Source organism: Rosa rugosa, chromosome 5, assembly GCF_958449725.1.
Source record: "Rosa rugosa chromosome 5, drRosRugo1.1, whole genome shotgun sequence".
NCBI lineage: Eukaryota > Viridiplantae > Streptophyta > Magnoliopsida > Rosales > Rosaceae > Rosa > Rosa rugosa.
Window position 1 is genome coordinate 4,407,813 of NC_084824.1, and position 137,062 is coordinate 4,544,874.

The 137,062-nt window shown below is 38.6% G+C and overlaps 20 protein-coding genes and 2 long non-coding RNA genes across 26 annotated transcripts in view; 15 read left to right on the forward strand and 7 right to left on the reverse strand.

Moving 5' to 3' along the window:
* Positions 1–381: 381 nt before the first annotated feature.
* LOC133709209 (uncharacterized) lies at positions 382–5,892 on the forward strand. Of its 2 annotated transcripts, XM_062134871.1 has the most exons (11): positions 382–585; positions 1,061–1,381; positions 1,562–1,639; positions 1,759–2,324; positions 2,553–3,167; positions 3,396–3,550; positions 4,314–4,525; positions 4,610–4,743; positions 4,852–5,183; positions 5,268–5,371; positions 5,525–5,892. In XM_062134871.1, exons 2-11 carry the CDS (start codon positions 1,084–1,086, stop codon positions 5,593–5,595), a joined length of 2,565 nt encoding a protein of 854 aa, XP_061990855.1. In that variant the 5' UTR covers positions 382–585; positions 1,061–1,083; the 3' UTR covers positions 5,596–5,892. The 2 variants fall into 2 exon arrangements, with proteins under 2 accessions (XP_061990855.1, XP_061990856.1); XM_062134872.1 differs by lacking the exons at positions 5,268–5,371; positions 5,525–5,892 and having other exon boundaries at positions 4,610–4,774; positions 4,852–5,020.
* Positions 5,893–8,709: 2,817 nt separating this feature from the next.
* Positions 8,710–9,238, forward strand: LOC133711081 (receptor-like protein 46). The gene is made up of 2 exons (XM_062137252.1): positions 8,710–8,920; positions 9,054–9,238. Exons 1-2 carry the CDS (start codon positions 8,710–8,712, stop codon positions 9,236–9,238), a joined length of 396 nt encoding a protein of 131 aa, XP_061993236.1.
* Positions 9,239–11,027: 1,789 nt separating this feature from the next.
* On the forward strand, positions 11,028–15,148 carry LOC133709210 (serine/threonine-protein kinase PBL34-like). Its single transcript, XM_062134873.1, has 6 exons — positions 11,028–11,816; positions 13,005–13,339; positions 13,448–13,583; positions 13,679–13,815; positions 13,892–14,015; positions 14,307–15,148. The coding sequence occupies exons 1-6, from the start codon at positions 11,600–11,602 to the stop codon at positions 14,819–14,821; spliced, it is 1,464 nt and encodes a 487-aa protein (XP_061990857.1). The 5' UTR covers positions 11,028–11,599; the 3' UTR covers positions 14,822–15,148.
* A 452-nt stretch (positions 15,149–15,600) lies between these two features.
* LOC133709211 (2-oxoadipate dioxygenase/decarboxylase, chloroplastic-like) lies at positions 15,601–18,223 on the reverse strand. The gene is made up of 7 exons (XM_062134874.1): positions 17,869–18,223; positions 17,628–17,771; positions 17,307–17,522; positions 16,921–17,042; positions 16,577–16,740; positions 16,023–16,177; positions 15,601–15,929 (listed from the first exon to the last, which is right to left on the reverse strand). Exons 1-7 carry the CDS (start codon positions 18,109–18,111, stop codon positions 15,831–15,833), a joined length of 1,143 nt encoding a protein of 380 aa, XP_061990858.1. The 5' UTR covers positions 18,112–18,223; the 3' UTR covers positions 15,601–15,830.
* A 2,083-nt stretch (positions 18,224–20,306) lies between these two features.
* LOC133713200 (hypersensitive-induced response protein 2) lies at positions 20,307–24,853 on the forward strand. Of its 3 annotated transcripts, none has more exons than XM_062139320.1 (6): positions 20,307–20,457; positions 22,486–22,683; positions 22,855–22,975; positions 23,421–23,512; positions 23,601–23,697; positions 24,084–24,853. In XM_062139320.1, exons 2-6 carry the CDS (start codon positions 22,495–22,497, stop codon positions 24,443–24,445), a joined length of 861 nt encoding a protein of 286 aa, XP_061995304.1. In that variant the 5' UTR covers positions 20,307–20,457; positions 22,486–22,494; the 3' UTR covers positions 24,446–24,853. The 3 variants fall into 3 exon arrangements, with proteins under 3 accessions (XP_061995304.1, XP_061995305.1, XP_061995303.1); XM_062139321.1 differs by having other exon boundaries at positions 20,424–20,555; XM_062139319.1 differs by lacking the exon at positions 20,307–20,457 and adding an exon at positions 21,896–22,026.
* A 750-nt stretch (positions 24,854–25,603) lies between these two features.
* LOC133713202 (mitochondrial outer membrane protein porin of 36 kDa) lies at positions 25,604–28,323 on the forward strand. The gene is made up of 6 exons (XM_062139322.1): positions 25,604–25,765; positions 25,874–25,941; positions 26,527–26,637; positions 27,124–27,210; positions 27,363–27,571; positions 27,748–28,323. The coding sequence occupies exons 1-6, from the start codon at positions 25,717–25,719 to the stop codon at positions 28,052–28,054; spliced, it is 831 nt and encodes a 276-aa protein (XP_061995306.1). The 5' UTR covers positions 25,604–25,716; the 3' UTR covers positions 28,055–28,323.
* A 2,338-nt stretch (positions 28,324–30,661) lies between these two features.
* Positions 30,662–38,738, forward strand: LOC133708354 (alpha-amylase 3, chloroplastic). Its single transcript, XM_062133811.1, has 13 exons — positions 30,662–31,024; positions 31,128–31,258; positions 31,614–31,668; positions 31,753–31,875; positions 31,993–32,113; positions 32,403–32,758; positions 33,433–34,091; positions 34,561–34,750; positions 35,762–35,868; positions 36,456–36,705; positions 37,379–37,501; positions 38,009–38,176; positions 38,277–38,738. The coding sequence occupies exons 1-13, from the start codon at positions 30,764–30,766 to the stop codon at positions 38,433–38,435; spliced, it is 2,703 nt and encodes a 900-aa protein (XP_061989795.1). The 5' UTR covers positions 30,662–30,763; the 3' UTR covers positions 38,436–38,738.
* Positions 38,739–40,279: 1,541 nt separating this feature from the next.
* Positions 40,280–42,631, forward strand: LOC133708988 (pectate lyase-like). The gene is made up of 4 exons (XM_062134584.1): positions 40,280–40,779; positions 40,908–41,568; positions 41,655–41,897; positions 42,139–42,631. Exons 1-4 carry the CDS (start codon positions 40,568–40,570, stop codon positions 42,358–42,360), a joined length of 1,338 nt encoding a protein of 445 aa, XP_061990568.1. The 5' UTR covers positions 40,280–40,567; the 3' UTR covers positions 42,361–42,631.
* Positions 42,632–43,900: 1,269 nt separating this feature from the next.
* On the forward strand, positions 43,901–46,082 carry LOC133712451 (AP2-like ethylene-responsive transcription factor At1g16060). The gene is made up of 6 exons (XM_062138559.1): positions 43,901–44,210; positions 44,299–44,390; positions 44,482–44,644; positions 44,747–44,797; positions 44,886–44,962; positions 45,038–46,082. Exons 1-6 carry the CDS (start codon positions 43,951–43,953, stop codon positions 45,694–45,696), a joined length of 1,302 nt encoding a protein of 433 aa, XP_061994543.1. The 5' UTR covers positions 43,901–43,950; the 3' UTR covers positions 45,697–46,082.
* Positions 46,083–46,872: 790 nt separating this feature from the next.
* On the reverse strand, positions 46,873–50,548 carry LOC133708990 (uncharacterized). The gene is made up of 13 exons (XM_062134586.1): positions 50,360–50,548; positions 50,209–50,270; positions 49,951–50,010; positions 49,779–49,854; positions 49,556–49,626; positions 49,328–49,429; positions 49,100–49,189; positions 48,627–48,701; positions 48,407–48,439; positions 48,087–48,164; positions 47,622–47,690; positions 47,332–47,435; positions 46,873–47,173 (listed from the first exon to the last, which is right to left on the reverse strand). Exons 1-13 carry the CDS (start codon positions 50,406–50,408, stop codon positions 47,152–47,154), a joined length of 891 nt encoding a protein of 296 aa, XP_061990570.1. The 5' UTR covers positions 50,409–50,548; the 3' UTR covers positions 46,873–47,151.
* A 424-nt stretch (positions 50,549–50,972) lies between these two features.
* LOC133708989 (uncharacterized) lies at positions 50,973–54,086 on the reverse strand. Its single transcript, XM_062134585.1, has 8 exons — positions 53,797–54,086; positions 53,655–53,710; positions 53,205–53,367; positions 52,892–52,980; positions 52,616–52,748; positions 52,201–52,293; positions 51,647–51,749; positions 50,973–51,406 (listed from the first exon to the last, which is right to left on the reverse strand). Exons 1-8 carry the CDS (start codon positions 53,971–53,973, stop codon positions 51,000–51,002), a joined length of 1,221 nt encoding a protein of 406 aa, XP_061990569.1. The 5' UTR covers positions 53,974–54,086; the 3' UTR covers positions 50,973–50,999.
* Positions 54,087–56,753: 2,667 nt separating this feature from the next.
* On the forward strand, positions 56,754–59,205 carry LOC133709840 (single-stranded DNA-binding protein WHY1, chloroplastic-like). Its single transcript, XM_062135756.1, has 7 exons — positions 56,754–57,038; positions 57,313–57,413; positions 57,528–57,620; positions 57,855–57,949; positions 58,288–58,361; positions 58,735–58,823; positions 58,910–59,205. Exons 1-7 carry the CDS (start codon positions 56,798–56,800, stop codon positions 59,027–59,029), a joined length of 813 nt encoding a protein of 270 aa, XP_061991740.1. The 5' UTR covers positions 56,754–56,797; the 3' UTR covers positions 59,030–59,205.
* Positions 59,206–86,332: 27,127 nt separating this feature from the next.
* On the forward strand, positions 86,333–89,945 carry LOC133709001 (WRKY transcription factor 72B-like). Its single transcript, XM_062134599.1, has 5 exons — positions 86,333–86,560; positions 87,032–87,127; positions 87,579–88,166; positions 88,345–88,458; positions 88,562–89,945. The coding sequence occupies exons 1-5, from the start codon at positions 86,429–86,431 to the stop codon at positions 89,510–89,512; spliced, it is 1,881 nt and encodes a 626-aa protein (XP_061990583.1). The 5' UTR covers positions 86,333–86,428; the 3' UTR covers positions 89,513–89,945.
* Positions 89,946–90,089: 144 nt separating this feature from the next.
* LOC133709003 (SNF1-related protein kinase regulatory subunit gamma-1-like) lies at positions 90,090–93,018 on the forward strand. The gene is made up of 7 exons (XM_062134602.1): positions 90,090–90,292; positions 90,627–90,821; positions 90,973–91,335; positions 91,524–91,633; positions 91,750–92,016; positions 92,100–92,272; positions 92,432–93,018. The coding sequence occupies exons 2-7, from the start codon at positions 90,638–90,640 to the stop codon at positions 92,712–92,714; spliced, it is 1,380 nt and encodes a 459-aa protein (XP_061990586.1). The 5' UTR covers positions 90,090–90,292; positions 90,627–90,637; the 3' UTR covers positions 92,715–93,018.
* Positions 93,019–93,533: 515 nt separating this feature from the next.
* LOC133709004 (SNF1-related protein kinase regulatory subunit gamma-1-like) lies at positions 93,534–96,271 on the forward strand. The gene is made up of 6 exons (XM_062134603.1): positions 93,534–93,693; positions 94,066–94,248; positions 94,356–94,798; positions 94,980–95,246; positions 95,329–95,501; positions 95,815–96,271. The coding sequence occupies exons 2-6, from the start codon at positions 94,080–94,082 to the stop codon at positions 96,089–96,091; spliced, it is 1,329 nt and encodes a 442-aa protein (XP_061990587.1). The 5' UTR covers positions 93,534–93,693; positions 94,066–94,079; the 3' UTR covers positions 96,092–96,271.
* LOC133709002 (pentatricopeptide repeat-containing protein At2g02750) lies at positions 96,179–98,247 on the reverse strand. The gene has a single exon (XM_062134600.1). It carries the CDS (start codon positions 98,036–98,038, stop codon positions 96,179–96,181), a length of 1,860 nt encoding a protein of 619 aa, XP_061990584.1. The 5' UTR covers positions 98,039–98,247.
* A 1,857-nt stretch (positions 98,248–100,104) lies between these two features.
* On the forward strand, positions 100,105–102,997 carry LOC133709005 (ubiquitin-conjugating enzyme E2 2). The gene is made up of 6 exons (XM_062134604.1): positions 100,105–100,394; positions 101,040–101,173; positions 101,300–101,325; positions 101,441–101,530; positions 102,072–102,160; positions 102,678–102,997. The coding sequence occupies exons 2-6, from the start codon at positions 101,049–101,051 to the stop codon at positions 102,804–102,806; spliced, it is 459 nt and encodes a 152-aa protein (XP_061990588.1). The 5' UTR covers positions 100,105–100,394; positions 101,040–101,048; the 3' UTR covers positions 102,807–102,997.
* A 120-nt stretch (positions 102,998–103,117) lies between these two features.
* On the reverse strand, positions 103,118–106,353 carry LOC133709000 (probable LRR receptor-like serine/threonine-protein kinase At1g14390). The gene is made up of 6 exons (XM_062134598.1): positions 104,684–106,353; positions 104,452–104,585; positions 104,128–104,371; positions 103,838–104,025; positions 103,594–103,728; positions 103,118–103,510 (listed from the first exon to the last, which is right to left on the reverse strand). The coding sequence occupies exons 1-6, from the start codon at positions 105,924–105,926 to the stop codon at positions 103,277–103,279; spliced, it is 2,178 nt and encodes a 725-aa protein (XP_061990582.1). The 5' UTR covers positions 105,927–106,353; the 3' UTR covers positions 103,118–103,276.
* A 3,706-nt stretch (positions 106,354–110,059) lies between these two features.
* Positions 110,060–114,660, forward strand: LOC133710305 (protein IQ-DOMAIN 29). The gene is made up of 7 exons (XM_062136345.1): positions 110,060–110,217; positions 110,540–110,652; positions 110,752–111,036; positions 111,150–111,338; positions 111,673–111,753; positions 112,521–113,592; positions 114,303–114,660. The coding sequence occupies exons 2-7, from the start codon at positions 110,584–110,586 to the stop codon at positions 114,332–114,334; spliced, it is 1,728 nt and encodes a 575-aa protein (XP_061992329.1). The 5' UTR covers positions 110,060–110,217; positions 110,540–110,583; the 3' UTR covers positions 114,335–114,660.
* LOC133710306 (uncharacterized) lies at positions 114,304–116,837 on the reverse strand. Its single transcript, XM_062136346.1, has 4 exons — positions 116,635–116,837; positions 116,090–116,532; positions 115,379–115,982; positions 114,304–115,305 (listed from the first exon to the last, which is right to left on the reverse strand). Exons 1-4 carry the CDS (start codon positions 116,728–116,730, stop codon positions 114,847–114,849), a joined length of 1,602 nt encoding a protein of 533 aa, XP_061992330.1. The 5' UTR covers positions 116,731–116,837; the 3' UTR covers positions 114,304–114,846.
* A 14,872-nt stretch (positions 116,838–131,709) lies between these two features.
* LOC133707948 (uncharacterized) lies at positions 131,710–133,893 on the forward strand. Its single transcript, XR_009845441.1, has 5 exons — positions 131,710–132,103; positions 132,206–132,260; positions 132,635–132,711; positions 132,929–133,022; positions 133,466–133,893. It is a non-coding gene; the product is annotated as an uncharacterized LOC133707948 (long non-coding RNA).
* A 685-nt stretch (positions 133,894–134,578) lies between these two features.
* The window catches only part of LOC133707946 (uncharacterized), a 3,507-nt gene continuing 1,023 nt past the window's right edge, over positions 134,579–137,062 (reverse strand). Inside the window, exons 3-4 of one of the 2 annotated variants that reach the window (XR_009845440.1) lie at positions 136,970–137,062; positions 134,579–135,281 (exon numbers count right to left, since the gene is read on the reverse strand). The exon at positions 136,970–137,062 is cut by the window's right edge and continues 46 nt beyond it. This is a non-coding gene — a long non-coding RNA (uncharacterized LOC133707946). The remainder of the gene's footprint in view (positions 135,282–136,969) is intronic. The other variant, XR_009845439.1, reaches the window with a different exon arrangement.

Here is a 137,062-nt window from a genome sequence, read left to right on the forward strand (position 1 = left end):
TAGAGGCCAAAAAATAAAAAATAAAAAGAGAGAAAAATAAAAAAATAAAAAGTGAGGGGTATAATAGTTATTTTAGGACCTGTTGTGTGAGAATTATAAAGAATAAGGACTAAATTGTTTAATTTTAAAATTTTGGACTAAACTGTTTTTCATGCATAAATATGAGGAGTAACGAGTATTTAGTCCAAAAAGATCTGTGAGGTGAAATGACAATTGCTCACTAATAAGAGACTAATGTCATGAGACCAAATAGTAGTTAGTGTCGGGTAAAAAACTGTTAATAATTTTTAGTTTGCCAATTACATTTCTTATGAAAAATAATCTCACTAGTGTAAAAACAATATTTGCACCTCTCTTTATTCGTTGATACAACAACCGTTATGATGGTACCACAATTACAGCTTTCACAGTCTCCCTCCCCACTTCTGACTTCTAACGGCCTCCACCGCCTACGAATCCTAGACGACTCGTCGTCCTCCTCCGCTCGCAGCTTTCATAATCGGAGAATTAATTAGGGCTTTCAACTTGCACAGGTTTCAGGCTCGGGATCGCCGCTAAGGTTCAAAAAAGACGACCGGATTTCGGGTAAGTTCGTTTCTGATATATGAGTACCCAGGGCCAACCTAATCATCGTGGATTCGCCACTGGAATGTTGATTTTCAAATTTCAATGCTAAATCCATGGAACGAATTTGATTGTGATATTCTTTGATTGTTTGGTTGCTTATACAAGAGTGTGAGATTCGTAGTGTGCTTTAGCTTTTTGATCAAGTTTGTTTCCGGAGTTCATATTAGATGGTGATGCGCATTAGGATCAGGCACATCATGTTGTGATAAGTTAGTTCAGTTACTGACTGTAGTGTTGTTGAGGAAGTAATGGAGAATTCTCGTATCGAAAATTTAGCAGCCATTAGCTTTTGGTGTTAGGTTTCGGCCATATAGATCACATATCGATTTGATTAGAACACCGGCTTCAGAGGTTTGTAGCTAGAAACACACACATTTACTTGTATTAGAGTAATCCTTTTTAGAAATGGAATGACATTGGCAGTGATTTTCAGGCGCTTTTTGTTTCGGCGGGACCATGAATTTATTTAGAATATCTAGTCAACATGTACAACGTGTACCGGCTGCTGCTGAGCAGCCGCAGCCGGCCGTTTATGAACCACCTCCAGAGGCGCAGCTTCCCCCGAAACCAGCAGGACCAACTCTGGAGGGTTTAATTGCTGAAGATTCATATCCACAGTATTCTGCAATTGCTGATCACGTTCGAGAAAATGAATCCGGAGTTGAACATGGCGCTGGTGCAAAGAACGACTCATCTGTTATAGCAAAGCATCATGACGTTTCGGATGAGGAAGGATGGATTGCGATTCCATACAGTAAGTTACACAGACTTTGTATACATTGATATTCGGTGTAGCGAGGACACTTATGGATGCACATAAAGTGAGTTCTAATATGTAAATAACACGGTCCAGTGGGTACTTATATTCCTTACGTACACTGTAGCATTGTTGTGATATAGTCTTGTATTTCTAAGGCTCGTTTTGTTCTTGTAGAAGAACTCCCCGATAATTGGAATGATGCACCGGATATACAATCATTACGCTCTATGGACCGCTCCTTTGTTTTTCCCGGTAGCTGTTTCCTGAATCTCCTCTCTCTCTTTCATTCTTGACATGTATTTTCCCAAACATGGGAGAATATACCAGTAGCTAATATGACCTGAAATCTATTATTATTATATTATTTTCAGGTGAACAAGTTCATATCCTTGCATTGCTGTCAGCATGTAAGCAGGATACAGAAATTATTACTCCTTTTAAATTAGCTGCAGCTATGAATAAAAATGGCTTAAAGCAAAGCCCAACGAAGCAAAATGGGAATGTGGAAGATGAAAATGATACATTGTCAAGAAAAGGAGAAAGTAGTCCTGATAGTCAAGGTACAGATCAAAATGGTGAAACCCTGTCAAAAGAGAAGACTGATCCACAGAAGGATGTTTCTGCTAGTGAATCCCTTCTTCGAATGGAGGATCACAAAAGACAAACTGAAATATTATTGCAAAGATTTGAGAGGTCTCATTTTTTTGTTAGGATTGCGGAGTCAGGTGAGTCCCTTTGGTCAAAAAAGGGTTCTTCTAAGAAGTCTTCAGAATCTTCTGAGATGGATGGTCCAGAGGCCACGGAAAATGGAACCCAGAAAAGTGCAGTGTCTCAACTCAATGCCATTGTTGATAAAGGAAATTTTGATCCCAACGTCTCTGGCGGTGTAGCAAGAAATAATGTCAAGTGTTGCTCTCTTTCTAATGGAGACATAGTGGTACGTGTAGTGAAACTTCTAGGTCATTTGTTTTATTTTTCTATATGTACACACACACACATTTATATTAAATGGGGACCTGGCTGGAAAGAGAGGGGGGGGGTTTATCTGCTGCTGTTTTGCTTTTCGATACCTTCCAGTTTTTTGAATTCTTTTTTCCCTCTTACTTGTTAAATTGTCTTTACAATCATTTATTCTCATTTCATTTTCTTGTTTGGAAGGGTGCAGGTTCTTTTACAGGTGAATGTTGGTGTAGATTTTTTGAATGACCCTGTTATTGAGATTCTTCAGTTTGAGAAGTACCGTGAGAGAAGTTTGTCTACAGAGGCTCAGGAGAACTTGGTTTATGCAAATCCGGACCCATGTGGAGAGTTGTTAAAATGGCTGCTTCCTTTGGATAACGTACTTCCTCCTCCAGCTCGTCCTTTATCTCCTCCTTTAACTTCCAATCCAGGAATTGGTGGCACACCTCAAAAGCCCACATCCGGTTCTCAGATTTTCTCCCATTTTAGAAGTTACTCCATGTCATCACTACCACAAAATACTACACAACCACCTGCACCTATTAAAGCCGCCGGTTCTAAGCCAAGCTTTGATCTTGAAGACTGGGATCAGTTTTCATCTCTGAAGCTCTTGAAGAGTCAAAAAGCTGGTTACGACGGGCTTTTATCTTTTCGAGGTGTGTCATTGGAGCGCGAAAGATTTTCTGTTCGTTGTGGATTGGAAGGCATCTATACACCAGGAAGAAGATGGAGGAGAAAACTTGAAATCATACAACCTGTAGAAATTCATTCTTTTGCTGCGGACTGCAATACAGATGACCTTCTCTGTGTCCAGATAAAGGTGTGAACAATGATATTACCAGATCTAGTTTTTTTGTTGAATGTGCATTCTTTTCTTCTTCTTTTTTGGGTTAACTGGTAATTTGCCAACAAAAAATTGTTTTTAGTTTTTTTGTTGAATATGCGTTCTTTTTATGATAGTTTCATAGTATCCAATCATTCTTTAGAATGGCATGTTTTTTAATCTTTAATCTCAAGATCCTACTGAAGTTGTCAATATGTATTGCAGAATGTTTCTCCAGCACATGCACCAAATATTGTGGTGTATGTAGATGCTATAACGATTGTCTCTGAGGAGGCTTCAAAAGGTGGACAGTCCGTATCGTTACCAATTGTATGTGTGGAAGCAGGAAGTGACCATAGTTTACCAAATTTAGCACTCAGGTTATTGTTATGTCTTGGTGTCATTTAAGAATTCATTTTTATCACACAGTAACACTGCAATCTTTTTTGTTACTCCTAAAAATTCTATTTTTTGTGTTTTCTAAATCTTAATTGAAATATATAACTAGGGTTAGGACTTTGGACATTATATGAGTTGCAAATGCCAAGGAGTTGGGGTCAAGTTGTCTGTACAAGTGTAGGAGTAATGCCTTTATATGCACAAGTGTAGGCACAATCCTAGGACAGTTGAAAAAGCTTAAAGACTAACAGAAAAAAAGAATAACAGCTTGCATCTGCTTTGACACCAAATTGGCATAGGGAAACAATCTCTGTCTAACTCGTTGGCAGGTTTTCACACAACACAATGCGCACCTTGTGCACAGAAAATGTTCACCTTCATTCTGTGATAATAGATATTGCCTTGGGAGGCGGATCCAGCAACAATGAGTCATAAAGGGAGACAGAAGCTTGAGGCTGGAGGTTCATGTCTTTGTGGGTCTTGAATTTGACTTGCATGAATAAAGAAATGTTGGAAAAATACGTAACATAGTCCACTGAAACCTGTCAGAGTAGATATCAGGATTAAGACCTAGAGAGCAGTAGCTAACCAGTAGCTATTAAGGTTGCTATTGTAAACATTGTGAAATTGATGTTCACTACTATCATGGGAATCTTTAATTTAGACATTTTTTGTTTGTTTGTTTAGTTTTGGAATCTTAAGCTTATTTCTTTCTCTTGATCTCACTAGAATTTCTTGTGACAGGAGAGGTGAAGAGCATTCTTTTATTCTTAAACCAGCAACAACCCTGTGGAAGAATTTCAAGACTGGTGGTGATAGAAGCACTCAACAATCACTAGCACAGGCTGGAAATGCAGCATCAAGTTCACGTCTAGCATTGAAGACTGCTGAAGGAAAAGCTGCTTCAACTGCTGACCAGTATGCAATTATGGTATCCTGTCGGTGCAACTACACGGGTAATTATATTCCTTTTAGTTTACCATATATAGGGAATTTGAGTATGTTGTTTTTAATTGTGATTCTTTTATGTATGTCTGCAGAGTCAAGATTGTTTTTTAAACAGCCAACAAGTTGGCGACCGCGTATTTCAAGGGATCTTATGATATCTGTTGCGTCTGAAATGTCTGGACAATCTAGTGCACCAAATGCTGGAGTCTCCCAACTTCCTGTTCAGGTTTCATATACTGATAGCTTGTATCATATGTGTATGTGGGAGCTGTCCTCTGTTTTTTTTTTTTAATGTTTGTGAAGTAGGTTTCATCTAAACTTTTCAATTGGTCAGGTCTTAACTCTCCAGGCTTCAAACTTAACAACTGAAGATCTATCTCTGACGGTTCTTGCCCCGGCTTCATTTACTTCGCCACCTTCAGTCGTATCCTTGAATTCTTCACCTTCTTCTCCAATGAGTCCATTTGTTGGTTTTCCTGGGTTTACAGGAAGAACAACTGCCGAGAGACATAACTCTACAATGCAGAGGCTGAACTCAGCACCCTCTATATTGAAAAATCAGAAACAAGCTTCTTCTAATGAACAAGCTTCTCCAGTATCTGATGTTGTTCCTAGTGCTGGTTTAGGTTGTACACATTTGTGGCTTCAGAGTAGAGTTCCACTAGGGTAATACTTCAACCCCCTGTCTCGTTTTGTTTTGTTTATGTTCATGGTTATTCCAATTATTATAATCTTCTATGGTCATGTTAGATGTGTTCCCTCCCAATCTACGGCCACCATCAAGCTTGAGCTACTTCCATTGACCGATGGCATAATTACGCTGGACACTCTTCAGATTGATGTCAAGGAAAAAGGTAGTTATCCCCCTGTTTCTACTGCAGATTATAGGTCATCCATTTGACTGCATAACATTATATACCTGTGAAAACTTTTGCCCTTAATTACGTGCCAAAACGCAACTATAGATTTCTTCTTCTGATGGAGGGTAATATTTTCTGGCATAACAGGTCGTACTTACATACCTGAGCACTCGCTGAAGATTAATGCCACTTCCAGTATTTCCTCGGGGATTCTTTAAGAAACATCCCGTGCAACATGCATTTCATTCCACATTCGTATTGAAGTGTCAACTTCTGTAGTCATCGAGCATCAGGCTCTCAACAACAGGCACTGAGGTTTCCCTTGCTTTGTTCAGTTAAAATTGTCATGTCAATACAACCTCACAGTATGTGGTTGTAATCCGGGATTTGAGAATAGGGATTTTTATAGCATACCCCTTATTGGGAGAGACTGTATTCTTTGTAGATGAATCTTTACTTGTGTGAAATGTAATCGATTAATGCAGAAAAGTTATACACCTGTTCATTCAGTTACATGACACTGGCTTGACTTTTACGTTTCTTTTTTATTTCTCCTGATTCTGTTTACTATGTTTTGATAAATTCTGATTAGTGTGAGTTGCCGCCCACGTCTCGTCACGAATTCATAAAATGTAGAAGTGTCCCATTATATACAAATCATATAGGTAGTTTAACTTTCAACATCAAGTTTATATCACAGGCATGAGTCATGTCATGGCCAGAGCCTCGGAGAGTACAGCTTTGAAGAAGTCCTCAGCTAATAGGTGTGTTCCATATACTAAAACCTAAAATTTTGCAAATGAAATCAATTGGAGGCCTCAAGACGGAGAGCAAGTAATTACAGAAGTCCGTGCAAACTGTTGCTGCTGACAGTTTATCCAAATATGCAATATTACTTGACCAAGTCGAATTAGCGCCAGAAAACAAAGACGAAAAACCAAGTATGAACTATTAAGCATATTTTTCTGCGGAGGTTGCGAAATTCAATGATAACTCTTTTCACTAAAAGCAAAGGAATTTGATCCAATTTAGCAGCACTTCCAATTCAGCCAACAAGTTAACTTTGTTACCTGTTTAATCAGGGACAAACGATATGGCTAGCATTAGCTGCATCAGCAATAGAGCCTCCTGTCAACTTCTTTTTATCCTTCTTTTGTTTACTGAATGCTCGATTTCCTTGAAGCCACAAGATCTGGTGTCAATAGTTTCAAAGTAGCTTGCATTGAGCAGGAGAGGAAGGCACTCCTTAAATTCAAACAAGGCCTGGAAGACCCTTTACATGCATAAGTTCTCTTCTTGGGTTGGAGAAGACTGCTGCAGCTGGCTGGGCGTAGGTTGCTGCAACCAAACCGGCAATGTTGTCAAGCTTGACCTCAGCTATTGCTGCTGTATACAGAGTATGAAACCTTTCACGATGGCATGCTTAGGGGGTGAGTTAGATTCTTCTTTACTTGACATACTTGAATTACTTGGACCTGAGTCACAACAAGTTCAATGGAATTCCTATCCAGCTCATCTTTTAGCGGAATGGTCCCTCCTCATCTTGGGAATCTGTCAAACTTGGTACATCTTGCTCTCACTTCAGATGCACTATTAGGGGAAAGGTCCTTGTGGGTTTCGGATTTGAATTGGGTCTCTAGTCTCTCTTCCTTGCAATACCTCAATTTGGCAGAGGTGAACCGTAGCATGGCATCAGCTGATTGGCTTCCGGCTATCAATAAGCTTCCTTCACTGCTAGAGTTGGACTTGACTTTTTCTCATCATCACCACCTCCCACAGACTTCCATATCTAAATTTCGCATCACTCTTGGGCTTTAAAACTCCCAGATAACTACTTCAACTCTTCATTTTTCCTCAGTGGCTGTACAATATCAGTACCCTTGTCACAGTATGTCTCTCTAGTTCTAGACTTATTGGCTCCCTTCCTGAAAGTGCATGGAAAAATAAACATTGCAGTTTGCAGACTCTAGACCTATCATATAATTCTGTATGTATGGATGTACAACAATTTGTTGAGGCTTTGTCTACATGCAGTAATAGTAGCTTAGAAGTGCTAGATTTCATGTCAAGTAATCTCCATGGATCACTGCCTGAATCTTGGGATCCCTTAAATATTTGGAAAGTCTTGGGTTCAGAAAGAACTCATTCTCGGGTCCTCTCCCAGCCACAATAGGAAATCTGTCACATTTGCAGGTCCTGGACCTGGCCTTCAACAACATGATGAATGGCACCATCCCAGAAAGTATCGGACAACTTTCAGAGTTGAGAGCATTGCTACTCTGGGAGTCTCGGGTGGTTCATGGGAAGGTGTTATATCTGAAATTCATCTTCACAATCTCTCTAGTTTGATAAGTTTTTCTCTGTCTTCCACAAACTCTTTGGTTTTCCATGTCAGTCTTGACTGGACTCCTGCCTTCAATCTATTGTTTCTCTCCACCAGTGATTGCAAACTGATGAATCCCGCTTTTCCAATGTGGCTCAGATATCAGAGTTTCCTCCATGAAATAAATTTCTCAAACGTTGGAATTTCAGATGCAATACCTGATTGGTTTTGGAAAATGTCACAATCTTATTATGATTGGTGGTTTACTGTGGATCTCTCTGATAATCAATTGAGAGGACGCCTTCCAAGCACAGTAAATTTTTGTGTTGGAGCATACGTTAATTTGAATAACAACTTCTTGGAGGGTTCTCTTCCACTTTGGCAAAATGTAACGGAGCTCAGCTTGGCAAACAATAGATTTTCCGGACCTCATTGCATTGGCTAGGAGATGCCAAAGATGGTGAGTGGTGACCCTAGATCTTTCTAGCTAGGAATAACCTGATTGGTAGCATCCCCACTTCCATAACAAAACTCAAGAAATTGGTTTCGATTGATCTCTCAAGGAATCATCTGTCTGGAACCATCCCCAGATTAGTAATGACTAGCACCGTAGATTTTTCCAACAACAATCTATCTGGTCAAATTCCACGCTTCATGTGCTCACAACTATCTTCAGTGTCCTGGCTGAGATTAAGCAACAACAATCTCTCAGGGGAGATTGACCAGTCCTTTCAAAACTGTACAAGACTGTTTACGCTTGATCTTGGAGGGAACAAATTGTCAGGAAGCATATATACCTGCAGCATGGATTGGAAAAAATCTGTATGTATTAATTCTCGGAGCCAACAGATTCACCGGAAGTATTCCTCAACAGATATGAAACCTCCCTTATCTTCATGTTCTAAACCTTTCTCAGAATAATCTTTCGGGATTCATCCCTCGATGCCTTGGCAATTTGGAACATATGAAACAGTTAACCTTACAGTATGAGTCATTCTCAACCTCAAGCATGAACAGGCCCTACCATGATCTTCAGCATCTGGACCTAAATGTAAAAGGAGTAGGATATGAATATGCCAGTTATCTCTTAAGGCTTGTAAACAGCATAGACATTTCAAGCAATAATCTATGGGGTGAAATACCAGAAGAGATAACGAATCTTTCCTATTTGGGTAGCTTGAGTTTATCTCCGAACCAATTGACAGGAAATATCCCAGAGGGTATAGGAAAGTTACAGCTGTTAGAAACTCGATCTTGACCTCTCAAGTAACCATCTTCACGGTCCAATTCCTCTCAGCATGACCTCCATGACTTTTCTGAGCAAATTGAACTTGTCCTATAACAACTTGTCAGGGCCAATTCCATCAGCCAACCAATTCCAGCCCTTCAATGACCCTGCCATGTATAAAGGAAACTCGGGACTTTGTGGGGCGCCATTGCCAACACAATGCTCAACATCGGATAATGATGATCCGGGACAAGAAGAAGAAGAAGAAGAAGAAGATGATGATGATGAGGATATATGGTTCCGGATATAAAGGACTGTATGTAAGCATCACGTACACTGGGATTCATTGTGGGATTTTGGGGTGTTTTTGGCAGCTTGGTGATCAAGAGGTCCTGGAGACACTTGAAAATCTCGACAAAATGAAAGATCAGTTCCTTCTGGTAATCATAGTGCAATGCATATGGAGAAAAGAGACTAGACAGAAAAGACGCTAAGGTTGCTATCTATGCAGGTTTTGTTCTTTTCCTCTCCGCAATTCCTCCCTCGAAATTAAGTGCTTAACTATTAGAATTACTTTGTTGTTCTGATGGAGTATCATTTTCTTGCATAACAGGTATTACCTATATAGCTTGGTATGTATAGAAGTTTAATGCAACTACCAGCATCCTTGCCTGCAGATACTTGTTGTAGTCATCCAGCAGCAAGATCCCAAGTAACAACAGGCAGAGAGGTTAACCTAGCTTTTTTTTTTTCGTGGGAAAGTCACCCTGCTTTGTTTAGTTGGAATTCCCACTCATTTGAGAATTTGACTCCCAATTAATATTATATATTTGATTTTGATTATCCCATTTAAAATACAAAATGTATAATTGATTTCTTAAGTGTGAGGTGCCAAAGTCTTCTCGCAAATGTATAAAATATAGAAGTGCTATATGATAAAGTAAACAATAATATCTTGTTATGTGTTATGTGAGACACTTTTCATTTAAATTTTTTTTCTTATCTTAAATAAAATATAAGACAATGCCAGAAAATGCAGGCTGATAGGTGCTGGTCTTCAGTTTGTTACCTTAATGGCATGATTACGGCATTACCTTATTGGCATGATTAGGGCAGGGTGGCATAACCTTACCCAATCACTTTTTATAATGGTGCCAATCATCAGAAATTATGTAATACAAACTAAACGTGTTATAATTAGATATAAAAGTGGAACATTTGCTTCACAATATTGCAAACTATCTTTGGACAGTACGTGGTAGAACATTTGCCGACTAAGAAATTTAATGATATTTCAGTACTGGTAGGGCAAAAATTCTTATTTTAAAGACTGATATAAAATTGACTGTGATAAAAATATTCATATTTTATTGAAGAAATTTTTTTGTTAAACGACTTCAATAATCCGTGTATGACAACTAATAGTCATAACCGACTACGATATTATAGGTTTCATCTCTTTAGAATTCTTTCTTCTCAAAAAAAAAAAAAAAAAATCTCATCAAAATTCTTCACTGAAAATATCATACCAAAAGAAGACAAAATTTAAAACAATTCTTCAATATAACAAAATCAAATTAATTTTAACTATAAATATAAAATTTAAATGTCAAAATTATAATCACTTAAAACCGTAAATTTAATTTTTAGCCGTTAGTTAGATGCACAAACATACACTTATTTTTTACATTTCCTTAAAAACTGTCGTTTAAACGAGCGGCTCCGATAGCATAATAAGAAACAAGAGGAAATGAGATCATGCATTTGCTAATTGCAGGCTCGAACCGATGACATCAACCCTGACGCGCGCGTTCACGTCCGCCCACACAACCCAGACACCTCACCATCACAATGGGTCCCGCCCTGTCTTTCTCTCTCCTGCCCGGACTGTCCCCTCTTTTTTCTCCACTTCTCTCTCTCTCTGACCGAACTGCCCCTCCCCCACCGTCCTCCTTTCCCAAAGCACCTCGTACGGCCAGCGACATAGGGGCACTCAGGGCAGCCACACCACTGCCCTTTTTCTCCGGGCAGCTCCCTTTGCCTTTTTGTAGTCTTCACTTGAATTAAAAATAGAAAAGAAAGAAGACAGAGAGAGAGTGTGTGAATTATTCTGAGTACTATTTTAGATTTGTAAGTTTATAACGATATATATATATATATATATTTTTTTTTTTTTGGCAAAAACATTTATTTATTTTTGTTAATTTTTTAATTTTTCACACCCAACTTTAAACTGGTCAGATTGTGGGGAAGGGAAGTAGTCTTATTCTGAGATTTATGCATCTTTGAGCAGACATTTGTGGGATAAACTGAGTTTTGTTTGCTCTATCTGTTGGAAACTGACACTTTCTCTTTTGGGTTTTTGTTGTTTTCTTCACAAGGCTGATCAACTTTGGAGCTTTTTACAAGGGTTTGCCATCTTTGTTTGATCTTCTCTCTCTGTGATCTACCTCTTTTCTCAACTGGGTCATCTTTTTTTGAACCAAATTTTGTTGGGTGTGGAACGAAGGTTTGAAATTTGAGAGCTTTTGGTGGGTTATTTTTTTATGTGGGTTGTGTAGAGAGCTTGAGGCAGTTTGACTGGTTTTTTGTGGTGGTGGGAAGGTTGGTGGTTTTGGGGCTTTTAATGGTAATTGGGTTTCATTGTTTAGGCCTATAGGGTTTGTGAGAGATGGGTTTGGAAGCTGAGAATGGGAAAGTGAAAGTGGAGTCTTGGGATATAAGCAAATCCAAGGGGAGGAGGAAGAAGAAGATGGTAGTGGATGATGATGATGATGATGTGGAGGAAGAGGAGACTGGGTGCTGGCTAAGGCTGAGGTTTTTTGGGAGCTGCATTTCTTCAAGATCCAAAGTTGATAGCTCAATTAGTGGCACCAGTACTCACTGTGGTAACTTTCTGTGTTTCTTGGAGTCACTTTTTACTAGCTGTTATGCTGCAATTTTTCGTGTTCAGATGTGTTTTCGGGATTGGTTTGTTGTTTTTCTTTTAGCTTGCGCACTGTAAACAGTTCTTCCCTTGTCAGTCATAGCTTGTTTGCCATAGTTATAACTTTACACAGGAGTGCAAGTAATTTACAACTAATTACTGGTAACACTGCCATTTCTGCTAGAGGCATCCGTAAGTCGGCTGCATTATCACCATGGTCTGTAGAAGTTGGTTGTTGTGTGTATTTTTCATGCATTGGAGTTGGGTCTTTATAGTACAATGAATTGTAAATTGAGCCTAAACAATAGCATTGAAGACAGTTGACTAAGAATGTATATTCACAAAATCAGCAATCACATTAATTGTGATCAAGTGGTTTACATCTATACTCATGATTGCTTTTAATCAAGTATATGAAAATTCCCAGAATTTGTAAAGAGTATGTCTGCAAGAAACATGTGAGCTTGCTGAGACCCAAGTGAGGTCCTTTTGATCTCTTACGAGAGGAGAGCTGATTGATGGCTATAAGCTTCATGATTCTCAAAGAAACATGTGAGCTTGCTTTTGAGATTAAGACATATCCATGTATACTATCTCCTATTACAATATCTCCTATAGCTGGGTAACAATATCTTGAGTCCAGATTGTACGTAATGAGCAAAATAGTGAAAATTGTCTGGTTGATATAGCTGTTGTTAGAGGATAGATTTTGGGATAGGAATATCTTCAACAGGACACAGGTTAGAAGAGTGCTCATTCAATTAGCCAGTTAGGCATGAAAGAGTAGATATAAACTGGTTTCGAAAATAAATGGCCTATTTAGATGGCTGTCGGTTATGGTGACTAGTTTAGATGGTCTCCCTATTAGCACTTACCAAGATATATCATAGCTAAATCTTTTCCATTTAGATTATATTTTGTGTTGGGTTCCTGAGAATCTTATCAACTACACAAGTTGGTCTATCTTCCTGTGCAATGTGGATTCTTCTAGTCAAGTTCTTACACAAATTCTATCTGTGATTGAAACTTGCTTATTGTGACGTGTTTGCAACTCAGTGCAATTTTTTTTTTCCTTACTTTCATAAGAAACCCATTCTTCTGTTTCAGTAGTCTAATGTATTGCCATTGTCTTTTTCGTTTGGTTTTGCAGAAATCAAATCTACAAATGATACAAGCAGAGACCAACCGACGGCTACTGCAGTGTCTAACTCAACCACTAGTAACACAGAAAGTAATGCATCCACTTCAAAATTTGAAGAGGAACTTAAAGTTGCTTCAAGGTTGCGAAAATTTGCTTTTAACGATCTTAAATTGGCAACAAGAAATTTCAGACCTGAAAGTCTTCTTGGTGAAGGTGGTTTTGGTTGTGTGTTCAAGGGGTGGATAGAAGAAAATGGAACTGCTCCAGTCAAACCTGGCACAGGACTTACTGTTGCGGTTAAAACTCTTAATCATGATGGGCTTCAGGGTCATAAAGAATGGCTGGTTTGGACATGTTCCTCTAACTTTTAAATTATTCACTTTTTAACCTTTGGCTCTCTCTGCCTATGATGTTTTTAATCATGGAATTTTGTTCGGCTTCCTTTGTGACAGGCTGAAGTAAATTTCCTTGGTGACCTTGTCCATCCAAACTTGGTAAAACTTATTGGATACTGCATTGAAGATGATCAAAGGCTGCTAGTGTATGAGTTCATGCCTCGAGGGAGCTTGGAGAACCACCTATTTAGGAGTAAGTAACTGCTCTTTTGACAATATAATTTTTGTTCATTTCACCTATTTAGGAGTATTTTCTTTCAGTATTCTGATAACATCTATTATATGCAGGGTCCTTGCCTCTTCCATGGTCTATTAGAATGAAAATTGCATTGGGTGCGGCAAAAGGTCTTACTTTTCTTCATGAGGAGGCAGAAAGACCTGTGATTTATCGTGACTTTAAAACCTCCAACATCTTATTGGATGCAGTATGTGCTGAACACTTTGACAAACTGAACATTCTCCCTAGCATCATTCATCTTTCTAATGAACAGCTGTTTTCAGGATTACAATGCCAAACTTTCTGATTTTGGACTTGCCAAAGATGGCCCGGAGGGTGATAAAACTCATGTCTCCACACGTGTGATGGGAACTTATGGTTATGCAGCTCCAGAATATGTAATGACTGGTATGTGAAGTTACCCTGAATCGTCTATTTTCCTCTCAGCGATTGTCTGCATATTGTGCATATTCATAGTGACTTAAAGAAACATTTGGTTTCCATCAAGATGGAATTTATCTATTCATCTTACCTAGCTTGGTGTGCGTTGTTATTGCGTCTGTTGTCTATATAGTAGCTAGGTCCTGCAATTGTAAATGCAATGACCGCTTATCCTGTAGTGTATTACTTGTTTGATACATGCAATATCTTGCGAGACTTGTTGAAGTCCAATTAGATTCACTGGTATATTTGTTGCAGGACATCTTACATCGAGGAGTGATGTCTATAGTTTTGGCGTAGTTTTACTTGAGATGCTGACAGGCAGAAGATCTATGGACAAAAATCGACCTAATGGTGAACATAACCTTGTGGAATGGGCTCGACCACATCTAGGAGATAGAAGAAGATTCTACCGATTAATAGACCCTCGGCTGGAAGGTCACTTTTCAATAAAAGGTGTACAGAAAGCTGCACAACTAGCTGCCCATTGCCTTAGTCGAGATCCAAAAGCAAGGCCCCTAATGAGCGATGTTGTTGAAGCATTAAAGCCATTGCCAAACCTTAAGGATATGGCAAGCTCATCATATTATTTCCAGACCATGCAAGGTGACCGAGTTGGATCCAGTCCGAATACCAGAAGTGGTGTCAGAACACAAGGAGGATTGCTTACAAGGAATGGGCACAGGAGCCTATCAATACCAAATGGCTCCCATGCTTCTCCATATCACCATCAATTTCCCCATCCATCTCCGAAACCTAATGGAAAAACTTAAGGTAGGGTTGGCAGCTGTCTGTATCATTTCCCACCGCTAGTCAGCATTCATTTTCCCATTTATTTTTTCTCTCTTCTTCCTCAGTATAGATGTGTCATCTGTTAAATCATTTGTTCCTGGACAACTGAAAAGGCAACAGAGAGACATGTTTGCTTGATGTTATGTTTAGAGGGGTGACCTCCGGGTAGGGAAAATGTAAAGGCAGGTGCGGCTTATCGAGCAAAATGTCTTATGTCATATTGGTTACCAAGATTGTTACCTACCTTTACATTGTATCCTTTGTCATCTTATTCCTTCGATTAATACAAGTCCCTGTTTCATAGTCAACTTCTGATCTATTTCTTACCCAAGTTCATCATCAATTTGGTCAATTTCATGATTTCAGGTTTGGCAGCTTCAAATATATGAATATAGCACGTCTCTTTTTTTTGCCGTTTTGCCGTGATTCTTTAACTTGGATAAAATTTAGTGCCATCACAATCAGATAGCATTAGATGAAGAAAATAAATGAAAATGGAGTGTCCCTTATCATGTTTCACCAAATAAAATAAATACCTTATCGGAATCTGGTGCCACATCATGTGCCGATAAGCTGGAGTTATTGAACAGTACTCTGCATCATCATCATCTTGTTCCACAAGTTTTACTGATGCCAAAGCTCTAAGCTTTCCAGCATTTCTATTTCATTTTATTATTATTATTATTCTTTATTTATTTTTTATAATTTCATTTTTGATTTTGGACAATTGCCCTCCCATGGTCTTAAAAGAACGAAAGAGTTATTTTGCAATGGAGCAAATCATAGGACCTGCGTTCATTTATTAAATATATCTAGAAAATACATTTACATGCTTCAACCTCTCTAATGTTGGAGCATAAGTAGCTAATTAGTATGTCAGCCTTGCTTCTTGTACCAAAGATTAATCCCAGAAGAGGTTATTATTTTTGGTGCTTCATGAAGAGTGAAACCGATCTAGCCTTGGTAGTATGCAGTTGTTTACCAAGTCTGTCATGCAGCCCTCCTGGTCAGCTGCTCCTTTGATGTGCTCTCAAAGATCTTGTCCGCGTTACCAACCTCAAAGCCATCTCGCCTGTGATGCTCCTTAACCTGTGGTAGTTGTATTTCAAATTGTTCATACTTGTGCATTAAAAAAAACAACCCAGAGGGATACAAGGTTGAGTACTTGAGGACTATAGTTACCTCGTTGCTTGGTAGATTGCTGTATTGGGGCAGCACCAGGCGTTGAGCAAACTCAATGTAGGAGCAGGGGACCGACTCAATTTGACCATCCCTAAATTGGAAATTAACTGGATCTGCGACAGTTGAACTTTGCAGCAGAAGACCATCGGGGCTCACTGTTAATGGAAGAAGTAGTCATTACATCAACATTTCCAAAGTTGAAAATGCAATATGGTCATAATCAGCATTGGAACACATATGCCATACAAGAGATTTCAAGAAATTTCACCTAAACTCAATTTTATCCTAACGAAAAGTCATTGATGCAACACACGATATGCAAAAAGTCTCAACAAACATATCAGTTTTTGGATTCAAGACGCATGTATCGGTTTCTGATTATCCTGCCATCGTTCTCTACATATTTCCTTTATTTTGGCTCTTCTTTTCCAACATGGTTTAATCTACAATTGGAGTGGCATCAAAGTGAAAAATAGAGCATACACAATTATACATTATCTCATCCTAAGATAGTTCCAGACACGTGTTTGTTGTGCTACAATTATGTAACATACCTTTCAGAATTCCGCCTTCAGAATTCAACCTGAACCCATTCTCCTCAATGAATTGATTGAGGCTTTTAATATCTCTCAATTTAGATTTCAGCTGGTGAGCAGAGATTGTGACATGGTTGACTGCATACCCATTGACAAGGGTCCAGGCAGCATATTCACTCTCCCTATGTATCCATTAACCAGATATAAGTCTCTGGAGATCAAGATCAAGTTCCTAAAATGCTAAAATTCCAAAAGATAATATAATGCAGGTTATGTTACCACATTCAAATCCAACCTCCTTGGCATGAATGCGCAATTTCGCTTACGTAAACGTTAAGAAATGCACATAGAAAATTAAGTACCTAGCCAATTGCTGAAATTCTGAGTACAACGGCTTTTCCCACGTCAAAGTTCCCAGCGCACTTGCTAGAGCAGCATACTTATTTCCAGAACCAGAGTCATCAGTGTACTTACGGATTATCTCCTGAATTTTGAAACAAACAGCTTCAACTAATTGAAATAGGAAAGGTTCAAGTAGGAATCAAAATATCAATCATCATAATAATGTAAATGTGGATTCCAATACCCTTTTCCTTTTTTCTATCTGAATAATAATGTCTATAATAAAGCTCCTATTGCATGTAAAGAAGCCAAAGTAAAAGATAGTAATGTCTATCACTATGTCAGTCCCAAGTCCCAACCATATTTGCCATGAACATATAACATCACAAAATATATATATATGTACCTGAGTTTGTGGACTCATCTGATCTACAAGAAGCTCAGATATAAATATTCTCGGCAAAGGCCCATTAACACCAGCACCACCATCAGAAATGGTATAACTAGGAGGAGCAAACCAGAATGCCCTCAATTTCTTAGCCGGGAATCGTAACTCCTCCCGGGGAGTGTACCCGAAATCCAAGAAAAATCTAGCCATGGAATCAATCCCGTAACCATTCACCTATTGTTCCAATTTTAGAACATAACAAAACAAACTTGAATAACAATGCTAATGAACATAAAGATCGAAATCAATACACATAGAGGGAACAAGTAAGAGATCTACCCCAAAGGTCCTAAATGCAAAATGATCATAGCTAATCTGTTCATCAGACCCAACAAGCTCCAACACTGACTTTGCTGTAGGGTTCCTGCTCAAGTACACACCCTCCATGTTTGCCAACACTCCCCTGAAGAATGATTCACCTCCCTGCAACACGACACCGTTTGATTCTTGATATGAGTTAGCCATGCACACATGTATAACTGATCATGGGGTCTATATAATATAACTACATGTACAGAACCTGAGAAGAAGAAGGGTCATGGGATCCATTGTCTGATTTGGAGCTACAAACGGTGCGGAGATTTTGATTGTTCGTGGAGATTGAGTATTTGAGATTCAGGGGAAGAGGTGATTTGGTGAGGGAGATGAGATTCCTGGTGGGATTGACACTGTTGGGTTGGCGAGGAATGAGAGAGTCAAGTGATGGGGAGGAGATAGAGGAGTTTCTTAACACGGTCATGGTGATGGAGAATCGGGTAATCATATGTCTTCTTCAACCTTGTTCCTGTGTGGTATGGAATATTTTGATCTTCTTTCTCTTCTTCGATGTGTTTACTGGCGTTTGCTTGCTTCCTGCTCTGTCTGGCCGCCACATGGATCCATCGACCTTCGTGAGAGAAAGACTTGCGTGGGGCAGACCAATCACTGTTCAGAAGGGGGGGGGGTTTTTGGGGTATTGTACATTTAAAAAACAAGGGCAGTTTCGGAAAATGGGGACAAATTTGTGATTTTTTATTGGAGGGCCGCACCGCCACGTGGTGCGGCAGCCCCTATGCAAGAATTTCTCTACAGACCATTATTGAGTACAGATTATAACGTGTGACACGCTCAGTTTGTAAAAAAATAAAAGATTGAACAAGATATGGATGGAATTTAAAAATTCAGAAATGAATTTGGAGTAATCCGAAAGTGAGGGCGAGTTCTTTGCAACTTAGGGGATCTATTTATTCATAAGAAAAATAATGATTATGTAACAGATGATAAACGTGTAAATTTAGAATTTAGTTTTGTAAAAATGAGACGATTTATTAAAAAATAATTGAGAAAGTGCATTTATGTAATTAAGAGGGTCGGATTCGTAACACTTTTTACATGGGGTTAGAATTTGTTTTTTTAATTTTTTCTTTTCATGAGAAGAGTCAGGTTGAGCATGAGTTACACCAATGCTTCTTCAAGTAGAAAAGGAAAGCAAAATGTATGTTCTCTCATAGTATTAATAGATAAAGCACATATTTAAGTATCACTTACATTAGCTGATGTAGTATAAAACTCAACTAATCAGAATATATTATTAAATAATGTAATTTTTTCACATTAATTGTCAATATGGGATGAATATTGTAACCAGATAAATAGTTCGTCTTGCATTATTCATTCGCTCAACTTGTGAGTGTAGAGGCTCAATAGTCTAGCTTTGTTAGATTGTTTGTGCTCAATCCAGTGGGCCTCACTTAACTAAACTTATCCGTCCGAAAACAGCTAGGAAACCAATGGAGAGGTCTTGTGTGGATCCAAGAAGACTGAGATGCCCCAATAGGCTATAGTTACCAGGCCCAATATGTCCAGATTCTCAAGCTGCTTGGGACCAAAACCTAACTTCCCAGAAAAGAAAGGTAGTTATCGGTGAAGGGTTTCGTCACTTTCGTGCGCTTAATGCTTAGGCCACGAAACAAGACAAACGAAAGCACACAAAGCATGAAATAGACGTCCCCATTTGCACTGTCAAAATATCTTCATCCACTCACTGTTGTGATTGACCGTTGACGAAAGCGAAGAACTTGGTGGGCAAATCTGTGTTTAATTTGTTAAGAATAAATTTGGAAACTGATGGCGTTTGCACAAGTATATGATTTTTCTTTGATTCATGCTTTGAAAACTTTCCCTCTCAAGTGTAAGACCGATAAGATCGAGCTGCGTAGGACGTCCATTCTGGATAAGAGCTCAAAACCATTACAAGTCAACATGGAGAATTCAAAGTTAACAAAATACAGAGGAGATGGACCGCTTGAGATCTAAGATTAATTCATATATTAATTTACGGATAAGCAAAATTCTTGTCGTATCTCATATTTATTCAAGAGTGCTAGTCGGAAGATTTCATAACAAAATGGATTAGGTGACCTTACAAACAATTGCTTTGTAAGAGCTGAAGAAAATACTTTTTGTTAAATGCAAAGAATTGACTATTCCCATGTACGAGTCTTATTGGCCATAGATTTAGATATCGTTAGATCTTATGTGTGGAAGTGGAACTTGCAATATAGGCAGTGGCACCGTATAGGCCAATAATTGTTACACTATCTCTAATCATTTAATTATTGTTTAATGTGATAGAAAGTATTTATGTTGATAATTGACTCTGGTCCATCAATATCTATTTGCCAAAATAGTTCTTACGTTTTACCTTGTTTATTACCGGTTAAGAATTTACCCTTAATATTTTAATAACGGTTAACGCCTTTAGGCATCTCTAATACTAAGGGTATTAGAGACTGAGATGCCTAATTCATGAATTCATCTCTAATTTACCCTTAGTATTTTAATAACGGTTAACGCCTTTACGCATTTCATAGCAGAATCATACTAACGGTTAACGACATAATAAATTTACAATTCAACTAATTTCAAGATAAAACCATTTCATTTCCCCTCCACAGGAAATAGTTCACACGAAAGTTACCCCGGAACAACTTAACCGCCACGGTAAAAGTACTTTTCTCACGTTTCACTCGCTCCCTTTCCCTTTCCCTATAAATGCCTAATTCTCTGCAGTCCTTCTGCGAATCTTCTCCGTCATTTCCTCGCTCTCTTGCTCTTTTTTTTCTAACAGGTACGCTTACAGTTCGGAGCTCCTTAGCCATGAATTTTCACTCTGATTTGAAATTTACGCTGTGATTTTTCATATTTCACAGTTGTAGTTGCTAAATTGTATGTTTTCTTTGTGGAATTCGCCTTCTCCTTCTAGTTTTGCTCTGAATTTTGTAGTGTAGTATCGTTTAAGTTTCAGAAATCGGTAGGATTAATACGATTTTCCCTAGGTGTTTGAAAGTCTTGCATGAATTTCAAAATTTTAAATGAATTCATGTCGCTGTTAATTTTATGATTCTGCTATGAAATTCGCTTTCACCTTCTGTTCAGCTCTCAATTTTTCAGAAACTGAGAGAAACCAGTAGGAGAAATACGAAATTCCAAAGGATTTGAGTTTTACTTTCGAATTGAAATATGTGTCATCCTTGCTAAATTTGCTTGAGAATTTATTACTATGATTTGCTGTGCTTGATGTTTCATGTTTCATTTGGATTAAGTTGCATTCACAACGAGCGCTATGCCTTTGTCACTTTGAATCTTAGAACAGTTTGGCTTTTGCTTTAGTCACATGTAATAGAGGTTGCCTTTAACTATTACTTTATTAGTTTTTTTTTTTTTTTGGTTTTTGATACAGTAGTTTGTTACGTTTTCTTATCTTAAGGTTGTTTACTTTATTCTCTGTGACTTTTTATATATAACTTTGTATTACATATTGCAAGACACATATAAATATTGCCTCTATGGTTCCCCGGCACACACGCTGCTTCAGGCTCTTGAATCCCTGAATGAATATCAAAAATACTCATAAAAAAAAAGAAAATAAGACTATTCGTGTGAGTTATTTTAATTATTGGAGAGATGTTATAAATATACAAGTGCTACAGCCCGTTTTAGCATATATTGTTGTTATTTTATGGAGGATAGTATAGTACTTTTAAGGTTTTAAGTTTCTAATATGCCTACTCCCCTTGATCAATTCAGTGTTGAAGCAGTTAGTCAATTGCTCCATTTGGTGGCTCATCTATGCTATTATGTACTTATATGTTTTTCTGAGTGCGTACTGGGAAAGGGTTTATATTTTGTTTTGTAACGTGTTGATTCAGCACTTGTCAAGCTCTGCACCAAGTATTGTATACTCAGATATAAGTTTCCTAAGCAGGCCTTTCCTGTATAAACTTTTGTTTGAGTGGAAATTCAAATTTAAAGTGGTTAGTTCTGTTTACTAAAATCATAGTCGTCATTGTTTTCTTACAAAGAAAAAAAAAAAAAATCTTTTCCACATATTACTTTGGCCTAGAAACTAGATAATCTTGACTTGAGTTTTATTGAATTAATCATCGGGTTCATTTTTGTGATGTTTCTCTTTGAAACTAGTGTTTACATTGACTATTACTTAATGGTTGTATGCATAACAGAAGTTTGAGAATCATCGTTACTTTATTTAATTATGATTATTGATGTGGCAGCAATGGTTTGAGATGCACCTTCAGTTTGCTCCTTATTCTTTGGGCCAAACAATTCAAGTTTTATGTTTGTGTGGTTCCTTCCGTTACATTCTCCACATGTTTGGTTGATCGTTCCTACTACACTGGTAGCTCAGAAAAGTTTTGTTTAAATCAGTACCTCATTTCAGAACTATACATACACAGCTATGAATCTGTATTAATGTGTCCTCATCAATTGTGTGATAGATGTCTTCTAGTTTGAATCATATAAAACCAGTGTCTGGGTATTAGCAATCACAGGTTTTGATTTTCTTTAAATGTATTCCAGCTGGGTATTAGTTCCTTTCTAAATATGAACTAGAAAGGATAATACACAGTTGTCCTTTTGTTGATTTATGTAGAAGTTACATAAATTTTCTTTGTTGCAAGATTGCAATTACATTTGGAAGTCGAATTTTTGTGGCAAAATATTAGCACTCATTTGATTCAGTAGCATGTGTTTTTATTAATGTTGACACAATTTTTGGAGAATTGTTGACTATGCAAGAAAAAAACTGTACTGCTACTCAGCATTTGATGACCATTGTTTCTACTGTCTTTGGCAGAATCAGAAAATGGGACAGTGCCTTGGTTGTGTCCAGGTGGACCAGTCTACTGTTGCAATAAGAGAAACTTTTGGGAAGTTTGATGATGTGCTCGAACCTGGTTGTCATTGTTTGCCTTGGTGTTTGGGTAGCGCAATAGCTGGTCATCTCTCTCTACGAGTGCAGCAATTGGATGTTCGCTGTGAAACGAAGACCAAGGTTTGTTTTCAATTTCCTTTAAACACAAAAGATTGCTATAACCTTATATACACAGAGTAAGCACTTCGCACGCACTATGTATGCATCTCTTAGTACTCCTGCTGACAAACAAATTAGGAAAACTATGATGTTCAGTTTATATGCCAATTCTGAATTATGGTATGTCTTCAGGATAACGTTTTTGTTACTGTGGTTGCTTCTATTCAATACCGAGCTTTAGCTGACAAAGCTTCAGATGCCTTCTACAAGCTCAGCAATACCAGGGGGCAGATCCAGTCTTATGTCTTTGATGGTACGGATTTGTTAATGACATAATTTTGTAAGTTGTTTGTTTTTTTATTTTATGCATGTGTAAGAATTCAGGTATTCATTGTAGCTTGTGTTTTGAATGATCACTTATCACAAAGATAGCTAGCACAGCTTGTGAAAATTGTTATAAGTTTACTGTTGGCGTTTCCCTCTTTCTTAATTGGAACTATTCATAAACCGGACCATTTTACCTTCAAGGAGAGTATGAAAATGGAGATTGCAATTTAATAATTTTTTATTTGCATTATTATGGTTTAAGTTTAGGTGCAGAATATTTGTCAGGCTTGAGGTTTGCACTGAACCTCTAGCTAATTCTTATTTACATGTCATCTTACCTTTCACCTTGGAGAGGAGCGTATTTTAGAGTTTAGACATTAATCGTTTAACAATGCACCTTCAGAATTCATTGAATTCTTTTTTCTGCTCAGTTATTAGGGCAAGTGTTCCAAAGTTGGATCTAGACTCAACCTTTGAACAGAAGAATGATATCGCCAAAGCTGTGGAAGAAGAACTTGAAAAGGTATGGATCTATCCGCTGTTGTTTGGATTAGAATTCAAATGCAGAACATGTATCATTTTGGTAACTGTTTTTGTTGTGGTTTATGCAGGCCATGTCACATTATGGGTTTGAGATAGTACAAACATTGATTGTGGATATCGAACCAGATGAGCATGTGAAGAGAGCGATGAATGAGATTAATGCAGGTAAATATAGTGAATGCACATACATAGAATGCATTTTCTTTTGATAGTCATATTTGTTTATCTGCTTTCATCACAAATAAGAATTAACTTGTCATATAGTTATAATTTATTTCTTTTTAGAACTATTAATCAAATGGGAATCCTGGAAGTTGGTTTTATACAGATGCTTCTTTATTTTTCGCCATCAGTATGATTTGGGGATTAGTGGAGTCTTTGCTTGCCTACGCATTGTGGGAATATTACTTGTGCTAACATGAGCACCTCTAATAAAATTTCTTGCTTTGAACAATTGCACCATATTACCTGTCTCTGGGGACATTATGTATCCTATTTTTTCTCCTAAAACTGCAGACGACTAATATGTTCATGTTTTCTGTGATTAATAGCTGCTAGGATGAGGTTGGCTGCATCTGAGAGAGCTGAAGGAGATAAGATACTACAGATTAAGCGAGCTGAGGGAGAGGCAGAGTCCAAATATCTGTCAGGGCTTGGCATAGCAAGGCAGCGCCAGGCTATTGTGGACGGGCTGAGAGACAGCGTGCTGGCTTTCTCTGAGAATGTACCTGGGACATCATCAAAGGATGTCATGGATATGGTTCTGGTGACCCAGTACTTCGATACAATGAAAGAGATCGGTGCATCTTCAAAGTCCAATTCGGTTTTCATCCCACACGGACCTGGTGCTGTGAAAGACATTGCTTCACAGATAAGAGATGGTCTCCTTCAAGGAAATTCAACTCACCAGTAAAGTCCTAATACGAACTATGAAGTTGGAGGTGCGGCGTCTATAAGCTTCAATGGTTACTTGTTAGCTCTATTGTGCAAGGCAACTAAGAATCAATTTGGGTGTGCTTTCGTCATTTGACATACATGGTATATAGTAGGAATCAATTTGGGTGTGCTTTCGTCGTTTGACATACATGGTATATAGTAGGTGGATTTGAACGTTTTTATATGCTTGTTCATAGTTGGTTGTCTATATTTTATTCGGTTAGAAGCGATGTGAACTATTTGGCTGGTTTAGTTTTTTTCTGAGCAGCAGGGTTTCTCTTTTGAAAACCATACCTGAATAAGCCTAGAATTCGTTCAGATAGGCCAAGTATTATGTAGTAATGCCAAGGTGATTATTTGGTTATTAATTTTTCAATTTCGTGAATTGATGGTTCTGGTATTCTTTTCAAATCTATTGTCAACCGGCAATTTGTCCCATTGGCCAACAGGAAAAAAAAAAAAAATTGAAGAAAGAGCTTATGAGCGAGTTACCAAGTCATTGCACCTCTAAGATTTGTCAGTGATTTTTAATCTTCTACAACTATCCTCTATCCGAAATGGTTGAAAAATTGCGAAAGTATTCATTTTGTGTGTCGTTTTTTTATTTTGATCGGAAACTCACCACACTGATGTTAGTAATGCACGACGCACCCAGTATTTGAATCAATTAATCAAGGTCTACGAAAATATTTCAGTAAGTCAAACTAATCTTTTGTCACAGAATGCACGAACTCGAAGATCTCTCAAACATGACATGGGTCGCTCAACTAACCTTACTACACAAGGTGGGTTTTTTTAGTGAATAATAGGAGAAGAATATTGAGAAAATTGAAGCCAATATATTTACTATTTAGGGATAAAATGTTTTTTTTTTTAGCTAAATTTGAAATAATAGTTTACAGAAGAAAACAGCACAGCACACCAAAAAGAAGAAAAATGCTTCTCTTTACGCAACGTGGCATTAAAACAGCACCAAAAAGGCGAATATGCCAAACACAACTCTCCCTCGCGATACTCGAGGTCATCGAAAGCCCCCGAGACTTTTCTTACAAATCAACGGCCTAAAACACCACACCGCCTCCCAACCCAGAATCCAACGCCCCAAACCCACTCTCTCACCAAACACCTATTCTAGGGTTTCCTCCATTACGATTTATATTCACACTCCCGTTCTTCTTCTCCCTCTCTCTCTCTCTACAGCACAAAACCCTCTTCTCCTATTTCTCTTTCAATTTTTATCGAACAATCATGGTGAAGGGTCCGGGTCTCTACTCAGATATCGGCAAGAAAGCCAGAGGTCCATGCTTATTTCTTTTTTAATTTTTCCGATTAATTTTTTTTTTTATTATTTTTTTTTCTTTTGATATTTTGTTCTTCACTCATAGTCTGTAATTTCTTGGTCCAGATCTTCTTTACAGGGATTACCAGACCGACCACAAGTTCACCGTCACCACTTACACTTCTGCCGGAGTTGTAAGCTCTTTTCGCCGCTATTATTTCCCCCCCTTTTTTTTTTTGTTATAATCTTTTTCGGTTTTGCTAATGGAGTAGGATATTGATTAATTTTAGTTTAATTTCTAGTCTGTTTGGTTTCTTTGAAATTTGTTGAATATAAAGAAAGAAGATCCATAACTTTCATGTAAATATGATCAGAATCTATTCGGAAGCTCTAGTTGTGTGGTGAATGTAATGGATTCTAATTGCTTGTGAGAAAATTGATATATCAGTTGTTTGGTTACCGAGAGGTTGGAGAAACACATAGTTGATAGTTTCGTTGTATTTGAAAATATAATATTGAAATCTTGGATGCATGATGGTGTTTCTAGATAATTGGCTTTTGCTGTACTTAGCTACTTACTGTCGAAGTAGTTTTAGTGTTTTCAGGATTTTATTCTTCGCATAATGTTAGTGATAGAACCTGTTCTCAGAGACGGATATGTTGATGCATTTAGTGTTATTGATGTGCATGCAGTATATGGCTAACATTTTGTTTTATGTCTCGATGGATAATGCAATCCATGTTCTGCTCTGATATTTTCATTTGTTATACTTCTCCAGGCAATCACTTCGAGTGGAATTAAGAAAGGTGATCTTCTTTTGGGGGATGTGAGCACTCAGCTGAAGAACAAGAACATCACAACTGATGTTAAAGTTGATACCAATTCGAACGTAAGTTAATCAGGCACTTCTAGTTACTTTTCCCTTTACATTGATAGTATGTAAATTAGTCAGTGCAGTGACCAGAAACCAACTCGCCTTGTAGTCGCTGTTGGCTGTTTACTTATGATCATGGATGGCGAACACCAAACTATGAGTAGTGTTTGCATTTTTTTCTTGGTACTTTGAAGATGGTTTTCATGTAAACTAAACCAGAAATTATTGAATTAATCATTAATGCTGTTAGTGCAATCTCACAGACCAAAGTTAGTGCTCATGTTACTGCAACAACATTGATGTATGGTTCTTCTAGTCATGTTGTTATATCATACCAGTAGTTCTGTACAAACGTACAAGCATGTTTATGCTTATATGTATCTTTTGTATTAAATGTTATCGGAAAAGCAAACCTACATCAAATTACGTAAAAATGACATGATTTCACTATGTGAATCTCACTATGCATTGATGTTTTGACTGATAATCGTTTGTTAACAGCTTCTCACAACCATTACTATTGACGAACCCGCACCTGGTCTCAAGGCAATCTTTAGCTTCATTGTACCTGATCAAAAATCTGGAAAGGTAAATCAATTTCTGTTCTTACAAAGCAATGGTGTTCCTTCAGTTGTATCAACTATATTGCATCCCTCATAATGGAATTGCCCTATACATCTTGATATAAATGAGCTCCATTGTTATACAGTAGTCTGATCTTTGGGTACTTTTGAAAACAGGTGGAACTTCAATACCAGCATGAGTATGCTGGAATAAGTACTAGCCTTGGATTGACTGCCAACCCTGTTATTAACTTTTCTGGTGTTGTTGGGAACACTGCTCTCTCTCTTGGAACAGATGTTTCCTTTGACACTGCCTCTGGGAACTTGACCAAACTCAATGCTGGGTTGAATTTCATCCATACTGACCTCATTGCCTCCCTGCTTGTGTGAGTTATTATATCTTAGCAAAAAGAGAAAAGAAGAATCATATTGATCAATATTATCATGTCTAGTTTAGTAGCACTTATTGCTTTTGATATATGTCAGGTTCTCTATGGAAAGAACTGTATTCTTGTTGAGATGCTTCTTGTGTTTGATCTATGGATTCTGTTGATGAACACAGGAATGACAAGGGTGATACTCTCACAGCTTCCTATTACCAGACTGTTAGCCCCCTTACTAACACTGCCGTTGGTGCTGAGATGTCCCATAGCTTTTCTAGCAATGAGAACACTTTCACAATCGGCACCCAGCATGCACTTGATCCCTTAACCTCAGTGAAGGCTCGGGTGAACAACTACGGCAGGGCAAGCGCTCTCATCCAGCATGAGTGGCGTCCCAAGTCCTTGTTCACTATCTCAGGAGAGGTTGACACGAGGGCAATTGAGAAGAGTGCAAAGATCGGTTTGGCCTTGGCACTCAAGCCATGAGCTAAGCAACCATCAGGTGCAAATGGAAGGTGGGTTTTGTTTTTGGCATGGTAGAGGGCAATAAGCTAGGTAGGTAGGAGGGAATTTCTGTCATGAACTCGTGGTCCTTTACTGTGGTGCTATTGGTTTCTCATATCTTGGTGGTAATGGGTTGTAAAAAATAATTGGCACGAACCAGATGTCAAATTCCTTTTGAATTTTCCACCCATCTCAATGCTAGTGGAGGGTGTACTTTAAACAGAATTTAAATATCTGAGTTTTTTCCCGTCTGTTGTATTCCAGTTCCTGCTTTCCCAAGTTTTGTACTCGTTATTCTGCAATGTGACTTTGAATGTTGTAGAGCTGGAAATCTGATACTTAGCAACTCTGAACCAAGCTTTTTAATGAACAGCATTTCGGAGATGATTGATAACTATGGCTTTCAGTTCTTTACGAAACCGCTATCGTCTTCTTATTAACGAAACAAAATTTTCAAAGCACTAGTGGTCCATGTGAACAAATGGTTCCTATTAACTTTCAATCAAAGAAAAGAGAAATTCAGCTACCGTCCCCAAACTATTCTGCCAAGGTCAATTTGATATCCAAACTCTCAAAAGTATCAATGTGATACTCAAAGACCTAAATTAGCATCAACGTGATACTTCCGTCCAAAATTTTTTACGGCGCCGTTTGTTTGCTGACGTGGCAAGCACGTGGGTCAAAAAAAAAAAAGTGAAATGACCTATTTACCCTTCTTTTTTTTGGAGAAAAATTCAGCTATCGTCCCCAAACTATTATGCCAAGGCCAATTTGATACCCGAACTCTCAAAAGTATCAATATGATACCCAAAGACCTAAATTGGCATCAACGTGATACTTCCGTCTAAAATTTCTGACGGCGCCGTTTGTGTTGTTGACGTGGCAAGCACGTGGATAAAAAAAAAAAGGTGAAATGACCTATTTACCCAAATCGAGCAATTGACAGTGTGTGGGAGAAGCCAAAGGTACCAAGTACCAGCTGCCAAGTCTTTTTCTTGATCTAATTGTGCTCAAATGCTATCTAGGTTGGTTTTGCTTTTTTGGTTTATGCTGGGTTTGTTTTTAGTTCTTGTATACATGAATTCATAGTTATATGTTGCTTTGACCTTGTGATTGTGATTTTGATCGGAGTATCTGATATATGTTGTTACTGACATGACGGTGGCGGTGGAGGAAGATGACGCTGAGGTTGTGGCGGTGGAGGAGGGCGTTTGATGAACGGAGGTTCTATTAGCGAATGGGTGACGGTCTTTGCGAAGAAAGAAGATGGTTGGTGGAGCTAAGGTTCACTAGAATTCGGTGTGCAGTGAACCAGTTTCCCAGTTGGTTGTCCCAAAAGAGGAAAGTTGCTGGGCGGAGAAGAAGGAAATCGGTTTTGGCGGAGAAGAAGACATGGGCGTCTCTGGGTGCCCAGAGCAGTTTTCTGGGTGCATAAAGATTTGATTTTTTTTTTTTTTTTGTTAATCGTGTCACCCAACTTTGGTTTTGGGTCCGTCCGCTGGGAGTTGAGTGCGAAGAACATGAATTTGTAGCAGGAATTGGAGAGGATGATGGCAGTGTTGGTGATGGTTTGGGCGGAGAGGAAGGAGATGAGAGAGAGGAGGAGGCGAGAGAAGAAGAAGAGGACTGAGGTTGAAGAAGAAGCATAAGCCATTTTTCTTTGATTCTTGGGTGGAGGAGAAGGAGCGGAGCTTGCGGCGGTTTGGCTAGAACAATATCCCAGAAGAACAAGAACAAGAACAAGAAGAAGAAAAATAAATGAAAAGAAAAAAAAAAAGAATTAACAAAAAAAAGAAGGGTAAATTGGTCATTTCACTTTTTTTTAAGGGCCCACGTGCTTGCCACGTCAGTAAACAGATAGCGCCGTTAGAGATTTTTGACAGAAGTATCACGTTGATGTCAAAATACGTCTTTGGGTATCACATTGATACTTTTGAGAATTCGGGTATCAAATTGGCCTTGGCACCATAGTTTGGGAACGGTAGCTGAAATTTTCTAAAAAAAAAAAAAAATGAAAATTAACAAAAAAAGAGTAAAAAGTCGATTTTGCCATTTTTTTTTTACCCACGTGCTTGCCACGTCAGCAAACAAACGACGCCGTCAGAAATTTTGGACGGAAGTATCACGTTGATGCCAATTTAGGTCTTTGGGTATCACATTGATACTTTTGAGAATTCGGGTATTAAATTGGCATTGGCAGAATAGTTTGGGGACGGTAGCTGAACTTTTCTCCAAAGAAAATCAAGATCCAAGAACTTTTGCTTGAACCGGAAACGTTTTTGCATGATAAAAACAAGGGTGACCCATAAACAATCAATATTGAACAAAAGGTTCACTTTCCTTCATGTCGACTGTGGAGTCGAATATCAGGTGGCCAATATTTTTGGCCCTTATCGAAAATATCTATTATTTTCCTTCTCAAATTTAACATGAACCCTTGAATATTAAACTCCTGCATGTTCTCAAATAATGATTTGACTTGGCTTTGAAGTTTGTGCAGACCTTTTTGCGAATTTACACAAAACTCTTGTACGAAAGCGTCAGATATTAATATCTGACGCTTTTTTTTTTTTTTCATCTAAAAAAAAGCGTCAGATATTAATTTACTTTAATTTTATGATGACGAATCGACCTTTTTCTTCTTTTTAATCTCTAATTCTGTTCGAGTCGGTCACAGTCTGAGTGGTGGCAATGTCGACGGTGAGCATTGAGCCTCTTCTCCACCACCACTGTCGCCGGGGAAACTCGCGGCACCGTTCAACGCCGAAGCTCATCAACCTCAGCTCCTCCCTGAGTGCCTTTCCGAAAAAGGTGGAGTTTCGTGGCCGGAGCTTCTGCAACTTCCGGCATCCCACTGCTCTCACTCTCAGAGCTTCTTCTACTGACACCGCCGTAGCTGCGACCACCGCGCCTTTCTTCAAGGAAACATTTCCTCTTGAGCGAACTGAACTGGTTCGAGTCCCTCCTTCAATCCTTCAAAAGCTTCAATTTTATGGTGTAGGACTTTTTTTTGATGATTTCAGGGAGAGCTGATTTAGTTGATTTGAAATTTCAGGTGGAGGGAAAGATCTCTGTGAGATTAGATCACGGGAAGAATGCTCGGAATTGGATTCTTACTGTTGGTTGTACTCTTCCCGGAAAGTGGATTCTGCACTGGGGAGTTTCACAGGTTGATGACGTCGGCAGGTAGAGCTTAGACTTCATGTTTAGCTAGGACGGTAGTGTTTCGATTTGGAGAAGAATTGTTCTGCTGATGAATGTAGGTGCTTGATTTGTGTTGCTGTTCTAGTAGTTGTTAATGATCTTGATTTGTATTACTGTTCTAGTAGTTGTTAGTGATCTTTTCGAGTGATTAAGAGGCCTGGATAGATTAGGATTAGGAAGAATGTGTATTATCAAGGCTTTATAAACTCTGGCTTGATTTGTTGTTTTGCTTTTTACTATAGATCTCATAAGTAGGAGATGGAGTGGTTTCTAGACTTTCTGTCTGTGGTGTTTGGATGTTTTTCCTTGTGCACTAATGAATTGAAATGTTGTGTAGTGAATGGGATCAACCTCCTGATGAAATGAGGCCACCTGGTTCAATTCCAATTAAGGTAGGCGTGGCGTTTCTTAAGTTGATTGCAGAGCTCAAGCTTTTGCATTGGCAGTATGATTCTTAAGTACATGTGCCTTTTCAGGACTATGCAATAGAAACACCCTTGAACAAATCAGCATCATCTGTTGGAGATGATACCTCTCAGGAAGTGAAGATTGATTTTCATCTTGACGGTGCAATTGCAGCCATAAATTTTGTTCTAAAGGTTCTGAATTTCAGATGTTAACAGTTGAGAGAATTTCAGTCCTTTATGTTTTATATGCTGGCTATTCCATCATTATGTAGAGTTTCTGCCCTTCTCCGGGGGGTTTTGGTGATGCAGGATGAAGAAACTGGCACTTGGTATCAGTACAAAGGAAGAGATTTCAAAGTGCCTCTTGTGGGCTACCTGCAAGAATATGGCAATGTTGTTGGAGCAAAAAAGGGAGTGGGGATATTGCCAGGTTGTCAATCATTATATGCTCTGTTTTACTTTATTTATTTGGTCATTACATTGTTTGATCTTAGTGCAAGTATTTTCAATCTCAATTACTCACGATTTCCCAAAAAGGTGTAAGAAAGCCAGAGGGGTGATGATTTTTCTAATTAAACATAAGAATCATATTGAATCCATAGTGTCTGAAACTAGTGTGTGGTTGAGGATCTTCAGTTGTTTCTTTCCAGTCATTTCCATTTCAATTTATGCTTAGTCATGAACTGAAAGAAATTGCTCGGTCTCTTTATTCATTCTAGGAGCTTTGGGGAAGTTATCCAACTTATTTTTCAAGGCAGAATCATCAAACTCCCAAGATAAAAATAGCAGTAGTGAATCCAGAGGAACTAAAGAGGAAACTAGGTCTCTAGAAGGGTTCTACGAAGAACTCCCTATCGCAAAACAAATTGCTGTAGTGAATTCAGTAACTGTTTCTGTCAGGAAGTGCCCTGAGACAGCTAAGAATCTTCTATATTTGGAAACGGATTTACCTGATCATGTTGTTGTTCATTGGGGAGTTTGCAAAGATGATGCTAAAAGATGGGAAATTCCAGCAGCCCCACATCCGCCAGAAACAGTAGTGTTCAAGGATAAGGCTTTGCGAACTCGACTGCAGGTTTGTATAACCTTATCATCTTTGCTATTACCTCTCCTCCCTTATTTGATTCAATTTTTTTTTTTTTTTGCTGGCTGGACTTGGCCATTATTTCTCCTATAAACAGTGTGTACCATTGGGTACTTCTTTTATATGCTCATATGCTAGCTCTGACACTGTGGTTAATTTTTTGTTTTTCGGGAAGGGAAAATTTCCCTCAAATCTGCATGACAACATATTAAGTTATTACTGGGAATACATTTTTTTCTCCTTTAGTCATGCATAGGTAGTGCCACTTTTTAGGTTTCCACTTCATTACCAAAAAAAGAAAAAGGTTTCTACTTGGATTATTATTCATCATCGTCATCTCTGGAGGTCATGGAACTCTGACAATGAGAAGATGGAAATATTTTTTTGAGCATGCATGTGATCAAAGGTTCATGGTAGGGATTTTACTAGAACTTTATTCAGTGCCACAACTTAAAATACATTACATGATAGAGAATAGTGGAATTCGGTATTGGCTATATGAATCCTCATGCTCGGAACAATTTCTTTAATGAAAGCCTTCATTTACTTTCATCTTTATTCGAAGCTGTCTATAAAAAGCTGAAAAACATGTTACTCAATTGTGGCTACTTAAAGAGATTTTTTTTACAAAGCTAATAAATTATTTTCTTGGTTCCTGTCTATAGCAAAAAGAGGGAGCAAATGGACGTTGGGCATTGTTTACTTTAGATGAAGGAACCGCAGGATTTCTTTTTGTTTTCAAGCTAAGTGAAAGTACATGGTTGAAATGTAAGGGCAATGACTTCTACATCCCCCTTTCAAGCGCAAATAATTCACCTGCTGCAGCAAAAGAGGATCAATCTGAAGGTGCTAATGTCGATGAGAGAAGTGCAGAAGAAATAGATGAAAGTTCTTTTACTGAATATACCAATGGAATAATAAATGAAATAAGGACCTTGGTGAGTGGCATTTCCTCTGAGAAGAGTCGAAAGACAAAATCCAAAGAAGCACAAGAAAGCATTCTTCAAGAAATAGAAAAATTGGCTGCTGAAGCCTATAGTATCTTCAGAAGCACTGTTCCCACATTTACTGAGGAAGCTATTTCAGAAACTGAAGAATTACCCCCCTCTGTGAAAATAACCTCAGGGACAGGCACGGGGTTTGAAATATTGTGCCAAGGTTTTAATTGGGAATCTCATAAATCTGGAAGATGGTACATGGAGCTCAAAGATAAAGCTGCTGAACTATCTTCACTAGGTTTCACTGTGATTTGGTTACCACCCCCTACAGATTCTGTGTCACCTGAAGGGTACATGCCGACAGATTTGTATAATCTGAACTCCAGGTACCCTATGATAAATTTATACTACAAAATAATCTTGCATGATCTTCATAGCTTTTACTGACTCCAAATTAATCAGCTAGCTCTACACTGCATTTTTTGCGGTAACTTTATACAGAAAAAGGCCAACTTTTGTTGGGTAAAAAAAAATAAAAATAAAAAAAGGTGGTTTCGCAAACCTCTGCTTGCGTGGTTATGCACATTCTAATCAGTTGGACCAAGCATGTACTGACCATCAAAGTTTCAGACCTTATCCTTTTTCCTTTTGGTCTGAACTCTGAAGTCTTGAACATGAACCCTTCTTCTTCTTCACTCTCTCTCTCTCTTTTTTTTTTTTGGTTTACCTTGGTTGGTAGTAAATTCCACTCCTTTGTTTTGGGAGTTCCATTTCTTTAGTATTCTTAATATTGTTCTGGTAGTTCCGGAGGGATGCTGTATACATCAGTGATTACTTTTGTTGCACACTTCTCAGATATGGCACTATGGATGAACTGAAGGAGACTGTGAAGGCATTCCATAAAGTTGGTATCAAAGTACTTGGAGATGTTGTTCTAAATCACCGCTGTGCGCAGTATAAGAATAGCAATGGTGTATGGAATATATTTGGTGGTCGTTTAAATTGGGATGATCGTGCAGTTGTTGCAGATGATCCGCATTTTCAGGTATCTAATTTTTCATTCCTAACGATTTTCTTAGCAATCTTAAATGCTCTTTGAACCAGCAACATCTACATGAATACTGGTTTTCCTTTTGCGTTTTTCTTGGGAATGCCTTGATTTTTCTGCATTTCTCAGACATCAGAATCGAAGTCATGTTTCCATTAACATGCAGACAGGTTAAAACTGATTGCATTTGTATAGGCACATTAACAAAATAGAAAGAGACATGATAATTATGTTATTTCATGTGCACACATGGGCACATGTGATAATGTAGTTCGTGCCCTTGTTGGCATGTGAATAACATACACAAGGACTTAAACTTCTTTCCTAGTGCATTCATGGGTATGCTCAGAAAGATGTGATATTTAGTTCATTCCATGTGGATGCATGTGCAAATGTGACAGTGTTGTTTATGACATTGTGAGCTTTGCACGAAATCATACACACGGAGTTTTTGGTCTGGGTCGAACAAAGAGGTGAGCCCTAAAGGTTTGAGATTTCAAGAAGAATTAAAAAAAGAAAACGAGGAAAATGGAACTTAATAGTTTTCCGCCAGCCTAAAGAAATGGTATTTGGACCCCTGCATTTCCCTGTTTGAAATTAGTTGAAGCAACTTTATATAGTTATAGCTCTTTCAAATTTAAGATGATTGGAATTGGAATGCTACATATATCAAAATGTAAGACACCAAGTTGATATAGAATACAATAGATTCTGAGTAGACGCCTTACAATTTTCAAGACAACTCACCACAAGTGCAGATTAAACTTACCAATTCCCATCATACACTACACATTTCATAGAGTGATAAGATCAAAGCTTACTCTCTGTCTGTAAAATTTTTATACTGAAATTGACCCGAAAAAAGTTCCAAAACAAAAACAGGCCAAAACACTGAAATGCACACATACACACAGTACACTGTAAGAAAACAGAAATATATGTGATATGTAGAAAGAATATACTATATAACTTCTAAGTTTGTGAAAGTGCCTTCTTTGTATTGTACAGGGTAGGGGCAACAAAAGTAGTGGAGATAGTTTTCATGCTGCACCAAACATTGATCATTCACAAGAGTTTGTGAGGAAGGATATCAAAGAATGGTTATGCTGGCTAAGGTTAAAAGTCTGGACTATTTACTCAATTCTTGGGATTCTATCCTTATTGTTTGCAAGTTTAACTTAGTTTCGTATTACTGTATCACTAAACACTGATATTGCAATACAGATCCTCAAGCTAGATCACATCTCTATCACAGCACAGATGTCAATGGTTCACCTTTTTTTTTATGTTTCAAAAAATAAAAAACACACATAATGTGCCACATACGCATACCTCGAATCCATCTTTAAAAAGTGTCTCAAAGCTATTAAGGGACCGAAGTCATAATGTGTCATCTAGCATTAGGACCATGTATTTTTGACTAAAATAAATGCAGTGATCTCTTCAGTGGATTCATGGTCATGCTCTGAGTTTAGAGGTAGTCTGCTAAGGTACCATTCTGGTCGTAAACGGACACTTATGAAGTTTTTGGGATGAGGCTGTCTCATACATATTATGTCATATGATATCAGTGTTGGCTTCAACCTTGAATAGTTGTGTGTGTGTGTGTGTGTGTGTGTGTATTTTATCCATTGAATTGCATTTCCTAATTGACATATTATGTTGAAAGTTTTTGCTATAAACATATGGGTGACCATCACAGGCAAGAAATTGGGTATGATGGATGGAGGCTTGATTTTGTTAGAGGATTTTGGGGTGGTTATGTTAAGGACTACATGGATGATAGTGAGCCATACTTTGCTGTTGGTGAGTTTTGGGATTCCCTAAGTTATACATATGGTGAGATGGATCACAATCAAGATGGACATCGGCAGAGAATTATTGATTGGATTAATGCTACTAGTGGAGCCGCTGGTGCTTTTGATGTAACAACAAAAGGCATCCTTCATGCTGTAAGCATTCATCTTTGTAAATTTTACATTTCAACCTTTGTACTCAATTGGTCTCTATGGTACCGTTTAAATACCTGTTTATGTGAAGATGCACCAGAATGTCATAAAATGGCCTCTTATTTCGATTCATATGGATGTTAATTTTTCCCTTCAAAACTGCAGTGTTGGTTTTGTTAGAAATATATATATGCATAGCTGCAGTGAACTGATTTTTGCATCCATGAATTGTTTCCCACATTATCACAGATTACAGAAAGATTTTTTTTTTTATAGCTACGCCAGTATTTTTTTTTTTTTTTGCTAATTCCATATGAAGCACCTTTTGTCACTTTGTAGTAAACAACATATTTCTAAAATTGAAATAAAATGGCTTTCAAGTGCTTATGATGGCAATTGATCTTGTCCCTTGGCCTACAAAGAAAAAACCCAGTTACCCAAGTGTTGGCCAAAATTTTGCACCCCAAAGTGGTTCAAATAATCATACATGTGATATGATGATCTAAATTACCTTATTCTCATTTAGGATGTGATATTGTTCAACCTTCAGTGAAGAGATCAGTTTCTAAGAATGAGGCTGCTGAATACAGTAGCCACTTTCCTAGAACAATAGCTATTTGTTTTCCATGAATATATGGTAGATGATACTCTTATTCAAATGGAATATATTATATAGGCGTTGGAAAGATGTGAGTATTGGCGATTATCGGATCAGAAGGGAAAACCTCCTGGGGTTGTTGGATGGTGGCCATCTCGTGCTGTTACCTTCATAGAGAATCACGATACTGGTTCTACTCAGGTTCGAACTTTCTATTTTAAATTTTCTGTTATGTAATAGCCAAGAAGGATACTGATCTGTTCCTCCACTTACCTACTCTGTGTACTAAACAAGCTTGTGCAATGTCCTTGTCTTTTGAGTTAAACAAAAAATAAAAAGGATTTGATATTTATCCAGGCTGTACCTTTCAACACGATACTAATCCGATTGAGAAGAAATGCATTTCCTAAAGTGAATTACTCTCTTGCTAGGCAAACTTAAAGTTCATTGCCTGGGTTTTAAATCCAGGATTGGTTTTAAATCCAGGAGCCCTTCCTAGCTGGACGATATCTGTCTTTTTTACATTGTGGATAGACCACTATACAATTTAAGTTATCTCTTACCTCCTACCTACTTTCACACCTCACAGAGTCAGATGAATGGAGAGCAGAGACTGTTTTTGCGTATGTTTATAATGTTATTGCTCATTTGGATACAGTAAGATTACCATCAAGCTGCATAATTTTACTTTCTTCTTTCCTTTTGAAGGGTCACTGGAGGTTTCCACATGACAAGGAAATTCAAGGATATGCATATACTCTGACTCATCCAGGAACACCTGCAGTCTTCTATGACCACATCTTCTCACACTACAAATCTGAAATTGCAGGTCTAATCTCTCTGAGAAACCGGAACACAATCAACTGTCGGAGCAGAGTAAGTATCAACGATAATATAATAAGCTTCATTTGTTGAGCAACATGAGATAGATGTTCCTATAGAAGGTTGATTTTAATTTTGACACTCTATATTATAGGTTAAAATTACCAAAGCTGAAAGAGATGTGTATGCCGCTATCATTGATGAAAAAGTAGCAATGAAGATCGGACCAGGTCACTATGAACCCCCAAATGGGCTTAAAAAATGGTCCAAAAGCCTTGAGGGAAGAGACTACAAGGTCTGGGAAGCATCTTAAATTTTCCACTGGGAAGCATCTCATTATCTATGAGTATATAAAGTCGAATACAGGGAGATCAATAAGGTTGCCTAGATAGAATAATGTACTTTGTTGAAGCAAGAGGAAGGACTTGCCTGCGCTGTGCAATTGCGGCTAGTCGGCTAATGCCAAAGTGATGATGAATAATTGAGTATCAGGTTGGAAAGGCGGTTTGCCATCATTCAGATTGAGTCTATTACACGTTGTGGTGTATAATTCTACTCTACTTTCCACTGTTACCGTAGAATGAGTAAAATCAAATCATTATTTGTTAGTTATAAATGATGTAAATTCTATATATATATATAGGATTTTTCTCAGGTGCGGACGTCCGTACCAAAATTTCGGTACGGATTTCCTGTTTTCGACCACTTTCCGGCCACATTTTTACATCTTAACCGTTCAGTTTTTAGGTCCTAATGTATAGATCACCTCTGCAAAATTTCAGCCAATTTGGTGATCGTTAAGGCATCCAAAACTGTAATTTACACGAACGGACCGAATCTGTCGAACCGGAACCGTACGTATTTATAATGGTAAATTGCAGTTTTGGATGCCTTAACGATCACCAAATTGGCTGAAATTTTGTAGAGGTGATCTATACATTATGACCTAAAAACTGAACGGTTAAGATGTGAAAATGTAATCGGTAAGTGGGGGAAAACGAGAAATCCGTACCGTCCGCACTGTACGGACGTCCGCACCGTAGTCGGACTGTATATATATATATATATATATATATATATATATATATATATATATATATATATACAGGCCCGTTCCAAAGTGGACGTCCGCACTATCGCTAAAGTGCAGACGTAGATCTTCTGCAGCGTTTCAGGCCGCGACGGCAGCTTGAATCGGGCCGGCCGGAGGCAACCCAGACCTCTTCTGGGCAGCGATCGAGATCGGAGGAGATCAAGGTTGCAGGTTTCTGGGCAGCGATCGAGATCGGAGGAGATCGAGGTTGCAGGTTTCTGGGCAGCGACCTCACCTGCAACTGCAGTTTCTGGGCAGCGCTGCAACCACATCGCCGACGACTCCACCCGACTGCAGACCGGTCCGTCCGACCCCTAGCCTCCGTCCGGCAAGCGACGCCTCGCCGTCGCGGCCTGAGCGGGGCTGCAGCGTCGACGTCCGCACTTTAGGGAAAGTGCGGACGTCGATCTTCTGCAGCGTTTCAGGCCGCAACGGCGGCGTGAATCGGGCCGGACGGAGGCCGGAGGCATCCCAGACAGCTTCTGGGCAGCGATCGAGGTCGGAGGAGGTCGAGGTTGCAGGTTTCTGGTGCAACGTTGCAACCACGTCGCCTATATATAAGGTCCTTCCATCAAGGGATTTCTATTTTAGGTCTTTTATAGGGATAGGGCATTAGACCAACTTTTCGATCATATTTCGGCATCTCAACCGTTCAGTTTTTAGGTCCTAATGTATAGATCACTTCTGCAAATTTCAGCCAAATTGGTGATCGTTAAGGTATCAAACTAGATTAAGTCAATGGACAAACCAAATCTGTCAAACCTGAACCGTTCATACTTATAATCTTAAATCGCTATTTGAATGCTTTAATGATAATTAATTTGGCTGAAATTTTGCAAAAGTGATCTACACATCAGGATCTAAAAACTAAACGGTTGAGATGCCAAAATATGATTGAAAAGTTGGTCTAATGCCCTATCCCTATAAAAGACCAAAAAAGGGATCCCTCATATATATATATATATATATATATTAATGAATTTATTGTAACATGAAGCACATTGTAAAATTTTCGCCTCAAAAGAGTGGGATTTTGATGAGTTGCAATACCCCCTCAAATTTTATCAGGAATTAGGCCAGACATTCTTTGTCTATATCAGTTAATTTTTGACTAGGACAAGAATATTTCAAAGGTGAGACTGGTTTTATCCGTCAACCATCTTCTGTAAGGTTGGTTCCCCACACTTCCCGCCATATCCATCTCTATCTTTCCCAAATGTTTTAAAACCTTGTGCTTAAAGGTAGGAGGCATCACTGGCTTGTTGGTTCAATCTATTGGTCTGGGTGGGCTAGATCTTACCTTGCTTCCAATAACGCCCTCGGCCTTCCATCTGAAGCCCCAAAAAGAAGAAATGTCACAGACAATGGCACTGAATAGACTCGGTTCAATCTTTCTCGTCTTATTTTTGTTGTTCTGTGTTGCTGTAATTGTCAACGCCGAAAATGATACTGCGGAAGATGAGTACTGGAAAGAACGAGCCGCTGTTGCTATGAAAATTGCCGAGGAATCTGTTCATCCAAATCCCCAGGAAGTTACCGAGGAGATCAATGCTGACGTACACGAGTACGTTCATGTCATTCTGCACTCCAAAATTAATAAAACTATTTTAATCGAGAACAAATATCACATGCATGTGGTTAATTTTAATTGATTGATATTATATGCATGTTTATAACAACATATGCATGCAGGCTTATCATGGGGCAAAATAGCACGAAAAGGAAATTGAGAGGTTCCAAGGGATACGACGGTCCCTGCGAGGCCACCAACCCAATCGACGCATGCTGGCGGTGTGACCCTGATTGGGCCGACAACCGCGAGAAGATCGTCGATTGCGTCAAGGGTTTCGGCAAAAAGACTACCGGCGGCAAGGGTGGGCCCATCTACATTGTCACTGATGACTCAGATGACGACATTGTGAACCCTAAACCAGGAACTCTCCGCGACGCAGTGATCCAGAAAGGTCCTCTATGGATCATCTTTGAGCATAGCATGGTGATTCGTCTGCAACAAGAGCTGATGGTATCAAGTGACAAGACCATCGATGGTAGAGGAGCCAACGTTGTGATTGCCTTTGGTGGTGGCATCACTCTTCAGTATGTGAAAAATATCATCATCACGAACATTCACGTTAAGGACATTGACTCCAAAGCCGGTGGTATGATCAGAGACTGCGTGGATCATTTTGGTTTTAGGACCAGGAGCGATGGCGATGGCATCTCCCTCTTCGGCGCTTCCAACGTCTGGATCGACCATGTTTCCATGGCGAGGTGCGACGACGGACTCATCGACGCTATCATGAGTTCCACTGCTATCACCATCTCCAACTCCCACTTCACTGACCACAACGAGGTATTTATCAACACTGATAGATGGATATCCAACATGTTATAGTAATAGGGGGAATAATTATATATCTAACATGTTATATTATCCAGGCAATGTTGTTCGGGGCAAGTAATAGCTACTCTCAAGACAAGATCATGCAAGTAACGGTCGCGTTCAACCACTTTGGGCAGGGATTGATTCAGAGAATGCCAAGGTGCCGATTTGGATTCTTCCACGTGGTGAACAATGACTACACCCATTGGATAATGTATGCTATTGGTGGTAACATGAACCCTACCATCATCAGCCAGGGTAACAGGTACATTGCTCCTGAAAGCCATGTCGCAAAAGAGGTATGCAGTTAATTCGTGTACTACTACATTCATCAAATTTGTTTGATAATAATGTTGTGCATTTTGTTCATCAAATTTGTTTGATAATAATGTAGTGCATTTTGATATGTGATCCACGCATTGTTTGATGAACAAATTTTGTGAATTGACATATATGATAAGTCATTAGTACCTGATTAACATATATGATAAGTCATTAGTACCTGATTAACAATGGACAAATTCTCGTTAAATTAACTAGGTGACCAAGAGGGAGTACACAGACGAGTCGGAATGGAAGCACTGGAATTGGAGATCCGAGGGAGACTTGATGGTGAATGGAGCATATTTCGTTGAATCCGGGGACCCCAACGTTGCGAAATCAGAGAAGATAGAAATGTTGCCGTTCAAGCCCGGGACGTTGGCCTCAACCCTTACTAGATTTTCCGGCGCTCTAGAGTGCTGTGTTGGCCAACCATGCTAGTCATGCATACACAGATTAGGCTCTTCAATTTTGCATGGGCGAGTAGAAAAGTCTAATTGTGGATACACAGAAGAAGTGGATCGATGAGAAAGGAAGAGAAACATCCGAGGTAGCATGTGACGAGCATTAGAGGGAAGGAAGGAAACTATGATTTGCAGCTGCTCTGTATATACATGTTTTTTTGGTTTGTTTAGAAAGTAATTAAGTAAGAAAAAAAAATGTAGGATTGGGACAAAGGGAAAATAAGAGATGGTCAGAAACGTTTTCTGTTTTTTTTTTTGTTTTTTTTTTTAAATCTAGGTTGATGATCGATTTTCATTTTGATGTACTATTAAAAGCAGTAATACACTCATTCTCAAAAAAAAAAAAGAAGCAGTAATACACTAGTACATGAAAGGAGAAACATTTTCTTTTCTTGAATAAAATTAGAAAATTAGTTTTCTCCTCCTTATGCTTCTTACATATACTTCGTAAATAAAAGTATTATCAACGTACAAACATGAAAACGAAAATAACTAAGTTCTAAGAGTCTCATTGTGCAATAATGGAAGAAAAATAAGTTTAGGTAATGGTATAGGATGTGATCAATCTCAGGTCAAAATTTTTTTTTTTTTTAATCGAATGAGACTTTTTACATAAGCGAGTAGGCACAATCTTACGACTTACGAGGACCGAGTAATATTACTGTAAAGTTTTGTCGTGAGTAGGGAATCTAACCTTCTTTATTTCAGTTTTAGCCGGAGTATCATTTTTAGCCGTCATTACATAAATACTTCAATCTGTCTCCATGCCTGATATTCACTAGAATTAAGCAGTTTCCAACAAACAACAGCTATCTATATATGCACATAATGCATGTGTTTTAGTGTTCTAGACTTCTAGTGTTTGAGTGTTTTTGTGTGCCTTGAAATGTATCCTTTAGCACACATACACTAATCTACGTAACAGTAATTTGGAAAGCATCTATGATCTATATCACAAGGTTCGATTCCATAGTAGTTAACGCTATTGAAAGCAACTCCAAATTTAAATACCTATATACAACTGAGCGGGCCTGTACAACTGAGTATCAAAACATGATGAAGTATAAACTCTTAATTGGACGAAGAACCCGAAGCTGGAAGTAATGACTAAAGCACAAGACCACAAATAAAACTTGGCCTAATAGCCACAGAAAATACAAGTTCTTCATGCCTCCTCATCCCAGAAAACAAAAGCATAAAGCATTTTGGATATTAAAATCTAGGAGAAGCCAAACCTCACCTTTGTCTCCCATGAAAATATAACTTTGTCCACTTTGATCAGCCAAAAAATACACCAATCATTTCGGTCATGGCTTTTGTATATATTCAAGATGACTTTTGTCTATAGCTCACCAGATCAGACCCTGAAGTCGGCCTCTAGCTTTGTAACAGTGCACATAATTGTCTCAGTTTGGCATCGAAGTGATCGAACATGGGGAACAAAATAGGCATAAGAACAAGTAAAGGAACATGTATATAATACAAGCACATCTGTATTCTATTTTCCAACTACAAAAGCTAGCAGAAAAGTGAAAACCAATTGTCTTTTGTTGTTTGGTATTGACAGATGGATCAGCTGGCTAGTAGTGTGAAATCAGAACTCGTGACTAGCCCTAGTAAGCGTCCAATTTGCATGATCGAAGTCGATGCTTTGGTTAACAAGTGTGTCAAGAGAAGGAGGAGGGATTCATCCACGGCTGTTTCACCAACAGGTCATAATGTTGATCAACAACAGCAGACACAGCCTAACCATCCATCGAGTACTACCACTACCACCACTACTACTACTACTGTCAAAAGAAGTTCCAGATTTCGCGGAGTCAGCAGGTTTGTTACATTGTTTTTTTTTTTTTTTTTTTTCTTTTCAGGTAAATTTAAATGTTGAAGAAGCCTAATGGTAAGAAATTATATGCAGGCATAGATGGACAGGGAGATATGAAGCTCATTTATGGGACAAGGGGTCTTGGAATCCAACACAAAGGAAGAAGGGAAAGCAAGTTTATCTGGGTAAGTACTTAATTACTAGCTAGACTGCTCAGAACCACTTAATTGTCAGATAAACAAATCTTGAATCATCTAACACAGAATGTATATGCAGGGGCTTATGATGAAGAAGAATCCGCAGCAAGAGCATATGATTTGGCAGCACTCAAGTACTGGGGAACATCAACTTTTACAAATTTTCCGGTGTCTGATTACGAGAATGAAATTGATCTAATGAACACCCTAACAAAAGAAGAATACTTGGCCTCTCTAAGAAGGTATTTGTTCATCTTAAAATTAATAAGCATTGAGAAGCCCACTTTAACTGTTGTGAAAATTTCAAGTCAGTGACCCTTTTGTTTTTATCTATTTAATTACAGAAGAAGCAGTGGCTTTTCAAGAGGTGTATCCAAGTACAGAGGAGTTGCAAGGTAATTAAGCTTCATAAATTTTTGACCTTTTATCTTTAATTTGTAGCTTAAAAATTCAGGTTGAACTCATCCAAGAATTAAACTGCAGGCATCATCACAATGGGAGATGGGAAGCAAGGATTGGGAGAGTGTTTGGAAACAAGTATCTGTATCTTGGCACTTACGGTAAGTAATTGATTACCAAACACCTTCATCGATGGACTAGAATTAAATCTTGGTTTTGTTTGATGATCACTGCAGGTACCCAAGAAGAGGCAGCTCACGCCTATGATATTGCAGCGATAGAATACAGAGGCATAAACGCTGTGACCAACTTTGACTTGAGCACATACATAAGATGGCTCAGACCAGGACCCAGTTCACTTGTTGCTAATTCTCAAGAACAACCAAAACCAAATATTGCTGACTCCAACAGCAACAATCCAAGCAAGGAAGAGAGACCAATGTCAATCTTTAATCCGAATAACTCATTCGCAGTAGAGGGTCTAGACACCACAAGAACTAGGGACATTTTCCAAAGACAGAATACTATGCCCCCCACCAGTCCTACTTGCACCCCTCAGTCATCTAATTCCCCAACTGCACTCAGCCTCCTCCTCAAATCCTCCATATTCAAGGAGCTGGTGGAGAAGAATTTGAATGATGAAACCGAAGAAAGTGACGATGAGAAGAGTGATATAATAAAGAACTTGCTGCCGCAGACAAACGGGACTGAAAATCTGAAGAGAATTTTGTATGAAGGGATTCACAACATCCCTTTTTCGTGTTCATCCAACAGGGATATGTTGCCTGCTTTAGAGTCCCGGGAGAAGAACATGCTACCATCATGCAATTCGAGGGGGCAATCCCTTTGGAATAATGGTGCCATCAACATGTTCTCATCCGCTGATTTCAACTGATCGACTTAAAATTAATTACAAGATCATCGTTCGGGTGTTGATCTTGTACTTATGTCCAGAACGAGTTCGTTGGGAGTTTAAGATTAAGCATTTTGGAAATGGGGAGCTAGAGGATCTGCATTTATAGTTTAATTACTAGGAAACTCTAGCGAGCTAGATACCTTTGTTTTTGCTCTTATTCTGACTGTTAGAAGCAGTTGATTATGTGAATAAATCCCTAGAATGAAGTAATAAAAGGATTGGCTAGTGTGACATGACTTTACATAGTCTTGTAGCCTCTTAAAATAATTGAGCGATATTGTACTAGTGGATGGTATCAATTTTCCCTTACTTGCTTGACCATCGATTTAAGGTACAAGCACGTAGAGATCCATTGTATGTGCCGTTCTAGCCTTGAGATTAATGAAATTCTCTTTTCTGTCAAGAAAATGAATTAGTTAGTGATTACTCTAACATATGAGAAATATAAGACGATGGGGTGGTGTTTGGGTAAAATGACTTAATATAGAAGATTGAATGACTTCTGATTTTTTTTTTTTTTAGTTAAAATTCTCCTTTTGCCATAATTTCACAATTTTTTTTTTTTGAACAAGTCTAAATCGACCTGTCATTGATACTAAAACTAGAAATGATCACCCTCCACTGCCATTAACTAAACTCAACCAGAATTATTTTTCTTTACGATTTTGTAAAGTCAACAAAAAAAAAAAAAAAACCGAGAATTGGGGCAGTTTTTCATTGTTACAGCACATCTTTCCTTCTGCTTAGTCTCGCTCGCATATACATAGCCAATTTTGGGTAATTATTTTTTTCTTTTGGTTTTCTCTCCATGAGAAATACCCAACATATATTCTCAAAAAAAAAAAAAAAAAAAAAACCAACACCCCACATATCTTACAGATAGAGCAAACTTGTCACGAGTGTCATCGAGAGGTTGATTCTATGGGTTCCACTTCTGTTCTAGGCTTCTGCACTTGGTCAATTGTAAAAGAACTTGTGCATGTTTTTTGTTCATTTGATAAATGTCGTTCAATAGTTTGTTTGGTAGGGGACGAGCAAAGTAGATAGTTAATAAACATAACATTTTTCAAGCATATTTGTACCAAAAATTAGTATAGACGAGTTTAATCATTGCAACATCCACTACAAATTCATCTTACAAAGATAAGCTAGAACTGATCAAAAAGGAAAAAGAAATATCAATACCATTACTTCAGCCTTATAATGGCATCTCACACAATCAGTTCAACAGTATACTTTCATCTAGTTCAGCTGACAAAATAATGTCATAAGCTCCAAAGTAATATTTACTTCATTCTCACCATAATCCGAAGCTTCGAAAAAATAAAATAAGTGAGAACTGAGATTGTATACATTCAAACTTGAATGTAGAACCTACATAAGCCGCTGCAGTAGCCACATGGCTAAGAAGCTATCTTGTTTAGAATGCTACAATCAACACTTGGTTGACACCGACCTGCAAAATTAAGCACAAAACAAAAATCTCTCATTATGTATAGTGTTGATAGAAACTTAAAGAGTTCATGCATGCATAGCTACATGGTTGGTAAAACACAGATGCAAACATCACACATGATTGGTTCAACAAACCCAAGACAGAGTTTCAATTCTGACCTTAGCAGGTTCCTTGGAGGCTCTTCCAACTTGGGAATATCATCTTGCACGATACCATCACTATTCAAACGGGCGGACACAGTATCCGCAATTTCTTTAAGCCCCTGTAAGAAAGTGACAACAAGTACAATCAAGCAGCAGATCTTAATGGTCTAATTATCGAGATTCAGCAGCTAACAAAATAGCATCTTATTGCAATGTAATCTAGAGCATACAACTCCATGTCCTGTGTTCACTGCTTCCAACCATGATAATGTCAACAAACATCAGTAAAAGGATTCTTAGAATACCATTATGCTTGGTTCTGAATATGAGAGTAATCGGCCACCCCGTGCATTATCAGAATTTTTAAGCTGCTTCTGCAAGTAGAAATAGTAAATATGAGCATCCATGCAATAAACATGCTTACTAAGAGACAGTACTAAGGGCCTCAGTAAAAGGCAAATAAGAGTGTATAAAGCATTTAAAAGATTGATTGCTGCTTAGGAGAATCAGTCGATAATCATTTAATAATGCATTTCCTTAGAAATAACCAGACTAGTAATGCCGAAGGCCCCCTTTCCCACTTGGAGACCAACAACAGATTAAGTAGTTTACAATGAAGTAATGAACTTGATGGCAGGACATATCTTTGATCATGATATTATCTATCACTGATACAATCAACATTATTGTTTTCAACTTCCATAAGAAAAAGAAATGGAAGTTCCAGCAGCATCAATAACAAATTATAAATCCAAAGAGCAAGTACAGACCTGAAGAGCTCCAGGCATTTCAACTTTTTTCCCGCTAACAAAGTTGCAAAGGTAAGCAACACCCATATTTGCGAAATCCTGAATAGCATATACATGTCAGAATAACCTTAAGCAGACAAAAGATGTACATAGTAGCTGCCGCTCAAAAATTTACGAAATCAAAGATTTATTTATTTTAATTTTAATTGCGAAGCAGTCAATTTTAAACTTACAGTGTGTAGAAAACTCAATTTTAAATGAAAGCATCATAAAATATGAATCCTATAGCTTCTATCAATTAGATATGGCTTCTCTATTTATTACAAAAACAAGCAGTTTACCTGCTTTTCTTCAAGAGAACATATCTTCCAATCCTGAGAAAAGAGAAGACGAAACAAAGTTACGACAAATCAAAGAAAAAATTCAGAGAGGAGAAAGACTATAGGGTAAATTAAAAGAACTCAGAGCCCATGTAACACTGCAGGAATGTTCTCCCTGAGGAGCAAAAACATTGCAACAAACAAATCGTAGAAAAGACAATCATGTTGAAGCATAACTCACCAGACCAGAGACCAAGCTCTGCAGTTGACTCAAGTTAAAGTCCAGATCAGTGAGAGAATGTTGAACTCCAGCAACCTGTTTCACAAGTTGCAAACAAACGTAAGAGACAATGAACACCAATATAATGTATTCTCATGTATAATACTATTGAATCCAACATATACCCATATCCATATGATACTACCCGAAAAGTACACAGTACAGGACTCCACTACCATCAAATTGGACTAAACCTTATTAAAAACTGAACTTTCAGTCAAATGGTGATGATGGATGCTAGAAAAGACATCGAAGAAACAGTTGTAAAAGGTTCATTAAATGTAAACTAACTTTGATCATATCAGAAATTAAAGCATGGAATTTAACAAGATGACCCTCATCAAACATGTAAAAGGATAAGCATGTATTCTAAATATAATTTTTGCATCTAGGAATTAAAATATAAAAATTTATAAGATGCAAAAAGAGCATACATCATTCTTAATTGACTTTGAGAGATCATTTTGTTCCAGCACTTTATCATCCAAATTCTGGATTCTCTGTGTCAGGTGCTTCTTCGTGTTCTGTCAAGCAAAGAAAGTTAAACACAGTTTAAGAGTTTGCAGATATTCCTCGAGTCATATTAAGTAATCCTGCAAATAAAATTGAACTTCACGTAATATATGAAATTTTTCTGCACAATCAGGAGAGCAGAAACTTACGACAACAGCTTCTTTTACAGTATCCAGACTTTTTGTCAAGTTTGTAACAGCAGCAGTCATATTACGCTTTGTCACATACATGAGATCCGAGAATTTAAGACCCTAACCATATTTGTTAAGAGAAAAAAAAGTTTAGATTACTGAGTCACCATCCATTGAATAAAGAAAAATACAACACACAGACGCAATTGAAGAAATACAATAGGCATATCCATATAATCTGCATACCTTCCACCACATGTAACCGTAACCCACTGCCCCCAAGGTAGCAGCTGGCACTATAAGTGATGTCAAGTTACCTAAAGAACACAGGAGTTTCATAAAACAAAAAAGAACCAATTAGAAAATATTTCTTTCACATCACGAAATGCATAATTCAGAACAGAATAGCAGTAAACTCGAACCAGCTTAAGAACTTCTTTGAAAAAATTCAAGTAAAATAGTGAGGTACCTTGGCCACCCCCATTAGCATTCAGTACAACTGTTTGTCGTGCAGAGCGTATCTCATCCAGCAATCGGTTATACATCTGAAAAATTCATATAAAAGCTTCATATCCATACGAATAAATTCGACACCGAAAAAATATAAAATCTAACTCTGGTTTATCAAATTCAGTCAATACCTGCGATGCAATCTTATCAGAATCACCTTCTGATTGCTCTCCTGATCCATTCAACAAAGCCTGCCAGAAGCAAATAGAACCGCCAAAAGTAACAACATATAAGCAAAACTAGCTCCAGAATTTTTCTGAAAACACAATTCTTCATCGAAAAAAAAAAAAAAAAACTACTTGACTGATCGAAATAAGCAAAAATAGTACAAAAATAGAAGAAAAAAAAACAGCAGTAAACAAGCAAAGCAAAACGAATCAAAATAGTACCTGAAGCTCAGCGATCACGTCGGAGAATTTGCCGTTCCTAACGAGGATGGAGCTAGTGTAACCTGTAGATAGAACAATCGGAGCTCAGATCGAACAGAGCTAATTGATTCAGCAAAGCAAAATTGAGGCTCAAATTACAGAGGCACAGTACCTGCTCCAGCTATGAGAAGGACCCTGCTAAGACCAATTTGCATAGCCATGGCTGCGTTTCGGTTTGGATCAGAAACCCTAAGCCGTTAGCCGGGAGTGTGGATTTAGAGGAGAAAGTGGGCGAGACTTGGGGGCGCTTGTGATTCGGGGAAGACGACCTTTTCTACCTCTTTTCGAATACGACGTCGTGGCTCTCTGCCCAACCGCCTCTTTTGTTTTTATGACTATTGACTTCTTTCCCACTTTTTAGTTGGAGCGCACGGCTCTTCGGCCCAGTCTGAATATGAAAATAGCCCACACGAGCCCAAAAGTCCAATACCAACTGGGCCTGTTCTAGTCTTGTAGTGGACGGGGCCTGCGCCGGCCCTCTATTTTAAACCAAAATAATAGATTAGTCTTTAATAGCGAAAGTTCTATAATATTCCAAAGTAGTCATTAGATTAATCATTGCGTACATGCCTCTAGAATTTATCGGGTGAAAACACAAAATTGATCGTTAGTCCAAATTTTTTATCGGTGCAATTCTAGAAGCCTATTGTTAGTTCAGGCTTGGCCTTCAGACTTTTTTGCTGCCCATATTCTCAAGTTTATAGGGATAGCAGTCAGCAAGAAAATTTTGTTCTGGTGAGAAAGAAAAATGTTCATTGATTTCCTTCCTCAGATTGATGACCAATCTTTGAGGGATGTACATTTCTGTTATGAGTAGGACATGTCCTACTATTATGCCCATTCTCTTTGCACAACTTGCACTTGTATGTTCTTCGGCTTACAGAACTGTGAAACCCGTTCTTTACATCAATAAACTTTGGTCCAATCACTTTGGGGCATGTCGTTCGATTGTGGCCTCTTTGATCACATATTCTGCAATGGTGAGGTCTTCTAACAGTGCTTTTGGGACGGCTCAACGTTGGACAGGTTCTTCTGTTATGACCCTTTTCTCCACACACGCCACAGATGAACTGCCTATTCATCAAACTAGCCTTCAGTTCTGGACAGTAGTGTCTCCTATGCCCCTCCCGCCCACAGTTTCTGCAGTAAAATTTTATGCCTGCATACAAGGACAAAACAGATCAAAGTCAGGTTTGGTACCATACCAAATAAACTTTCCCAGGTTCTAGAATGGGAACACATTGCACAGGAACTAACAGTTGAAAAGCTTAAACAAGATCAACCATTACACCGTAAGGTTCTGACAAAAGAGGCAGTGTGATGTGAGTATGAAACATAGTATATTCAACTAAAAGCTGTCTGCAATGAACGTGTAATTTAGTATAAGAACTGAACTGACCCTGCATGGAAATGCTCCTTCTGCGACGGTTTTCTGGGTCACTAAAGAAAGCTTTTAAAGTTTCAGAGGTATGCTTTCTAGCTGCGGCAGTTCCCTTGGCTTTCTGCAATGCATATAAGAAACTTCAGTTGAATTTTTCATTTTCAAATTCAGAATTAGTGTTCTTCTTCTGTTATTTCTCACTCTCAACCCATATGATAATGCAGTCATCAAACTTTTCACTAAGTTATCACTGCAGATAATAATAAGCCAACACACAGGTGGCATGATTTATATATAATTGAAAGTTACTTTTCTCTGCAGCAAAAGCTCCAGAACAGGGAACTAGAAATAGCATTGATGGAAGCTTTGATTTTGTATTTGAGGTTTTCTCATGAGTCATGAAAGCCCTCAATGTTAAGATATTTTAAGTGATCTAATTAGCAACATTAGTTCTACAGAAGAAAAAAAAATAATCACCTGAAACAATCATTTTTAACAAGTAAATTCGAATGGACAGTCATCAAAGATAAACATCAGAAGTTCCAAAGATATTCAATCTTACAGTTCCAGACCTTAATTGCTGCCACTCTTTGAGCATGAAGCCTAGGATCACGGTGGATAATCTTCATTCTCTTACTAAATAGACCAGTTTTGGCATTCAGACTCTGCAATCATCCAACTAGACAAAGAAGATTAAATTCATGTATGGCCAGTACATATTAACACTACAATAACTAATATATGCAAATGCAAAACTGAAAAGTAAGACAGGAAAACAATAAAAAGCACTTATAATCTCCAGATTCTTATTCAGAAGTGCAAGCATGCTATCTACGAACTGGATCCACTGGGATGGCGAAGAGTATGGTAGCTAATCTCTGTGCATGATAGCTTCAATTGCAGGCATCATATATAGCTAATATGCAATAAGATATATATTTATTTCATCATGCAACATGTCGGGTAAGGTTGAAGCAGAAAACTAACTTTCAGAGAGCGGCTAATCTTCAGTCCAACTTCAGGAGGTGGTGACTGGTATACTCGCTTTGACTTTCTCTTAACATCCAGTTTTATTTCCAAATTGTCAACTTCATCATCTTCCTTCACTTTAAGTGGAGAACTGGGAATGGGAAAAGATAAAAATCCAGAATTACTCTGCAGTCTCTAACAACTCCCAAATATTGATATGTACATGCTAACGATACAAAAATAAAACAGTATCTAAAAACTAAAATGAAGATTAAGTAGGTGTAAAGAAGATACATTGAGCGAGCTTTTTCCCATGGCCGTTCATCAATCGACTCTTCCCATATGACACAATCTCCCATGCACTGACGACAAGTCATTATGCCCTGTTACGAAATAGTGAGATAGGAATTAGGCAACTCTTGTTGTCTCATCATCTTATTAATGTATGGAACCGTCCAAATTACACAAAAGGAACTAGATTTGATAGTGGAACTATATATCTGATTCAAGGACAATAGTCTTCTTCATATTAAGTTCATCCTCTTCTCAATCTCATGTTATACTGATGATATAGGAAATTATACAAGCAGCCGGGAAAAGCACATACCTTGCCAAGGCACTGTGAACAGTCTGATCTGGACCTTTCTATACCACACTCAGTACAAGGAGTATATCCCCTCCCTCGGCAACTTGGGCATGGTAGCTCTCTGATATACTGACCATTTGGACCGAACCAAGAGCTTGGTTTTCGCGCACCCAAACTAGCATTCCTAAAAGTAAGATTGATCGTTATACCATACTTCACATATCTTCCCCCAATAAATTCACTTTAATATACCATTGAACAACATATATGAGTACAAAAGGTATTAAAACAGCAAAAAGGAAAAAGCAGGCAAGCTCAACCATTCACACAGACTAGTCTTTAGTAGAAAGTAATGGCTAGTTTACTTATAATTAAGATATATTTGGCCAATAATGCCAAAACCCATGTACCATAAGCAATAATATACACAAAACAATGCATGGAATTCCGAAAGATGAAAACTTTACTGACCTTGGCTTCAGATTACCCTCAAGCCCGAATAGGTCCTCAGAAAGATCATAGCCCAACTGCCATTACAAAAACAAAGCACAACCCAATTACACAAAATGCAGCAACAATTTTCTAGAAAGACTAAGAGTGTGAGATACTGTACCTGCTTTGGCTTTGACGCCGAAACAGAGTCGTCGCCGTTTGAAGAAGAAGAAGAAGAAGAAGAAGTGACTCTGGGGACGAAGGTTAAAGTCCTTCTCTTGAATTTGAATAAGAACAAGAAGCTCGAGCTCTTATGACTCCACTGCGGCGCAAGCCCTAACGAACACAACGACGACATTTGACATTAACAAAACGCAGAGAAAAGCTCCCAGCTTTGCTTTGAAGAAGAAGAAGAAGAAGAAGAAGAAGAGCCGGTACTAATTCTGAGGCTGAAAAAGTGACAACCGGCCGCGCCTTTTTCCGCGATGAAGCCCATTCCACCACGTGGCTTTAGGGTCACCCAATCAGAAGAAATAAAATTTTTCTTCTTTTATAAAACTGTCCATGCTCTCTAAATATACAATACCTAAAAAACCCCTCTGTTGGGCATTGATTGGTCTACCGCACCACGTGGCGGTGCGGGTGCCCCACGCAAGTCTTTCTCGTATAGTATATGCTCTTGGGCCGGAAATTAGGCACATGTACATATGGTTTTTTTTTTTTTTTTGTTATCCGACTTTAGAAAATCGCCAAAAATAAACGACACGGAATTTTTGAGTTTTGTCAATTTGAAAAGTATTTTAAAATTATAATTCAAAAAAATATAAAATTTTTGTAAGAAAATAAAAAGGGTCCTTGACCCAAAACACCAAAATGAACAAAAATTGTCTCACTTACCCCAGCAACAAATTTTTGTTCCCACATACACAATTTAACAGAAAATGACCATTTTACCCTCAATCCAATTAAAGATTTACAACCCTGCCACTCTGTCTTCTCTCTTTGCGGACGCCGATTCTCTCTCTCTCTGTCTTCTTCAATTCCCGTCTTCTTCCCCTCCAAGTTTACCTCTCTCTCTCTCTACTTTCTCTCTCTAGATCTTACATGCTCTGAGCTCTCTCACTCCGAGTCGCCATGGCGGCTCACCGATCTCTCCTCCTTCTCTTTCCCTTACTCGCCTCCCTCCTCCTCCGTAATGCGGCGGCGAACACTCTCTTGTTGCGCCTGATACACCGCTTCTCCGACTAAGCCAAGGCTCTCAAGGCTTCCCGCAGCACCGGCGACGCCAAATGGCTCGGTCGGTGGCCGCGGAGAAACTCCATGGACTACTACCACCTCCTCGTCAACACTGACTTCCACCGCCAGAAGATGAAGCTCGCCGCCATCGCCTCTTTTTGTCATCATCAGTTCCAGTTCCTTTTCCCCTCTGAAGGTAGCAACACGGCATCGTTTGGCAATGACTTCGGCTGGTCCGTCTCTCTCTGCTCATTTTGCTTATTCCTTCTTTGAAATCGAGGTTGTTTGATAATGGAATTTGTGTGTGAATTGTTAGGTTGCATTATACATGGATTGATATAGGGACGCTGAATATTTGGTTTTTGCCACAATGTGGCTTTCAATTCTGCCCACCACATGTTCGACGAAAGTCCCCTGTGAACTTCGGCTTTGCTATAGCCGAATTTGTTGTTCTGTTTTTTTTTTTCTTGAAAGGTATTTTTGTTTTGGGTTTTTTGGCAAGGAATTGCATCTGTTCAAATATAGTTTTAGCTAATATAGTATTCATTCAACATTATTGTTGACCAATAATATTATGTAGAAAAGATTAGAAAGTAATAAAGGTCTATTGGGGGCAATAGACGTCTGTTAAAGGTCTATTGGGGGGCAATAGACGTTTTGAATTGATGTAATCTCCTCGTTTTTTTTCTTTAATCAAAATTTTATTTGTGTAATTTTAAGAAGATTAGTTCCCATTTCGGTAATCGAAACGTCTATTGGGGGTAATAGACGTCTACTAGGGGGCAATAGACGTCTATTGGGGAGCAATACATGGTTGATAAACGTCTATTGGAGGGCAATAGACTATTAGGGCAATATTCATCTATTGGGGGGCAATAGATGTCTATTGGAGCAATAAACCTTTCCGGTGAGGTTTTCTAAAAAGTCCGGTGGGCGGCAGCCGGTGACGGGCTCCGACGAAGCCTCCTATGGTTTCTCTCTCTCTCTCTCTAAGTAACAAAGGGGTGAGGGGTAAAATGGTATTAAAAAAAAATTAAAAACAAAAAAAAAATCTTATTGGGGTATTAGGGAAGACTCCCTTACGGTGCGTTTGAATGAGAAAATTATAAAATCTGTAGGAATTTATAAATAATGGAATCTTTAACTCCATCAATCTAAAATTCCATTAATTGCAATTTCTATTGTTTGGTTGCATCTATTGAGGATTTGAAATGTGTAATAAATTAAGAAAGTTTAAAACAAATAAAAAGATAAAATAGAAAAAAGTCTTGTTTTGGAAATGAAAATTGAATACTGCAAAGAAATTCGTAAATAACACCTATTTTGGTGGAAATTGAAGTGAGGAATTTAAATAACGAATTCCTTCGTTTTTTTCCACAGAGAAATTTAAAATTACAAATCTGATAATGCTAAACGAGGGAATTGGCTTTTATGAATTATGAAATCCTCACTTTCAATTCAATTCCATCATTTTTTTCCCTCATCCAAACACACTCTTAGAGTGTATTAGGTAAGAGGGAATTAAAAAAACTTAATAGGGTTAGTGGGAAAAAAATCCCTAAAAATGAGGTAAATGGACAAAAACCCAAATAAACATTGCGATTTTGACCGAAAACCAGTGTGTTATAACTGTGGGTTATGGGTCAAAATCAAGATTTCGAACATTTTCTTAATTTGTGGGAGAAACATTATCGGATTAGTCTAGACAGTGTTAGAACATCGTTCTCGGGTGACACGGACTGTTTGGACCTCGTTAGCCTCGCTCCATTTTGGAAAAACTCACCGAAATTGGATTGGCCAGTGTTATTTAACTTGGGCTAATTAGGCCCAGGTGTATATGATATTGGGCCGAGTGAGGCCCACAACTGGAAATGAAATATAGCCGGGATGAATAATAGACAGAGAGGGAGGGAGAGAGAGAGAGAGAGAGAGAGAGAGGGTTAAGGATGCTGAAGCTAGAGTACTCGCTATCTTCCCCGGTGGCGGTTCAAAACCCTAACCACTCCCTTCCGAGCAAAGCTAGGGTTTTCAGCACCAATACCTTTGGGTTCGCCCCCAATTCGACGTCGTTTGGGAAGAGACGACTCGCCTTGAAATGTCGTCAGTCTGAGTACTTCGAGCAGCAGAGGCTCACTCCCCCAACTCCCCCGAGCACCGCTGCTTCTGCTGCTCAGAGTCCCTCCGGAGGTACCTTTCTGTGTTCCAACACTCTTTTGAAGCCAATAGGGAGCTTTTGGATTGTGATTGCTCGGAAAAAGGAAGGATAAGAAAATGTGGAAACCAAAAAAAGTTGGAATCTTTTTCAGTTTTTTTTTTTTTTTTTGGCCTGGTTATGAGCTCAGTTTTCATGTTTGATTTGTGTTAGGGTTACATGATTAGAGTGGAGATTTAAGAAGGTTAAGTTGAATTTCCATGTTTATGGTTTGATTGCTAAATGGTTTGGTTTGGTTTGGTTGTGTAGCTACTGCGGTGCCGGCTAGGTTTTATGTGGGACACTCGATATACAAAGGAAAGGCGGCGCTCACCGTAGAGCCCAAAGCTCCAGAGTTTACGGCTTTAGATGTATGCTTTAGTGATTGGTGCTTCATTTTGTTCTTAGGGCATTGTGTTGATTGTATAGAGGGTAGGGAGTGATTGTGATTGTGATGTGATGAGATGATTTGGTGTCTTCTGCAGTCGGGAGCATTCAAAATGTCGAGGGAAGGCTTTGTGCTACTTCAGTTTGCTCCTGCAGCAGGTGTGCGTGTGTATGATTGGAGCAGAAAGCAGGTGATGTGTGCATATTTTGTTAGTACGAACAGTGATTAGTTTGTGGAATTATAGAATTTGAAGAGTAATTGTGAAGGTTTAGTATGCTATATGTTTACTTTGGAAACTCCTACTTTCAAACATTTGAATTCTATAGGCTATAATTTTGATTGTTCACTTTTCATTTCCTAATATTTGAAAGATGGTTGGACTTATAATGAATGTATAAATATATGAAAACTTTATTTTGTGTAGGTATTTTCGCTATCAGTGACAGAAATTGGAAGCATAGTGAGCCTTGGTGCGAGGGAGTCCTGTGAATTTTTCCATGACCCCTTTAAGGGGAAAAGGTGCCATGTCTACTCCATTTTGTTCATTTTATGCTGAAGAATGGGAGTTTGAACTCCCTAATGACATGTTACCTGGGTTTTACATCTTGTTTATCATACATTGAACATAAAAGTCATAATTTGGATTAAAAACCAAAAACATTACGGTCATGATATATCATAAGCTTGGTTTTGTATGACCCAAAAGAACTTGGTACTGTGGCCATATATACTGTGATATCCATCAGTCCATGTATGTCTATGCACATTCTCCAAACACATGTTGCGCTGCACCTTCCTCATTAGATGATTACTTATAGTAAAAGTAAAAAAATATTGAAAATTATTTTCTTGTGCAGTGAGGAAGGCAAGGTCAGGAAGGTGTTGAAGGTGGAACCTCTTCCAGATGGATCTGGCCGTTTCTTTAACCTAAGTAATCCTCTTTTTCCTTAAATTCTTTGTGATGAACATTACAATAGTACCTTCCTTGTTAATCATATGTTATCTGATGCAGTGGTTGTTCATTTTTGATCACTTGTCAATATAATTGTATGATGTTAAATTAATACCTTTGGCACGCTTATTCTCATTCGCTCATCAAAGTACGGACTTTCTAGTTACCATTAAACAACAGCATGCTTCATGTTTAAACAATGAAATATGTAAATGCACTGGCAGAATTTATGCATTCAAAAGTTTGACGATACTTTGTCATTCTGTTTTATCAAATATAATATTAGCCTCATTTGGTCAATGGTGCATTCTATTTCTGATATGAACTGATGATTATTTGGCATTTATTCAAGGTGTTCAAAACAAGCTTATCAACTTGGACGAGAACATTTATATTCCTGTCACCAGAGCAGAGTTTGCTGTTCTCAACTCTGCTTTCAATGTATGATCTCCACTCATTTGTATTGTCCTCTACTAGTTTTGCTGAATTCCTGCCTGTTAGGACTCATGTCCACGTGTTCTCTGCAGTATATCTTGCCGTATCTTATAGGTTGGCATGCATATGCAAACTCTATAAAGCCAGAAGATATGAGCCGTGTGAATAACGCCACTCCGAGATATGGAGGAGACTTTGAATGGAGCCGGTAGTGAACGTTGCGGGGGCTCCCAGAAGTGCAAATTAGCTTCTTTCTTATGTGTTGTAACTGTAATGTTATTAGGATTTAGGAAATCCTAAAATTTTGTTAATCAGTAGCTACGTGTTTTATGGAAAATCTAGTACAGATTGAAGAATGAAGAGGCTGACCTTGTCCTCTTTTCTCCCATCCCAAAGCTTTTTTTCTTTCTATTTTTTTTCGTTCTTTTCTGATTTTCAATTCAAGCTTGTTTATTCTTGTGGAGAACTTTGCCCCTAATGTGAAGTTATTGCCTTGAGATATATTACCTAAAAAGACGGACATTGGTGTCAACCTTCGTCCATGAATTGAGAATGGGCGTGTATGTATCCATGATTCCATGAAGTTGCTGTGGAAAATACATATTATGATTTGTTGAAGGAAATTGTTGGTACTTGGTCACAAGTTGAGATTCTAATCATTTCCTTAATGGCTGCATTCTTATGCATGATCCCACTCAATTGACCAACTATGTTGTATTATACTGCACGACGTACTGCAATTATGCAATTCGTCTAGACAAGGAAAACAAAATGTTGGCCCTATTTGTTTTAATCCGATGGCTAACCTAGCCACGATATCAAATACTTGCAAAAAGCCAAGAAGAGTGTTTCCTATCCAATATGAGGACAAGTCGTGGCTGCATTTTGGTCCAAAGAGAACATAATTTTTCTATGGGAGCAAAATATTTTGGGTCTCGTTTGATTAATTTAAGAAATTTATTTTCTTGCTTTTTTTATGGAGATGGGATATAATTATTTTACGGGGGCTTTGGTAGGAGAAGCCTTGTGCTAGAGGGAGTAGAATTCAAATTATATATAAGAGATACACAGAAGCCTCGATCTTTAGGGATCCAAAAGCGAGTATGGAGGTATTTTTCTATCATCACGCTGCGGTGCAAAAAAGGGCAACCCAGCTCATAGGCTCTTGGGAGGAGGACAAGCTGTTCATCAGATTGAAGTTCTACAAGTCAAGCCATTGGCACCGTGTGACAAGCGATCCAATTGTTGAATACAATACTAAAATAGCCCAAAGAGATTTTTGGGTAAAGTTTTCTCATTTCAAGCACCAATTATCCGACAACTACGACAGTAACAGGGAGTATGAAACGCTCATCTGAGGAGTATGGGTGTGCCGGAAGATGAACATTTGTTGACAAGCTATTCCGGGTGGTTGAGGCTGCCGTCTCCCCTGTGGACGCTGTTGTAGTGTTTGTGTGGGACACCATTTACCGCGTCGGAGATGGACATGAACCATATAGGCCCAATTTGATTCCAGCTAGCAGATCATCAATCCAGGGTTTGGAGCAAGTGACACCCGATACTGATACCTCGCCCTCCTCTGCTATTTGTTTGGAGGATTTTGAACAAGAACCCATTACTCGGCTGCCCTGCAGACACCATTTTCATGTCCATTGCATTGTTCAGTGCCTGGAGATCAGCCACAGTATGTGTCCCCTCTGCCGATACCCAATGCCAACAGAAGAAGATTAAGCCCTGCTCAACCTGCCAAGATCAAGAGGTGCTTGCTGCTGTGTCTTATCAATTACTAGTCTTGTAAATTAAGCAAAATAAAGTTGGTTGCTACTGAAATAAAATGTATCATCCTTTATTTACTCTGTTTGGAGCTTTGTATGTGGGATTCTCCACTCTGTTTTCTTTATTTGTAATAAATTTGTACTATGCAATTTGATGTTGGTTCTTCGTTCTTCGGGAACACCTATTATTGGGTTTAATTATGATTCTTTGCTGTCTGTTTGCAATCTATCATCTTTTATTTCTTTTGTTGAAAGCATTATATTTCTCCCCTTCCCTGTACCTGTAGCTTTGTTTGCTCTAATTCTAATAAACTTGTACTTCAGTATGTGGTATTCGATACAACTGGATGTTTACTCTTCATACATATTCTTTTTTTTTTATTTCCTAGCACCAACTGCTGGCATTTGAATTTAGTTATTATGATCTGTTTGCTTTCTTAATTTCAACCAGATTGCATGGCTTCTTTGCAAGGTCCAAGCAAAGAAGGAAACAGAAACAATCTGAATCTGCAGTGTCAGTATTCTAACTCTACAACAGCCACATACATACCATTCTGAACATATTTTGTTTCAGCCCTTAATCTTTGGAATCATGATAGGTAAGGATAATATGCTCAGTGAAAACCTTGGTTACCACTGTATATTCCATCTTGTTATCTTAAAAAGAGAACGTCTGTCGTTGTATGCATGGTTACATCTTGTCATCTTACACGCAATTTGTATCCTAATTTTGCTTCTTAATTTATGTTGCTGTTGCAATCATCAAATTGGATTCGATATGGAAATTTGATTTTGAACTCGTGCATACCTATTCTAAATCTCTAATTCTATGATTCTATCTATAAAAAAGTCGGTTATGTTCTTATGTTCACTTTTCTGTTCATCTTTGGTGAAGATAATACTTTACTCATGACCTGAATTCAGAATCAGATTTCTTTCAGTCTTAAGTGGCCAGTTGGCTGCTGCACTTTAATGGTTTCTGCTTTTCATATTTTTCTTGTAATATTAAAATGCATGTATGACTATCAATATCAGTTTGAGTTTCAGTAGTCTTTAATAAGTAAATGACCTCTCAGATAGGGAAACTACATGTTCTACTTTCTCTTTTAATTAATGCCAACTCTGAGACAATCATTAGTTGGCTAGCAGGATAAAATGCCAGATTGAAAAAGACGAATCCATAAGCACTACTGCAAGAGACTCGACTAGGCATATTTTCTCACCAGACCTCCATCTGGATCCTACCAAGCATCTTCACATATTGCAGCATATCCATCTTCTTTTGTCGCTTGACCTCCATCTCAATTCTCAACCTACCAAGCATCTTTACATATTGCAGCATTTTCATCACTTGATTTTCATAATGCAGGTGATGGATATACCATTTTGATGGTTTGTTTCTTTTATATTTGGCTTTGACAGAAGCTGTTTATCACTTGTACATTCTTCCTAGAAAGCATATGAATGTCCTCTTGCTATATCTGAACAGTAAAAAACCGCCGTTGAAACTATGGTCATATTGACGATGGTCTAATTTGGTGTGTGGTGTTGTGCTGGTTTACCAATCGAGTTTGGTCTCTCTGTCAGAGTCAAATCCTTATCTCATATGGATTAGAATTGAGGGACTTTCCCAAGCCTAATCGAATTTCGTCTTTCTGTTCCTTGTCCTAGAGGGGGCAGAATTTAGGGTTCATCCTCAAATTATATTTATACACAGAAGCCTCGATCTGTAGGGATCCAAAAGCCAGTATGGAGGTATTTTACTATCATCACGCTGCGGTGCAAAAAAGGGCAACCCAGCTCATAGGCTCTTGGGAGGAGGACAAGCTGTTCATCAGATTGAAGTTCTACAAGTCAAGCCATTGGCACCGTGTGACAAGCGATCCAATTGTTGAATACAATACTAAAATAGCCCAAAGAGATTTTTGGGTAAAGTTTTCTCATTTCAAGCACCAATTATCCGACAACTACGACAGTAACAGGGAGTATGAAACGCTCATCTGCGAGTATCTGAAGAGTATGGGTGTGCCGGAAGATGAACATCCTGCTGTTGTTGACAAGCTATTCTGGGTGGTTGAGGCTGCCGTCTCCCCTGTGGACGCTGTTGTAGTGTTTGTGTGGGACGCCACTTACCGCGTCGGAGATGGACATGAACCATATAGGCCCAATGGGATTCCTGCGAGCAGATCATCAATTCAGGGTTTGGAGCAAGTGACACTCGATACTGATACCTCGCCCTCCTGTGCGATTTGTTTGGAGGATTTTGAGCAAGAACCCATTACCCGGTTGCCCTGCAGACACCATTTTCATGTCCATTGCATTGTTCAGTGCCTGGAGATCAACCACACCTGTCCCCTCTGCCGATACCCAATGCCAACAGAAGAAGATTAAGCCCTGCTCAACCTGCCAAGATCAAGAGGTGCCTGCTGCTGTCTTATCAATTACTAGTCTTGTAAGTTAAACAAACAAAAAAAAAAAAAAGTCGGTTGCTACTGAAATAAAATGTGTCATCTTTTATTTACTCTGTTTCGAGCTTTGTATGTGGGATTTTCCACTCTGTTTTCTTTATTTGTAATAAATTTGTACTATGCAATTTGATGTTGGTTCTTCGGGAACACCTATTACTGGATTTAATTATGATTATTTGCTGTGTGCTTGCAATCTATCATCTTTTATTTCTTTTGTTGAAAGCATTGTATTTCTCCCCTTCCCTGTAGCTTTGTTTGCTCTAATTCTAATAATCTTGTACTTCATTATGTGGTATTCGATACAACTTCATGTTTACTCTTCAAACTCAAGTTTTTTTTTTTTTTTTTCCTTATTTCCTAGCACCAACTGCTGGCATTTGAATTTAGTTATTATGATCCGTTTGCTTTCTCTTAATTTCAACCAGATTGCATGGCTTCTTTGCAAGGTCCAAGCAAAGAAGGAAACAGAAACAATCTGCAGTGTCAGTATTCTAACTCTACAACAGCAACATACATACCATTCCGAACATATCTTGTTTCAACCCTTAATCTTTGGAATCATGATAGATAAGGATGATATGCTCAGTGAAAACCTTGGTTACCACTGTATATTCCATCTTGTTATCTTAAAATGCATGGTTACATGTTTCTCATTTGGCAAATTGGTTAGGATTAGAATAGGACCGGAAATCATCCTCATTTGCCACAGGTGCAGGAATGTTGGTCCAGAATCCTTATTTTGCTTCTTAATTTATGTTGCTGTCGCAATCATCAAATTGGATTCGATATGGAAATTTGATTTTGAACTCATGCATACCTATCCTATATCTTTAATTCTATCTATAAATAAGTCGGTTCTGTTCCTATGTTCACTTTACTGTTCATCTTTGGTGAAGATATTACTTTACTCATGACTTGAATTCAGAGTCTGATTTCTTTCGGTCCTAAGTGGCTTGGGTTGGCTGCTGCACTTTTATGGTTTCTGCTATATATATTTTTCTTGTAATACTAAAATGCATGTATGACTATCAATATCAGTTTGAGTTTTAGTAGTCTTTAATAAGTAAACGACTTCTCAGATAGGAAAACATGTTCTACTTTGTTTCTCTATTAATTAGTGCTAACTCTGAAACAATCATTAGTTGGCTAGCAGGATAAAATGCCAAAGTGAAAAAGACAAATCCATAAGCACTAGTAGAAGAGACTTGACTAGGCATATTTTCTCACCGGACCTCCAACTAGATCCTACCAAGCATCTTCACATATTGCAGTATATCCATCTTCTTTTGTCACTTGACCTCCATCTAGACCTATCAAGCATCTTTACATATTGCAGCATTCTCATCACTTGATTTTCATAATGCAGGTAATGGATACCATTTTGATGGTTTGTTTCTTTTATATTTGGCTTTGACAGAAACTGTTTATCACTTGTACAATCTTCCTCGAAAGCATATAAATGTCCTCTTGGTAGATCTGAACAGAAAAAACTGCCGTTGAAATTATGGTCATATTGACGATGGTCTAATTTGGTGTGTGGTGTTCTGTTGGTTTAGCAACCTCGGAGTCCATCAGAGTTTTTGAAAGCATCTCTTCACACTTGGTTGTAAGTTTGAATAAGCTTGATTATAATGGGTCATTGGTTGACGGGGTTCTCAATGTGATGTAGCTACTCCTGTTGATGGTCATGAAAGACTGGAGAGTTGACCATAACAGAATTCCCAATAATGCTGGTGCAACGGTATTGTATTGGATTTCTTGCATGTTTATATGTACTATGCCTTCACAGTTTATATACTTCTCTACCTCTGTTTAATAAATTTGGATTTTATTCAGACTCCGTGTTGGTTTAATTTATAGGCTGTTGCTAAACCGCTGCCGGCACTAAATGGTAAGTTAACGGGACTGGCCTTCAGGGTTCCCACTGTTGATTTTACTGTGGTTGACCTCACACTGAGACTTGAGAAGAAGGCTACTTAAGATGAGACTGAAAATGCTATCAAGTAAGAATCAGGCCTTTCACTATGATTTCTTTTAGGTGAAGAGTTGCTTAGCTTTGTATATTTGGTGGATCTATATGCCTATTTTCAATTTGATGATTTCAAAATTTGCTGACATCTCCTTGTCTGAATTTCCCTTAGGTTGTAAATTGCAGGAAAAATCTGAGGGTAACTTAAAGGGAATCCTTGGATACATGGACAACGATGTGGTGTCCCACTGACTTTGTGGATGGCCACAGGTGAGAATGTTCATGATTATTGCTGATCCCTGCCTCTGTAAAACCTGCAGTACTTGATTATATGCCTCCCCTATTTCTTCAGTTAGTCAATTGATTTAGGCTCTGAGGAGTACATACATGTTATGCTGCATGTGAAGTATTTTCGATGCCAAGGCTGCAATTGGGAATGACAACTTTATTTGTAGATTTCAGGTAAAAACAACAATTTCATTAGCATATGTATTTCATCCCAACATGGTGGAAACACAAGATTCTGTTATTCAACAGTCGCCCTCGTGTGCTATTTGTATAGAAGATTTTACAGCATCAGGGGCAGGTGTTGGTGTCGAACCGATTATGGTTTGCCTTGCATTGTGTTGTGCCATGACTGGAGATCAGTCACTTGATTCCTCTCTTGCCCATACCCAATGCCAACTGCAGACAATCAGGCAAATTAAGCCCTGCTCAATCAAGAGGTGCAATTAGTTGCTACTGAAACAAAGTGTATCATCTTTATGGTATCTTATACAATTTGGTGTTGGTAGGCTTCAGATTGGTCTTCTTAAATCTCAACCACGCTTCCGGTTTGCAACATACCATCTTTTATTTCGTTTGTTGTGACCTATGTATTTCTTACCTTTTCTTGTTCCCTTCGCTAACTGGATGCTGGTTCTTCAGACTTTATTGTTTCTTGTTTGATATCCTAGCACTAACCGGTGGAAATTAAGTTATGATCCTTTGCCTTTTAAATTTTAACCAGATTGCATGGCTTTTCTCTGCAAGGTCAAAGCAAAGAACGATCAGTGTCAGTATTCCAAATCGAGAACTACATTACATAGCATCAGGGCATCAGTGTCAGTATTCCAAATCTAGAACAACTACATAACAGAGCATCAGCCCATCGGGAGAGGATCCTCTCCTAAGCTCATTCCGCTCCTAATCTGCCTAAGCTTCAGGGCATCATCAGTATTCCAAATCCAGAACAACTATATAACATAGCATCAGCCCATCGGGAGAGGATCCTCTCCTAAGCTCATTCCGCTCCTAATCTACCTAAGCTTAGGGCATCATCAGTATTCCAAATCCAGAACAACTACATAACATAGCATCAGCCCATCGGGAGAGGGTCCTCTCCTAAGCTCATTCCCCTTCTAATCTACCTAAGCTTTTATAGAGAGTCAGAGACTAAGACAGTTGTCAAGTCTCATATCCAATGGTCTAAATTTCTCCTCAATGTAAAAAGTTACCCACTATCCATCCGTATGACCCTAAATTCTTCATTGTTTACTTTGACAATTATTGTTTTTATTTTGGCAATTGCGCGAAGAAATGGGATCCCTTCAATACACGTCCATTTCTTGTGCACAATCAATCTCACACCAAATTTGTACAGAAAAAATCTACGTTCCTAAATTATTTAATATTTCGAAATTCTCATTTAATGACAAAAGTAACAGCAAAAGCGTAACTTCTTATAAAAAAGATAAAATAAAATAAATAAAAGCGTATCGGGCTTCATCGAGAAATCAACTGAAACGTAAAGGAAATATAAAATGTTAAAGGGAGAATAATAATTGCAAAGAAAGGTGATGGGTCTGTAGTCCTGAGTCCTGACTGCTGTCCCTTCAATAGTGGGGCATGCCTGCCATTCATGCTCGTTATCTATATTTATATGGCCACTTCTTGTCAAAAAAAAAAAAAAAAAATATTTATATGGCCACTTGTTCGTAACGTTAGCTAGGTGCCTAGGTGGCTAGGTTGATGATTTACGTTGAGTTCCGCCATTTTTACGTGTTGGTGTAAAATATTGCCACCTTTTTTTTACTAACAGAGCCCTAACAACGTTAACTTTTATTATTTTAACAAATATTTTTTAATTTCAATCTTAAACCACAAATATCTTACTTTTTCTTCGGTTCGTTTTGATCGACCTTACCCAAGGTCCACCTGCACCTAGGCAAAAAAATCAGATATTTTGCCACCAAATGCCCCATTTTACCCTTCATTTTGCCTATGGTCCACCTATACCTTGATCCATATTAGAATTTTTGCAGATAAAGCCTTAAGGTTTCATGCGTGGCAAATTGAAAATCCAAACAAAGTTTGGTCACCCAAGCAATTATCATTCAAATATCCATGGGTATCCACCAGATCTACCCCAATTACATTTTCCACTATTATTTATGCTGACTTCAAATCAGGGGTGCAAGAATTAACTAGAGGACTTTGGAATGAGGCTTGATGAGAGAGAAAGAAGGGGATGAAACTTTGATAGCAAGACAGCTATGAAAAGACTGACGAATGGAAGAGAAAAAGAAGAGATCCAGATTCCAAAAGGCAAAATCTCAGCTTTCTCCTTGACCTCTCAAATTGTCATATTTCAATCGTGCCAACCCAGTAGTACCAATAAATCCTACATTAACCAACAAATAATCCAATTCCAAATAAAACGAGATTGGATCTGCCACATAACTCCAAGGCGCAACACCTCTTCAGATTAAGGAGAGCTCCATTGTACAGCTCGTGACAGCTGTAAATCGATGCAGAAGCATAAGAGCACTAACTGAACTGAATATGAAAACTTCATGTCCTCTAACCACCATCGATCACCATGTAGATCTCGAGCAGATCCAATCGAATCAGGAATCCATAAACACATAAACCAATCCATACAGAACAGATTTCCAGGAATAGAGGCGAATTAGAGACGACTGCTGCGAATACATAGAGGGTAAATAACAACGAATTAAAAGTAATAGTCGATCATGGTGTTAGGTATCTGTTAGTAGGAAACGATGCGACAAATAACATTGGTTGTGACAGAATAGGGATAGAGATTTTGGGCACAGTAGATTTCCTTCCAACAGTTTTTTCTCCATCTAGTAATAAAAAAGGAGGATCAATCCTTTCAAAAAAGAAAAAAAGAAAAAAAGAAAAAGGAGGATCAACTAAATTACATTTTCATTTTCACTTTCACTACAACCCATTTAGGGGTAAATTCACTAAATTGGGGAGGTAGGTTAGATTAACTTCATAATATAGTATCCGAGTGGGTCGAAAAGCCTCTTTTTTATTTTATCATAATAGTGAGATATCATTGATTGAATTTGAAGGTAAATTTATAGATAGGGAAGCATTACAATTCGAAATCATAAAAGGCCTATTTATAACTAAACAATAGGACGATAGATCCTGAATTTATCTTCATCAATACGGAAAAAATACGAAGCTGCAACTTCTCAGATGATTAAAGATGTCAAGGATGACCACAAATTCAGCAGCACATGAAAAAGCCTTACACAATGATATATAATGGACCGACTTAATTACGAACAAAATCTAAAGAGACTCGGGCCCGCTCTGTTTTGTAAAGCACTCACTTTTATTTATTTATTTTTGTCCATAAAGCATCTACCAATTTCAAGCCACTTATTGATGGCCCTCCAACACCGATCTTATGCGGCGACCACCAAATCCATTATTCAGAGTTTCATCACTATGTTTGCTTCGCGTCGGAGTGAAATAGTTGATCTAGATTAGATTGATCGGGGGTCTAATCTAAAGCTAGATGGGTGCGAGAATGAGATTTTTCAATTCGCTTGTGTAGGGCTCGGCTCAAATCGAACCTGATATGGGTTAGAGGAGCACATACTGTATCAGGGAGGGATCGCCTATTCTCCGACCCTATTATGTCGGTCGAGGGGAACCGTGGTGCTAATCAAGGTGGTTTGAAGGCCCTGGGTGACCGGCGGAGACAAGTTTCCAGTCCTCATACCAAAGTGATGGGCGTCGTCGCACTCCGACCTTAAAGTGTAACCGGTGCGATGGCTTTGTCGTTAGATTGGGTCCAGGGCGAAGTTGAAGGCAGGGATCGGTGGTGCAGCATGTGGAGGATTGCCCAAATTAGTTTTGGGGCCCAAGATAGTTATGTGGCCCAAATCAGTTTGGGTGCCCAAACCAATATAAGGGCCCAAACTTCAGATTGGGGGCTTAGGGTGTCCAAAACAATTAAAAGAGGTTTCTGAACTTGGGTTTTTTTGTGGATCAAACTAATGGGCTCTAGTTTTTTAGGGTTTCGTATTTGGAATCCCAGAGGTTTGATCCAAGAAATTATTTTTCTGTTTGACATATGAAGTATAACAAATCTTCTGGAGTAATACTGAATGAGACTTCAAGCTCTTTTTTAATAAGTGAGCGTTGGATGTTCAATGAGTGGACCTATCTCTATGTACCACTGTGAGTATTACCACAACTTCTTGTTTTGTCTGTTGATGGCAGCAGAAGAGTATGTAATAACCATTATGGCTTTAGATTAGTACAAGTTCCTTGTCATTTGATAAAACTCCAGTAATGTATTCTAGATGTGTTCATTATGATTAAAATCAACTTTATTGAGTCTAATTTTAAAAGTCATTTCCTTGATTAAAAAAAAAAAAGTAACTAAGAACTAAGTTGTTCGTGTCTTTTTTTGTTCAATTACCTATGATTTCATTTGAATGTGTGGACTTTGTTAGAGAATACCATTACAAATATTCTATTACCTAGCTTTGATATATATGAACTGTGTTGATGCTACTATACATAATTACGTTTATATGAAGATGAAAGCATCGATACACTGTTAAGATGGTTAGAGATTCATAAAGCTTTTGATTCCCAAACAGTTTTTCTTTAATTATCGATAATAGTTTATGGAGATCCGAGAATACATTGTTTTTTCTTCTTTAAACTGTTGACTATCAACTGTGAGAGCACGAAAACATTATATTCTTCTGGGTTTTTATCATAGGTAGGGTTTGAACTTTTTCGAACCGGACTCGATAGTACCCAGACAAAGTGATCAATTAGGTACCTAAACTTTAAAAGTCAGGTCATTGAGATACTTTCGTTAGAATTCCGTCAAATCCCTGTTAAATGGAAACATGTGCCATGCATGTGACTTGATTATTAGGGGCAAAAGTGATTTTTTGCTCCACCTCTTCCTTTTTCACATAATTACTTCCTTCAACCCAGAATTCATGAACTTCTGAACTCATCATATTACTGCCTTCACTTATCACTCGGAGACGAACGACAATAATAATAATTAAAATAACTTTATCACAATCCTCAACACCACAACAAAAACATAATTTTTTATCCCATCATTGTTCCCTAATCATTTACTTAATGGCTGCATTCTTATGCATGATCCCACTCGATTGACTAATTATGTTGTATTATACTGCACAAAAGAAGACCTCCTGCAATTATGCAATTTGTCTAGGCAAGGAAAACAAAATGTTGACCCCATTTGTTTTAATTCGATGGCTAACCTAGCTACGCAATTAAATACTTGCGAGAAGAGTGTTTACTGTCAAAATGAGGACAAGTTGTGATGGCCGGCCCTGTGAGTTTGGAGGCTCAAGGCAAAAAAAATTTCGAGGCCCCAGGTCTAAAATCCCCAAACAGAGATGAAACATGCATAAGTCTAAAATCCCTAAAGACAAAAATGAAACAGACTCATTGTTCATTGTTCTGCAGCATATTAAATAGCTCATCAACAAATCACGATTTCATAGTTATATGACTCCAAATCAAAATAGAGAAGGAATGGTGTGCAAGAGCATCAGAAACACAAATAGAGAAATAAAAAAGCCAAAATTTCTTCAAAACAGAAAAGAAAGAGCTTCAAAGATCTTACATTTTTACCTTTTTGGATGATAAAATCAACTCTTCAATCCCTAAATTCAACCTTTTCGTCTGATCCTCTCCTAGTCTCCTTCTCCTTTTGCGTTTTGGTCTTCAACCACCGTTGGGAAATATAATTTTCTTCTAGTATGATCTGCAATGGTTCAACCACAATGGATTTCTGTCTTGGAATGAGAAAGAGATGATCGTTGGCCTGAAAACTTGAATTGAGAAAGAGAAAGAGATGATGAGATGATCGTGTGTCACTTCGTTTGAACTTTGCGTGTAAACAGAGTGTCACGTCTATATAAGCATCTTCTATTTCGTTAATGTTTAAGTATATTGGTATTGAGAGAAATTGATGAGAGAAGTGTATTTCATTATAGAGAATAGGAGCCCTATATATAGGGATTACAAAGTGCATAATCTAAGAGTACAAGGATTCCTATTCTAACTTGGAGTAGGAAACCTCTCCTATTACAACTATAGAACTTATCCTAGTTTGACTAGGCACACTAAGTGTCAATATCCTTCAACACTCCCCCTTGTGCCGCTTCAAACTTGGTGGTGACGCTTCATCCGTTGCCTCGTTAAAAACCTTGCCAGGTAACAAAAACCCTGTGGGATAAAAATAACCCTGGTCGAAGGACAAAAAGAGCACAACACGTCCTTCACTCTTCGAGATCGAACATGTAGACATCATAACTCCCCCTGATGTCGATATCTCCCCCCTGATTGCTACAATCGTGGGAGTTCGGATAACTTTCTCAATCCGATGCTCTTCACATGTTTCTCGAATGTGGATTTAGGTAACGACTTAGTGAATAAGTCCGCTACATTATCCTCTGATCGGATTTGATTCACTTCAATCTTTAGAAGTGATTGTTGTTGCTGATTATAAAAGAACTTAGGCGATATATGCTTGGTGTTGTCGCCTTTGATGAAACCTAACTTCATTTGTTCAATACAAGCTGCATTATCCTCATAAATGCATGTAGGTTCATCTGTGGTAGACTTCAAACCACAACTTCCTTGAATATGTCGAATCACAGACTTTAGCCATATACATTCACGAACGGCTTCATGTAGAGCAATAATCTCTGCATGATTCGAGGAAGTAGCAACAAGGGTCTGTTTCGTAGACCTCCAAGATATCGCAGTGCTTCCCATGGTAAAGACATAACCAGTTTGGGAGCGACATTTGTGAGGGTCAGAGAGGTACCCTGCATCAGCAAATCCCATCATTGTCGTTTTGATGGAGGGGAGTAGGGTGAGGCCGGCCACCCTTGGTGTTGGTGGCGGCGTTGGCGGCAATATGGCCGGCCACTTTGTCATGGTGGACGGTGGCTCCATGCCTAATGGGGTCCGATCCCATTCTTCCGTCATTCCTCTTCTCTCTGTAGGGATAAAATAGGCCCATATGAATCGTACCTCTTAGGTATCGAAAGATGGTCTTTACACCAATCCAATGGCGGCGTGTTTGTAACGCCCCAAGCTGCACCTCACCAGCTTAAGCACGTCACAGTGCCGCGAGTCTCTAAAACATAAACCGAACGCTCGATTTACATCCTAGAGAACCGCTAGGCATTTTGCTTGAAAACTTTTTGTAAAAACACAGCGGAAGCTACAAATATTTTGAGGTGAAAATCCTTGAGTTGCTAAAATGAATTCTCACACACGAGGTACGAACTTCAAGGAAATGAGAACTCAACCAAAACTGACACAAGGCTAACTATCAACAGGTCTCGGAAAACGAAGTTCGAGAAATAGAATTTAGAACAAGGTCTAAACGACAGAATTTACCGAACTTGTTCCGCACACCCAGCTCCGTCCGCTATTGTCCCGTCACCAGTGCACAGTACCTGCATCCATACTGTTGTAGGGGTGAGCTTTCGTCCTCGCTGCTCAATAGGAACTCTAACTCGACTAGGTTTGAAACCGATAAATAGATTTTGGAGCTCCAGTATGAAAACATACTTAAACCAATTATTTAAAAGAACGACAAACTTTAATGTTTTTCAACTTGAAAACCGATGCATGATGCTTAAATAAATACGGCGCCAAAACCAAGTATTACCTGATGGCCGGTCCCATAGACCCACTACACGACCTTACCTCAAATTAATTTATCACCAGGTAAGCGTAGCGAGAGCGTCCACTACCTAGCTACACACACGTACCGGGCCCGTTATTACGATCGGAATACCCGGACGACCGGCGTAACTAACCCTCCGGAGGTTAAGGGGATCGAACCCAAGGAAGTCAGAGCCACCTTTCGCTCTCAAGCCATCACACATTTTCTCACGGATTGGTTAGTATGCATTGCATTTTACATAACCAACCCATACCACTTATCATGCATCACATTAATAAAATATAAAAGAAAATCACCAACCGAGGAGAGTCCTGAATCCCTACCTGGATTCCGATGCTTTCTCTCACGTACTCCGAGAGTCGCGAACCTTCTGTTCCTCGGGTAACTGGAGTCCTAGATTCCGACATTTCAACCGTTAATTATCTATTGAACAATTATATGAAATCTCGACGATTAATATATCGTCCAAACCAACTTTTCCTGGTTTGACCAAGGGTTTGACCGACCTTTCCTGGTTTGACCAGGATTGACAAACTTTGACCATTGTTTGACCAATCGTTATTGGTTCGATAATTAACTTAAATTATCGAACATTCACTTGTATTGACCATATATATTGAGTGCACCAAATTTACTAAGGACACCCAATATGTTATTTTTCTTTCTTTACACTACCATTTCACACAAGGTGTGCCCAAATTACTAAGGGCACCCAACATAATTCCAATTCTCTTTCTAATTCAAATCAACATAATCATTTCAATGCTAACTGCAATGGGAAACCTTGCAAAACGTCAACCATCTAAATTCACCATTCCACACATCAATTCAAATCAAGTCAAACAACATAGCCAACACAACATGATCTTCCAAACTCAACTAAACCCAGCCGGCAACAGTAACCATAATACCAAGGCAGAATTAATTCAAGAGCTCTTCAGAACACAACTTCGAATTCATCACAGAAGCAACCATTCAATTCAAGATTTGAAATTATACCTTCGGAAATCGATTCCAACCAAATTAACTCACTGCCGAAACCCAACTGATGATGAACTAATGCTTCTGATGCAATCGACCCAGCAAGCTTCCCAATTTCACTTCAATAGACGCAATCAAGACGGAAACCGAGCCCAGAAGTGTCGGAGAAGTCGCCGGCGCTCAAGAACACGGCAAAGCCGTAGCTACCCAGAAACGAAAGCAGCAAAACTCCATCAATTTCAAAGAATAATTGATCCAACGTGTAGAGAAAGGCGAGAGGAGAAGTTTCTGTACCGAATGCGGCCCAGAGGGTGGCCGAAGACGCCGGAAAATCCAGAAATCGCCGGTAAAGCTTCGAGCTTCTGAGCTTCGAATCTCTCTCCAGGGTCTGTGCATGGACGAACCAAGAGCACGAGGATGTAGACGACGAAGAGGTGAAGAATATGGTGGTCGGCCGTCGTCGATCGGTGGCCGGACGAAGTGGCGCCGGTCGGATCCTACTGTGGGTTTCTGGGTTTCGTCGGGTTAGAGAGAACTCTGGTTCTCTTCCCCTCTCTCGATCCTTCTGGATCTCCCAACAGAACACTTTAGATATATAGACTGATCCCATTTAAGGATGGACGGCTAGGATCAAGCGGTGGAAGCGGTGGATGGTCCAGATCAAACCTCCTAATTTCTATTTCTTTAAGCAATTTCCTTAATCCCAAAACTTCCAAAATACTTAAAAAATTAGCTCGGGTATCCGGAAAATTCTCCGAAAATTTTCACGAACTCGTCGTGACGTGTACTTCATTATCCAACTTCTAAATTGAGGATTTCACTTCACGAAACTTTCTGAAAATATTCTCGCGTACTTTAACTTTTATCGAAATCGATAAGTAAATTATCGAACTATTGCACTTAAGCTCGATAAATTTTTCCGGGGCTCACAGTGTTGGCGCAGAGCTATGTCGAGCTAACAAGTTCACTGCGAATGAGATATCCGGTCTTATGCATTGAGCTAAGTACAATAATGCGCCTATTGCACTCAAATAGGGCACTTCGGCCTCTAATGGTTCTTCGTCCTCATCCCTTGGACGAAACGGATCTTTTCCGGGCTCAAGACAACGACCAATCATGGGAGTACTCACAGGCTTTGCTTTATCTTTATTAAAGCGCCTTAGGATTTTCTGAGTATATGCAGACTGATGGATCAAAATCCCATCACTACGGTGCTCGAGTTCTAAACCGAGACAAAACCGTGTTTTCCCAAGATCTTTCATCTCAAATTCGGATTTCAAGTATTTAGCAGTTTCCTTCAACTTATCTAGAGTTCCAATTAGGTTCATGTCATCGACATAAACTGCTACGATTGCAAATCCGAAACTTGTTCTTTTAATGAACACGCATGGGCATATTTCATTGTTAATATATCCCTTCCCAATCAAGTAGTCACTTAGACGGTTATACCACATCCGTCCGGATTGTTTTAATCCATATAGTGAGCGTTTTAACCTTATTGAAAACGCGCTCCGTGGTTTAGAGCCACTTGATTTGGGTAATTGAAGTCCATCTGGAACCTTCATATATATCTCTGAATCTAGATCCCCATAGAGATATGCTGTAACCACATCCAAAGGCTGCATGTCAAGTTTTTCAGAAAACTACCAAACTGATAAGGTAGCGGAACGTTATAACGTCCATTACGGGAGAATATGTCTTCTCGTAGTCGATTCCAGGGCGTTGTGAGAAACCTTGCGCCACAAGGTGGGCTTTATATCTTACCACCTCATTTTTCTCATTACGCTTTCTAACAAAGACCCATTTATGACCAACAGGCTTTACACTTGGGGGTGTCTGCGTTATAGGCCCAAATACCTGTCTCTTTGTTAGTGAATCCAATTCAACCTGGATCGCATCTTTCCATTTAGGCCAATCTGCTCTTCGTTGACATTCTTCAACAGAGCGAGGTTCGATATCATCATATTCTATAATTCCTTTTGCAATATGATATGCAAATGCATCATCAATCGCCATAGAATTTCTATCCATCATCTCATGTACACTAGTGTAATTTATGGAGATCTCTCTATTCTCTGGAGTTGGTTCTGACATTGGAGCGTCCCCCAATGATGTCTCTTGGACATAACCATAATCCGGAATATTCTCATGAGATGAATTATTCACATCGATGATTAATGGATTATTTTGTGCCAAACTCGCTTTCTTTCTTGGGCGAGAATCCATCGAACCTATGGGCCTCCCGCGCTTCCTGGCAGGAGCCGTGGGCCTAGCCATAACGTCACCATCATTGAGAGATGGGACGTTGGTGCCATGCTCATGCATTCTTGAGTTGGCGTTATGTCCTCTACTTTTAGGGACTTCAATCCTTGCAGGCACGTTTGCAGTAGGTATATGTGATCTCGTCACTTTAGCGATATCAGAAAACGCATCAGGCATCGATTCTGCTACGTTCTGAAGATCAAGAATTCTCCGCACTTCAATTTCGGACTGTGCGGTTCGGGGATCAAGATGAGACAGAGTGGGGACAGACCACGACAATTCCTGTCGTTCCTGTTGAACATTGATGTTCTTATCTCCCCCTAACGACGGGAAGACTGTCTCATTGAAGTGACAATCCGCGAATCTAGCGGTAAAGAGATCGTAGGCGTCAAGGGTTCTATGTAGCGGATAATCGTTGGAGAATCATATCCAACATAAATGCCTAATCGTCGTTGAGGACCCATTTTGGTGCGCTGTGGAGGCGCAATAGGCACATAAACTGCACACCCAAATATGCGTAAGTGTGAGACATCAGGCTCATACCCAGTAACCATCTGGGACGCAGAGAAGGGTTGAGTGGCAGTGGGCCTCAGACGAATAAGCACAGTTGCATGCAATATTGCATAGCCCCAAGCAGAAATAGGGAGATTGGTGCGCATCACCAATGCTCGAGCAACCATTTGTAGTCGTTTAATGGCGGCTTCTGCGAGACCATTTTGGGTGTGAACATGAGGAACTGGATGTTCAACATCAATCCCAATGGACATGCAATATTCATCAAAAGTTTTTGATGTAAACTCCCCAGCATTGTCTAATCTTATAGACTTAATAGGATGATCAGGGTGGTGACCCGTAACTTAATTATTTGTGCTAGGAGTTTAGCAAATGCAGCGTTCCTTGTGGACAATAGCATGACATGTGACCAGCGTGTCGATGCATAAACCAATACCATAAAATATCGAAATGGTCCGCATGATGGTTGAATAGGTCCACAAATATCACCTTGGATTCTTTGCAAGAATGGTATATTTTCTTTGGTGTCCTTTGCATAGGATGGTCTCGATCCTAACTTTGCTAAAGAGCAAGCTTTGCAGAACGAATGATGGGCTTTAGAAGCAACCAATGAGGATTTTGGTTGAGCCACAAAATCACAAGTGACTTTAGAAGTAAAAGTTGGAGACAAAGGAGCCTTGGTGGCGTCAATGCCATCCTGAGGCCGCAGGGGGAAGGCGGCGCCGGCCAAGGATGGCCGGATTTGGGGGTGAACGGCGCCGTGAGGCGCAGGGGCTCATTCGGTGTCTAAAAACCGAGTTTTACTTCTTTTCGTTCTGAAAAAGGGATGTCCGTGTGAAGTCTTTAATATACGGATCATCATGTCACGACCTGGGTGTCCCAAACGGTCGTGCCAAAGCCTAGATGTGTCGGAATCCCATAAATCATCTCTCATGACATGGTTGGATTCAATAACTCGAATAGTGGTTGCATACAACCCACTAGAGTGACACATAAGTTTCTCTAAGACTCGTTTATGTCCGTAGTCATTAGAGGTGATGCAAAGGAACTCTTGTCCATTCTCACAATGTGTTTCCACATGAAAACCATTGGCTCTTATATCATTGAAGTAATAAAGTTCGAAAAAAAATATGTCCATGACATGAAAAATAAATCGATACTTTATTAATAATAGCCAATGATTACATCAAAGTTTCGTGACCAAAATCTAATCCAACATAAAAATCAAACCGTAGACAAATCGTAGTTACTCAATCCGTTCGGTAATTTCAATTTAGTTGTGACCAGGTAAGGTAAGGCGAGATTTTGGTGGAGCGTTGCTCACTTTTAAAACCGTTCTCTCAGATCAAACCTTGCCTAGACATCACAAGTACTCTTGAGTACGCCTAGAGGGAAAAAGTTAATACAATAAGTCATTTTATTGATTTAAGGCATAATTGCCATTACATAATTCTTGGAAATAATAAAGACTAAAATAAAAATCTGCGGCATTTTGTCTTCATCGCCAGATTTAAAGTCTAAGTGAACTCGAAGTCTTGATCAACATGATGCGACTACCTCCGTAGGTATATTGCAAATTTAGGTCCATTGATCAGACGTTCCATATCAGAAATAGACACCATAAAGAGGATTCTCCCTTGATTGAGGCGCATTGGCGCAATATGCATAGTCCCTAGGACTGGTGGCGATGGAAAGTGGTGCCCATGGCCAACGTTGGCTCCATGGTTTCCAACCCTATGTCCCTCAAAATCACGCCTCCTACGGTCGTGGGATTGTCGCCTTGAGCGATTACCTTCTTGAGCATTTCGATCGTATGGATCATGACGTCGATGGCGACTTTCTCTAGCCATAGGACGATGCTCTTGATAGCTATCTTGAAGCCTATCAAATCTTCTTTGCACAAGTTCATTGCCATGTCTTTCAGTAGTGGCCATAGCTTCAATAAGCTGTTGGAAACTTGTGATCCGTCTTGCATTTACATGAGTCCGGAGTAAGTCAGAGGACCTCATAGCATAGACGGGGAAGGTATTGAGGGTTTTCTCAATCAATTGGTCTTCTGTGATTGTTTTTCCACAAAGACGCATCATTGCTCTGATGCTGAGAGCTTCCGAATAAAATTGCCTGACAGTGTCAAATTCAGAGAAGCGAAGATCTTTCCATTCTGCTTCTGTATTCGGAAGTATGGAGTCACGAACATTGCCATATCGTTCGCGAAGAGCATGCCAAAGCTTTATAGCGCTATCCTCATTTATGAACTCAAACTGTAGGTCACTATCCATGTGACGTTTCATGAAGGCAAGTGCCTTGGAATTATCTTTCTCAGTTTGAGGGTCTGGAGCTGTTTCTATAGGACAAAGCTCTTGGACTGTATGCAATAAATCACGGGCAATAAGGTGGATCTCGACATCAGTGACCCAAATTAAGTACCTTTTGCCTGCATAATCCAATGGAACAAAATCGAGTTTGTTCATGTTTGACATCCTGAAAGATGAAACAAGGACAAGTTAGTTTCGGAGTCAATGCTTCCACGAAAACTAATAAGATTTCTGAGCTATGCTACCAAGAAATCGACTTCCAAGAATGATTGGATTAGACCGAAACAATGATGTTTGTATGGTCGTAAATCGATGCTTACGGACGCTCTTAGTCCGAAGTCTTACGAACGCTCTTAGTTCGTTAATTGCGTGAATCCCCACGATTCCGCTTTTCAATGATCGAACCCACGTTATAAGAAAGGTGGGATGTAGAAGAAGGGAGGTTTTCAAGTCCCCGAGAAAAGAAGAAGAAATATAAATTCCGAATTATAGGAACTTTAAAACTTACTCTTCTGAATACTTACATGTATTTGGATCACGCGCGTGTCGATGCAGGCGTGATGGAGCGAAGCAATCCAAGTAGAGTCGTGCAGCGAATGCGGGGTAGCAGGGGCTGCGGTGGTAGAGGTGGTGCAGGAGCAGCGGAGGCAAACTGCAGGGGCAGCAGCAGAGGTGTAGGGCTGCAGGTGCACGGGTGCATAGGCGGGGCAGCAGCGTGCGCAGGTGTGCGTGGGGAAGCAGTAGGCGCACGGGCGCGCAGACGAGCAGCAGAGTTGTAGGGACGCTGCAGGGGCAGCGTGGGGTGGACGCACGGGCGCGGGGCTGCAGGGCAGCGACGCAGGGGCGTGTGGCTGCAGGTGCAGCGCGCAGGGCAGCAGGGGCTGCTATGATGTGGTAGGGCTAGCTCGGGCTAGGTGGCTTCGGCAGATTTTGGTGAAGAGGATTGATTGGGTTTTGTTTTTGGTTTTTGCTTTGTGGTTAGGGCTCGTGCTGATAACGTGTTTAAGTATATTGGTATTGAGAGAAATTGATGAGAGAAGTGTATTTCATTATAGAGAATAGGAGCCCTATATATAGGGATTACAAAGTGCATAATCTAAGAGTACAAGGATTCCTATTCTAACTTGGAGTAGGAAACCTCTCCTATTACAACTATAGAACTTATCCTAGTTTGACTAGGCACACTAAGTGTCAATATCCTTCAACAGTTAATTGATTTTTTATGTTTTATTGCAAGCCCAACATAAAACAAAATTTGGGTGAAATCTGAGGCCCTAGGTATGGGTCTGCTTCACCTAGGCCCAAGGCCGGCCCTGCAAGTCGTGGCTGCATTTTAGTCCAAATAGAACATAATTTCTCTGGGAGGAAGATATTTTGGTCTCGCTTGATTCGTAGAGTATTATTTTTAAGAAATTCATTTTCTCGCTTTTCTATGGAAATGAGATATTAATTATTTTATGGGTTTCGACTAAGAGTAAATAAACAATGAAAAAAATCAAGAGAATTTGGATACCAATTTGGTCTTTACTAAAATTTTTCTAATTCAAGCTCATGGATCTAATAAGTTTAATTTACAGTAATGGAAATTTTTAATATAATAACTTTCACAAAAATGAGAAGTTATTTTTATTTTACTATAGAATTTATGTTTTTTATTAGAGTTAGTATTTATGTTTTTTTTTTTTTTGAAAGAGTATTTATGTTTTTTATAAACCTTTAGTTGCATGGTAACCGGAAAAGGAATAAATGTTAAGATTCAATTGTTGTTTTAATTGGTTGGAACTTGGAAGGAAACATAAGGTGTATGTTTTTGAGCCTTTGAAGGGGCATTGACTCACTTGGAAATAGATGGACCAGAGTTCATCATGGTATGTGCTTAAGCTTAAAGTAGACTTACGGAAGTTTTGCTAGATTAGGATTTATCTAATGAAAATTACACTAAGTTGGTGATTGATGACATTAATTAATTAAATAAAACATTCAATCACATTCAGCTAGCTAATTAATTGAGGTCAGTCTATGAATATATTTATTCAAGTGTATAGTAGATAATTTTAGTTCCAGATACTTGAATCAGCATCCACCTGGGATTAAATTATAACAAAAAACAGTACGTACTTGGTATATATATTTATATATATTACAATTTTCAAGCTAGGGTTTTAGATTCATTGAGTGAATATCTAGCTAGCTTCCCTAATCATCATGATTATGTGCCTGTGAACCATTAAACCATTGGTTTGAGCTGTCAACAGCAGCCTCTTGACCCTGTTTTATAAATATAATTAGGCAATTGTTTTCTTAGATTTTGTAAAAATTCTTGGATCATTGAAATCGGGATAAAATAGTGTTTATACGTACTGAGTAACAAGTAACATCAATGACCTATTCTGGACGTTGAACATTGAACAGAGTACTTTAATTTTAGTTGACCGATTTATCTAAATTTGTATCCATCCCTTTCTGTCTGTTATTTTTTAATTACAGTCATGATTCATGCATGTATATGAACTATGAACTTCCAACTTCCAGGTATGTAAGCTTAGATCTGTTTATGTGTTATGTGGGGTGTAAAGAGTAGAGAATGAAATTCTAAACTATTTGCAGCCACTTGCATGCGGATTAGTCAAATTTACAGTCATCCTCCAAACTTATAAAAAAAAAAACAGTTCATCCTCCAACATGATATCAAATCATATCTATAAACCCGTTACAAGTTGTTCACGTAAATATTGTACACTTAGAGGATACATACCATCTTCATGAAATGGCTAGGCTAGCGATTAGAACACACACACACGTATGCGTCTTCTTCGTGCATGTGTTTACTCAAAGTTTTTTTTATTTCCCGATCCGAAATTAGGGTTTCCGAGTACTCAAGGTGTCTTGTAACTAGAAAAAAAAAGTTTATTTAGGTAAGTAACTATCTCTGTCACGATGAATCTGCCTTCTGCAGATGTGCTGATGATCATGAATTCAGATTTAAAAATCTGTACATTACGACCTCCTAGCTGGCTGCTTCAACAACCTTATTATTTTCCTAAATTTTGTCCTTAGTTTGGTTTCAATTTGTCTCTTAAATTTGCAGAAAGCAACAGTTTTGGACTATTGATCTAAATAAATTTAATACTAGCTAGACTGTATTAAATATCATCAAACGTTCAAACGTGCCATACCAATATCTCCACGTAATATTAGGTTTCCAACAGATTTTGTGTTTTGGACAAATAGCTAGGGTTCCATTAGAATATTAGATTAAGAGACTTTTCCCTAAACCTTAATTACTAAACTAAATAAATGTCTTCTCCTTGTTACCGCCGGCCCACGCTAAGAAAATGAATACCAGTCATAAGAATAGCAAAGCAAATGATAATGCTAGTCTTTTGACTTGATCTTTTCATCAACAGAATTGTATTTTTTAAGTCTGTTGCGCAAAACTCCAAGTAATTGCCCTCTAAATTTGTTAAATATAATTAATCTATAATTAGAATTTTTTTTTTTTTTTTTTTTTTTTTTTTTTGAGAATAAATAATTCTATTAATAACCAAACAGATTACATAACATTAGATCCATAGTTACGGGACCGTCAACATAAGTGACTTCCATGAGCCAAAAAGGCTCAACCCCTAACCAAATTTTACGCTCATACCCTCGAGCTACAATGAGGAACCACCTAACATATACCGATACAACCCAGTCGCCAACATTACAATGAACTGTTTCCACCCGTTCGGACACCGCGATCCAAAACTGCCAGACCACGTGTAAGGGTGATTCACCATCACGTTGATAACCAAAAAGCACCGACAAGGACACACCCATGAACCCAAAACAAACTAACCCTCGCTCAATTGAGGAGGGACTTATTATACCTAAACAAAAACCAAAACGGAAAAAACCTAACCAAAAACCACCAACTATAAGTAAATAACAAGCCCAGGCCCAGAGAGCTAAGGCAGCCAAGCCCCACCTCGTTAGCCCAGTCCAGGAAGGCACCTGAACCAACACGCCACCATACTCGCCGCTCCGCCCCCGATGTCGGACCTCAACCATCTGCGAGCCATCTCCGCCGTCGAACCACCGGCCAAGACTACCCACCCACTCCACCACCCCAGCCCCACACATCCTCGCTCCGGATATCAGAACCAAACCGGACCGACCTCCGATCCCAACCGGTCCCAGCCAGCCTGTCCTTCCGCCTCCCATCTCCGATCTCCCACCTATCCATGGTAGCGTCGCCGTCAGTCCCACTGCAGCGCCATAGAGCCAAACAACATCGATCCCACCTAGCAACCACCAACCCGATCCACGTTCAGCCGCCTCCTGCACATGAGCACGACGAGAAAAGCAGCTTCCCAACCCCAGCCACTGAGCCACAAGCATGCCAACGAACCAGACCACCAGTCCGGCCGCACGCACCGTGCACCGGCGAGGCCAGAGGCCAGCGCCAGCGCCGAGGCACAGCCGGACAGGCAAGAAGGACCACGCGGCTCCCAAGATTTTTCCTCTCTCTAGGGTTTTTTCTCTCTAGGGTTTTTTTTTAATTGAGAGAAACTAGTTCATGGCTAATTTGATCTCTTGGAGCTTCATTAACATATAAATAGTCTTCTACTCACATTCAGCTTAAATATTAACAATGAACTTGCCATTATTATGGAAAATAATCTATAATTAGAATTTGGATCATATGAGATGGTGACAGTTCTCAGAAAATTCACTCAGATTTAATTAGGTTGAAATAATTATAAGCAATTTCTTTCAGTAATTATAAGTGGGCAAAGATTTGTCTTTGTCAATGCAGATTATAATTCAAACTTTCAGTCAAGTGCAGTCGTGCAGGTATAAAAAGAGTACTCTTATGTTCAAAGTAGAGTTGTCACTCGGTCGGTTCGAATCGGTTATAGGTATTACCAACTTTAAAACCAAAGCTTTCGGTTTCAAAATTGAGCTACCAATTACCGACCAAAATTTTCGGTTTTTAATCATATCTACCAAATTCGGTATTTCGGTTTTCGGTATTACCAACTTTAGAACAACTAATTATTTGTAATATAAATTAGAATGAACAAAATTAGGTTTTTCAATTTTATAACCATAAACTTCATATTCATCTACTAATCATAGCTTTCTTTTGTATATATGACATCAAATTTTATCTATTTTCAATAAAACTAGGTTATTTAACCATCTTGGACTAGGACGTTACTCAAAATACATGTACTATTAATTATGTAGTATATTGAGTAATGTTCATACTATTATGAAAACTTTTATGTTTATTTCTTAATATACATGTATGTGTATTGAAAACCATAGTATATAAAGCTAATATTTAGATAATCGATAGATTCGGTATTTACCAAAACCACACTAACTTTTTCGGTAATTTTCGATTTCAGTTTTATCGGTCTCGGTTACCAAAAAGTCGGTTTACCAAACCTAAAGTATCGGTTGGTATTCGGTCGGTTTGGTAATTACCAAACCAAGTGGCAGCCCTAGTTCAAAGTAAGTACGTACGTGGTCCAGTATTAAGATTCAAACGATGGCTTTGGTTATATATATCCATGTAAATAGTTAATTAGTTCTTAAACTTCCACGCTGCTTAAAAAGTAAAATTAATGGGAAGCATTTGATCTTTCATCATTAACCAATTAAGGACTTGATCTAATTTAACTACTTCAGCAGAAAAAAATAGAAAAGAGTTAAATAAGCTTCTTCATGTATTTTATGCTCCAAGCGGTACTACACATGTTTCACGATTAATTTTCAAATGGAATTATTAATGGATATATATACTTCAAGTTGCCAACAGTTAAGTTCCATAAGTAACAACAAATATGGCTTATGAGAGGTCAGAACTATTATATATTCACATTATTTTTGGAATAATCTACAGAAGTATGCATACAAACTTACAAAGTTAGTTGATGAAAACGAAGTTATTGATGTCTATGATGGTGGCACGTTGCATATTAGATACTATTAAATTAGACAACTACTAATCAGATCAGCTAGCTAATTAAATCTGTTTTAAAATGCAAGTTACTTCTACAGTTATTGTTTAGTGCATGCTCTAAATATCTAATTAACCATACAATTGACGGACGTTTTAATTTGTAGTTAGATAATTGAAGCTCGATTCAATGTTGAATTTCTCTTGAACTCAAGCTCAATTTGCTTAGCTAATTTGTATACATAATAAGCTTGATTATATATAATTATATAAGCTTGGGGGAACACTCTCGGTATTGATTCGTAGCTTCTTCCGCGCGCTCAAACTTTAATTTAGCTCAAGTAATATCAAACAACGACAAAAATGCATGTTAATTGGAATAGATATATATGGCTCTCTTTTGATAAAATTTGGAACTTAAGAATGCACATTTTGGATCACTGTTCAAGATATAAATTGCATTCTAGATGATATTAGAAAAAAAGAAGAAGTAAAAGATATGTCGTCCCGTGTGCGTCTACGATACCATGCACAGTTCACAGCTGGCACAATGAAATGAAATAAGCACCTTCTTTTCAAAACGTAATAAGATTATGCCATCTAAAATAAGATAGATGAGATACAATATTTTTTATATTTAAATTACACATTAAGAAGTTTTTCATTCAAACTTGGCTCATATATAATTTCTTTTACAAGTTCATAATTGAACATGAGTGAACTTTGAACTGTATCGAACCGATTTATATTTTTTAATTTTTTTTTCATTATGGCTAACATATATACTTATCACAAAATACAGAAAATTCAAACATACACGTAAGGATCTATTTCTTTTTTCTTGTTTTTGAATTTTGACATTTTTTTGTACAACAGAGTTTTCTGGCATTTGAAATATTTCAAGAATTAACGAAATAAAAATGGTGTTACAGAACAAAAAGATAAAAAAAATCACCGAAAAATCTAAGGACCTATGGAGTCAAGGTTGATGACGGTGGATGAGGTTTTGACCCAAATGGGGGCAAATCTTCAACCCTGATTGGTAGATGAAGTCTTAAAAATGATCCTCTTCCTCTCTCAACAGCGTTGAAACTAGCAAATTAAGTTGAAATTTAAAACTTCATTATTGAATATAAAATTGGTTATCAGAGCTAGGGCATTAGTCTAATACGCGACCTTTCTTTAAAAGAAAACTGTTGGGCAGTTTGACACTTCTCAATATATAAGTTATCTCTTCATTGGTTTGTATACATATGCAGAAGATAAGCACTGGATCTGTGTATATAAATTCAATATTATACAAAGTCAAAATCTATAGGCTCTCTCTCTCTCTCTCCATATATACAAGCAGCCAAATTTCTATGCAATTAGCAAAGAGGCGTTCAAAATCAATGGAGATTGAAAAGTCTTTGCTGGGAAATTCAGTTATGGAAGAGAACAGAATGAAATCTGATGGTGATGATTCAGAAGGCACTTCCAAAGATATAAACAAGGTGATAGTTCTCTCCTGGCTTTGCTCTCATTTACATACCCAGAATTCAATTATTTATGTGTATATGGGATATCATGCATTCATGCTAGCTATAGTTTTCATTTTATCTAATAGTTAATTATTTTCTTGTTGATAGTTTGACAGTTTCTAAACATTTTTGAGTTCAATTGTCTTATGTATGTTATGATTTTATGAGTTAGGTTTTTACTTAACATTGAACTTGGATTATGATCGATGAAAGAATCATTGTTTTGAATTTCACTTGATTATCCTTTATCTGGATTCAGGATGTTAAATTGCTACATCTTTAACCTATATATAATTAGTCTATATGCAACTGCTGTGCATCAATGACTGATCCCAATTTTTTAGTGATCTTGTACGTTAATTTGTTTTCCTGATTGATTTGTGTGTGTGTGTGTGTTCAATCATATAACAGATTAAGTACTCATGCATCTATATCATATTTCAGGGAGGAGATGTTGAAGAAGTAGCTGAAGGAAAATACAATTTGAAGCTGCAGCCTTCACCTACACAAAAGGATAGAGCTCAGAGCAAGCACAAACAGGTAAAAGCAAGTCACATACAAATATAATTAATTAGAGAGAAACAAGGAAAATTTAAGCAAGTTATACATGTAATTATCTATATAAGCTGATGAATTAATCTTAATTGCGTGATATTATATGTGACTTATCAGAACTCAAATTAATTAAGATCATCATGCATGAATCTTCCAGACAGGCCAGAAAAGTCAATACATATTGAAGTCATAGATCCCATGTGATATCGAGTCATGTAGGTTAAATTAATTTCATTCAGTAGTTAATTGAATTTATGCTCTAATTATTTTATCTACGTTGATATCTCACTTAGTTAGATAAATTACATCCACATGTGTACATGCATAAATATCATGAACTTATAATCAAATGAATCCTCACATTAACATTGAAAGAATCAGATAATCCAGCTTTTCGATCCATCTTCAATACCATTTTGTATTAATGCCCATGCAGGAAGCAGATGATGAACTGGAATTAGCTAAAGCTGAAATGGGGGAGGTTAGAGAAGAAAATAAAAGGCTAAAGGTGTTATTAGCGCAAATCGTGAAGGATTACCAGGAACTTCAGATGCATTTTCTTGATGTTATTCAAAAACAAGAAACAAATAAGAAATCTATGGATACCAGTAGTACAGCTGATCATCAAGGAACTGTTTCGGCTGAAGCTGATGAACTTGTGTCCCTTAGCCTTGGGAGAACCTCGAGTAGTACTAGTACTCATGATCATCATCTCAGAAAGGATCATCATGAGATGATGAAAAAGACCAGCAGAGATGACGATTACGGGGTAATGAATGAAGCTGGACTTGCATTGGAATTGGGATGCAGATCATTTGAGCCAGCTGCTGCTGATCATGAAACTACGAAGGTTAATTCAAGCTCCGAAATTAATAGTTCAGCCGCAGATCCAAAGGAAGACGAAGTAACTAAGATATGGCCGCCTAGTAAAATGTTGAAGACAAGAGATGATGATGTTTCACAACAGCAGACCCATTTGAAGAAAGCTAGGGTTTCTGTCCGAGCTAGATGCGATGCTCCAACAGTTAGTACTATAAACTTTTGACTTTAATAACCCTAACATGAGCTTTTAACCCTAATTCATTTCTGAACATGAATTCTCCATGACATGCACACGCACATCCACCATGAAAATTTACCCCACTACTAATAATTGTTATTGATTAATAGGATCACTAAGCAGTAATTTTACATAAATGCAGTTGAATGATGGATGTCAATGGAGAAAATATGGACAGAAAATAGCAAAAGGAAATCCATGCCCTCGAGCATACTACCGTTGCACAGTTTCACCGTCGTGCCCTGTGAGAAAACAAGTAAGCTGATAGTACCTCTAAAAGTCCTTACATTTCATACTGCAGATTGATATTCTCAGTGCACATTACTCAAAAGTCTAATAAACTTGCTCAATAATTTCAGGTGCAAAGATGTGCGGAAGACATGTCGATATTGATCACAACCTATGAGGGTAACCACAACCATCCACTTCCCATGTCAGCCACGGCCATGGCCTCCACCACCTCCGCCGCGGCATCCATGCTTCAGTCTCACTCATCCACCTCGCAACAAGGCCTTGTCAACTCAACCACCGCCCCCATCTCCACCTCCACTAGTAACCTCCATGGCCATGGACCAAACTTCACCAATAGTCTCTCCCAGAATTCATCGAGACTACTACCACAGTCACAGTTCTATTTCCCCAACAGTTCAATCTCAACCAACAATTCCCACCCAACCATCACCCTTGATCTCACTGCTCCATCTCCCTCCCATTTCGGACTAAGATTTCCTTCAGGGTTACCGAGATATTCCTCGAGTACAAGCCTCAACTTTTCGTCATCGTCTTCCTCTTCTTTCGACCACAACACATTACTACAAGCACCAAATTGGATTAACAATCCCGCTGCTGCAGGCTATTTCAACTATGGGACGGTACTATCTCATCGGAATAGGATGAACCAAGCTGTTGGGGGGTCTTCTCTTAACAACGGAAAGCAGCCATTTCAAGAACCTAATTTCTACCAATCTTACATACAAAATTCTCAGAAAGCAGCTCCTGCTGCACCTCAGCATCATCTGTTTACAGAGACATTAGCCACTGCAACAAAAGCAATCACATCAAACCCTACGTTTCAATCAGCTTTAGCAGCGGCACTCACGTCATTTGTTGGTGCTAATGGGGGTACTAGAGGGGCGGTCAGAGAAACTAGTCACATCGTTAATGGCAGTAGTAGTACTGAAAGTTCTGGGCTGAAATTGAAGTGGGGTGAGTCCTTGACGCCGATTAATCCAATCTACCCATCAACCCAGAAAGGAATCGGGTGCGCATCACCAGGCTACTTGAACAAATCATCGTCGCCATTGAATTAGTTCTCAATATCATGGGAGCTTTGTGTTGTTTTCCACCTTCATTGCAACATTCCATGCACGTCTAACATTTCTGTGTCTCAGCTGGGAATAGGAGGCATTTCAAGCAGAGTAATGCTAGAGCTAGGGACTATATTTTTCGATCACATTAATGAATCGCATTATGTGACAAGTGCGGCCTCCTTGTTACATTGACCAGCCGGTAGATAATAAAACACCTGCTTCATAGTGTTGATAATTACATGTGGCTTAAAAATGTAGTCTCTTTAGCATTATAGCGGCTAGTGTAATTAATACCTCTTTCTCAATTAGTCTTAGTATCTCTGATGATGTCAAAACAAGTTAGGTATATCATGTAAATTAAATTGCTATACATGTCCTATAAACTGATACAGTTTGCAAAATTTATATAATTGTAGATTTATGAACATCATGATTTGTGAACTTCTAATATTTCGAACCATTTGCGGCAAGCAATGAAACAAACTCATGGGAAACTCTGCGTGTATAACTGTATATGCATATAGCAAAGAATTCGAGCATGACCAGTCAATTGGGCCAGGCCCAATAAGCCAGCAGGCCCAAATACACTCCATACAAAAATCCATTCCGAAGAAAACTGATGAGTTTGACGTCCAGTTCCTACACATGGCAAAGTTGGGTTCTTGCATGCAGAAGCCAGGTTAACTGTTTCTGGAAGGAGAAATGGAGAATTATTGATCTGAGTTATAAAAAAGAACCCTAAATCCAATTTTTGAATCCATTGGAAGCACAAAATTTGAGGTATATTCCAATCCTCAGGCACTTTTCTTGATCTCTTTTTCTATCACACAATGTATGCTTTCTTGATCAATCTACACGCACATTACTTTCATATACAAAATCATAGAATCGAATTGAACTTTTGGAATGATCCCCTAGTCTCTTGGATATGGTATTAGAAATTTATTTAGATTTATCATGTTAATGGACATAGTCTAAGATGGCCAAATGATGAGCCATATAAAATGCACAAGATCAAATCTGTCATGGTTGTGTAGCTGGATATTCTACCATGGTGAGTATATGACCACTGACTACATATGAAGATATTGACTATTCTAATTTGTGCCTTTAGTCTGTGTGAACATGACAGAAGCAGCACAAGAAGGAAGGGGAATTCCCAAGAGTCCTAAGAGGTCAAGCTGCTATGATGCCTACTTCGAAAGGATTCAGTCCAGGAAGAAATTACCGCATGAGCTTCAAGAGAAATTAACGTATGCATTTTCAAAAGTTCCAGTTTCATCTTTCCAATCCCTTCAGGGAGGAAAAGGTACTAGCAATATTGTTATTGTTCATCCTAGTTACAATTTCACCAATGACTAGTTTAATTAAGACTAGATATGAATTGCATGAGCTAAATGATTAACTAAAATTTGACAGTGCATCCTGTAATGCTCTAATAACATTATTATATTTTGCAGTAATTGAGATTGTAGCAGATATGTCTATTCCTGATGCAGTCAAGACTCTCTCAGAGCACAAGATTTTGTCAGCTCCGGTGATTACTGTGCCGGATCAAACCTATTCGGATTGGAGAGGAAGGTACCTTGGAATCATAGATTACTCTGCCGTTCTTGTTTGGGTGTTGGAGAGTGCAGAACATGCTGCTGAAGGTGCCTCTTCAGCTAGTTATGCAGCAACCACGGCTGGTGGAATTGGTGGTGCAGGAGCTGTCGGCGCCATTGGAGCTGTAGCATTGGGGGTCACAGGTCCTGCTGCAGTTGCAGGCCTAACTGCTGCTGCAGTTTGTTCCGCTGTGGCCGGGAGTGCTGTTGGAAAAATAGGTGAAATGTTACTGCACATTAGTCACAAATTTAAAACGAAGAATAGTGCCACGAACAAGAATAATAAATGCATGATAGTCATCCAGGATACAGAGAACAAGAAGGGATTTTGTAGAAAATAATGGAATTTTGGAAGACACATATTTGAATGCTAGAAATTGATCATTCTCGCATTCAAATTGTAACAGATATAGCTGCAGAGAATGAGGAGGACAAAGATTCTCCCACAACGGGTGATAAATTGACCAAAGATCTTGACAAGGTCATACTGCAAGATGAACCCTGCAAGTCAACAACAGTAAGTTATGTCCTCCAAGAAGATTTTTTCTGCAGTATTGTTTGCCTTTCCAAATCACTTCATTCCACTTTTTGATAGCGAATGTGATATGTATGATATTTACTTGAATGTATCAGGTAAAGTCAATAGTTAAATCCTTCGGGGAAACACCTTTCCTTCCGGTAGCAGAAGATAGTTCTATGTTGACCATCTTGCTACTACTCTCAAAATATAGGATGAGGAATGTGCCTGTAATAGAAAATGGCCAACCAGGACTTCAGAACTACATTACTCAATCAGCAGTTATACGCGGTCTTGAAGGATGCAAAGGAATGGAGTGGTTTGACTGCATTGCAGAAAAACCTATCTCGGATCTGGGACTTCCCTTTATGTCCTCTGATGAGGTTATCATTGTTCTGGCTTATCGCTAGTGACTTTGGAGTTTTAGTATCACTGTTTCTGAATCCTAATTTGTTTATCTGGCCAGGTTATTAGTATCCAGAGTGATGATCTGATACTGGAAGCTTATAAGAAAATGAAAGAAAAAAAAATAGGTGGTCTTCCAGTTGTAGAGGGACAAACGAAGAAGCTAGTTGGTAATGTCAGCGTAAGCGATATCAGATGCGTGTTTCTCAAACACGATCTCCTCTCCAATTTCAGGTATTGATAGGCCATGTTTGGACCATTTGGGTCTAATGCTGTCTGAAATTACGTTCACCTATAAATATCTATCAAGCTTTTCAAAAAAAAAAAAAAAATATCTATCAAGTGGGTCCTGAATGTTGATGGTCAGCTCAATTGTTTACCTCATTCTTTCAGGAAGCTCACTGCTATGGAATTCCTAACCACCATCTCAACAAGCAAAGAACCTGGAAAGCCCATCCCACCAATTACATGCAATATCGAGTCGACTCTTGGTAATGTGATTGAGATTCTTGCTTCCAAGTCCGTTCATAGGATCTACGTGGTAAGTGCGGAAGAAGGAGAAGTTCTTGGTGTGATTACACTCAGAGACGTCATTTCTTGCTTCATATATGAACCCCCCAATCACTTTGATGCCTACTTGGGGTTTGCAGTGAAGGAGATACTGAAGCAGGAATAAGATTTCAGTTTGTTAAAAACTTACATATGCATAGAGCCATAGAGATGATAACAAAATTTTGGTTCGGGACTTAAAACGATTTGGCTTGGTAAACTAAAGCCATTGAATTGCATCATGATTTGTAACCTTCATTTCAAACAACTTCTTTTTCCAGTGTTCAAAACATGGGCTAGCAGCCTAGTCCTACTCGTTTTCAGAGGGCATTCTATATTCTGTTGGGATGTATTGAGCATGAATAGGGAGGCAAATGGGTTTTCTTGGGTTGGATTTGTCTTGGGGTGAGGATGTTTCGATCATCTACTTACTTTTGTCGTATTTATAAGTAATAGTTAAAAATATTTACTCATACATTCGAATTTCTGAAATTAAATCTCTCGATATTTAGTTGGCCAAAGAACAATAATAAATAAGAAACGACGATAATCTGTGCAATTCAAATTTGATTATCAAACTGTAGTCATACTCTGGTTAATCTGTTAATCCGGCTTATTCATTGATATTCATACTGATTAGTACTTTAATCAAATAGGTAATCACTATTAGAGTAATAGTACTAAGTAATCCACATGCGTAAATTCTGTATGATTATACAGGTTATACAAGTATATAAGTCATAAAAGATCAAAGTTAATATATAGAATCATGTAATTTCAAATTTGTACCCAAAAGAGATGGAAAAACGTACCTGCACGGCTGCACTGCAGGCATGGAAAAGCCAAGTGACTCTTTTTATTTATTATTTTTTTTTTTTTTGAGAAAGAAGCCAAGTGACTCTTTCTAAAGAAGAAAAAGAAAAAGAAGTGACTCATCCACAAGTGGTGAGTTACAAGTCTAACACGTATCCAATGCTTACACATGGCAAAGCTAGACTTGATACATCCAGAGGCAGATAACTGTTTCTCGGAAGAGAATGGTCAGAATTTCCAAAGAACAGAACCCAAAACCAATCTCTGAATCAACTGCAAGCACACACTTGAAGGTGTTTTTCTTGATCTTCTTCTATTTTGAGTTTATTCTGGTAGCAGTTCTTGTTCTTCGTTATTATAATCACATGCTTTTAAGTTTATTATTGGGATTTTTAATGTTAATGAACGTTAGGCAGAACAAACAATGAAGATCGAAATTTCGAACATGAATACCATCTGATTTGAAGGCTGAAATTTTATTTTTTAGTCTATCTGTTTTTGAGAACCAATAATGGGATCTGGATTTCATCCCAGAAAGATGAGCCATAAGCCATACCAAACAAATCGATTCGTGATCTCCATATTCTTGTATTTAAATTTACTACATTGATTCTATGATTTCTTAGGAAAACAATGAGTATGCTACTTACATATTCTAATTTCAGAGCTTAATGCACATATGGCACAACCACAAGAAGCTAAGGGAAGTTCTAATATTTCAAGCTATGATTCCTACTTCAAGACAGTACAGGCAAGGAAGAAATTACCACATTCGCTACAAGAGGTTTTAACAACTGCATTTGCAAAAATCCCAGTTTCCTCTTTTCCAGGAGTTCCTGGAGGCAAAGGTAATAGAATTTGTTCAGTCAACATTTTCATCACAAGCTAATTACATGCTATGGACTAGAACTAATGGTTAGCTAAAAACAGTTACCTCTAACGTCATTATTTGCAGTAGTTGAGATTCCAGCAGATACATCTATCGGCGATGCAGTCAAGATTCTGTCTGAATGCAACATTTTGTCGGCTCCTGTAAGAAACCCAGATGCAGAAACCAGCTCGGAATGGAGAGATAGATACCTAGGAATCATAGATTACTCTGCCATTATTCTTTGGGTGTTGGAGAGTGCAGAACTAGCTGCAGTTGCTCTCTCAGCTACTTCAGCAACAGCTGCTGGAGTTGGTGCAGGAGCCGTTGGCGCAATTGGAGCAGTTGCATTGGGTGTGACCGGTCCTGCTGCAGTTGCAGGGTTAACCGCTGCTGCAGTTGGAGCTGCGGTGGCTGGCGGAGTGGCTGCGGACAAAGGGATGGGCAAAGATGCTCCCACAGCTGCTGATGAATTGGGCCAAGACTTTTACAAAACTATACTGCAAGATGAACCCTTCAAGTCAACCACAGTAAGCTTGTATCTAGAGTATTGTTTGTCATCTGTCATTGTTGAATCACTCGGTTCCACTTCTTCCGAAAATTTTCAAGCATATTATAGCATCTATATTGTAGAACCCAGAACTAGATACATGAAAGCGTTGCTCTTGTACTGCATTTAGCTGTCTGAATGATATTACTTGTATGTTTCAGGTAAGGTCAATACTTAAATCCTTCCGCTGGGCACCTTTCCTTCCAGTAGCAACCGATAGTTCTATGTTGAGCGTCTTGCTACTACTCTCAAAATATAGGCTGAGGAATGTACCTGTGATAGAACCTGGCCAAGCCACTATCAAGAACTACATTACTCAATCAGCAATTGTTCATGGTCTTGAGCGATGCAAAGGAAGGGATTGGTTTGACTGCATTGCCGCAAAGCGTATATCTGATCTGGGACTTCCTTTTATGTCCTCTGATGAGGTAAGCCTTCCAGATTACCAAGGCATTGGTTGATAGTGAATTTAACGTCTCAATTTCAATGTTCCTTTGCTTTCTTGGCCAGGTTATTAGTGTCCTGAGCAATGACTTGATACTGGAAGCTTTCAAGAAGATGAGAGATAATCAAATTGGCGGTCTTCCAGTTGTAGAAGGGACAAAGAAGCAGATAGTCGGTAATGTCAGCATAAGAGATATCAGACACTTGCTGCTCAAACCCGAGCTCTTCTCCAATTTCAGGTATTTGAACGCAAACTTGGAAGCATTTCTGCCCAACCTCTTTCCAAATTTACATTGTAATCTTGGTCATCACTCTTGACTGTGGAATGCTTTAATTCTCTCAAATCCAGGTATCAAACATTAACTGTTGTATGCTCTGCTGTTTCATTTGACATTTGAGCTCAACTACTGGAACTAACATGCAATGCACTGATTTCTTTAAAGACACTTTGCTTTATCACATAATAAAGGCAATCACCTTCTCGTTTCTTCTTGTAGACATCTTCCAAGTCAGACAATGATCAGCTTAATTTGTTTTGCCTTTTTCTTTCAGGAAGCTCACTGTCAGGGACTTCATGAGCACCATCTCGACAAGCCAGAATATTGGAAAAGCCGTCCCAGCAATTACATGCAATCTCGAGTCCACTCTTGGCAATGTGATTGAAACTCTTGCTTCCAAGTCCGTTCATAGAATCTACGTGGCAGGGCAGGAAGGTGAAGTTGTTGGTGTCATTACACTCAGAGATGTGATTTCTTGCTTCATTTATGAACCCCCCAACCACTTTGATGACTGCATGGGGTCTGCGTTGAAGGAGATGCTGAATGAGTGAAACTTACGTTTGTGGAAACCTTACATAGATATGCAGAGACAGGAAGAAAACAGTTGACAATCAAGTTGCAGTTATCTATCAGTATATCTATTTTTCATGCAATTGTAATAAGCTAAAGCCAGGGAGCTTTCTTGACTTTTGATCATCCATCATTCCCCTAATGATTTCTGCATCCTTCCACCTCCCAAGCCCAGCATATATCTTGGACAGTATCAGGAAAGGTGTAGGGTTCTCTGGCTCTAATTCTGAAAGTTTTATGGCCATTTCTTTCCCCAGTTCTAGATTTAAATGGGACTCGCAAGCACCTAGCAAAGAAGCAAAAACTGATCCAGAAGGCTCTGATAACTCGTGTGTTAATTCCCGGGCTTCATCCAACCTGCCTGATCTACCTAAAAGGTCAATCATACAACCATAATGTTTCGGATCTGGTTTTATTCCAAAATCTCTATCCATCATCCTAAAAATTTGCCATCCCTTGTCAATTAAACCACTGTGACTACACATAGATAGAAGACTTATAAAAGTTGCTGCATTTGGTTGTACTTTTTCTTCGAGCATCTGGTCAAATATTCGAAATGCAGATTCATTCTCTCCTTCTCTTCCATACCCAGATATTGTTGCATTCCAAAATGCTGGATCGTCAGGTTTTACATGAAAGGAATCAAAAACTCTTCTTGCCCAAGAAGACTGCCCACATTTCATGTACATGTCAATGAGAGCAGTTGAAAAGAACAGATCACTGCTAATATCAGTCCTAATTGCATGCCCATGAACCTCTTGTCCACATTGCAGAACAGATGAATCTGCACAGGCTTGCAAAAGACTAGTGACAGATTTCAAACTCGGAGCTACACCAGTCGATTGCATTCTCTTAAAATACTTGAAAGCTTCGTTTCCCATCCCTAGTTGTGAAAACCCGCTGATCATTGAATTCCAAGTCACTGAATCAGGCTTAAACCCTTCAGATTCTAGCTGTTCGAAAAGCTCAACAGCAATCTCCCACTGCGCATTCAACATCATTCCTGCAATCATGGCATTCCATATAAACAAGGTCCTTGTTTCATCTAGATCTTCGAATATTTGGTACCCGAGCTGCCAACACCCACACTTGGAATACATGTCCACAAGCGCTGTTCTAGTCATAGCATCAATCCCACTCGCAATTTTCACGATCAAACCATGAACCTGCCTGCCAAATCCGAGATACAAAACACTAGCACAAGCAGAGAGAACCGAAACCAATGTCACTGAATTCGGATTTTCACCTCTACATGCTCTCATTTTCGTAAACACATCCAACACCACCCTTGGAACCCCATTCTGCATAAGCCCTGTTATAAAAGCATTATGGCTCACCACATTCTTGACAGGCATATCTTCAAACAACTTTGCAGCAGAAACCAACTCCCCACAGCTCGAATACATACTCACAGCTGATGTAGCAACATAAACATCACTCTCAACCCCGAGCTTCACCGCCGCGCAATGCATTCCCATCCCCTCCTTCGCATTGTCACACGCCGAAAGCACACTGGCTATAGTAACCGAATTCAACCCGAACCCTCCAAAACCAACGCTCTTGAACACCTTTAAAGCCTCTCTGCGATGTCCATTATGCAACAGCCCGGAAATCACAGCGTTTACCGAAGCCAAGTTTCGGTCAGGCATTTCGTCGAACACCTTGAGCGCATCGTCCATGAGATTGAGCTTCATGTAAGCGTCGGTGAGAGCGGTGGCTGAGTAGACGTCGGAGAAGAACCCGGTTTTGAGGAGATGGGTGTGGACCATTTGGGCTTGAGGGGCTGATCGGAGCTTGGCACAGGCTTTGAGAAGTGGAGGGAATGTGAATTTGTGAGGGGGGAAAGAAGCGGAGTGGTGTTGAGTATATAAGCATAGGGCTTCTCTGTATAAGCCATCAGCGACTAGTCTGCCTATTTCGCGCTTCATGGGTTTCGAAAATGGCTAACCCATTACCACATTTTGACTTGTATAATATTCGGGTCCCTCAAATTTTATTTTATTTTTTTTTTTTTTTTTGGACAAACAAAATTTAGCTTTAGTAGCTGACCACCGCAGGTAAATTATGGGAGTGGACAGACTCTTCTGGTTTTAAGGTTTTTCACCTTGAAAAACTTGTAAGTATCCGCCGGTAAATACTTTTCGACCGATATTGCTCTCTTTTATTCGTGGGCGTAGTAGTAGATTCATAAGCCCCATCGTATTTCTAGGTAGTGACCGCACAGATATTAACCCGAGTATCTATTAATAGAGCTCCAAGTGGAGTTTTCATTCAAGCTACCAATCCTAACAAACCCCTTGTTGGTTGTCTCGGCTCCAATCAACTACATCTGTAGAACATGTAAGTGGGCCGTTTAAATGTGGGCCAATTTGAATTTCTATTAACTATAGGATATTGATAAGATATCGATAAAATTTAAATAAATTTGTAAGATAATATTTGAAGAAGGTGTTGCATCGGTACTTATAAAATAGACATACGAAATATCTTATCAATGTTTTGGACTTGGGACCATGATACCTACATCGAACGTATGATGAACCGACAACAATCTAACTTTTTGCATACTTTTATGTTGGTAGAATAATAGGGGAATATTTTCTTTACAGAAAGCCATGCACTATGTTCTTGTTGTATTATGCGAATGAGAGCATTCTTCCCTTTGTTGTTACTTCAAATTGACCAAACAGCCCTTGGCTCTGTAAGGAATCAAATATCAAACAGACAAAATGAAATGATTCCCTATAGTTTCCTTCACGGGCATTTCTAATACATTCTCTCTCACTTTTTTTTTCCCTGATGAAATGAACTTTTGGATTATGCAAATCAATTGAAGCTTTAGGCTTAAGTTGGTCTCTCTCCCTCTCTCTCAATAAGCTCAAAGAGTCGAATGAGGTAAAAACAAATCGAACATAAGTCAAACTTAAATTGTATCGAATTGATTTAAAGTCATCAATAAAGTAATTTACTTCAGAATAAATATGATGAAAATAAAATCCAGTTAACTACTAGAGTAGCTCAAAAATATTCTCATACAATAGCCTCAATTTGGCCATAAGAAGAAATGCAATAGAGACTTCCCTGATAAGGTTTAGACATTTTGACTACACCCTATTTAAAAGCCAATCGACATACTCCCTAGGACTTTCATTTACCTAGTATCATAGACATGCTGAATCACAAAAAGACAAACTACTATAAAGGTTCCCTCATGATCTCTAGCCTTCACGATACCAAATTGAAAATGTATAGAATAAAACAAAATGCGCAAATTGACCTTAAATCCCTTGTAGAGAACTTATAGTCCGAGCAATACATGTTCTAGACTTTTGTAATAGGAACTTAACTATCCATAATTTTAGGTAGTTGTACACATATTTGTTATCATATAAACTCATACTTATTGTGATTTTATTAAGTTGTTATGTTTTACAAGATTGAGATACAATATATATATATATATATCTTAATATTACGCATAACGAAACCAATAACATATGTCATCTATTATATAGAAATAGAATTCACTAAAACAGAAAAAAAAAAACCTTTTGTTTTAAATATTCTAACACTGTCTTTCATCACACTTAGACCCACCAAAAACATAATTTATAAAATATTTTTATCTTTATACGATGATGTGTCACGGAGAAGGGGACCCATCTCAATTTTCAATCGGTAAGAAAACACGGATCTCACTAAAAGTAAATACGACAAAAAAAATTTAGCACGGGAAAAAATGAATAATATTTGTTATAGAAACTATGGTATGGACAATCACCAAATAATCTTAAACATAAGATCATTTAGTCTCATTTTATTTATACCGCAGTTAATTTATACGATTATAAATGTACAATAATAGACGAGGTAACAAGTTTGAATTACCTTATAAAAAAAGGAAAAAAATTTGTTACCGTCATGGTGGTTGCATCATGGACTCACGGTATCACCATTGGCAGAGTCGGCAATAGCAGAGAAAGTATTAGAGAGAGAGAGAGAGAGAGCGCTGACCCGATAGAAAGACTACTAATAGCAAATTCCCTATATATGAACACGATTCCAACTCAGAAACACTTTTTAACCTAAAAATAATTCATCTCTCTCTCTCTCTCTCTCTCTCTCTCTTCCTTGATCGCCGGTCACCGTGGAAATCATTCTCCGGCGCCTTCGAATCCCCCGTCCTCTTCGTTTCGCGGGAAATTTCTCAGCTGCGGAACCTCACCGTTCCCGCCGTTCTGAACATTCCGATAACCGAATCTTCTTCTCGCCGTCAGCTAACAGGTGACTCTATGATTCGCAGCTTTCTGTGTAATTTCGCTCTTGATTGTATTCGTGTTCTGATTTTCGGTCTGTATGGGATGTGATTGTGAAGAAGATCTAGTCTGTTGATTGCGATACAAGAAAAACTAAACCCTAAGGTTTTCTTTTTGATTGCAAATTACAGTACCTTTAGGAGGTAGCTGGTTGGGTTATGGATCTTGGTTTTTGATTGTGTATGCTTTGTAACTTTTTTTGTAGTTCGAATTTGTGGTAGCAACTGGTTGACTATAAATTTTGGATCCAAGTTAGTCTGAGCTTTATCTTTTCGGTGATATTTGTGTTAAATATGATAGTTTGAGCTGTGATGTCTCATGTCTGTTCAATTCCTTGATCTCGAGCATGGGTTTAGATTTAGAGGCTTAAGTTTCTATGTTGGTTCATTATAGGTTTAAGTTTAAATTAGGTTCTTTTCGACTTCAATTATGTTGCTTGAAGCCTTAAACATGTTGCGTTCTCTTAGTTGCATAACTTATGCACCTCATTTTGTTGCTAGAAGTCATCAATCGTCTCTCTTTAGGTGCATGCGTGTTTTGATTTGTGCCCAAGTGTACTGAACTGTATTTGACTATCTCTGAGTTTTAATTTTTTGCCCGGCCACATATGTAGGCGGTGAGGATGTCGACTCCTGCAAGGAAGAGACTGATGAGGGATTTCAAGAGGTTGCAGCAGGACCCTCCTGCTGGAATAAGCGGTGCTCCTCAAGACAATAATATAATGCTTTGGAATGCTGTTATATTCGGGTATGTCTTGGATGAAGATAGTATTTTGTTTGCCTATTTCAGATATCTTCATTTTGATCGTTTTGCTTGAAACTCAGTACAGCTTTTCTAGTCATTTACTTACACGATTGATTGGTTGAATTACAGGCCCGATGACACCCCGTGGGATGGAGGTGAATTTCTCTTCTTCTTCCTCTTTACAATCTGAGGAGAAATTTATATCGCATTGCAAATAGATTGTTCTTCTTTCATATAAGCTTAGTCTGTTAAGATGTTTTTGTGTCTCAGGTACGTTCAAGTTGACACTTCAATTTTCCGAGGATTATCCAAATAAGCCACCAACAGTGCGCTTTGTTTCTCGAATGTTTCATCCAAACAGTAAGTTTGCAGCAGACTTCAGACATAAGCACACACGTATTACCTTTGTACATATGTTGGTACTTCCAATTCATGTATATGTATATATGCACATACAAACAACAATATTGGTTATTCTCAATGCTTCTTAAATTAGTCATGTAATTTATGTTAGAATTGTTGTCAAATCTTTTGGCTTAACTCCGGGCTTAGTGTAGCTCACTCACCTAAACTGGATTGTGTTTATGTACTCTTGGCACAATATATTCTCTTTTAGTGTGCTTTTATCAGGAGTTAATCTTCTTTTTCATATACATTTTTTTGTGATTGTACATTTTTGTTTTTGGAAGAGAAGTAGGCCTGCCATAACTTATTTTCATTCACTAGACATCCAAAGTAACTTCTAACAAGTGAAAAAAGGAGCTGAACAAAGGGTAACTTTTGGCAATTGTTTGGAAGCTCCCAACATTTTTAATCGGTTATTGAATCACTGATCGTCATACTCAAAGTGCTTATAAATCTTTCAAGTTCTAAATTCTGTCATCGGTTTGCCTCTTTCCAGTTTATGCGGATGGAAGCATTTGTTTGGACATCCTACAGAATCAGTGGAGCCCTATTTATGATGTAGCAGCTATACTTACTTCCATTCAGGTATTTGATGTTGTTTCCATTGCTTGGTAATAATTAGTCATTTGATTTTTTGTGTCTCTTGTTTAATTGTATCATGTCATAGGCTTGTAAATTGCTAAGGCACCATTTGTGAAATCATGGTTTACTATCTATGAGTTCTGTTATTCATTTTAGATATTCCTGAATCCTGCCTTATCTTGTTCAGTTGAATCTATAAGCAAAAGTTTTTGTATCGTAATAGCCTCTTTACGTAACTACATTAAGAAGGCAACGTTGGGTATACTAATTTGAGTCTTCCACTTCAAAGAAAGAATCTGAATTATCTGTTGTGCACTTTTAAACATCTTAAGGAGGCCATAAGTATTACTTCTTTTGATAGCAAATTTCAAGTATATATCCTCTGCCTCATTATCTCATTTAAAGAACAAGGACTGTAGAAGCATGTAGATCATTGAGAATGGAAATAGCATTTGACACTAAACTACCACCTAGTTGATGGATGAAGTTTTTCTAATTCATATTGTTTATCTGATTGCAGTCATTGCTGTGTGATCCAAACCCGAACTCTCCAGCAAATTCAGAAGCTGCACGTATGTTCAGCGAGAACAAGCGTGAATACAACAGAAGAGTCCGTGAGATTGTTGAGCAGAGTTGGACTGCTGATTAGCAACCTCGCTCCTAATAAGGAGCCTTCAGAGATCAGTGGAACAACATGTTTAAATAACTTGAAACTTAAAACCATTCTGTTGTGAACTAAAGACTTTTGATCTTGTGAATGTTTGCTTGGGCTTCCCTTTCTATGATATTTGGCCTCGTATATTTATTAAATTCATATATATCATGGACCAGTTTCGTATACTTCTTGTTTTAAATTTACTTTGTTGCCTGGGAGGCTAGGAGTGATTAAAACATGATTATTTTTAACCATAAAATTGTAGGAGAGTTGAACAAAAGGATAATAATGGAAACTCAGCTCAATGAAAGGAAGATTGGGAGAAACTTTATTATTTTTTTTTTTTTTGAAAGGTTGGGCGAAACTTTATAGTTATATTGAAATTGATCACGGTAAGCAGCAAGCGCGAGCTGCATTTACATTTTATTCGTATAGACAGACAGGGATTAAAGAAAGCTACACCACTACATTTGTGCACTAAGGTTGCCACTGCTGGTCCATCCCTCCTGAACCTGAATTGCATACTGCAAGTTCCAGAGAACATTATCTATTGAAGGACGCTTGCTTGGGTCTCTGCACAGACAATTGATGGTGATTTCGACCGCCGTCTTCAGTGACTGGTATGCAAAACTGCCCTGGATAGTGGGGTCTATTGCAAGTCGTAGTCTCGATTGCCCTTCTGTTAAGCCTTTCTCGAGCTGTTAAGACCAAAATAATGCTTATAAATAAATTTCCCTGAAACCGTTTGATTAGAGAAATGATGAGTAGACTCTGTGCATACCTCAAGCTTTAGCTCATTCACTTCACTGGTTGATTTGACCAATTTGCCAGTAAGAACTTGGAGCAGAATAACACCCAGCTGGTAAATATCTTCCTTCTCGGCTTCAGCGCTGGGTTTAGGACTCTCTGAACCAATCTGCAAAATCGAAAGTGCAATGGTTAATAGCAAGACCAGTTCACTTCTTCACTTCTTTATCTAATTTGACAAGCATTATCCACTTCGGTTATATCTGCTATATTCTCACCTGAAATGGAAGGTTATAGTTGCTGATTTTCGCAGAAACACTCTCATCCAACAATATGTTGTCCATCTTCAAATTATTTCCAAAGACGCCCGGTGCTACTCCGGTGTGCAAGAACTGAACTCCTCTTGCAATACCAATAGTAACAGCCATTCTCTGTGGCCATTTGAGCCAGTCTTTCTTTCTCCAATCTGCAAAATTAAACATAATGTATAAGAACCTTTTCGAGTATATATTATATAAGACTTTTTCTTGATGATGTGATCTTTAGTTTTGACAAAGCGCGCTTTTACCAGTGAGATGGTCTCTCAATGACCCGTTTGAGATGTTTTCGAAAACAATGAATACAGTGATGGCTGTATTAGGAGGGTCCTGATAAGTGACAGTGCAGTGTCCAAGAACACTGACCAAATGCCTATGCCTTAGCTTTGACAAGGCTTCCACATTCTGCATAAAGTTTTGGGGCATATGCTTCTGCTTTAATTTCACACATTTCACTAGTACCCCTGCACCATCTCTCACCCAACCTCTGTAGACCTGTTTATGTTGCAGACGTTAAGAAACACAACACTCAAAGCCAACAAACATTTCAAAGTTAATGCAATACTAATCAATACCTGTCCCTGAGATCCTTCCCCCATTAGGTTTGAAGCATCGAAATTGTTCGTTGCATCCTCGATTTCTTCCAATGTGAAAACACGATATGGTGGGAGACCAAGGGTTGGCAGCCTCATCATTTGGGGGACATGCCCTTAAAAATGCAAATAAAATCAGCTTCAAAGTTTAAAACAGGACTACTAGTCCTGCATCATTTACGACAAAGAAATTAGGGAACAAAAAGGGCCTTACTTGCATCTGAGTTTGGTATTTGGGATGCTCGAAATGTAAACTTTTCGGGCTGATATCTGCTGTCAAATGTATCTTCTGTCTTCCTATCTCCTGCCTTTTTGATAATGAAAAAAATCAGCAACCCTATGACTCCAGCAACACCAACAATACCACCAATGATACCAAGCACAACCCCTATCTTTATTTTTGACTCCTCTTTCTCCTCTGGAGTTTTAGCTGGAGGCTTGACAGCCAATGCCTCCTTTTGACAAAACCTATAGGGATGCTGATACTTTGAGACTCCACTAGACAAACAGTTCCACGAATCAAGAACCGTCCGATTCGACGACTTCGATCCAATGCAGGAAGGCAGTTTCCCTATCAAAAGGTTCTGTGAAACGTCCACGACTTGAAGCTTTGCGCTGCAAGTTGTGTTCAACGAAAGAGCCCCACTGAGTTGGTTCTGAGCCAAATTTAGGTACTGAAGTGAAGGGAGGGAGAACAAGAAAGAAGGCATTGGACCAACGAACTTATTGTAGGAGAGGTCCAGCTGCTGCAGCTGGTCAAAGCTGGTCAACATTTTGGGAACCTGAGATCTCACAGAATTGTTTCTCAGTATGAGACTGACAAGGCTATTTCCCAACGAGGGAAAAGCAGGTCCAATGTGGTTGTTCCCCAAATTGATTTCTTCAAGAAGCGCCAAGCCCTTAAGATCTGGGACACTCCCACTGAACAGATTATCAGCCAAGTTAATACTCCTCAGATTCTTCATCGAAGCCAGTGAAGGAGGAACAGAGCCGGAGATGAAATTCGAACTAATGTTGAGCTGCTCGAGCGACCAGAACCGGTTGATCTTCGCCGGCAGTGGGCCCCACAGGCCTAGAGACACAAGGGATAGGACTTTGAGGTTGGAGAGCTTCGTGACGGTGGTGAAGAAGGAATCAATGGAGAAGCTTCTGGACAGAGTAGTCGGCTGAGAAATGGCGAAGTTTTGAGGGAGGTGAGAGGGAGAGGTCTTGTTTCCGACGACCGTTAATTCTGTTATGCGGTTACTGGTGCAGACAATCTTGAGAGATGAAGTAGGAGGAAGGTAGCAGAAGTTGGTCCAGTTCGACCATCCTTGTAGAGCAGGAGGATACTCAAGAAGCTTTTGAACTTGGAATAGAATCCGGCTCTCGCTCGGAGTTAACTGAGCAGTTGGAATCGGAGGTAACAGAGATATAATCACAAACAACAAACTCGAACAAACCCAGAAATTCTTCATTGCTTGGATTGAACTCAAAGGGCCGCCACAGGTTCAAATGCCGGCCACCAACATACATATGAAATATAATCAGAACCAACTATGATAAAGAAAAGAGGGGTACTTTCTGTTATACCTAATCCAGGGAAAAGCAGGTTCTGAGTTTTACTTAATTGGAATACCAAACTGATTGGGAAAATGATTAAAATAAGAAAGTTAGTACTGAGATGATGACAAGAAAGAATTTTACTTAGGTAGTTGATGATTACTCTGTAAGACCGCCCAGCTTTAATTCAGAGCACTCATTATTGTGGAGAGAATGAAGAAATCTGAGTCCTGTAAAGACTGAAATTTCTGTGCCAAGTGAACATGAGAGACAGTGTGGAAAGTAACCAGTTAAGCACAAAGAGACAATGGAAGCCAACTAACCAGTTATTTTTAAATTTGCAAATTAATTGCTTATTTGTTTTTCATGGTTAAATTATATATCTTTGCATGCAACTGCTTGTCTTTGAAGTCAACTGAGCTCTGATTCAAACGTAACGTTGAGATTTGAGAGAACCAAGATGTTGACCACGCTTATTATGGTATACCCTCACCGGCCAGTATCTGAAACACACGCGCTGGAAGCACGTGCAGTTCGTGAAAGCTAGGGCCCTCTTTAAGCTCATGAAATCCTCGTTTATGTCATCATGCATGAAAAGTTGCGAGTAATAAAGGAGATGGCTCTGCACGGAGAATAAACAGCAAACATAAAAGACACCTCACTCAAATATTGATTAATCTAATAAGTTTGTAACTGAGATACACCTTAAATATTGATTTATCTAATAATTTTTGATTTTGGAGTACTGAAATTCTAGAAAGATATAAAAGTTTCAGGAGAAGTTATTTCGAACCTAGAGTGTTTTTGTAATCTCTATTTTTGTGTATAGTGCATATATATATATATATGACCATACCCATGCCCATGCACCTCACAAAAATACTGATTAATCAGTATAGACACCTTACTCAAATACTGATTAATCTAATAAGTTTGTAACTGAGATACATCTTAATATTGATTTAAAAGGGAAAACTACAAAATAATACCTGAACTTTGGAGGTCATTTCAAATAAATACCTCATATGTAACATTTTTCAAATAAATACCCGAGCTATTCTTAATCCTACAAAATCTCAATTCCGTTAGACATTCCGTTAAAACAACCATTAATTTGCCTAAGTGGCATGTTTGGCCTTTCAATTCCTATTGACAGGACCCACCAACGAGAGTATTTTAGGCAACACAAAATTTATTCCCGCTCAATGTCTCCCCTAACCCTAAACTTTCAGCCCTTTCCCTCAACAAATTGAGTACTGCACGTTTCCTTTGCCGTTCTTGTTACAGTTCACATGCAATGGGAGAGCCCCTTTTTAGTTACTAACATTATGTCTGCAAAGTAAAGGTCAGGCCGTCAGGGTAGGGAGGAATACTTCCCTGCATGCAAGTGGGCGTACAATTGGTAAGAATTCGGATTGTTGTTTAACGAAGTAAAGGTGTTACTTTCAAGTATAGTTTCCAAGCCGGAAAATGGCACAATCAAGTGTACGCGTTTTTGTTCTTGACAAAGAGACACTTATGTGAATCATTATAGGTTGAGATATCAGTCTATAGGATTCCTACCTGAGTCCCAAATAGTTTCTTGCTTGAATTGGATTCACTAAGATTGGTTTTTGATATGTGTGGTTTGAAGTTATAGACTAGTTGTTTAAGTATTTTAGTTATGCTACTTTTCGGGAATTTCATATTTGGACATGTTATTATAGTTTAAGGTACCACTAATTCAGTCTTATGATTCCAATCTGAATGGCGAAAGGTTCTTTGAGTTTTTTGATATTTCAGGTTTGAACTTTTAGACCAGTTGGTTGAGAACTTTAGTTTTGTTACTTTTTGGAAATTATATATTTGGACATATTATTATTAGATTACACTTTTTTTATCCAATATATTTTCTGTTCATTATTGATGGGTATTTTTCTTGGCTGTGAAGGTATTGTGCTTGACTCTGGTGATTTGATGGCTTGGGTACTGAGAATCGGATATAATGATGAACCTATATTACTTTGATATGAATTAGTTTCACATGCGTTGTAATCTCCATACTTTCATGTCATGGTGAACCACCTTGGCATCCTTTGAATTGTCGTTGCTTTTGGTTTTGGTTATGTTGATTGATTGGATTTTCTTTTTCAGTTGTTATGCTTTAAAATATCTAAACTTTGACGTATTGGAGAACAAACTTTGGAGTATTTTTTTAAATATTGCCAAACCAAAATAGCTAGAAAATTTCCATTACATATTAAGCTGCTTTACAATTAAGTTGATTCCCATTTTGGAGTTTGCAACTACTTTAGTAGTTTCGTTTAGGCTTAAATTTTGACTCTAGCAACTATTTCTGAGGTGAATGATTATTGTGATATATGAGCAAAGTGCACAAATAGTAATGTTGAACCAGTGAACTCTTTTATTTGAACCATGTCTTGCCCGTTACATATTAAGATAAGTTGGTGTAGGATATACATTGCATGAGATTCGATATCAAGGAGAAGGACAAATGGATTTATTGGTGGAAGAAAAGGGTATTTAGGTTAATATCATCGTTGGTGGGTCCAGTCAATAGGAATTGAAAGGTCAAACATGCCACATAAGCAAGTTAACGGTTGTTTTAACGAAATGTCTGACAGAATTGAGATTTTGTAGAATTAAGAATAGCTCGGGTATTTATTTAAAATATTTTACAGATTAATTTTTTTTTTTTTTTAAAATGACCTCGAAAGTCTAGATATTTTTTTTTTGTAGTTTTTCCTAATGACTTTCAATTGTAGAGTATTGAAACCTAGTGTCGGGAGAAGTAAATAAGTGTTTTTGTAGTATCAATTTTTGTGCATAGTGCATATGACCATACCCATGTCCATGCGTCGGTGTCACTCGCATCGGAATCATCCAGATCACTATGGTATGATGACTTTAGAGTATGTCGTTTTGTGTTACAAGGCTTGAAGGCTTGAAGCTCGGTGAGGTTCTGTCGGTGGTCAGAGAGAGACAGAGACAGAGACAGAGACAGAGACAGAGAAAATAGAGGAAAATAAAAGAGGCATGAAGATTAATCACTTAATGTGGGGGTTAGCTTCACCTAATCCTCTCATTGCCAGCTGACATTTGGTTTTATCTATCTGTGCTAACGTGTTTTGTTCTTTCTCATGGAAACAAGGTTTGCAAAACGACGGCTTGTTAAGATACCTTATTCTTCTTCTATGAATGATGAATTATGTTAATGTCTAGTTGCATATAATGTATGGATTATTTGCCAAGTGATCCATGAATTATGAGATGATTAATTAATCATTTACCAAACAAAGAAATAAGTGTACGAAGACAATTGTAGTGCTAACAGAGTTTTGGTTTATAGGAAAACCGTGAGATGAGCTGTAAATTTATACATCAGCCATTTGAATCTTTATTCATTTTGTGAGTTTTAACTTTTACCGGCTGCACAAGTTGTGAAGTCAATTTATATTACTGATGTTTGTCTTCTTGTCTTTCTAGTGTACACCAACTTCAAAATTGTCTGAGGATTCAGAGTTTAAAGAAGTTATATTCGATACAACAATAAAAAAAAAAAAAGGCATGAGAAATTTATTTTCTTTGGGATAATAGTGCATGAGAATTGATTAAAATATCTTATCCTCACATCATTTTCATATTTTTAATTATTAGAAAAGACCTCAAATTAATCTCTCTTTCAAAATTATTAAAGAGATTCGACAAAAAAAAAATAATAATTTGAGAGGGACGTATGGACTTTAGAAACAAAAAAAAATCTCCTACTTTTAACAGATAGATGTGACTGTCAAACATATAATTGACGCACAAACAGATTTATTCCAAAACCATGCACATCGATCAGCAAGTTCAATGTACTTTATTCATTCATAAGATAAAGATAAGACAATAAAACCACTTGCTCTCTCTCGCCTCTTCAGCTGTTATCTGAACCCACTTTGGGCCCTGATTTGGGCCAACTCTCCCGGGCCAACTTTAATTTCGGCCGAGGTCCACACAGTATTTGCCACTGGATAAAGTGAACCCACCCCAAAACGACGTCGTTGTTTTGGTGGTTTACATTTCCACTTCGCTTTACAATTCTTTCCAATTTTGTTCTTAGGTGGTTTCGAACAGTAAGCAGAGCTCAGAGCAGCAGACCCAATCGTCTCTGTGATTTTGCACCCCCAATACCCAAGACGGTGTCGTCTTCTTCGTTTTACGGTACTTTTTCCTTTCATTTTCTCAGTTTTTGTTGCTCTGTAATGCAACTTAGGGTTTCCAAGTCCTGCATTTTGAGCTAAGGCTTAGATCGAGGGGATTTCCATCTCATGTTTTGTGTTTCCTCAATGTGCATTCTTGCTTTTCATACTAAACTCTCTGTACGATTTGTCCCATCTTGTCAATGTGAATGTTAAGGATGGTATAGTTTTAAATTCGGTGAACTTGTATATTTTAATGAAGGTTTGGTCCAGATTCCATCTGTTTCGGGGTATCTTTTTTCGGCTGTATAGCCTTTCGATTTAACTATGTGTTGTATAAGCAGGGTTGTGTGAATTGAGTTCCTGGAGCTGGATTTGACTTTCTGCGATGGGAAAAACGCCGGGAAAATGGATCAAGAATTTGCTTCTTGGGAAGAAATCGTCCAAAGGAAGAGAGGTATTATTGCCATTTGCTGAGATGCTTGTGTATTGGTTTTCAAATCAGTTGGTTGATATGGATGTTAAGTTCTGAATTGCAAAGTCTGATTCTGCGCAGAAATCTGCAAATAAAGGGGAGACAGTGGTCTCTTCAAAGTTGTCTGTGCCTGAGTTAACTGTCAGTGCACCTGTGATATCACCACCATTGGTTGGGACGGTTGTTAGTAACGTGGACTCAGAAATCAGAGCAGCTGTTGAAATACCAAACGATAACATTACACTTTCATCAGCAAAGGAAGATGGCCAAACACAAGCTATCTCTAGTTCGGGGTCTCAGGATCTTCAGAGAATTAATCGAGAGGAAGCTGCCACAAAGGCACAGAGTGCTTATAGAGGATATGTGGTACTTTCCTTTCATTCATTTTCTGCTTTTTGTTGATAATCATGCCAAATAATATATGTTGTACCTCTGTTATAGGATTTTTAGTATAATATTTCTCTCCATTATCTTTGAAGGCTCGCCGTGCGTATCGAACCCTGAAGGGCATCATAAGGCTGCAAGCACTTATTCGTGGTCATTTGGTTAGAAGACAAGCTGTATCCACATTATTATGTGTCCAGGGGATTGTGAAGTTTCAAGCACTGATTCGTGGTCAGCATGTTAGACATTCTGATATTGGGGTTGAAGTGCATAAAACACATCAGGTAAATTCTGGTTACCTTTTCAATTTCATTGTGCCAGAGCTTACTGTCTGATGCTTTTTGACTGCAGCAAAAGTCTATTTTTATATTCTTCATGCCAAATATTTTGCGTTAATGGATATGATATAACAGCTATTTGCAGTGTAGAGATTGATAAATCAACATATATTTGAATTGGTAATATGTAAGTTTCGTACATGATATGACTGTTAGTTATATTGCTTATATGATGCTAATGTGTTGCAACAATTCAGAAGAGCTTTATTGTTTCATGCTGTGCTCTTTTCATTTTATATATTTATTTTTGGCATCCCATTAATATTGTTATATGCATCAGGGTGCTACATGTTTCGATTACTCTGGTGTAAGTGCATCTTCCCAGGTGGACAGGCTTTCGAAAAATGCATTTGCTCAGAAGGTGAGATTTACTTAAGTATTTTCCCAAGACATGGTTATTTACTTGTAAAGATTCATTTCTTGGATTGTCATTATGGAATGTATACTCAATTTAGCTTGGGTTTTTGAGATACACTATCTAAATCATATTACACATGGCTTCTGCTTAACACTATGGTCGGCACAGTGCTCTTGTTTCACACTAGAAGGTGCCGACCTTTTTACATGTCTATGAGGATGGAAATTTCACTTGCCTACGGTGGTCTAGTAAGTTTAGGTGTAATGTCAATTTTGTTTTGTATAACAAGAAGTTTATGAACTTGTGGTCTGTGCCATATGGTTTAAAAGGAGTTACTGTTATCATCTGAAACAGTATGCCATAAAACCAGGCAGCCATGCTGATATGGGCACGCTCAATGCCAGCTTTAGTTTGCTGTTTTGTATTGTTAATATATTCATCTCGTTATTAGAAAGCAATTGTGTTCTGTCAATGTGAGACTTAGCACTTTAAATCTATTCAAATGTGGGAATCAAAAGTTTTCGGGTACCACACTGAGAAAGTGATTCCTACGCCTATCTTCTATGGCAATAACATTTGTGTCCTTACCTGAATTTGGAGAGCCATGCTACTTATGCCTCCAAACACAAGTTTCAAAACTACGTAAAAACAGTGTCATTTAGGTGTTGATATTAATAAGGGGAACATGATAAATGTTCAATGCCTGCACCTTTTCAGTACTTTTACTGCTGGTTCAAACTATGTATTTGATTATGAATTTTCACTTTCAGCTTCTAGCATCATTGCCTACTGCTAGTCCTCTACATCTCCAGTATGATCCAGAGGACCCGAACTCAGCCTGGGTGTGGCTTGACCGCTGGACCAGATCATGCTTTTGGGAACCTGTTTTACAACTAAAGAAAAAACCTGATCCGAAGTCTCGTGGCAAATACAAGAAGATTCAAACAGTAGAAACTGAACCGGCTAAGCCAAAAAGAACTGTCCGGAGACTGTCCACTGAAAATGGGCCAAATCGTGTCACTTCAGATACTGAAAAGCCTAAACGAAATATGAGGAAAGTTTCAAGTCATCCAATGAACTCAGTTCAGGAACATCAACAAAATGGAGCTGAGAAGGTCAAAAGTAAGGTACGAAAAGTTTCTGGTCCCAAGGAGGTTTCCAATTCCAAAAAGGTTTCTGATCCCAAGGAGGAGGTTTCTGATTCCAAGGAGGAGGTTTCTGACCGGCCAGAGGTTGATAAGGAGATACCAAAGCACAGTACAGAAACAATTTTAGCTCCTGCTGTTCTTGATGATTCAGAGCAGCACACTAGTGAGATTTCTCCAAAGATGCAACATGTGGAAGTTTCTGTCTCCAAACACTCTGATCTAGAAGAAAGTATGGAGCTGCCACCAACAGATGAGACATTGCAAAAGTTAGATGACCATCCTTCAGTTGACATGCAATCCATGGAGAAGAATGGCAAAAATGAAGAAGTTCAAGCACTAAATGAGGTTCTAACCTCTGCAGACAACTTTATTAGCAACGAGGACCAGAAAACCAGCCAGAGAAGGGCTTCTTTACCTGTGAAGTTTGATCATCGGGATAATGGGGTTCAAACCACACCAAGAGTGCCAAGTTACATGGCACCAACTGAATCTGCCAGAGCTAGGCTGAAAGGACAGAGCTCCCCCAGGTTTGCACGAGACGTGATTGATAAGAATCTTTTAACCAGACGGCATTCTCTGTCTTCTTCCACCAACACCAAGTTAAGTTTACTTTCTCCACGAGCACAAAAATTGGCTCAAGGCAAAGGAGTGATCAGAACTGACAGATCTTTATCATCTTCAAGGGATGGTTTTGGTAAGTTCTGAACCTTTGGGAGTTTCTAGATGTGCTTTTTATTTACGGCTTTGGTCGAATGACTGGTCTCCGTTGTTATTATTCATTTTCATTTCCTCTCTTTAGGTTCTATTTTTAATTTCTTTATAAACACTCTTGCACACATGTCCCTCCCTGCATCCCCATTTATTTATACATATATACCACATATTATCCTTTCAAGCATTTATTTTCTCCAGTGTAGGTTGGGATATTTCATCATTTACATTCACATTTTGGTCCATGTTCTTATACTTTTATAACTACATACTAAATAGTTTAGCTCACTGCTCAATACTACTTTTGAAAGGATAATTACACAATGATTAGTCTTGACCTCTTTTATATTAGTTTTCTAAGACACTGTCCTGCCTTTAAACAATTATTTCCTCTAATAGAAAAATGCTGAATTCAATCAATGTGTTAACTGCTGATACAAACTTTGTTGCCGAGTTCGGTTTTATGAGAGATATTTATATTGAACTTTGCTTCTTGCTTCCTTATTGATCAATTATCTTGGACCCTTAGTCATCTTTGCTGTATAAAGCTTTTTATTGTCTTTTTGAAAAGAAAAAGGAAAAAAAAAAAAACAGCTCATTTCATGACTTGTTTGGTGCCTTTTTAACCACTTGAAATTATGGTATCATTCTCAATTTCTCATTGTCCATCATTGTTGGTAATTCCAATTTCAGATAAGGGGATCCAACCTGAGTGGAGGAGGTGAATTTAGATGAGGCAGCAGTATTCCATGGAAATATATCAAAGGCAGGCAAAAGAAAAAGAAAAAAAAATTAATGCTTTGCAGTTTCAAGTTTATACGGTGTTGTTGGCACCAAGGTACAATTGTAACCAACACTAAGATCTATTTTGTTAAGTAATAGGTGTGTTTTTAAGAGTCTAGTTTGTTCTTTTCTTTGACAGGAGGGTTTGTTATGTAGGTCTTGCTGCATGATGTTAATGATACTCATCTATTATGAGGCCTTGAGCTTCTGATTTTCTGTGCATGTTAAATACTTCGATTTTCTATTGGAAATTACTACGTTGATATCAGAGGGAGGATCTCTAGGATTAGTGACATGCCCCAAATGTACTCGGTGCTTGCATCTACATTGGAAAGTTGACATACTAACATTTACCAGCAGACATGACTGAAAAGTCCGTTGCATTGCAATGGTTTTATTTTTTCCTAGCAACCATGCGGATAGTAGTTCACATTTCCCAGTCTTCAAACTTAACTCATACAACGCAGAAAGCAAAGAGTGAAGTACCACCTGTCCAAGTAGGGTGAAACTTGGCCAGGCCAACTGTGTACCCATTTCCTAGATAAATGCACCCATAGCTTGCTGCGACACCCCCGTATATTGTAGAACCAGTATTGATTGACCACAAAATCTTTCCAGTGGTTGCATCCATGGCATATATGGGACCATTCGAAGCTACAGACCCAGCAAAAACAACACCATTAGCAACTGTAACAGGTGCCTGGGCAGTGTCATTGCTTGGGTTTGCTGTTGACCACAAAATCTTCCCGGTATCTGCATCAAGAGCCACCCATGCTCCAGCCGTTGTTGTTAGGTTTGATGGTGCTAGGGGGAACATCTGTTGTTGGCCGTTGGCGATGTTTGTGTACACCCTTCTCCCATCTGTGGCTGCACCCCATATCCCTCCTCCTTCATTGCTACCTGGTCCAGCCAACTACAGAACATAACAAATTTAGTGGCCTATCTCAGCATAAAAACTTACTTTGAATTCGTAAGAAGCAACTTACCTTGAACCATACAATGTTTCCATTGTCACGGTCTAGAGCCCAAGCAAACCCACTCTTCTGCACGGCCACCACGACGTCACGTCTTGTTCCATTAGGGTGTATGGTAAGCAGCATTGGTGCCTCTCCAAAGTCGGCATCATCATTAGGTCCTGGTGGGCAGTCGGGGTTGTTCGGTATCAAACAAGCGAAGTAGAAAATGTCGTAACCACCTAGCTGCCTAGACCATACAATCCTCCCGGTAACAAGATCCAATGCTATAATTGAATTGAAGTGGATATCTGGACCGGTGCACTGGTCAGGCTGTGTAGGCGTTCCTGTCTGGTTATTCTGTTTCTCTTGACATTGAAGCACCTCAGGTGGAGCTGTGTAGAGGTTCCCAGTTGCTACATAGACATGTCTCCGCAATACATCAATGGCAGGGCTGCTTCCCCATACTGCAGCTCCCGAATAACCGTTCAATCTACCACCGTTGTCCGGTAGCATATAAGTCCACCATAAGACTGCACCAGTTCTAACATCTAGCTTTGCTACACTGCCACGGAAACTGCAACACTGAGAAGCTGGTAAGCCTTCTTCCAGAGATGACACCCCTACATAAAATGACCTGCAAAAATGTAAGATGAGTTCCATGGTAGCAACTAGCAAGGAATCCCTGAAATAAATTGAAACCACATATATCAGTATTTAAAACATACTGATTTTCTTACTAACCCTAGGAGTACGGTGCCAGACATCGTGATCATAGTTCGAGGGCGTGGGTCTAGTTGAGTTGACCAGACAAGCCTCCCGTTCGATCGCTCCACAGCAATCACAACAGCAGGTCCATAAATACCAACGATCAAGAGGTTACCAGCTATTGTTGGCGTTGATCTCGACACAGTCACATTCACAACGACTCCTGTGCCATTTAGTCCAGTTAACTGACTAAGATTCTGCTTCCATATCAAAGCGCCGGTAAATGCATTCACTGCGTACAGAAATCCATTCCATGATGGGAAATAGACCCTTCCATCGGCCACTGCAGGGGTTGCAGTTATGTCTTTACCGGCGAAAAATGACCATTTTTGTTGCATTTTTAACACCGTCCTTGGGGTGATGAGCAATTCCCCATTAGCATACCTTCTGTTACTATTGTCACCTCCGTGATTGAGCCACTGAAATAAAAGAGAATCAAAACTCAGAGCAACTATAGTTTGCATATATATGAAAGAAGCTTCAGTGGTGCTCATGGGAAACTGAATATGGTTAGTACTTACAATTGCAAACGTTGTATCAAGAAGTGTAAATAAACATAAGCACATAACTAGCATGTTTACGGTGCTATGACATTTCGGATTTCGTATGGAAACCATGTTGGCTGCCGGTGAAATTGTTATCTCGATCACTAGCTGCAAACGGAGATTATATAAGCAGGGAGACTAAGGAAGTGATCGACCCAACTTTGTAGTCGCAAATTTTCATTATTGTGGTTTGCATCTTGCTTCCTACCTTGGAACTTTAAATCAAGTGGGACTGGTTAAACCAATTTTCCCCCAACTATATTAATTACTATACGTCTATACCCAACATACTTTAAGATCAAATTGCAACGGACAAGATTGGCCCCTGAAAAAGGAAAGTTCAGTTTAATTCATGTTGGTTTTGGTTCAAATAGGTTAAGGCGCCCCATGCCACCCACCCTCAAGTCCAAATATAGTATATGTGATGTTTGCAAAGCGCACTTTCTGGGTAAAGTGACCAACTTTCAGCTGCTTGTCCGGTACATATATATTATACATGACTGAATTTGTATATGGTTAACCATGGATCGACGCTGATGACCAAAATATCGATCTGTAGCTGGTAGCTAGCTAGCAAAGCCAATAAAATATTAGATTCAAGCGTCCGGGCCAGAGCAAATGGGCCCCGGAGTGGCGAGAATACGAAGCTAGATCAGCAAGAATGACAGCGATCACCGTTGTGTGGCTAAGTTTTGCTATTTTAATAACATGAAGAATTATTAGTAGCTCATCAAATATATACTATATGTGATGATGTTTGCATGCAAAGCAGATTGAAGTGACTGAGTCACTGAGATAGGTTCTGCTGCTTACCCAGTTTAGTCATAAAGCTTTCAGGATATTTAGGAATGAGGAAGACACTCATTCATATATATATATATATATATATATATCATGCATGGATCTATGTTTCACTACCTGTTTGGCTAGCTATTAGGTATCTTGAGAGAGATATTAAGCAGGAAAATGACAGTTGAAATTGAGGATATTGATCAGCATATACATATAAAATTGTAAATTAAGGAATGATGAACAATTCAGATCGATGACCTGCAGCAGTAATTATCATGAAATAAGTGGTGAATATATAATGTAATATGTAGGGGGTGTTCCTATCAGAAACAGGATCGACATGAACTATATGTATAGCGAATTAGCTAGGCCGGAGATGGCAGAGGTCAAGTGGCAACTAGAGTTCCCCCAAACACTTCAGTGGGATGTGTACATGAATGAGTGAATACAGATCGATGCCAATGAAGTGATCAGGGAAACTCCGGGTGACAACTGACTTTAATTGATTGATAATCTCTCTTTCCTTTCCATCTTGTTTTGGCTTCATGGTAAGTGAGTAGTAACATGATATACATGCTTACCGTATTTATAGCAAAGGAACTATTCTCAGTAAATTCTCAGTATTCTTAAAATTATATATCCAAAGCCAAAGGTGGTGTCGGAATATATATGAGAGAATATATTGACATATATACAGTAATTTGGCCACTATATATTGAACCTGGTCAAAATTGTGGGCCAGATAAATGGCAGTGAATAAGACTAAGGCCTTAATTAATCTCCTCTTGAAAGAAAGTAGTCAAACTGAAATATTATAAGCATGCGTTCAAGCGAGATGCATCGACTTTAGGAATTAGGACTGCGAATATACCATTTAGTTACGTACATGTATGAAACTATATAATTTGATTATTTACACAAAAAATACTTTTTGAGCTACCGGTAGAAAGAGATTTCGCTAAAAATTTCTCCAAATTATATAAGCATATGTGACGCGATCGGAAGTAACAGAGTTTATAAGCGATAAACCCTAAAAGACATAGTTCTGGAATCCACCAGAGAAAGAGAGAAAAATCTCTAATTTTTATTAAATTTGATATCAAAAACTGATTCTAATACAAAGTATGATGGTGCTTATATAGGCATCCAAGACCTAAAATCATAATCTAACAAGAAATCCTAAAGAATCCAAATTTAAAAGGAAACTAGAATCCTAAAACGATATAAAACTAGCCTAAAATTAAATCCCCAATCGGATAATTAAGACGATATATTTTGGCTTAAATCTGATAGGGCTCACTAAAGTGAGTCTTGAAGATCTCGTCGTTCCTATTCTGGAAAGGGATCATGCGTCTCAAACGGACATTCTGGTCAAAAGTTGATCAAATCTGATTCACAATTAAAACCTGTCTTTTTGCACGAGTAACCCGAAAAGTCCAAAACCAAATCTTTTTGAATATTTCAGCGGTTAGTAACCTCATTACACGTGAGTTACCTATTTTCCAATCACTCTTCTTGATTCTATGCCGCTTCTTTACTTTTATGATTTTCTGGTTGAATCGGGCTCATTCTCGTCCTACATCAATATGTTAAACGAACAGTTCTAACTTGGAGATTAATTGGCGTATTGATTCAACTAATATATATATATACAGTCCGGCTACGGTGCGGACGTCGGTACCGTGGGACGGTACGGATTTCCCATTTTCCCCCACTTTCCAATCACATTTTCACATATTAACCATTCATTTTTAGGTCCTAATGTATAGATCACCTATGCAAAATTTCAGCCAATTTGGTGATCGTTAAGGCATCCAAAACTGCAAATTACAACAATGTACATGAACGGTTTCGGTTCGACAGATTCGGTTCGTTCGTGTAAATTGCAGTTTTGGATGCCTTAACAATCATCAAATTGGCTGAAATTTTGCAGAGATGATCTATACATTAGGACCTAAAAACTGAACGATTAATATCAAAATATGTGATCGGAAAGTGGGTGAAAACGGGAAATCCGTACCGAAATTTCGGTTCTGACGTCCGCACCTGAGAAAAATCCTATATATATATATATATATGGCGATATTACAAACGCTTGTGCTCAACTTGGCGAGCATCATGACTCTGATCCATACCTGCAGTCCAGTATTCCATAAGCCTCTTTTGTGTGACTATGATCCATCGAGCGGGGATATATGAATATGGATCCCTTCATGGCTTAACCAATTTCTATGATCGATTCTGTCACGCCCCGAATTTTGAATAATAAATTCAAATCCGAAACATGAATAATTACAATTACAAAATCCAAATCTCGAAACTTCGAGTTCATTATTACAATTCACTCTCACAAGCAATATTGTAAAGCTCAAATGAGCATAACACACCTCACAACGTACAATTGCTGTAAAACTCTAACAATTGCTCTAACCGCACGATCACCGTCCTGGTTCTCCTGTCCTGTAGGATTACCCGCTACACAATTTGAATAGTGTACCGGGAGTTGCAACAACACAAAACCCGGTAAGCTTTTTACAGCCAGTATGAGTAAACAAGAAGAACTGTTGATTTAATAAAATACATTTCCTTTAACTCAAGTATAGAAATGTAGAAACATCACAATTACAATGATCACCACAAAACCACTTCACTTTCTCACTCTCATATATATATAAATATATATATATATAAATATTATACACTTATGAGTCACTCCCCGTTACCCTCATAAGGTCACTCAACATTTGGCAGACAGACTAGAGCTCTAACTGATCGTTTCCACCTACCCGGCGCGAGGGCGTGGTTCACGATTTAATGCTATTAGTTTCCACCTACCCGGTACAAGGGCGTGGTTCACTAATAGATGCCATGGTCACCCCCGTGACCTATTGATCTCCACAGATCAATATATCTCAACAAATCAACAATTTATTGTTTCTCAACAATAAATTTAATACCTCTCACAATATTGTTGCTTTTCAACAATAAACTCAACACAACCATAACAGTACATAATATCTCACAATTTCAACAATACATATTATTTCACATAAATAATATATATATAGATAGACATTCACACAGGAATGCCCATTAATACCAACTATAGTTCATATGATTGCAACAAAATAAAGCAATTAATTGTATTGGGTTCGTAATATGAACCACGTGAGGTTTATTCACCTCTAATCCAGCTGCGTCTTCTTAACAGCTCCATTAACAATCTCACGAATCGTCCGCCAAATAAATCCATCGATCACCTAATCCAATAATGATCTTAACTTAGCCAACAACTCAAAAGCACACATATACGGAAACCCACGGTCGGATTCTAATTTTAATGATGATCCAACGGTCAGATCGAAATTATACGATGATCCAACGGTCGGATCTGAATTTAATGATGATCCAACGGTCGGATCCTCACGGATCGCCTTTAGGATCATCCTCCAAAATTATCACGAAGACTCAGATCTTCTTGAATCACTCTAACAAACATCTCCATAAAATTATATGAAAATCCGACGGTCAGATTCTCACGAATCGCCTTCCGAATCACTATTTCTCAATTATACGAAGATCCAACGGTCGGATCTTCGCCCGTGACCTCACAAAGTCACCGGGACAGTCATACGATCAACATATCCAAAATTGAAGCAAAACCGATGGTCAGATCTTCACAGATCGTAAACCGAAGATAAACGTAAAAACGTTAAATAGTAACGTCAAAACGTAAATCCACAATTTATCAACTTTTTCTAACATGACCATGTTATATATCAAAACGCTCGTATGGATGCATAGATCATCGCCTAGATAATGAAAACTCGAAATATGGTCTGATGCGCCGTCACAAGCGGTGGTCAGTGGGCGGTCAACGCGGCGGTCAACCACCTCAGATGGCAAAGTGACCAACTACAAACTGGTTCAAAATGAAAGGGTGGTCGACTTTCATACCTGGAGCTAAGTCTGGTTTGGCCTAGATCGTCCTAGATCAAGCGTTGAAGTTGGATTAATCTCGTGCGTCTGATCAGATTTCAGATTAAATCAGGGACGTCGAAAAAGTCAAACCATGATCTAGCGTTCTATACACAAAATCGTGATGAAAGGCTTACATGGGGATGATCAGCATGAAGAGGAGATCACGAAAATGGGAACGATCGGCCCATGCAACGCCGGAAAAGTGGTTTTCCGGTCGGGTCGGGTTCTAGCTTCGGGGGGGCTTCGATCCACTTCTGGGGGCAGCGGCGGAGCAAGATGACACCACCAGGCGACTGGGCGTGCGGCGGCGAGTTCGGGAGGCGCCGGGTCCTGAGCTGGAGGTGGCCGGAGGGTGGTGAAAAAGCCGGGTCGGGTCGAGCTCGACCCGCCGGGTCTGAGGGTTTTCGATCGAGAGAGAGAGAGAGTCCGGGGGACTATTCCGCAAAAACAGAAAAGTTTCGTCCTTAATGAATAAATCAGAAATTTTTCTTATTTATAGAAAATTCCCAATTTTCAAATATTCATAACTTAATCATACGAACTCCGAATAATGCGTTCCACATGTCCACGAACTCGTATCGACGAGCTCTACAACTTTCATGAAGGAAGTTTTCCCAAATTTTGAACGTATAAAAAGTCAACTTTGTTGACCCCCTAAAAACGTTCGTTTTCGAAAATTAAATCGTTCGAACTAATTCCACAACTTTTCCAAGCTTCGTACTCGCTCCTATTATCGTGAAATCATTTCTAAAAATCCACGGAATTTAATTTGGATTTTTTTCGGGGTATTACAATCTACCCTCCTTAAAGAAATTTCGTCCCGAAATTTAAGCGTAAGTCAATTCCTCTCGATTAAGGTTGACCTAACTATAGAATCTCCATCTTTTCCAAATCTGTAGTAATCTACAAAGCCTCAGCCCTTTGTATAAAAATACATTCCTATGGCCACTAAATCCTTTCATCACAAACGTAAACTCACAACACAACTGCTCAACATCACTCCACATCAATTACACAAAATCATCACATAGATCATCACTTAGATCTTCACAGAGATTATCTCATAGATCCTCACATAGATCTTCACCCTGTACTGGCATACAAGCACAGTAAACACTCCCACAAAGCGTTTCGCCTATTGTACTAGCATCACTCAAAACAAATCATCCCCAAAAGCACGCCAATAAAATATGTCACCCAGTGACGATGACTTGGGCTTGCTCAATCCTTGGCTAAGCATTAGGGCTGGCCAATTGGGCCGAAGAAATCGGACCATCCACATTTCGAACCGGCCCAAACCAATTTGGGTTTAACATTTGGGCCTACCATTCGGGCCGAACAATTGGGCTTACTATTTGGGCCTACAAATTGGGCCTAACATTTGGGCTTACTATTTGGGCCTACAAATTTTTAGCTCGGCTACGGTATGAAATTGTACATACCGTAGGTATACCGTATATACGTATGCATACCATACAGACTGTATATATGTATGCATACCGTACAACTGTATATACGTATGCATACCGTACAGACCGTATATACGTATGTATACCGTACATACCGTATATACGTCCGTATATCAAGCATATACGAGATCCAAAAATATTTGTAAGAGGTAAGGTTCGAACTCCCGACCTCGAACACGAAGGTTTTGCTCCCAACCACTGAAGCAAGAGCTGCCTTCATTAATATATGCTCACGTGTTATATTTATTATGTCATAAGCGACATAAATAAAATAACGGGGAAGGCAAGGTTCGAAACCTCAACCTGCTGCACAAAACTTTTGTCCCCAGCCACTGGAGCACAAGCTGTGCTTAATATAATGTGTACAAATTTTATACTTATTATGTCATAAACGAACATAATAAAAATAAACGAGAGGCGAGGTTCGAACCTCAGACCTCTTGTACACGAACTTTACACTCAACCACTCGAGCACGGCTGCTCACGTTATTATCCATACCAATCCTTTTATTTAAACCAACTGTTTCAACAATTCGGCCCAAAACATCCAAGACTGTTGCAGAAACCCAGCCCAACGTATCCAAAACTGTTACAGAAATCCGGCCCAACTCATCCAAAACTGTTTCAGAAACTCGGCCCATCATGTCCAAAACTGTTTCTGAAACTCGGCCCATCAGGCCTCCACCCACAGCTACAGTGATGCCTTGATCCAAGACAGGCCCAAGTACGGCCCACTTGTGTCACGGCTTATCCCTTCCGTGATTTACGGCAGTCAAATCTGCTTTCGGCTACAGCTGTCTGCCACAGCGCCTCGAGATTCCCTCGGTCCCCTTACACGCTCTCCACGCGCCAACAGCTTTTCCGGGTTTCGGGGCGACTTTAATCCAACGCGTGGATTCAAATTCTGAGATCGTTCATCCAACGGTGGAGATCTGCTCACCTTGTTCTATAAATAGGTGCATTCTGGAGACGCGACTGTTCACTCCAAAGGAAAAGAAATTTTCTTCCGAGCTCAAGCCTTTCTCTCTCAACTCTTCAGCCTTTCTCTTCTCAAATCCCCAGTTTTTCACTCTCAGATCTTCAATCTTTTCCTCCAAATCTTCAATCCTTCTTTCTCAGATCTTTTCTTCCATTTGAAGATTCGATCTCATCTTTCCTCTGAGAATCTCAGATCTCCAATCACCAGTTCAACAACTCCAATCCTTCTAACAAAATCTCCCTCAAACACTAAACCATGTATTCCTCGATTTTCACATCCTCTCACTCCATGACCCAAGAGCCACGAACTCTGCAACTAATGGAGCTCCAAACCCCGCAACAAATGGAACCACAACAACAGCAACCAACAGAGGAGGGAGGAAACACCCAAGCAGCTGGAAGTAGTGCCAACATGGATTTCTGGCGAAGCCGTACCAGGTGGATTCCTACTCCAGAACAAATAAGAATCCTCAAGGATCTTTACTACGTCAAGGGATTTAAGTGCCCAACTACAGAGCACATTCACGAGATCTGCCTCTAGCTGAACCAGTATGGACATGTTGAGGGTAAGAACATTTACTTTTGGTTCCAGAACGTCAGGGCTCGAGAGAAGCAGATGAATAGGTGTAAACAGGCTGCTCCAGTGCCCATGGAAACTAGTTCTCTTGGTACTGGTGGATCCATTGATCTCAATTTTGGGTCCACTGGTTCTACTGGTGCTGGTGGATCCATCGACATCAATTTTGGGCCAGCTGGTGGATCCATTGACATCAATTTTGGGTCCACTAGTTCTACTGATGATGGTAGATCCATTGATCTCAACTTTGGTTCCACCTATTCTACTGGTAATGAAGGATTTCTTGATTTAAATTTTGTTTCATATTCTTCCTCACACTTCAACACTAATACCAGTACAACTCTTTTGGCACAACAGGAGGACAAACATCCCTGCAACAACGAGGAGGAGATCACCAGGAGGTTCAAACTCTTCCTCTGTTCCCCGTGCACGGCGAGGACGTCTTTGGTAACCTGAAGGCTACTTCCGAGGAAGGTAGCGCTTTTGGTTACTATTCTGGTGGCTCAGGCGGTTACCACAGTGGCTCAAACGTTTCTCTTGAGCTCAGCCTAAATCCATCCGGAGCTGCTGACTAGGCTTAGTATAGCATAGTCCTCGTTTTTTTTTTTTTTTTTTTTTTTTTTTTTTTTTTTGTAATATAAAATCAATAAGATGGTGTGCATGTTTTCTTTTCTTTTTGTTTAACCAACAACAACACCAAGGATCGAACCTTGGTCACCCAATACTATTTTCAAAACCATAAACAACTCTACTGCACACTTCTTTCATAATGATGCAATAAAAACAATCACTCAAAAAGAATCCAACAATCAAATAAGTCGCATCGAGGTCTAGCTAGTATCCTCTGAGTCAAACCAAACACAAACAATTTCATCGATAGGATTAGGGATTTATAAAGCTAAACACGTCCTGAGTTAGCTAGGAAAAACCCACGTCTTTAGAGTTACTCTTACAACTCTTATAGAATCTCGATAATTCCATCTATCAATTGCTTCAACAAAAACTCACCACAATTCAATCCCTAACATTTAGCGATTCAGAAATCGAATCAAACTCCATATCACATAGTAATTCACTTGAACCACTATGGATACCTAACAAAGTCACTAAAATCAATATCTGAAATTGCGTTTAACTATATCACCTAAAATCAATCACCAAAGGCAAACCCTTGCCTGACTCTAACATGTCCTCCATGCTTCTTCCTGCACCATACATAGGCCTCAAAATTTAATTTCATTCACTTGAACAAAACTATATTCACAAGTCACGGTCAGGTCATCAACCCATGGTGTTCAAATGAATAAATTTCAAATTCAGTTTTCCTTGTGAATCGTAACGTATCGTTCCAAAATGATGCAAGCAACATCAACCACGTATATAAAACACATCTCGCGAACTCAATTCAAATTCCGAATCACCAAAACTACTACTAATTCCAATTCTACCGACAATCTTAATTCTGAAGGAATTATAGTACTCAACGGCAACCCAAAACAATGGTCTCTCATCTCTAACCATCGAGCACAAAATAAAATTCTTGTCTCGCACCTTAAACCCTGCTTAACAACTTACAAGCACAAGGAAGAAGTAACCGCAATAATTTCTTCCCTAACCTCAACCCTACTAACCAACTCCACAAGGACATCTCATTACAAAACAAGATATTTAATCCTTGATACGTACATCCCATCAAAAAACATTTGTATATCCAACTTAAGAAGGAAAAATCTCTATCAATTTATACTCGTATCCAACCTAGGTACGTGCATAGATCCACATCATGCCTTCAACCAAACACTTCAACAATTAAAAGAACCTCATTTCCATAAAACAATCCTCGTTGACTTAACAGAGTTGAATCAAGAGGTTCCTATTCCTCAAGGATTGTAACTCGCGGCCACTGAACTTATTCCCATACGAACCTACAAGAAAACTGTAAGGTTCTAAGTACAACCCCTTCGAATATCCATCACCTAAGGAGTATAGTATGCTTGGCTAATACTTGTATAACACTTAAAACACAGTATAAGTCAAATACAAATTCATATTAACCAAGTCAATACTATAGGGAAGGTATTCACGTTCCTAAAACGACCTAGCGGCCTAAACAACTCCCAACACTCACGCATACCCAATGACTTAGCCAATACCGAAGAGCACACGATGGGGATCCGCTGCAGACGGGCCATCACTCGGAAGGTATTGACACATCACCAAATATGCACCTTACGCTCTGATACCAAACTGTCACGCCCCGAATTTTGAATAATAAATTCAAATCCGAAACATGAATAATTACAATTACAAAATCCAAATCTCGAAACTTCGAGTTCATTATTACAATTCACTCTCACAAGCAATATTGTAAAGCTCAAATGAGCATAACACACCTCACAACGTACAATTGCTGTAAAACTCTAACAATTGCTCTAACCGCACGATCACCGTCCTGGTTCTCCTGTCCTGTAGGATTACCCGCTACACAATTTGAATAGTGTACCGGGAGTTGCAACAACACAAAACCCGGTAAGCTTTTTACAGCCAGTATGAGTAAACAAGAAGAACTGTTGATTTAATAAAATACATTTCCTTTAACTCAAGTATAGAAATGTAGAAACATCACAATTACAATGATCACCACAAAACCACTTCACTTTCTCACTCTCATATATATATAAATATATATATATATAAATATTATACACTTATGAGTCACTCCCCGTTACCCTCATAAGGTCACTCAACATTTGGCAGACAGACTAGAGCTCTAACTGATCGTTTCCACCTACCCGGCGCGAGGGCGTGGTTCACGATTTAATGCTATTAGTTTCCACCTACCCGGTACAAGGGCGTGGTTCACTAATAGATGCCATGGTCACCCCCGTGACCTATTGATCTCCACAGATCAATATATCTCAACAAATCAACAATTTATTGTTTCTCAACAATAAATTTAATACCTCTCACAATATTGTTGCTTTTCAACAATAAACTCAACACAACCATAACAGTACATAATATCTCACAATTTCAACAATACATATTATTTCACATAAATAATATATATATAGATAGACATTCACACAGGAATGCCCATTAATACCAACTATAGTTCATATGATTGCAACAAAATAAAGCAATTAATTGTATTGGGTTCGTAATATGAACCACGTGAGGTTTACTCACCTCTAATCCAGCTGCGTCTTCTTAACAGCTCCATTAACAATCTCACGAATCGTCCGCCAAATAAATCCATCGATCACCTAATCCAATAATGATCTTAACTTAGCCAACAACTCAAAAGCACACATATACGGAAACCCACGGTCGGATTCTAATTTTAATGATGATCCAACGGTCAGATCGAAATTATACGATGATCCAACGGTCGGATCTGAATTTAATGATGATCCAACGGTCGGATCCTCACGGATCGCCTTTAGGATCATCCTCCAAAATTATCACGAAGACTCAGATCTTCTTGAATCACTCTAACAAACATCTCCATAAAATTATATGAAAATCCGACGGTCAGATTCTCACGAATCGCCTTCCGAATCACTATTTCTCAATTATACGAAGATCCAACGGTCGGATCTTCGCCCGTGACCTCACAAAGTCACCGGGACAGTCATACGATCAACATATCCAAAATTGAAGCAAAACCGATGGTCAGATCTTCACAGATCGTAAACCGAAGATAAACGTAAAAACGTTAAATAGTAACGTCAAAACGTAAATCCACAATTTATCAACTTTTTCTAACATGACCATGTTATATATCAAAACGCTCGTATGGATGCATAGATCATCGCCTAGATAATGAAAACTCGAAATATGGTCTGATGCGCCGTCACAAGCGGTGGTCAGTGGGCGGTCAACGCGGCGGTCAACCACCTCAGATGGCAAAGTGACCAACTACAAACTGGTTCAAAATGAAAGGGTGGTCGACTTTCATACCTGGAGCTAAGTCTGGTTTGGCCTAGATCGTCCTAGATCAAGCGTTGAAGTTGGATTAATCTCGTGCGTCTGATCAGATTTCAGATTAAATCAGGGACGTCGAAAAAGTCAAACCATGATCTAGCGTTCTATACACAAAATCGTGATGAAAGGCTTACATGGGGATGATCAGCATGAAGAGGAGATCACGAAAATGGGAACGATCGGCCCATGCAACGCCGGAAAAGTGGTTTTCCGGTCGGGTCGGGTTCTAGCTTCGGGGGGGCTTCGATCCACTTCTGGGGACAGCAGCGGAGCAAGATGACACCACCAGGCGACTGGGCGTGCGGCGGCGAGTTCGGGAGGCGCCGGGTCCTGAGCTGGAGGTGGCCGGAGGGTGGTGAAAAAGCCGGGTCGGGTCGAGCTCGACCCGCCGGGTCTGAGGGTTTTCGATCGAGAGAGAGAGAGAGTCCGGGGGACTATTCCGCAAAAACAGAAAAGTTTCGTCCTTAATGAATAAATCAGAAATTTTTCCTATTTATAGAAAATTCCCAATTTTCAAATATTCATAACTTAATCATACGAACTCCGAATAATGCGTTCCACATGTCCACGAACTCGTATCGACGAGCTCTACAACTTTCATGAAGGAAGTTTTCCCAAATTTTGAACGTATAAAAAGTCAACTTTGTTGACCCCCTAAAAACGTTCGTTTTCGAAAATTAAATCGTTCGAACTAATTCCACAACTTTTCCAAGCTTCGTACTCGCTCCTATTATCGTGAAATCATTTCTAAAAATCCACGGAATTTAATTTGAATTTTTTTCGGGGTATTACAGATTCATGGGAACGCCTCAAAAGGAAAAGCTGCGGAATATATTGGATAGATAGATAGACATCGATTGGGAGAAAGGTATATATGATCACTCACTAGCAATTCCATTGATCTTTCCAAATATTCTCTACCATAAATCTATACATGTACCAATCCCACAAGTCGTCTAGGTTCATCCATCTTTCCTGCAACAACTATATCCCATACATTTTCCTCACAACTGAGAATCTTAAACACAACGAATAGAGAAGTACTAAAGATTGACCAGCAGCAGCTTAGCAGCCTTATCTTAATTAGCTATAAATTAATAGCAGACACATACAGTTGACATTTACTGAAGCAATTAGCACTGAAGGAGAGTTAAGAGACAAATATTGATCGAAGTATTTTCTAGTGGTCAAGGGAACTCTAGGGGACACCTGAAAATACTTTGATATATATATATATATATATATATATAAGCTTTCTCAAGAACGGATTTCCAGTTTTTTCTCACTTTTCGATCACACATTCACATCTTAATTGTTCATTTTTTAGGTCCTAATGTATAGATCACTTCTGCAAAATTTCAGCCAAATTGATGATCGTTAAGGCATCCAAAACTGCAATTTACACGAACAAACCGAATCTGTCGAACCGGAACCGTTCGTGTTCATTGTTGTAAATTGCAGTTTTGGATGCCTTAACGATCATCAATTTGGCTGAAATTTTGCAGAAGTGATCTATACATTAGGACCTAAAAACTGAACGGTTAAGATGTGAATATGTGATCGAAAAGTGAGAAAAAACTGGAAATCCGTTTCTAAGCTTAGGAACAGACATATGTTCCTGAGACGGACTATATATATATATATATATATATATATATATATATATATATATCCCAATGAAGTTTTTGGGGAAACTCCCGGTTACACTTGATAAATGTATTACCAAAGAACTAGTGTTGCCATGCACTCTTTGCTGTCTTGGTTTTATTTTTTGACAGGTTCTTTAGGTTTGGTTTGCTTAATTGTTGTTGGTCTCTCGATATTGGTTTTATTTTTTGACAGGTTCTTTAGGTTTGGTTTGACAGGTTCTTTAGGTTTGGTTTGCTTAATTGTTGTTGGTCTCTCGATATTGGTTTTATTTTTTGACAGGTTCTTTAGGTTTGGTTTGCTTAATTGTTGTTGGTCTCTCGATATTCAAAGTGATAAAGTAATCTGGGGTTCACATCCAAAATCAATTGGCAATGGATAGAGTGACCCAAACTCTTATAAGCTCATAGATAATGTTATATTTTTCCGATGTGGGAGTGTCATATTTTTCACATTCTCAACACGCCCCCGCACGTGTGGCGATTTCTCAAGCCATACACGTAGACAAGTTATATTGGGTGATGGTGAGCACGTGTGGTCATCGCTGAAACCAAACACGTGGGTAACCCGCTCTGATACCATGATAAAGTAATCTGGAGTTCACATCCAAAACCAATTGACAATGGATGGAGTGACACAAACCCTTATAAACCTATAAACAAAGTTATAATTTTCCAATGTGAAAGTTATATTTTATCACATTCTCAACCGAAAGTCGTGCTTGGACTTGGTATGGAGACATGATTGATTATTCCTTGAACGTCGATCAGATCCTCACAAATATTGAAGCCAAATCTTTGGCAGAAGAATGTCTGGATCGGAATTATATGAAGACGCGTACTTCTTACATGTAGAAGGTTGAATATCAATGTGACTAATGGAGTGAGATCTTAAGAATTATTCGTCTTTAACTGTCTCCCAATTGTATGCAGCTATATATCTAAGATCTTCACAACTCATACCGATCTATTAGAGTCTACTTAGGATATAATTCATAACTAGCATACACGCCCGCGCGTTGCTGCGGGATTTGGATCATATGTGATCTCTCGCAAAGATACCCACACTTTGCTGTGGGTTGTGAATCGCGACCATGAAATGTACTTGAGTTTCACCAACATTGTCTCTGAACTGAAAGCTTCTCTCCACTCCATAGTGCATTTTCCTACTGCCTAAACTTAAGGAGAGAATATAAAAGACAGAATTGTTTTCAATATCATCACTGCAGAACATCTAAAACAAACGATGAATTAGATCATGCCCTAGCTTTGAGATCTTTTTAAAGTTTCCAATATGGATAGCAGCTGGCAGCACACTACAAGAAAAGTAGTCTACGACAACAACATAATAACAACATGCTTTAAATGCTCGTTGTTACATACAGTCTTCTACAACGGGCAAAGAATATACGTTGTAGAAAACTGTTTACCACCACATGAGTCATTTGCATGTTGTTAATTTGATTATCAACAACTTACCTTGCATGTTGTTATCTCCAAGTTGTCAATTGAGCTATTAACAAGCGGGCGTGCACGTTGTGACTTTTGCACGTTGTAACTTTGCAGTTCATTTTAAGGACACATCCCTTTATTTTATTGAAAACAAAATGTTAGAAAATCTCACTTATCAAACCTATCAAAATTAGAGTCCCCTATCTCTGCTCTCTACAAATCTAGCATCTCCTCCCCAATCTACATCGACCTCCGCCTCATCATTTCCTACCCCTCCCTCCTCCGCCAAATCTCCCAACCCTAATCGCCGTCGTCCCCTCCTCCACCCACTACGACCTCATCTGAGGTGTCCCCTAGACCGCCTCCCCATCGCCACCTGCATCAGGACCTCCCATGACGTCCCAATGCTCATGCGCCGCCAAGGAGGTCAAGGACTACGGTACCGCCACGGCCATCGAAGGCGAATTCAAGCCCGTACAGGTCTGCCTCATCATTGAGGACCTCGTCACCAGCGGCGCCTTCGTTCTCGAGACTGCCTCGCCGCTCAGAGCGCAGGGTTGAAGGTCAGTGACGCTAATTTTGGATTAAATTGTTGAAATTCCAACTAATTTTGGATGCTTGGCATTGCTGATTGAATTGAGATTTTGATTGTGATTTGTGTGCAGATTGATGTAATTGCTTGGTGAAGCTGGAAGATTGGAGCAAACCTGAGCACTGACGGTGAGTGCTTTGTTCAGTTTCTCATGAAATTTTTGCTGCAGTTGATAATTGGGTGAGGTATATGGTGTTAGGAGTACAATTATGGCTTCTATTGTGTATGGTAGTGTCAGGAGTACAATATATCAGCAGAACCTTAGATCACCACATTTCTAGTTAGGGTTGAGGAATGGTTGGAAAGCTTTTGCTAAACGCTGAAAGCTAGACACTGGACTATAATAGTGAAGGGGGAGGAGGCTTTTTTCTTCTTTTTTTTTTTTTCTTTTCTTTCTTTCAATTGGTATCTTTGGATGACTTTCAATTCTTTTTTGCTCCATAATTATACTGCAAAGGTTTGACACTGATTATGAATTGTGACTTTTGAAATTTGGTTGTAGCCTTTGATGCATAATGTTCCTGATGTACAAGTGTTTACACTCCTCTAGAGACTAATGTAGTTGTTCAGCTTTCCGAGGTTAGCATCTGTTTTCCCTAAACAACAAGCATTTATCAGTCAATCTATCAATCCATAGCAGCTATTATTATCTCCTTTCTGAAATGTATGGAAAAGTTGTGTCTGGGCTATGAAGCAGTGATTTGAAAAAAAAGCATCTATGAGTCGATCTGTCATCATAATTATTGAAATTTTACATGCCTCTTATTAAACTAAATTGTCTTTTGTGGATTTTCAGTGTCGTCAACATTTGGAGCAAATTGCTGGAAAGTAATCCAACTATGTTTCAAAATAGTAAAACTGCTGAATCAGCTTTTGGTGCAGCAATCAAGGTATGCTCGGATAGAATGGGACAATTTTAAGCAATGCTGTTGTTTGAATAATTATTGTCTATCTGTACGCAATTAGGATCTTCTTATATGTTGGTATATATGTGAGTTTATATGAACTTATAATAGAAAAACACACACAAGCAGACGTGATAGATTCCACACAATATATCTTGCTGATATTTCATCCCACACACTATCCGACTTTATTGGGTTTAAATTCACTACTGTTCAATTGGTGGATAAGTCTAAGTGTAGTATGCTAATGAGTTTTGAGGCTTGATATGGCAATGCTATTACCATCGTGATCATTTAGATAAATGGTGTTAGTTTCAGCTAATATGCTGGTTTTGGTTGCTACACAATGATGTTATTTTACATGCTGTTTGTATACAAGTTAAAGGATTTCTGCTGTGTTTCTCATAATAATGATTTCTTTTTGATAGGGAGCTTATCAACAGAACGGAAACTTAGAGAAAATGATAAAGTGGTGGCTGAAGGAAAGATATCATCAACAAACCCAAGTACAAAAGTTCATTGTGTGCCTCTTGGACAGGAGTGTTGGAAGGTTTGGGTTGATGTGGCGCTTGATGAGTATCAAACTCTGGAAGTGTATAGAGCAACTATGGATGCCAAACAACTTGGCGAAGCTGTAGGAAGCACTCTTGCATGGCCCAAAAGCTCCATTAAATTGCTTCCTTATTATTAGTTAAAATAGCAGGTACATTTTGTTGATCTAACCTGCTTCTTTTGCTTTACTATAAAACTGGAAGTACGTACCAGAACTGGAAAGTATGTATAAATGAGCCCTCTGATCTTTATTTGTTCAAGAATTATGTATCAGAACTTCAATGAAATGTATATTTTTCTTTTACATGGTTATAGTGGTACTAATATTGGCATGTGAATGTGCTCAAGTAATGGTGAATGTTTATAGAGGTACATGAAAGAAGAACCCAGCAAATTGTGCAATAATATACTGAAACGTTATAACAACGCATTCAGTAATATGACAACATACCATGTATGCTCTTAAAAGCTAAAGACAACATGCTGAGAGTGTTGTTAAAACTTACAACACGCGCTTGAAACGTTGTTGAAAATTAATGACAACGTGCAAAGCTTATTGTTGAATAATTACAACAACTTGCTTCGCCCCTTTTCAACCACGTGCAAAGCGCGATGTTAAGGACTCTTGGACTTTTAATGACTCTGGCATCTACAACATGCGCCGAATGTTGTCGAAAGTGATTGACAACGTGAATTGCATGTTGTTAAACATGTTTTTTCTTGTAGTGGCATTTTCCATTATAGCGTTCAAGAAATAGGCTATCTAAGTTTAAGGTTAACTTAGTTACAGTTGCTGCTGGAACATTTTCCATAAAATAGTTGTTCTAGTTGCTCCCATATCTATAGTCTGATCCTTCTTCATTTCTCCCATATCTCCCTTACTTGATAAGCTTTCATTATAACTTGCAGCACAACATAAATTTGCTGAGCTATGATCACTTTCTAGAGCCTTCATTTTTCTTGTCATCCTTTAGGTGCCATAACTGTATTCAAAAGCCAAGCTCAAATTAAATTGCAAAACGTCAGAACATATTCTTCTTAAAAAAGCAATCAAGAAGGGCAGATGAGTAATGTTAACCAATAGGTTTTGAAATCAAGGCTCTCAATTAATCACAGACGACAAAAGTAACAGTTTTTTTTTTTTTGTTTCCTTCTAATCGTAAATCCACTTTCTCAGCAACAAAACAACGGAAAATAAAGTTCATAAACTATATGAGTAAATAATTCAAAAGCCAAGCTCAAATTAAATTGCAAAACATCAGAATATATTCTTCTTAAAAAAGCAATCAAGAAGGGCAGATGAGTAATGTTAACCAATAGGTTTTGAAATCAAGGCTCTCAATTAATCACAGACGACAAAAGTAACAGTTTTTTTTTTTTTCCTTCTAATCGTAAATCCACTTTCTCAGCAACAAAACAACGGAAAATAAAGTTCATAAACTATATGAGTAAATAATTTGAATGAAACAAAGATATAAATCTTTGATGCTCTGCCTGACTACAATTCAACCAACTAACTAAAAAGCAATTGAAAACTTACCAAGAAACCAAAAAGCAGCAATCCAAAACATAAAAAATTTAATGAAACGTGGAAGCAAAATCAATGAAATTAGAAAACTTAGCTTGTTAGTAGCACCGAGAAAACTAACAGTGTCAATTAGTGCTTCCTCTCAATAAGATTCCGAATAAAATCTGCAACAAATAAAATAGAATTGTAATATCCATCAAATCAAGAGCTAAAAATAAGAATTGCATAAGCGAAAGCATGATTGAAGAAGAAGAAATTAGAACAGAATCATAACCATATATGCAAGAGAAAGTTAGAGTGTAATGATCCAAGAACGTGATTTCACAAAACTCTCAACCTAGGAGAAGACAATTATTCCAAACTAACAAATATCAAACCATTAAACGGCACATTTATGCTAAAATTTACTAAGCTTCTGAACCACAGTTAAAAAAAAGACCACTTAGCAATCAACTGTGAGCTGTTTTAGTACATTGGAAGGATCATTAAATCTTTCACTAAAGATAATTATTTAGTATGCGAAATATCAAAGAGATGTATATTATATCATACATGCAAAAAGAAAGTATAAAAAAGTGAGATAGGCTTCTAATTAAAAGTTGATGAATTTAAGCCACTCTCCGAAAACGCCAGCTGAAATCAACAGAAACCAGTAAGCTTTTATTAGTTTTTAAAATGTAATTGAAAATAGTAAAACGTGACCACTTAATAAACTTCATAATCCCATAATCATATTTGCAGTGTAAAGGGGTCATTAATATAGCACAGGCTGCACAATAGTTTGGTAGAAATCAATATATGCAGATATCAGTCATAGACTCATAGTTGCTAAGTAGTCTGGACCCTTACTTTTTTAAAGGGAACAGATTTGGAATAGCAATATATGTTAGAAAATGCAGGGATCTTAATGTGAAGTGCATTTGTTATTGCCAGAAGGTTGTTGTCGACAATTACCAATTTGTTCAGAAAAACCGGAACATCTTATTATGGGCTGACATGGAATAGCAGGGATAATCTTTTTATTTGTACTTATGTAAAACATTTTGTTACGTCTTGAGGTCCTGATCAGTCTGAACCCCACAATATATCATTGATTAATTAATATATCTGTTTATAATGTTCTGACTCTGATGAAGAGGTTCAATATCAGTTTCTACTTAATCTCATGTTTAGCTCCTAATAAGAGCTACCTAGGCATCTAAAAAAGCAGCAGGCATACAAACCCAAAGAAATTAAAGTGATCTTCTCAATCCAGAACCTCCAGTCTTCTTCCTCTAGCTTAATTTCATCAAAAAATATAGAAACTAATGATCAGCAAACTTATCTATATCACCAACCAAATTTAGCATGTCAACTTGCTTTTCCAGAACTCTAATTAACCTTTCCAAAAATTGCAAATAGCACGAAGATGGAAGCTGAAGAAAGGGGATGAGGCTTAAAAGGGAAAAGGCATAAGGAAACGTAACATTGCTTGAGAAAACGTAGTAGCAAACTTCTAAAGTCTAAATCCCTCCATTCAAGAACAATCTTCACCAACAGAGAAGATAATCATATCAGAATAGCCTAACAACATTGCACAACATGTTCCAGTAAGGTCCAAAGTGAAATTGAAAGAAACCTATAACTCATATAAGTAAAAATATAAGCTGATGAATAAAACAAACACAGCTCACACTTTGTTTCACCAAGTTTAGTTTTTAGATAAGCATCACTTTCAGTCTTTCTATAGTTTTTAGATATCCACAATACTGGATCTATAAATATTTATGACCATTCTATCAACAGACTTCTTGGTTTGAGACAGATGAAAGAAGACTTATGACTTTGAACAAAAAGCTTTAGGTAATCTTACTTTGCTTATTCAACTTATCAATCTGCTCCTTCAGGGTCTCGGGATCCTTATTCAAAATCCCCACCTCCCTCACCCTCTTTCTTTCTCTCTTGT

Excerpts from the sequence above, each read along its gene's own strand:
- LOC133709001 (XM_062134599.1), top strand. The coding sequence starts at position 86,429 with ATGCAATTAGCAAAGAGGCGTTCAAAATCAATGGAGATTGAAAAGTCT. Across the intron at positions 87,128-87,578 it reads CTCAGAGCAAGCACAAACAG|GAAGCAGATGATGAACTGGA; the intron begins GTAAAAGCAAGT and ends ATGCCCATGCAG. Across the intron at positions 88,459-88,561 it reads CGTGCCCTGTGAGAAAACAA|GTGCAAAGATGTGCGGAAGA; the intron begins GTAAGCTGATAG and ends CAATAATTTCAG.
- LOC133709840 (XM_062135756.1), top strand. The coding sequence starts at position 56,798 with ATGCTGAAGCTAGAGTACTCGCTATCTTCCCCGGTGGCGGTTCAAAAC. Across the intron at positions 57,039-57,312 it reads TGCTCAGAGTCCCTCCGGAG|CTACTGCGGTGCCGGCTAGG; the intron begins GTACCTTTCTGT and ends TTGGTTGTGTAG. Across the intron at positions 57,414-57,527 it reads CAGAGTTTACGGCTTTAGAT|TCGGGAGCATTCAAAATGTC; the intron begins GTATGCTTTAGT and ends TGTCTTCTGCAG.
- LOC133710306 (XM_062136346.1), bottom strand. The coding sequence starts at position 116,730 with ATGGTTTCCATACGAAATCCGAAATGTCATAGCACCGTAAACATGCTA. Across the intron at positions 115,983-116,089 it reads TCTGGCACCGTACTCCTAGG|GTCATTTTATGTAGGGGTGT; the intron begins GTTAGTAAGAAA and ends ACATTTTTGCAG. Across the intron at positions 115,306-115,378 it reads GAAACATTGTATGGTTCAAG|TTGGCTGGACCAGGTAGCAA; the intron begins GTAAGTTGCTTC and ends TATGTTCTGTAG.
- LOC133708354 (XM_062133811.1), top strand. The coding sequence starts at position 30,764 with ATGTCGACGGTGAGCATTGAGCCTCTTCTCCACCACCACTGTCGCCGG. Across the intron at positions 34,751-35,761 it reads CAGATGATCCGCATTTTCAG|GGTAGGGGCAACAAAAGTAG; the intron begins GTATCTAATTTT and ends TGTATTGTACAG. Across the intron at positions 38,177-38,276 it reads CAATCAACTGTCGGAGCAGA|GTTAAAATTACCAAAGCTGA; the intron begins GTAAGTATCAAC and ends TCTATATTATAG.
- LOC133709210 (XM_062134873.1), top strand. The coding sequence starts at position 11,600 with ATGGGTTTGGAAGCTGAGAATGGGAAAGTGAAAGTGGAGTCTTGGGAT. Across the intron at positions 13,584-13,678 it reads GGAGAACCACCTATTTAGGA|GGTCCTTGCCTCTTCCATGG; the intron begins GTAAGTAACTGC and ends TATTATATGCAG. Across the intron at positions 13,816-13,891 it reads CCAACATCTTATTGGATGCA|GATTACAATGCCAAACTTTC; the intron begins GTATGTGCTGAA and ends AGCTGTTTTCAG.
- LOC133711081 (XM_062137252.1), top strand. The coding sequence starts at position 8,710 with ATGAACAGGCCCTACCATGATCTTCAGCATCTGGACCTAAATGTAAAA. Across the intron at positions 8,921-9,053 it reads GACAGGAAATATCCCAGAGG|GGCCAATTCCATCAGCCAAC; the intron begins GTATAGGAAAGT and ends ACAACTTGTCAG.
- LOC133709004 (XM_062134603.1), top strand. The coding sequence starts at position 94,080 with ATGGCACAACCACAAGAAGCTAAGGGAAGTTCTAATATTTCAAGCTAT. Across the intron at positions 94,799-94,979 it reads AACCCTTCAAGTCAACCACA|GTAAGGTCAATACTTAAATC; the intron begins GTAAGCTTGTAT and ends TGTATGTTTCAG. Across the intron at positions 95,247-95,328 it reads CTTTTATGTCCTCTGATGAG|GTTATTAGTGTCCTGAGCAA; the intron begins GTAAGCCTTCCA and ends TTTCTTGGCCAG.
- LOC133709005 (XM_062134604.1), top strand. The coding sequence starts at position 101,049 with ATGTCGACTCCTGCAAGGAAGAGACTGATGAGGGATTTCAAGAGGTTG. Across the intron at positions 101,326-101,440 it reads TGACACCCCGTGGGATGGAG|GTACGTTCAAGTTGACACTT; the intron begins GTGAATTTCTCT and ends TTTGTGTCTCAG. Across the intron at positions 101,531-102,071 it reads TCGAATGTTTCATCCAAACA|TTTATGCGGATGGAAGCATT; the intron begins GTAAGTTTGCAG and ends GCCTCTTTCCAG.
- LOC133710305 (XM_062136345.1), top strand. The coding sequence starts at position 110,584 with ATGGGAAAAACGCCGGGAAAATGGATCAAGAATTTGCTTCTTGGGAAG. Across the intron at positions 110,653-110,751 it reads AATCGTCCAAAGGAAGAGAG|AAATCTGCAAATAAAGGGGA; the intron begins GTATTATTGCCA and ends GATTCTGCGCAG. Across the intron at positions 111,037-111,149 it reads GTGCTTATAGAGGATATGTG|GCTCGCCGTGCGTATCGAAC; the intron begins GTACTTTCCTTT and ends TTATCTTTGAAG.
- LOC133709211 (XM_062134874.1), bottom strand. The coding sequence starts at position 18,111 with ATGATTACCCGATTCTCCATCACCATGACCGTGTTAAGAAACTCCTCT. Across the intron at positions 16,741-16,920 it reads GAATTTCAGCAATTGGCTAG|GGAGAGTGAATATGCTGCCT; the intron begins GTACTTAATTTT and ends ATGGATACATAG. Across the intron at positions 15,930-16,022 it reads GCAATCTACCAAGCAACGAG|GTTAAGGAGCATCACAGGCG; the intron begins GTAACTATAGTC and ends CAACTACCACAG.
- LOC133709000 (XM_062134598.1), bottom strand. The coding sequence starts at position 105,926 with ATGAAGAATTTCTGGGTTTGTTCGAGTTTGTTGTTTGTGATTATATCT. Across the intron at positions 104,586-104,683 it reads AATACCAAACTCAGATGCAA|GGCATGTCCCCCAAATGATG; the intron begins GTAAGGCCCTTT and ends TGCATTTTTAAG. Across the intron at positions 104,026-104,127 it reads ATTGAGAGACCATCTCACTG|ATTGGAGAAAGAAAGACTGG; the intron begins GTAAAAGCGCGC and ends TTAATTTTGCAG.
- LOC133709003 (XM_062134602.1), top strand. The coding sequence starts at position 90,638 with ATGACAGAAGCAGCACAAGAAGGAAGGGGAATTCCCAAGAGTCCTAAG. Across the intron at positions 92,017-92,099 it reads CCTTTATGTCCTCTGATGAG|GTTATTAGTATCCAGAGTGA; the intron begins GTTATCATTGTT and ends TTATCTGGCCAG. Across the intron at positions 92,273-92,431 it reads GATCTCCTCTCCAATTTCAG|GAAGCTCACTGCTATGGAAT; the intron begins GTATTGATAGGC and ends TCATTCTTTCAG.
- LOC133712451 (XM_062138559.1), top strand. The coding sequence starts at position 43,951 with ATGGATCAGCTGGCTAGTAGTGTGAAATCAGAACTCGTGACTAGCCCT. Across the intron at positions 44,391-44,481 it reads GGGAAAGCAAGTTTATCTGG|GGGCTTATGATGAAGAAGAA; the intron begins GTAAGTACTTAA and ends ATGTATATGCAG. Across the intron at positions 44,798-44,885 it reads AAGTACAGAGGAGTTGCAAG|GCATCATCACAATGGGAGAT; the intron begins GTAATTAAGCTT and ends ATTAAACTGCAG.
- LOC133713202 (XM_062139322.1), top strand. The coding sequence starts at position 25,717 with ATGGTGAAGGGTCCGGGTCTCTACTCAGATATCGGCAAGAAAGCCAGA. Across the intron at positions 25,766-25,873 it reads TATCGGCAAGAAAGCCAGAG|ATCTTCTTTACAGGGATTAC; the intron begins GTCCATGCTTAT and ends TTCTTGGTCCAG. Across the intron at positions 27,211-27,362 it reads CTGATCAAAAATCTGGAAAG|GTGGAACTTCAATACCAGCA; the intron begins GTAAATCAATTT and ends TTTTGAAAACAG.
- LOC133708988 (XM_062134584.1), top strand. The coding sequence starts at position 40,568 with ATGTCACAGACAATGGCACTGAATAGACTCGGTTCAATCTTTCTCGTC. Across the intron at positions 40,780-40,907 it reads ATCAATGCTGACGTACACGA|GCTTATCATGGGGCAAAATA; the intron begins GTACGTTCATGT and ends ATATGCATGCAG. Across the intron at positions 41,898-42,138 it reads AAAGCCATGTCGCAAAAGAG|GTGACCAAGAGGGAGTACAC; the intron begins GTATGCAGTTAA and ends TAAATTAACTAG.
- LOC133708989 (XM_062134585.1), bottom strand. The coding sequence starts at position 53,973 with ATGTCGTCGTTGTGTTCGTTAGGGCTTGCGCCGCAGTGGAGTCATAAG. Across the intron at positions 53,368-53,654 it reads GAGGGTAATCTGAAGCCAAG|GAATGCTAGTTTGGGTGCGC; the intron begins GTCAGTAAAGTT and ends TCTTACTTTTAG. Across the intron at positions 52,981-53,204 it reads GTTCACAGTGCCTTGGCAAG|GGCATAATGACTTGTCGTCA; the intron begins GTATGTGCTTTT and ends ATTTCGTAACAG.
- LOC133713200 (XM_062139319.1), top strand. The coding sequence starts at position 21,964 with ATGTTTGTGTGGTTCCTTCCGTTACATTCTCCACATGTTTGGTTGATC. Across the intron at positions 22,976-23,420 it reads CCAGTCTTATGTCTTTGATG|TTATTAGGGCAAGTGTTCCA; the intron begins GTACGGATTTGT and ends TTTTCTGCTCAG. Across the intron at positions 23,513-23,600 it reads TGGAAGAAGAACTTGAAAAG|GCCATGTCACATTATGGGTT; the intron begins GTATGGATCTAT and ends TGGTTTATGCAG.
- LOC133709209 (XM_062134871.1), top strand. The coding sequence starts at position 1,084 with ATGAATTTATTTAGAATATCTAGTCAACATGTACAACGTGTACCGGCT. Across the intron at positions 1,382-1,561 it reads ATGGATTGCGATTCCATACA|AAGAACTCCCCGATAATTGG; the intron begins GTAAGTTACACA and ends TTGTTCTTGTAG. Across the intron at positions 5,184-5,267 it reads CAGAGTAGAGTTCCACTAGG|ATGTGTTCCCTCCCAATCTA; the intron begins GTAATACTTCAA and ends TGGTCATGTTAG.
- LOC133709002 (XM_062134600.1), bottom strand. The coding sequence starts at position 98,038 with ATGAAGCGCGAAATAGGCAGACTAGTCGCTGATGGCTTATACAGAGAA.
- LOC133708990 (XM_062134586.1), bottom strand. The coding sequence starts at position 50,408 with ATGGCTATGCAAATTGGTCTTAGCAGGGTCCTTCTCATAGCTGGAGCA. Across the intron at positions 50,011-50,208 it reads ACGTGATCGCTGAGCTTCAG|GCTTTGTTGAATGGATCAGG; the intron begins GTACTATTTTGA and ends TGCTTCTGGCAG. Across the intron at positions 49,627-49,778 it reads TGCTAATGGGGGTGGCCAAG|GTAACTTGACATCACTTATA; the intron begins GTACCTCACTAT and ends TGTGTTCTTTAG.